Source organism: Schistocerca americana, chromosome 4 (genome assembly GCF_021461395.2).
Source record: "Schistocerca americana isolate TAMUIC-IGC-003095 chromosome 4, iqSchAmer2.1, whole genome shotgun sequence".
NCBI lineage: Eukaryota > Metazoa > Arthropoda > Insecta > Orthoptera > Acrididae > Schistocerca > Schistocerca americana.
Genome location: NC_060122.1, coordinates 166,805,754 through 166,949,932, shown reverse-complemented (window position 1 = coordinate 166,949,932; position 144,179 = coordinate 166,805,754).

Below are 144,179 nucleotides of genomic sequence, written 5' to 3'. Positions count from 1 at the left end.
CCCATACCAGATAGGACTAATGGGGAATACTGAACATATACAGAGAAGGGCAGCACCAATAGTCACAGGTTTCTTTAATTCACGGGAGAGTGTCACAGAGACACTGAAGGAACTGAACTTGCATACTCTTGAAGACAGACATAAATTATCCCGAGAAAGACTAATCAAAATTTCAAGAATCGGCTTTAAATTTCAAACACTCATTCTTCCAGCACTCCATAAGTGAATGGAACAGGAAGAAAGCCTAATAACAGGCAAAATAGTACGAACCCTCTGCTATGCACCTCACAGTGTAGATGTAGAACAGAACTTACTCAAAACATCTGGGAAAAGCCTTGAAGTGGATCCTACGACTTACTGAAGTGACTAAATCCAGTATTCCCTACTGTTTTATCTACTGAACCCTCCTCTTATTTTGGCTCCAGTCTTAAACTAGCCTACCACAGATACAACATGCAACACTTGTCTTGCAGTTCCATTAACTGTCATCTTTTACAAGTGATTTTGGTCACCAACAACAAATCTTTAATTCTGTTTCTGTAATGTTCCAGCTTCGCACCCAGCTTCGGAACCTGACCTACAGATGCAACACTATTCACCAGCAGATCATGACAAATACCAACTTCTTCCAGTGCCTTCTCAATGACCAAAAATGCAGATTTTCTCTCTTGATCCTCCTTGGGCAATGCTGTCAGTGGTTTCAACTTGACCTTTTACACCTGCTCCAACATCTCTGAGACAGTAGGTTGAGATTCAGCCCCACTAATGGTAATTTCATACGTCATTTCCTCCATACGGGTGTAAGTAGGGTTTCAAATGAACCTTGGTTCCACCTTGTGAGTTTAAATAGCTTCACAACACTTCGCCCAAATTGGCTACACCAGTAACCCTGCTGACCTCTACTGTAGCAAATAGGCATAACCTGTAACCCAGTAACCATGCTCTGCTGCACTACACTTGTAACTGGAGCTTGATTCTACGAGCGATTCTTGAGAGGAGGGCTGGTGAATTATCTCAATTACAATACCTGAACAACCACTCCTTTCAACAATATAATGAGCGGCCAGTACTGACAACCCATTGTGGCCACCAGGGTACACACTAATTGCAGATATGTAAGGCTGAAGGATATACTTCTTTCACAGCATTCTAAATCCACATCTTCTGACATAAAATTGACTTCAATCCAATAACAATGGACAATTTCATAATTGCTGAAGTATAATCTCCTTGGAGTCCAATGCCTACTACTGTGGCCTTCACAAATGGTTCAAATGGCTCTGAGCACTATGGGACTTAACATCTGAGGTCATCAGTCCCCTACAACTTAGAACTACTTAAACCTAACTAACCTAAGGACATCACACACATCCATGCCCGAGGCAGGATTCGAACCTGTGACCGTAGCGGTCGCGAGGTTCCAGACTGAAGCACCTAGAACCACTCGGCCACACCGACCGGCTGTGGCCTTAACAGAAATGATAAATACCGGCAGTAGCTTCTCTCAATTCCTGACTGCCATGAGGAGTACCAATGTCAACCTGCAGCCTCTTTAATCAACTCAATAGCTGCTAGACTGAGCTGTGCAGCAATTAAATTAATATATAACAAGCAAAACCTGCAGCTGCATCACCCATGCCAACAGCTGCCTAGTTAACCCGTGCAGCACTTAAAAACTCATGAAAATTTAGTCAACAACTACTACAACTCAAAGCTCAACAGGCACCCAGCTGATCAGAGCAGCATCTAAAACTTATAATAAATTTAAGCAACAAAAAGCTACAAAGCTGAAAAACACAATGGCTGCCCAGCTGCACTGTGCAGCACTTAAAACTATGTGAAAATTTAATCACAACTGCAACAACCCAAGCGAATTCTGTAACTGCCCAGCTGATCCTTGCCACAATTAAAACAGCATTAACATTTGAACACAAGTCCAAAGCCACTCAAGATGACCATCAAAGAAGTCCCTTCAAGGAACAGAAAACCCAGGAGAACAAAATTAAGGTGGCCTACAGCACAACCCACCAAAGCATACTCCCAACAACCTTCCATCTCCATGCCACCACTTCCATATATATCCCCTGCCTTACACCAGAGGTCATTGTCTGCTTACCTTGCACATGACTGCTCAAACAAGTGAATCTTTCAGACTAAACCTCTAGTTGACCCAGCTGAAAGGTGAGATAGGCCTACAGCAAGTGACATATGGCACTAGGGTCAGCATGGTTCTGATGGGAAGCACAATAACCAGTGTTGGGGAATGGTCATTACTGACCTTCGTTTCTGTGGAGTAACACAAATTGCAGAAGAAGAGTAAATAAGGTGTTGAAGTTCTGGCAGGTCATGGTAATATCCATTCCATTACAGTTCCACTGAATTATCATGTTACAGATGTCCAGGTTAGGTGTGAAGGGGCCACGAGGACTGGTCATGCCCCACTAACACTGCTGTCACTATATCAATGAGCACTGTTTCCGAATCCAATGGCATTGGCGGGGGGGGGGGGGGGGGGGGGATCTGCCACGTCTGGGATTAGTAGAGTAGCCTGTCCTGATTTTAGTTCTTCTTCTTCTCCTCCTCCTCCATGGTCTCTGATGGCCAGGACTCATGCAAGGGCCTATTCAGGACAAATGTGGGGACAGGCGAAGAGTGGGTAGCCGTGTGACCGACAGGTCACAGTTTCTTCAGCTGCTGGCTGTGGGTTACCAGGAAAGGGATCCCCAAAAAGAGTCCTGTCACTGGCAGTTGCCGGAGGAGGAAGCTGCACCTCTGGCTAGGTGTGGCAAGTGGTTCTCAAAGATAATACCATGCGAAACACAAGAGACGACAGCACTGGGAGAACTGGTTTCAAAAAAATTGTGGTAGTGGAAGGAATGGCTGTGATTTTGGCATAATTGGATATCATATGAACAGGATGTGGGCATCCGTATTTTTTGTTTCAGTATGTGACAGATGGCCAATAGATTTGTATTTCTGTATTTTCTTTTCTTTCTTGATGATTGGGCAGAATAGTGAAAATGGAGAATGGTGTACTGTGGAACTGAAACAAAAAAAGTGGTTGTTCACAAGGACTGTCTTCATGGAGTGATCGTCCACAGCTACCATATTTTCAGTCCACCAATCAGTGGCCTCAAAAGTGACAAAAGCACAAGAAATGGAAGCACCTGATGGGTGGTGGGGCATACGGTTCCACATCACACCTGTAAACCATGACTAAATTTTTCCAGGAGGATATTCTCTTCAAAGGCTAACATAAAAGTACCTGTGTCTATCCTATTATCCTTTGGACCTTCTTGGATGCCTCATTGCTTAAGATAGCCTGTACTTCCTAACATATTTGGTGTTTGAGGTCGTCTTGAAAGATGATCCCTTAGACCAAATTTAAAATTTTATGTGGGGAAATAGTCACTGGTTTGTCACTCATAAATTAACATGCCTCAAGAGCCATAGATTGGACAACAGAGGACACTTTAATCAATGGCGATCCATTGTGCATTTTACCCAAGGATTCAATTTCTCCAAATTTACACTTAATATGCTTCACAAAAAAGGCTTTGTTGCAGTAAAAGCAACCCCATCAGTTCGAGTACATACTAAGTGTTGGATACATTGCCTTGCTCCTAGACATCTGTCTTGTCCCTCTTCCCTTCGGATAGCCAGGGCAGGGAAAGCAGTACTGTCTGCAGGGAACTTTCAATTCCTGTCTGAAGAGATGGCTAAGTCAGACTGGCTTAATACATTTCATGTGTGAAACATCTGCCCTGATGCTGCCTATACCAATCAAGGGTTCTCCACAGAGGTGTAAACCAGCCATAGCAAATGCCATTGGAGAGCCAATGCAAGGAGTCCTGATGCCCCTGGCATCTATTCCTTGGCCTGGGTGGGGAGTTGGCAGCTCAGGTATCAGCAGTGTGATCCCTGTGTTGTGAGGGGGCTCAACGGAAAGTGTACATAACAATCCCACCATGTCAGACTGGATACTGTGTTGGCTTTGAAGTGCAAATAGGAGCCTCTGCAGATGATCTTTAACACTGCATGCTGCTCTAGGTTGGATTAAAGGAAGACATCAAAGCAGATCAGAGGCAGGCTGCTAGATTTGTTACCAGTAGATTTGAACAACATGTAAGTGTTATGAGGATGCTTCAGGAACTCAAATTGGAATCCCTGGAGCGATGGCAACATTCTTTTCAAGGAACACTATTGAGAAAATTCACACAACCAGCATTTGAAAGTGACTGCAGAAGGATCCTACTGTTTCCAGCATATATTTTGCATAAGGACTATGAAGATGAGGTATGAGATTTAGAGCTCATATGGAAGCAAATAGAAAGTTGTTTTTCCTTTGCAGTATCTGTGGTTGGAACAGGAAAGGCAACAAAGAGTAGCGGTACAGAGTACCCTCTGCCATGCACCATACGGTGGCTTGCGGAGTATGTGTATAGATGTAGATGTAAATTACAGTACGCACTATTTAAGGTGTTCCTACCCAGTTGGTCCATACAACAGCAAAATTTGGAAAATGGATGTTAAACCCAGACGAGGGCCACAAATTACTTTAGCCAAAAGGTGGTAAATGAAAGAATATTCCAAGCAATGAAGGCGGAACCTAGGGAATAACCAAGTTAGCATCAAAGGCTGCTGCCATGAAAAAAAAGAGCAGAGAAGGAAGTATAGTCAGAGATGAGAAAGTGCAGCACAGGAAAGGAAGTAAGAGCTGCAATGGCTTAGGGCCTCATGTTCACCACATACATACTCACGAAAGAGTTGTGAGCCCCCTGAGGTGACTAAACACAAAAAAACTGGAAGAGGCAGTAGTAAAAGTGAGCAAATGATCATCTACAAAAACCTGACTAGTCAAAATAGCTAAAATGGGGAAACTGCTAAAAGTAGATTGGTGCCGAGAAAGAAAGCTTTCTTCGGCAAAATGAGATCTAGAGATATCACACCACGATATGAAATTGAGGAAGAAGTTGCTGAAAGTGGGTACTGTGAACACTGAATTGTACTGGACTGAAACAAAGGCAATAGGAAATCTAGGGAAGAAATGAAATCACTTGAAATGTGGTATTACAGGAGAATATTCAGGGCACAAATCATGTACAAAATGAAGAAATACTAGAAAAATAATCAAGGGAAAATGTTCATAGAAACTCCTACTGCAATAACAAAATAATTAATGGAACACCCCTGTTGTGGCATATAGGAAGACTTGGCCCTGCGTTGGAAGTAGCAGTAAAAGGGAAAAACTTAGGAGCAGACAAAAACTGAAATATGCAAAAGAGATTACGGAAGATGTACATTATAAGAGATACGATGACATGAAAAGATTTGCAAGAGGGAGAGAAATGGGAAATGGCATTAAATGAGTCTAAAGACAGATGACTTGATGAGAGGGGAGGCATAGTGATCAGAAGTCAAATATAAATTACATTTCAGATGAGTTCACACTATACAATATCTAAGAAATGACTATTGTATCTTATAACTCAGTTGGTATACAGCTTAGTAACAGTCCCATTGTCACTCAAACCGTCTCCAGATTATGTCTAACTGCACCCTAAAAACTATGTTTTTCCTAAGGTATTTGGATGGCTTATTACAGAACATAAATTATATTTGTTTGCAACAATTTCCTGAAACAATTTTATGTTGGAGTGCTGTTTTATTAATGTCTATGAACAAACATTTTAGAAACTGTTTTCAAGGGAAAGTAATTAATGAAGTAATGAGTACTTTTACATTCATATTCATATTTGAATTAAAATTACTTTGTGACTGACAGACTGCAGTGGTGGGGGCGCTGATGCCAGTGCGTACTCAGCCACAATTCCTGAGTTACTGCATGTATGAACAAGATGGCCCTTACCACTCAACTTCTTGAAATGCCAGTCACAAAGAAATTTTATCGATGTATAAGCATTGCTTTTTTCCTTCCTAGTGAATTCTTGCAGACTGGTACATTAGGAATGAAGAGGTTTGCAGCAATCATAAAGTTCAAAGAGAAGGAAACTAACCTAGAACAGGAAAACAAATTAGGTTTTTTTATATCCTGTTAACATCAAAGGGTATTAAGATACAGATCATAAGCTCAGACTGTGGCAAGGATAAGGAAGGAAATCTGTCATGTTCTTTATTAGAGGAGTACTCACCTGTATGGTTCACAGAATTTGCATAAAACCTAATTTGGTCTCCCCTTGTCCTCACAGCAGGTGGGTCCCTTTATCCTAGGGTCTGAGTGAGCTGCCCTTCCTTTTGAAGCTCTCACAACCTGTCTCTTTCTTCTTCCCAACGCAGAACAAATAGTTCCAAAAACTAGTGCTTTTATATTTTTCTGTCAGCAGTACTTAATATTATTTCTCCTGAAAGAAAGTACGTGCCAGCGACTGAATCTCATAATTTTAAAGCTTTCTGAGAGTAATCTCCCTTCTGACACGAAACTTAAACCGGAAAGATGCACAAGGGTTTGAATCCTATGCACAAGGGTTTGAATCCTACTTCTCTCACCCGCTTTAGGCACGAACACTAGCCTCAGAAAAATGTTTCATTTTATTACTGGTTGTTCTTTAGTTGTGTAATTTGCCTCTACAATACATTATTTGTAAGATTATGAAGGTACAAATTTGGTATACTTCACATCATTAATTATTCTCCTTCACTTCGCAGTAACTCATTCACATTCTGATGTGCGATGTAATAATTATGAGGATGTCTTGAGGATTGCCTGGTTGCAATAAAGTGTTACTAAGACAGAAATCTTGATGTTTTGCCCAAGCCAGAAGTTGGCCCCAACAGAGTTCATGGTCCACTTCCAAGAAAGACTACTCTGACATACCAGAAACCTGAAGTATCTAGAAGTCACACTTTACAGAACCCTCAGTTACCGACAACATCTATTAAGAATATCTGCCAAAATCAAAGCTTGAAATAACAGTCTTCATAAACTTTGTGCCGCACTATGAGGAACCTCTGCATTAACACTCTGTACTTAAGCTCTAGAATTGAGGAATACTGCACCTGACTGGATAATAGCACTCACGCATGGCTTGTTGACACACAGCTCAGTCACACTATGCATATTGTAAGTGGTAAAATGAGACCTACACATACTTTTTAGCAACCCATACTGTGCCACATACCACATCCATCTCTGTGGTAGGAAAGTGCACTTGTACAGAAGGAAAAAATTACAGAAAAATCCTCATCTCCCTGTCCACACAGATATTTCAGCTATCAGTAAAGGAAGACTTTGCTCTCATCATGCACCCCTGGAAACCGCAAGGAAGCTAGTTGCTGAACGGCTTTGATACTAATGACTGCTGGAGAAACACATGGCAGATTAATGCTGTGATGGAGCAACTTAAGATGCCGTGAATATCGGCTAAGCTACCTGGTTTTGAATAGCCACATAAGATCTGGTTGGTTCTTAAATGAATAAGAACGAACCCTGGCAGGTGTGCCCATTCTCTGTATTGAGTGAAAGAAAATAACTTCTCAAAGATGTGACTGCAGCACTGAAAATCAAGTTGTTTGCCATGTAATTAAAAAATGCCTTCAGTGCTTTCCCTGGCGATCCAAGAGAGTTCCTGATGATGACAGAGACATCAACAGACTACATGTGTGACCTACATATTAGTTTGCTAATAGAAATAAATTGTTATTGGATATAAATTTAATGTATAAATTTAATGAACCTGAAGGTATACGACATCTTGCAACCATGGCAGCATCCAGCTGTAACTAGCTAAAACAACCCACAAATTATTGAGGACTGGCTGTCAGCTGAATGGTCTACACTTATTTCTGCTTAATGCAGGTGAGTGGAGAACTGTAACAATGTCACTGTAAATTATGTTTGCTATGACACTTAAATGAGTTGTTAGGCTTAAGTTAGTTCCATGTTCTGTAGATCACACTGACGATAGATGTCATGATGTGGACATGCCAAATGAGAAAGAATATTGCACGTTAACCACTGATAGTTTTTTAGCTGACAACTTACTTCTGTTCAAGCATTTCTCTATGCTACAGGAGTTGCTAAGGAGAAATGACATATAGCTGACAGACAACTCTTCTCCTGTCTGCATAGAACTATCAAGTGCACAGAGTTTTGAACAATGAATTCTCCAATTTCAAAAAATTGGAGGTGAGATGTGTTGCTCACTACTCACAGTTAGACAAGAAAAGACTATGGTTCAACTAACAGTTTCTGAAGAACAGTAAAGCCTTATCTAGTGGAGTATGAAAATAATTTCTGTTCTGAGAACCTAAAATAATGAAGTAATTATAGGTAATTCAATAAAGACAACTCTTTTGAATAAACTAATTTTGCACATGGCAGCAGTGAAGACGACTGTGATAGCCATGCACATGATAATATTCCTGTAGCCATACAGATCTAAGTAAACTGCAGCTCCACTGTATTGATTCCTGGAAAGAACTATTTTCAAAACTTACTGGAGTCCCCTAGCATGAGTATGTACTTTCCCTGCAACAATGACATTGCATCTTGTCTTGTGAATATGTCACACATCTTGCCAGCAGAAGACAGCGAGAACCTGTAAATGTAAAATGAAATGTAAATTTCAATTGACACACTTCATAAATGAGAACACACACATACAACTTTTGTGTATGGCAGCATTATGCCTGTCATATAAATGAAATTATAACATATTACTTAAGATTGTAAACTAAAATGTTAATGGTCCATTTGCAAGTTGTAAATGACATTATAGTACGAAGCAATGACTTTAATTTAGGACTTAGTTTAGAATTTATAGATTTTGTGAAAGCTTATGACTTCATTTGAGTAAAATTCATACCAATAACACTTGAGAAACCAAGCACTGATTTGAGTATAGTGAAGGCTGTACACAGATTCTATTACGTTTCAGAAGGAACTTGGAAATCCAGAATTGAAAGAGAAGTCAGGCTTCCTTATCAGCAAACCTGTGCTCAGCAACACCAATGAAAGTTTATAGGTCCTTAAACTAGGAAAACAAAGGAAGGAATCTGTTTTAATAGAATATAGAGAGGGAAATAAATAAACTGATCTGTAAACAATTTGGAACTGAAGATTTCAAAATTACTAACAAAAATGACATGGAGGAAGGCAGAACATACAGCTAGATGACCAGATGATAGCTGAGCCAAGGAGGTATTTCACTGGATATCAAAATATTTGAAACGTCTGAGGAGATAATTAGATAGATAGCTACCCAAGCACGACTCACGCCCAGTTCTCACAGCTTTAGTTCTGCCAGTATCTCATCTCCTACCTTCCAAACTTTACAGAAGCTCTCCTGCGACCCTGCAGAACTAGCACTCCTGAAAGAAAGGATAGAGCACTCACCTGCGAAAGGCAAAGGTCCCGAGTTCGAGTCTCGGTCCGGCACACAGTTTTAATCTGCCAGGAAGTTCCATATCAGTGCACACTCCACTGCAGAGTGAAAATCTCATTCTGGAAACTTCCCCCAGGCTGTGGCTAAGCCATGTCTCTGCAATATCTTTTCTTTCAGGAGTGCTAGTTCTGCAGGGTTCACAGGAAAGCTTCTCTAAAGTTTGGAAGGTAGGAGACGAGATACTGGCTTGTTGCTGCAGTGGAAGTACAGCTCAAATATAAGATGCAGTTGTATGGGTAGTTTAATACGAGGGTGTGCTGAAAAGTGATACCTTCCCAATGGTGGTAACAAAATTAATTACACCTAATACAGTACCTAAGGATAATCAGTCATTACCACCAGAGTAATTTGGAAGCAAAATTGTAAGTACAGTAAAAGAGCAACATTTGTATAACAATTATCAATTCTTTTCTGATATGACAACAATGCTTATCTGAGTTGCAACTAGATGCTACGACAATAAGGGCATATCTTGCTATTTATCTATACTATATTTTAGTACTGATTTTGTAAGTGTGTTATAACTGTAAAGCACCTACACTGAAATTTAGTTCTGAATAGTAATATGTTCTATAGTATCCATTTTACTATCACTGTTGAAACTGCAATACTGTATTCATTTTGGCGTGTTTCTCATGATATCCCCCAGTGGCCGTTGCCCTCATAACACAGATGTTTATGAAAATTTGGCATAAGGAAGTATATAATTAAAGAATATTAAAATAATTTTTTCAAAATATTTTGAAAAAAAACTACAGTTATGAGGCCAATGTGAAATATGGGCAACTTTCACAAACTGGCTTTGAGAGATGAGGTAGCCTATAAGTTTGTGACTACTATAACTTTTTAATTTATAAATTAATTTTATTAAATTTGCTGTCACTGGAAAGACAAAAGAATCAACCACAATAGCAAATTATTAGAATTCTGGAATTATGCTTACAAATCTGTAATGAAAGTTGTTTCTAAAGTCTTTTTTTCCAAATTTCAAGAATTTTTTTCACCAAAATCACAAGTTTGACCATCATAATTTTTGTTTTACACAAAGCCTATTATTATAATACTTTTCAACATGGAAAATCAGAAGGGTGTTTTTCCTTTTTAAATGCCTTAACAACACTACATGAAACAACAGTGAAAAATTCAGTCATTAACACTTTCTTGTTTCCCCTCACAGAATCTTTGTAATACACCTTTGTGTCAGAAAAGTCTTAAATCATCCAGTCCTTTTCAGTAACATACAAATTCAATTTAGAAACCATCATGGAAAATAAATGTGATATAGACTTTGTATCAGAGGTATGCCAGAAGAAAAATAATGGGAGCAAAGAGAGAGATTTAATAGATGTGGCAAGTCTGAATCAAGCTGATATTGAATTACTGAAGCTAATACTGTGAGAACATTGACAGTATTTGTTCATCTCATTAAAGGCTCTATTTGGGAACAACTGACGACAGACAAAGTATTAGCTGTGACCCTTTTAAGAAACATGGTAAAAAGTTGATTAAGCAATATTTCATAGTTATATCTTTAACCATAGCAAAAAATATGAAAGTACTGGATTTATATTAGTGTTAAGTTTTGTATATAACATGTCATAAGCCAATTCTCTGTCCACACAAGACTGTCGTCGATCCAAGTCTTGATGCTTGGCATTAAAATTCTAGCAAACTGCATGAGCAGTGCCATTATGTTCCAGTGGAAAATGTGTCAGAAGAACATGGAAGTGCTGAATGCACAAACTGTAATAGTTTAATGCAAAAATTTCAAGAGAAATTTAGGAGATTCAAGAGAAATTTAACACAAGTCGTGTTAAATAAAAACTGAACATTCCGATCTTAGTATGAACGTCATGGAGTACAGAAAAAATCGAAAATTTTTGTAACACTACTGAATACATGGTAAAGCAATCAAGGGTCTTAAAAAAAGAAAATAGTATTTTTCAAAAGGAAGCTATTAAGTGTGAAATACGATAGGTAAGGACACCTTTCAAAGTATTATATCCTACCAATTTTACGAAGTTCTGTGAACTTCACCCACAAGAATAAGTTGTAAAATGAATACTGTATGTATATACATTTATCACCAAAATGTGAAACTGATTACGCACACTACATATGTAAAAGAACCAAATGCTGAACTTTTACAGAAAATGGTTTGCAATCTGGGAAATTAAGAGTGAATGCTGCATCGCTGTTCTCAATGTACTGATGGAAATGACCTGTAAATTTTTAATGGAAGTGGAATCCTTACAGGATTCTGAAAATGTTACTTTCAGGGAATGGCTCCAAACTGATTGACCAACAACCAACACATTAATGAATACAGTCGCTGAATTATCTGGGTATCTTGTCCAAAAACTTCAAGACTTAGCACCACACTATTATATATAAAAAACTCAAGAGTTCAATCGCACAAGGAAACACTCCCTGATAGAAAACTATACACATTTGCTTGAGGATACTGCAGAAGGACTTTACTGGTAGAGCACCAAAGTCACAGTTCACCCTTTTGTTGTGTACTATAAAACAGAGTGCTGCATTAAGCCAATATTGTTAAGTTGTACAAGTGATGGTTTCCAGCATGATACAAACACATTCTACATTTTCCAGAAAACTGTTCTTACCTGTGTCCTGAAATATATGCCACACATTCAACATGTCATGTACTTCAGTGACAGCAGTTCTGTACAAATTTGTAAATTTGTGCCATCACAGGCAAGATCAAGAGTAACAGCACACTGGAACTTTTTTGCCACTAATCATGGCAAAAATTTATGTAGGCCTAATGGAATTGTTGGTACTATTACAAAATGTAGGCAAAAGAGGAAGTTTACAACACCCAGATGGCAATCACATTTTAAGTCCAAAACATCTATATACATCTTCCAAAACTAATGTTCCAGGAATACACACATTTCATGTCTTGACACAGGAGGTAATAAAATTCAAAAATATGTAACAGACATGGTATGAAACTGGTGCAACCATTCTTGGGACCAGAGTTCATCATTTGTCAAACCACTGAATGAAAGCAGGTTGCTGAGAAAGCATCTTTCATAACAGTTCATCTTAGGCTTCAAAACAAGGCCTCTTATCACTACTGAAGAAAAAATTTCATCGCAGCTATTTTTGATGACCAATGGTCGCATCTAAAAATTCTGGAGATCAGTTTAGAACACTGATGCAAAGTTCACATTCAAGAGACCACATGGACCTTCCTCAATGGCCACTTCATGCTGCTGTTTGCTGGATCCCTTATGAAAATATTTTAATGACTTTACCTGCTCTTAGAGCAAGAATAAGGATCCATCACTTATACATTTTTGTATCAGATACAATATTCTCCAATGATAGCTAGCGTAACGGAATGAATACTTTTTAGACTTTTATAGATGTATTTTGTGTGAACTGATCATTTGACAAACACCAGTTAAGAGTCACAAAAGGAAACAGGTTTATTTTAATTTATGTTGAACAGTATGATAATAGATGTACCATAAACTGGGCACATCCAGGTAGTCTATACTCTATGTTAGCAAATAAACTCTCAGCCTGAGTTGGTCACAGTAGTTTCCAACTTAATTTTAATACTGGAGGTATTGTTACAAGGGGTTCCCCTCTTTGCTCAAGTGGTAGAGTGGGATAACATCTTTTTTGTATGTGGATCTTAATTTCACCCTTGAAATTCAAGTAAGTACCAGTTTCTTTATGTTATTTAGTATAAAATAACATTACGTCTTTCATAAAGCCTAATTTCTGTGCACTTTCTTACAACATTTTGAAATCACACTTGGTGTTGCATTATAGGTTATCTAGGCCAACTTTGTCCCAGGGCAAAGTTGCCCTAGTTTCAAAAAATGGTTCAAATGGCTCTGAGCACTATGGGACTCAACTGCTGTGGTCATAAGTCCCCTAGAACTCAGAACTACTTAAACCTAACTAACCTACGGACATCACACACATCCATGCCCGAGGCAGGATTCGAACCTGCGACCGTAGCGGTCGTGCGGTTCCAGACTGTAGCGCCTTTAACCGCTCGGCCACTCCGGCCGGCCTGCCCTAGTTTCAATTAAGTACACTCACGCATGCTGCAATACTACAAATGGAGAAAACTTCAAGACTCTCTTTAAGTATGTGTTTCCAAGAATGCAGTGAAGCTAGAGACACAATCTCTTCATGGCTAAGAAGAAAACATGGTTTCAGGTTTTTGAGGTTGTGGCATCTGACATTTTGAGGCAAACGCTGTTCTGACAAGGCTTCCTGGTGTTGAAAAGTCTGTGAATGTTGAACATGTCAGTGAAGCATCCCTTGAAAGAGTAATTAGTAAGAGAGCAACGGCTAAATCCATTGTGAGAAGAAAAAGGAAACTGGTTAATATGCAGCCTGGAAAAGGAATCATCTCTGCAGACTTGGAAGTGCAAATCCTTGACTCACCTGTGAATGAGAAGAGGAAGGTGGGAACACCAAGGAAAAAAATCACTTGTGTATCAGCTCCTCTAGTGAGGAGTCTGACTTCATGTTGATAATTCTACAAGTGATGACTTGGAGTGTGGGCAGGAGGACTGTGACACTAATGGGAGCCCTAGGCATAAATAATCATAAAATGAAGACGTGAAAGAAAATAACTATATTGCAGTCAGTTGTAACAGACAACTCTGCCCAGGCAAAATTGTTGGTTTTGTCACAGAATACGGAGCCAACAACGAATGAAGTGCATGGAAAAAACTATGAAGTTCTGATAGCGGTCAGCAGAAGGGAAAGAAGATGTAATGACCTATGATTTTTCAAGTATAAAAATGGGAATACATGCGCCCACTTCAAACATTATTTCTTCATAATTCATGTACAATACTGACCCATTGATCAAAAAATATTTTGCAAAATATAAAACTGCAAATGGGTTAACGTTGTCCTACAACAGGGCAACATTAGTTCACTTAGGGGAAAAGGCAAAAATGATGGACGTAATAAACTGTAATCCTGACAGACCAGGAAATGTGGATCAAAGTTGGCCCAGTTTACGGTGCATGCGAAACTATTAACAGTGAAACTTCGACGTTTTGTTGAAGAATTATCAAAAATTGGAAAAAAATTTTGAGAAACGACCTTCATTACAGATTTGTAAATATTTGTTCGTGTATTTCCCGCATTTTACTAATTTTTTATCACGATAGTTCCTTTTATCGTTCCAACGACACTGACTATTAAATAAAAAGTTATAGCTGTTACAATCTTTTAAACTACCTTTGCTACCGAAGCGAATTTGTGAAAATGAACCTAATTTTAAAATTACGCCCTAACCACAGCTTCGTCCAGGAATAAATATTTTAACCCTCTTTTATTGCGTACTTTGTTACAGTAATTATTCACGAACTCTTGTCACACGAGAGCAACAAGATTTCTTTATTTTTTGTGATTTTAAATCAAATCAACCTTTTCATGCGGTAACATTATTGCAATCTTCACTCCGTTTGTCAACTATGTCTAATAAACGCCACGGTTCAGGGTGAACAGGCATAAGCAGCTAGTGCAGGCAACTTCTGTGAAGTATACTACCAACAAACCAGGGTGCGATTTGTGCTTTTACCAGTATGGGGGGGGGGGGGGGGGGGGAATGTCTTAGGGGGTTAGTAGAATTATATATGTTACTAACTTGGACCGTGGCGTTACGCATGGTTAAACAGCTATTTATAAATAGATGTTAATGCTGAAACTCACTATTGACGCGTATGCAGTATCAGATAAGCCATCCCTTGTTGTATCTTTAAAAGTACATTATAGGTAAAGCTTATTTACAAAATCATCTACATACGGGTACAGATATACGAGGGGAATTCAAAAAGTAGAGGCACATTAGTCTAAAGTTGTACTTATTCTGATGATAGAAAACTGAAGCATATTAATTCTAAGACTTATTAAAAACTTTCAGTGTTCGGCTCCACAAATTTAAATTATATGTTAAGTTTTACTCCAGTGCGTGGGAAATAAACATTCCAGGTTGGGATGCATAAAATAAAATCAGAGGAGGGGATGGTCTGATGCAGAGGGGGGAAATCCCTCCCATCCCCCCTGCAAATCGCACACTGCAACAAACTATGATAATTAATAGAAATTACTTCCAGTTTAGTTTCTATACGTATATTACGAGAAAACCGGCTACTCTGAAAACTGCCAATGCTTCAACGTCACCACTAACACGGACCACTAAAGAAATCTGTTTAATATGACCGTAGTGTTAACTGCCTGTGTCGCAATACTCAGGTAACTTCATACACATTAGCGATGGCTGGTCCTAATACTACATCCGAGTCAGAAATTTTCTCGTGTCAAGTGTCCCCTCCCGGTACATAGTTCACCAAGTAATAGCAATTATTGGCTGATGACATTTCACGTTCACAATTCTGTAATTTTCTATGCTTGAACTAAATTTATTTAGCATGTTATAGATACCTGAACGTTATGGTCGATTAATTAGGTGTTACACCGTTGAGAATTATGACATCTCAGCTTCTGCGCTCGCTGCCACCTGAGGTGTGACAACTAAACAACATGGAGCTGTAATATGATTCATTGTTTTTTTTTTTTTTTTTTTTTTTTAACTGCCTGTACACCTTCTGTCTTGAGCAGCCAGCAACATCGGGAAATGCAGCCACGTGATCGATAATCACTTAGCAGTAAGATGTAAACATATAAAGTCCTTGTGGGAAGGAGAAAAATAGTTATTATTACTCTTACAACACATAATATATTCGGAACCCCTGAAATTGCTGCAACAGTGCCTCACACAACGGAGGTCTAAGAGAAGTCATAAATCAGATGTCGGCAACATGAAATATTGTTTGTAAATTCATAGTAAGCAACACCAGTAAGCAGAAGTAGTAATACAACAATCCAAACAATATCGGCGATTATGGAAAAGTATTGTTGAATTACATTCGCTTAGCATTCAGCAAGCGTTGCCAAAAGGGGGAATATGAACATTTCCTTATGACGATATATGTTAACATGTGTCAGCTTCCGATTCAAATTTATACTGATATCTGTAGATAACATGATTCTCAAACGGTTCCTGACGAGTACATTTTCTTGCACATTTGTCAGGCAAAAATGCGTGCCTATATAACAACACCTCCGTTAAAGGGTTTACGCCCAACAATGTTCCGTTCGTGTTCAGACAATAGTTACTCCATTTTTCGGGCAAGTCTTCTCTACAATGATTCTGAGCGATAAGATATCGTTACCCAGAACCTAAGTGAAATTATTGCTCCTTGCTCGTCACTACTACTTGCTACTCACTGTCGAAAGCCATCTCCATAAAGTTACGTGTTATTCCCTGGGTTCAAAAAAAACATCTTGGGCTGTGTCGTCCAACTGTCATTGACAATGAACTTAATTAGTCAATAATTTCCAAAATTTAAATGTAAGGCATTTGCTTTTGCCATGGAATATACGATATAGTACATGGCATTGAGATGAAAAATATGGCGTACAAGGGTATTACCCGTTAAGATGGCTGATCTCAGCGAGGAGCGGAGCAAGCAAGCACGGTCCATAGGTAGAGGGGGGTGTGCACTAGCTCCATGTTTCCGCGAAAGCAGGTCACGCACCGAAATAAATAAGCGCGTAATTACGGACGGCTAAAATACGTCATTAGTTCCAGAGTTTATTTTATTTCCACCTCTCTGACAGTCAAGCATTAATCGCTTTGCAGAACAATGAAGTTATTTTTGTCTGTTTGCTAAAGAAATTTGACTTTGGTTAACCTTTTCCGCAGAGGCTGTCAATGTATTTGAAACGAAATGTTTAATTCCTCAGTACTGCCTAGTTTCAACTGTTCGCTGCATTTCAAGTGCACGTTTTCATTGTCTAGCACGTATGGCATTATGTCATAATAAAGAAAGAAATTGATACAATACAGTACTGGTGCTCCAAGATAATTTACATCCCGAAAACCACACTGAAAAGCTTAATATCAAGTCGAGGTCTACTTGATTGGGAATCTGGACATTCGAATGTGCACTTAAGGTATGCACTTTAAATGTGCACATTTTAATATGGTGCACGAAATTCTGATGCTCTTGCAGTATCCTCTGATGTCTTGTTTTTTTTATGACATAATGTATGATCTTTCAGTGTTTTACACGTACGTACACACGGGCTTCGTACGTCATGATACCTACCCAAGCGCAATGTCGCCTGTTATCTGCGCTCTCTGGCAACTGCTGAAACGAACCTATTTCTTAACAGGTCGCGGGAAAATATTGCGAATAGTGTTTTGAAAAGCGTTACTTTCTAAGTAAATATCTTTTTACGTAAGTTGAACTATGTGCAAGAATGTACCATGAATTTATTAAATCACGGAGCGTTAGACTCTCATTTAAAAATCAACTCTTTGATGAAGAGCCCTTTAAAAGAATTTCGAACCCTGAAGATCAGACATTTATGTCATTATTAAAAATTTTACTGGCACATATGTGTGATATATCTTAAAATGTAACACGCGCAAAAAATATGAACAGTATATTCGAAAGCTTAGCTTCCCCTGCAGCTTGAGACCAATATTATATGTGAAAGCTTTTATTTTCTTGTAGCAACACTATGTATGTTAATTTAAACTACTAACTTTCCCTGTTTGTGTGTTCGTGTAACTTAGCAGTGATGTTGCTGTTGGCTGACTACATCACGTATCTAATGCTATGAACATCTGGTGTCATCTGCTGGCGAGATCACGTGACATGAGTCACGAACGGCTTACAAAAGCGCATCGAAATCTCGATTTCAATGATTCGGAAAGTAACATGCGGTGTTTGGTGGAATTCCAATGTATACTTTCGTAATACGAAAATACGCAGCGTTCATGTTGCTGCATCTCAAAGATATTTCCAAAACGCGTCTTTTTCCCTGAGTTTCGTTTTCTAAAGTGCCAGGAAATTGTACGCCCATGTATAAAACCGAAACCATTCAAATGATTGATAAGGGAAAATATACCGTCACCCGGGAAAAAGTGTATTTTCAACCGGGAAATCCGGGAATTTTTTTTTCCTTGTCCATGTATACACCCTGTTGTTGTTAAATAACGCAATGCAGAATTAGTTAGACATTCAAGGGTTTTGTATTTTCACATGTATTTTGGAGTATCATATAGTGCTTAAAGAAAATGTTACGACATCCTTAAATTATAGTAATTCTGCCAATAGGACGGAGCAACTTCTTTAACAAGACGTCCCACACACACTAATAATGTAAAGGTGGCGTACATTTGGTGTATAGCAAGAGTTTATTTGCTTAAATGTCTTATTGTGGTAGGTTAATTGTACTTGCATGTCTTCTTACTCTTTTGATTCTTTGGGGGCACTGGCTGATCCCTGCTGCTTCTGGCGCTTCATGATTGTCCTCTCACTATGGTGAACAGACCTTGAATGACATAGCCTCCAACAACTGCTATTCTAAAAGATGGGAGAGAGTGGAGCTTGTTTCTTCTTGGTTCAGAGAGAAAGGGAGGAGGGGTGGATTCTTGTGGCTGCTAGGGACATGGCAGAGTGTTTCAGATCGTGATAAATCCAGGTTCAAATCCCAGTACAGCACAAATTTTCGTTGTTATCACTCCAATATATAGCAAATGGTGGTTCACAATTGCAAATACATTTCCTGTATTTCTCGATGGCTGTAGTTTCTGCAGTGTGTGTTCCTTCAGACATGCATGCACGTCTGAAGGAACATTGCCTCATATTTCTTAATAAAACAGGCATTCCTATTTCATATTTATTCGCCGACACCAGGTCGTTGACTCTCATTAAATATGTCTTTCCTGTATGGGAATACATGTAACATGTAGGTGTAGGTTGAGACACATGGATGACAGCATATGGAAGTTTGGATCTTGTTGTGATTCATGCATGGACAGCCGAAGTGCTTAAAGCAACCAGTGGTGTAAAGTGGGAAATCTGGCTCTGAGTCCTCATCTGGCACACATTGTCATTGTCATCGATCCAATGGTGGTCCACATTCGCAACTGCAAATACATTTCCTGTATCTCTTTACTATGGTATATAACCAAAGGTCTGAAAACACCTTGGTTGATCAGAAAATTTCGAGACACACATCTCCCTTAAGCTGTTAGCAATACCTAAATTTTATCGAGCCTATCCTATTCCCTTCACCATGTATGACAGGGTCAAGGCCAAGTCCCAGTGTTTACTGGAGCTTGGCGTCATTCCTCCTATCTCGTCAAGCCAGTGGGCCATCCACTTGATGGTGATTCAGTAGCCAGATAGTACCATGTGCCACTGTGCCACTTTTATATATATAGCCAAGATGCATTGTGTTGTGGACTCGTGTCCAATTTCACAGCTGGAAGAGTTGTTGGCATAGTTGTCAAGTGGTCAGTATTTTTCATGCATCGACTTGTGCAACAAACAGCTGCATCTACAACTGGACACTGCTCCTCACTCCCTATGTATATGCATGTCAAAGCCATCACCAACTTGCCGGCGCTCAAGAACTGAAGGAGCTCTAGTCCTTTCCTCAGGTCGTGCACGTCTGTCATCCTCTTAATTATCTTCGATAAAAGGGCGCCAAATTCTTGTGGTCTGATGACTGTCAATAGTCTTTTCTGTCCCTCAAATGAGTTTGTGCTCTGCTTCCTGTTTTATTTCCTTTACACCAGGTAAACCATTAGCCCTGGCCATTGATGCATCTTAGTATGGCATTGGTGTGGTTGTGAGCATCAGAACCCAGATGGCACCAAGCAGCGCATCGTTTATACTTCAAGGCCACTTTCTGCTGCGCAGTGTAACTACTCATAAGTGGAAAAGACGATGTTGGTTAACATTTATGGAATAAAAACTTTTCACTTTTTTGTGTGGAGGAAAGTTCCTACTCATTACAGACCACAAGCCCTCACACTAAGCTACCACATCAAACTGACCAGCAGTGGTACAGGCTGTCCAACTTTCTCAGTAATCATTGTTATGACATTCGTTGCCTGTCTACCGCCAAGCACGTTAATGCAGATGCACTATTGTGGTTGCCAGCAGTACATGATTTGAATTTTGATCTGCAGGAGGTTCCAGTTTTTGCATTGGATGATACTTACAGCATACGTTGTTGGATTTTCCTTTGACAACACTGGAGGTTGTGGCCACCATGGTGTACGTTTTCTTTTGTGGGATCAGCTCGACGTTGGCCAGGGGTTCTCACGCTAGCCACAAAGGAGCAAAGTTGTCGCTTGGTCATACGAACAGCTGTGGATCCTCACATACTCCAGTTGCTGCACATATCGCACTGGAACATGTCACATATGAAGGATGGTCTGCATTCAGTCGTGATATTGAACAATTGTTCAGGTTGTAACGTCCCCTTAGAAAAATTTATAAATGACTGTGCTGGTAAACCTCTTACGTTATTTGTTTTTCAAACAGCTGAGCAAAACTGAACGTACTCAGACATTTCTCTCTTTACTTATTCTGATCAACAGTAAACTGACACACAATATATTTTTCAGCGCAACGCAATCTGACTTTCAATAATCCCTACAAAAGAATGGCCCTGACTAACAATAACCTATTCCTTTCATTAATTACTTACTTCACAAAAATCTTCGTTACTCGAACTACTGCAATACAGCGAACGCTAATACTGCCAGCTAAATAAAAGATATTCCAACAATGCCAATCAGCCACAGACTGCACACAGCACAGTCAGTGATTTTCATACAGAGCACTACGTGGCGTTACCAACATAAAAACCTAAACAGCCTACTTACAAGGTTTGTGCAGCCAGTGCACAGCACTAAGCTGCACCGTTGCATTAGCCATCCCTTTTTCCAGTTCTGGAGCTCCTTTGGGACAGGGTGCTTGATGACTGCAGGCCTTTTCTTGGGAAGCATGTGGTTGTTGCTGGTCGATGCATTGTCAGATTTCCTGTATGTGGCCAAACTATCCTCCAAGGCATTGACTGTGACTGTTCATGTGTTGTTGGTCATTTTTTCTATTGAGGGCTGTGCCCAGACGCTCGTTTTCGACAACTATTGGCATTTCGTGTCACATGATTTTCAGATTTTTGCATTTGCAGTGGTATCCAGCATGTGACTTCCGCCCTGTTTCATGTTCTAACTGGGATGTGGAGCAATCTGTGCTGTAATGGGATGACTGGAGTGGGTGACAAGGTCGGGGTTGTAGGGCGTGGCTGGGTAGAAGAAGGTGGCTGTTTTTAGCAATCTTCCTCTTTATTGTTAGTTCCTCCAATACATTTTCCGGTAGCTCAGTCCTACCGCTTATATCGTGGTGGAGACGTGCTGATGCAAGCAGTCCAGAGAACGCGACGCCGCACTCGGTCAGCAGCTGCGCAGGCGGTAAGAGGTTGGCAGCACGAGGCGCGGCCCAGATCGCAGACGCGGCGGCTCGTGACGACGCTGGGAGTCGCCGCCGCAGCAGCGGGTAACGCCCACCGCTGACCGGTCCTCAGAGACAGCGTCACTGATGACGACGACGTGACAGCGACCGAACGCCCGTTTGGTCGAACCGAATGCCGACGCCCACCTCTGATGCCCTTAAATAGTGCAGACCGCTGCTGAATCCGCCAGTTACGCGGCGGCGTGTTTATTAGAAGGTTCTCGATGAGTTGGCTAACGCAACTGCGCCCCACGTGGCACGCGCCTGCGTAATTCTGCTAATGCTGCGTTCTGATGGCTGCCGCACACATACACACATACCGACGCTCGTTGCAAAACTGCATCACCTGCATAACGCACTGCCCGGCCTTCGTCCGCCGTTTGCGTGAGGCTTGTGCATAGCGCACTGAAACACACTAAATCACAATTTCGCACCGTATTTCCTAAATATAACCCCTTGTCCTCTGCAATTTCTCCCTCGTACGAAAAGAATTCGTCCCCAAATTCAACCAAAAAGTCAAAACAACTACAGTTCGCTTTACAAACACCACAAAATGCGATTGATTCACTATTTACACTGTGATCATTCACTTCTGTCCTCAGTCTAATGTTTGTTCATAAACATTACTCAGCGTTCTGCTGCAGTGCCTCACAACTGTTCATGATTTTGTCTGCACCCTTAGGTTAAAGGCTGGAAGGGGCGGGATTTGGACTACCTTCGTCTTGAGCCGATAGTACACTAATCCTAAGACAAAGATAAAAATACAGGTGGCGGTGGTTGATGATCCAATAACAAGTAGGCGTTGATTATGCTAATTACGGTACTCATGCACTCATTGAGAAAGATGTTCCATAGTTATACATCCATCCTGAGCTGCCAGCATCCGGTCCAAAGAGGTGAGCAAAGTTGGGTCTAATGTGCTATTCAAAAGAGTGAGATTTTCTTTCGTGACGAATTGCACCGGATTGTCGTGTACATAGACCAATGTGCGTTTCATTAATACTTTTAATATCCTCCGCGTCAGCGGTCCCAAAAACAGTTTTTAGGATATGGCCACCTGCGTGTAACCATCTTCTTTTCCTATGGACGAATGGGATTAACACTGCAGTTTGCTGCAACTGAGCTTGTAAGCGTGCAAAAGCTGATCGTAGTAGCCGATATTCCCCCAGTGTGTAATTAAACCTTGACTGATTAGCCCCCATAGAATGAAGCTCATTAAATGTGTCCTCTAATTTACAGATTTCGTCTTCAACCGCACAAATATGTCCAGACATAATTACGTCCCTTGTCACGAGAACAAAACACCACTTGATATAGGACATACCTTCAAGGCTTCAGCTAAATTGCAACAGCAAAACAGAATAACTATGCTGAGAGATACTGCACACCTTCCCTCTTCCCTCTTCAGTGCAGCCCATGACGCTGGAACTGCTGGTCTTACCAGAACGTCATGCCTCCCGAGAAACAAAAGAAAAACAACTCACATTAGCTCTTCCTTTTTACATATGGCCTAAGAGCATAATAGCATATCTGATCGCTTCCACTATTAACTTGGTTTTCTTGTTTATCTACTCCTATCCTATTCTTTTTCTTAGATTCATCTTTCCCTCCACTAGAAGTTACTGCAGACAATGAAGGAAGTTCCTCAAAATTCCCCTTGAAAGGCCTAATTCGGCTCACATGCACAATAATAGGGCGAGTTGGAAGCTGTAATTTGACATTCACCGGCGATGTCATCTCGATATCCTGGAAAGGACCTCGATAACTGGATACAAATTTTTTTTGGTTTTGCCTTTTGGCACATACGGATTAGTCATCATCACCCATTGTCCTACATGATATTTGGGTAAAGCCGCCTTTCTATTGTGAACTTTGTCCTGTCTCTCTAACGCTTTAGTGTTCATTTTTTTCACCTGCCGCCAGATTGTTTTCAACTTTGTGGATAAATCCTTAACAGCCGAAATATCGGTTCCCGGTGGGGCCTTGAGCAATTCAAGTGGAGACGGCATCTTCCGACCAAACAGTACTTCATACAGAGACAATCCTGTACTTTTCATGCACTTTTGAGTTATACGCCGCTGTTACAAACGCCAATAGAGTATCCCAATTGTTGTGTTGCGAATTTACATAATAACTTAACATCTTAGCTATTGCACGATGAACTCTCTCAGTCCGAACATTAGCCTGCGGATGTAACGCATTCGTTCTCAATTTCTTTACATGCAACAACTTACATAACTATTTCATCAAATCGGACACAAAGTTTGACCCTTGATCTGTAATTATAGTTTCAGGTGTTCCGAATTTCAATATCCATTGATGTACCATGGCGTGAGCCACTGTTTCGGCTCGCTGATCCAGAATAGCTGTCATAGACACACAGCGCGAAAAATGATCTATTATTGTTAAAACATAGCGATTACCAACTGGTGTTTGCACAAACGGTCCTAAGACGTCTACGCCCAGCAATTGGAGAGGTCTATCCGCTTCTGGTAGTCGTTGCAACACAATTTTCTGATGACTCAATTATTCCGCCCGTTGAGCACACGGAATGCAATTCCTTATGTACTGATCGACATCTTGGCTACACGTTGACCACCAATAACTTTGTGCTACTCTCCTTTCCGTTGCTCTTCGACCCGAGTGACCAGAAAATGTTGAATCATGTGCTTGCCTTAAAATTCCGCTTCGCAATTTTTCTGGTACGACTATGCGTGGACTGTTCCTGGTTTTACAGTACAATATCACGTCTTCCACGACGAACTGTCGCTGGGAGGTATATCGTCGACAATCTGTGCCTCCGCCCATTCGTTCTCATTTATTCCTGTGCATTCCATGGCGCATATTTTATGACTCAGACCATCCGCGTTTCCGTGCGATTTACCCGGTCCATGAATCACTTCAAAATCGTACTCACTAAGACGCAAAGCCCACTTAGTTAATCTACTCGTTGGGTCTTTAAGCCCTAACAACCACTTAAGTGCTGCATGGTCAGTAATCACCTTGAAACTTCGTCCATACAAATAACACCGGAAATAGGTTATTCCGAAAATTAATGCCAATCACTCCTTCTCGGTTGTTGAGTAATTTTTTTCTGCATTGTTTAGCAGTCTGGAAGCATATGCTATCAGGTGTTCCTGCCCATCTATTTCCTGAGATAATACAATAACCAAAGCAAAATTGCTAGATTCACAAGATAATATAAACTGTTTACTAAAATCTGGATAAGCCAAAACCGAACTAGATGTTAACAAATTTTTTAACTTTTGAAAAGCCTCTTCACATTCTGCTGACCAGTGAAATTTTGCTCCATTCTTCAACAGCTGCGTGAGGGGCCTTGCAATTACCGCAAATTTTGGAATATACCTCCTGTAAAAATTGGTGAGACCTAAATAAGGCTGCAACTCTTTTACTTTTGTAGGTGTCGGAAAACTCATTACCGCCGCTACAAGTTTTGGATCCGTGCGGACGCCCTCCTGTCCTGTAATATGACCTAAATAACGGACTTCTTACAACAAAGAATGACATTTTTCCATATGAAGAGTTAACCGCGCTGCTTTCAGACGATCGAAAACTTCGCGCAAACGGCGCACATGTTCTTGCACGTCCTTTGAGAAAAGAATTATGTCGTCCAAATAGACCATACACTGATTAGGTTTCAGCCCTCGTAACACGCTACCTAGTAACCGTTGGAAGGTTGCATTTTTTAGTCCGAAAGGCATTCGCCGATACTGGAAATGACCTGTAGGTGTTTAAAAGGCTGTCTTCGGTCGGTCTTCCGGAGCGACCTTCAACTGGTGGTACCCGCTTCGAAGATCCAAGGTCGTGAAGTAACGACACTGACCCAAATTATCCAGAGTTTCAGTGATATTAGGCATTGGGCATGCATCTGATAAAGTTTTTTGATTCAGGAAACGAGAATCACAACAAAAACGATATGCCTTGCCCCCATCAGGTGATTTTTTACCCACTATTACGACAGGAGCGGACCAGGGACTACTGCTGGTTTCTAGTATCCCATCCCTAAGCTGTTGATTAATAAATTCTTCCATGACAGGCTGTAAACTTTTTGGAACACGATATGGACGTTTATACACCGGTGCTTCATTCCCAGTGGGGATGTAATACTGAACTAACGGTGTGGCGGGCAGTGGACCATGAGAATTAAATAACTCTTTATATTCCATTAAAAGGTTCTCCATGACTTGTCTGTCTTGCCCTTCTAAATGTGCTACTTTACCCCTCAGTGCGGACCAGCTGACAGGCTCTCCCGGCATTGTGTAATCTGCTGCGAGATCCTTATCCAGTTCATCTTCCCCTATTATCTTCAAATTCGCTATTACGGTACCCCGTGCTAACTGCACCTCTTCAAGGCCAAAATTATACTTACAGGCACAACCTTTTTTTCTTCTATCTCCCGCATGTTGGACACGCTACGGCGCGTAAAACACTTCATTTTATCCAGCAGCTCATTCTCAGACAAAGGTTCAACTACACACAACGAATTTACTGGCACGCTAGCTCCAACATCTGGCCAGATTATTTTCCCTGTACCCTTCGGTATAGTATCCCGTGAGTTAACCTTAAGGGACCTTGTACGTAGGTGGCCCACTCGACGTTTGGGCGGTTCCTTGCGATAGTAATGGTTTTCGGCCGCAGAACCTAGGCGAAATTTTATTCCGTCCAGTCCTACTGTACGCCGTTCCAGGTCAACTTTAGCGTGATGCGCAACCAGGAAATCCAGTCCGAGTATGACATCATAGCTGCTGCCAACAACTGGAAGAACTTCTACCTTCACCTGGAAGTTCCTCATTTTCACTCGGAAGCTTAACACCGCTGATCCGAGTGACTTCATCTGTCCCCCACCCACGCCACTTAATGCCCAGCGTGGTGGTTTTAATTCTACTTTACCGAGTACACTTCTACTCGCCACGGATACCTGAGATCCGGTATCCAATAAAATGCACGGTCTGCCCCTCACCAAGCCGGTCAGAAAAAAGTCTGCCACTGATTCTGCACTAGCTTTAATCCTCATCGGGGCTGTTGCACAGTGGACGCACCACCCCCTGTCCCGTTTAACTGATTGGGGTGAGGCCCACCTTGCGGTTTCCTATCATGTTTCTGCCAGGACCCATTGCAATTACGCCCCCGATGACCACAACGTCTGCATTTGTTGCACTGCACTTCATTGCAATCGCATCTAATGTGTCCCATCCGCCCACATCTGAAACATTTTATTTCTGCATTTCTTGTCTCGTGTCTTTGTTACTGCTTCAACTTCCTCTAACGCCACAGCGATTGCGACTGCCTCATTGAGAGTCTTAGGGAATTCCATCCTAATTTCGGGTTGTATTCCCCGCAAAAATGCGTCTAGTGCCTTCTGCTCGGCTTCCTGCAGAATGGCTTCATTAACCCTATCGGGATCAGTTAGCTCATAGGTGATAACATTAATTTTTCGAATTCGATCTACAAAAGCTTCTATTGATTCCCCATTCCTTTGATACATTCTATTCAATTGTTCGCGATAATATCTAGACGTATTTTTCCTCCGATATCTTTCCAGTAACCCTTTTTTGAATACTTCAAATGTCCGAGCATCTCTTAATTCTTCATGGCATGTAACGCACACTCTGGTATCCCCAGTTACTTTCAACTTAGCCACATGCAAAAGTGTTTCTGCACCCCAATTTAGCAGCCGTGCTAAGATTCTAAAAAAAAAAATCATAACATTCTCCCCAGCTTTTCCCGAGAAAGGGGTGACCAAAGACGCAGCATTAGTGTCAAGAATTACTGCATTAACAGAAAACCATTCTCTGCTCGCTTCTTTAGACTGAGCCAGCTCTATCTCTAATTCCGTCACTCACTCAAGTAGCTGTTGAATAGCCACCTCAGCTGACACAGACTGCTCCATCACTACCAGATATCGAATCAAGACTACAGTAAGCCCAGAAAGAAGAACAGGAAGGGAAGACAGACTATGCTACAGATTCAGACAAACCACCAAACGAAAAATTAGCACTTACTTGTCATGTTGCGGTAGCTGCTGATCCATTGTTGCTCTTCTCAGGTGTCACATATCCTTGTCGATTACCAGCCACAATTTCCTCCAAATCCAGGGAGAAGACCACTGCTGTCACCAATTGTAACAGGAGTGTGTGATATGCAGGTTGCCCGACGGACACCACTTGTAATGGGATGACCAGAGTGGGTGACATGGTCGTGGTTGTAGAGCGTGGCTAGGTAGAAGAAGATGACTGTTTTTAGCAATCTTCCTCTTTATTGTTAGTTCTTCCAATACATTTTCCAGTAGCTCAGCCCCACCGCTCGTCTTGTGGTGGAGACATGCTGATGCACGCAGTCCGGGGAACGCGAGCCGCACTCGGTCAGCAGCTGCGCAGGCGGTAGGAGGTTGGCAGCACGAGGCGTGGCCCAGCTCGCAGACGCGGCGGCTCGTGACGACGCTGGGAGTCGCCGCTGCAGCAGCGGGCAATGCCCACCGCTGACCGGTCCTCAGAGACAGCGTCACTGATGACAACGACGTGACAGCGACCGAACGCCCAGTCGGTCGAACCGAATGCCGACGCCCACCTCTGATGCCCTTAAATAGTGCAGACCGCTGCTGAATCCGCCAGTTACGCGGCGGCGTGTTTATTAGAAGGTTCTCGATGAGTTGGCTAACGCAACCGCGCCACACGCGGCACGCGCCTGCGTAATTCTGCTAATGCTGCGTTCTGATGGCTGCCGCACACATACACACATACCGACGCTCGTTGCAAAACTGTGTCACCTGCATAACGCACTGGCCGGCCTTCGTCCGCCGTTTGCCGTGGGGCTGGCGCATCGCGCCCTGAAACACACTAAATCACAATTTCGCACCGTATTTCCTAAAAAATAACCCCTTGTCCTCTACAGTGAAAATGTTTAAAACCCAAATGAAGAAGTCCATATCTGCTTCATTCCACGACAGTGTGATATTAAGTTTTCTTGCCATATACCAAGATATGCCCGTTATTGGTGCAGTCTGGCAGAACATTTGCGTGGGCACCAGCTGTGGGGTCTTTCAGATCTGTTGCACCTCATGCCATATGACTAGAATTATCATGATCCACTGTGCTTCTCTCACAGAGCACCCGCCTGGGCCCAGTCTTTTGGTCAGCAGCACGGGAGGCTACTGGGTGTTATGTTGAGCTATAAAAGTCCGCATTTGTTTGTGGTGGATTTTGGCCAGAATCAGCTCTCGCGTCATTCCAGTCAGTTGCATCTGCAACTTGTTAGCCCTTTGGTATCACAGTCTCCAAGCCAGCTGGGCGATGGGGTCAGTCACAGCCCTGTTTTGGTGGGAGGAGCGCAATTGTGTCAGTGCGCTCACCCTCTGCCACCTCCACCATGCTCTCTGCCATCCTGCCTTTGAACGCAAAATAGGACACAGCCAGGCATAGGTCCTGCGATTAGCAATGTGGAACCCATGGAATTTGAATTGGTGCCCTCCTTCCACCACTCGCCAGTGAATGAGACCTCTACCCCAGTGATGATGGCAGAGCACCAGTTACCCCAGCTTCCACAACTTTCCGCCACTCTAGCAGAGCCAGCTGTGTCAGCATTGTCTCCTTTGGTGGTTGATCTACTGGCAGGATATCTCCTGCCCTATCTGGTTTTGCGCCAGAGGTTGTGACACAAACCTGACCATATGTGGCCTTTTCAATGGATGTAGTGATGAATGCAGATGAGGTGGCATCGGTATCACAACGGAATAGTGCAGAAAACTGCCACCAAGAGCGTGGGCAGACCTACTGACCCAAGTGTTTACCTGCAAGTGGCAGTAATTCTGACCTGGCAGTTCTCATGAACAGGCAGCACCTGCCTTAGACCTGGCCTCTGCCTCATGCCATGCTCTGCTTTCTGTTTGCTTAGTCACTCAGTCGCCACACTTGTTCCATTGCGGTTTGCTCGGTGGTCGTGTCTATGCAGTAATATTTAATAGCAATAATGACGGTATTGCACGGTTGTTACACTTGTGCAGATACAAAAGTTCTCCTCAGAGCCACCACATATGATACATTCGCCATAAATTGGGGGAGGGGGGGGGGGAGGGGGATGAGTCAAATACGATCACGTTCTGGTTAACTCCTAGCGAACTGACGAACTGGACGACCAATGTCTCTGCAGCAAGTATTGTCATCTTCTGAAGGAAGGGGTATGACTGTTCTGTTTGGAACTCAGAACAAAAGAAAAAGCTGTGCATGTACAGGTATGAGTTTCCTGTGATGTTGCTGGCATGCAGCCAGCCATGTTTGTTGTGATAAAATTGGCATTTACTAAACAGTGTTTTAATTTCATTTGTACTTGAGTGTGGCATTTGCATAATAAATAAAGAGAATGCAAGTAGATGATAATAACATTTATGTTGACAAACAAAAGCTGTTTGTATCACTGAGCAAATGTATTCAAGCACGTACTGGTTGACATTAATATGGAGTGTGTCCACCTTTCACTTTTTTAACAGCTTGAACTCTGCTGCTGGCCTTTTAATGACGCGTCTGAATGTCCGTGAAGGAATGGCAGCACACTCTTTTAAGAGCCAAAATCACAGAAGGGAGTGACATTGGACGCTGAGGTCTGGAGCGAAGGTGATGTTCTAACTTATCCCAAAGGCGTTCTGTTGGGTTCACGTCGGGACTCACTTCGCACTGTTATTGTCCGAAAACCATTACGTCACAGATGCTGCATTATAAATGGTGCATTTCCATGTTGATTCAAACAGTCGTCGTCTCCGCACTGTTCATCTACTGTACCCAGTACACAGCGCTATATATTACGTCTCCACCCACGTCGTCAAATATGGGGTGCCTAGGAATCTTTTGTACTCGGTTCGCTAGACAATCAAACAAACAAGTCATGTTAATGAGTTTTATTACAAAAGGAAAAGAGACAATACTTAACTGTGAGAATTACACAGAAGTGTCGCCAGCAAAGGGCGACATACGAAATAAGCAATATTCTTCAGTGCAAACAATCACAAGTCTGTGCCACATAAACAGAGCAAGCAAAGTAACGAGCATTGACGCTTCTATCCAAGTCGCTAGTCTCGAAGCTGCTATTCAACTGGGGCGTCGCGGCGCTTATGCCCTCTTCATATAGCGGGCGCTGCTGTTCCTTTCAGAGTATGCAGACACAATAGCGCCTTTCTTAGCAATCATATACAACCCCTCACTTGACGAAAGGTCTGTTCCTAAAGGCTGGAAAGTAGCACAGGTCACACCAATATTCAAAAAAGGATATAGGAATAACCCATTGAATTACAGACCCATATCACTGACCTCAATTTGCAGTAGGATTTTGGAACATATACTCTACTCGAAGACTATGAATCACCTTGAAGAAAACGACTTATTGATACATAACCAACACAGACTCAGAAAATATCGTTCTTGTGCAACGCAGCTAGCTCTTTATTCCCTTGAAGTAATGAATGCTGTCGACATGGGATATCAGATCGATTCCATACTTCTAGATTTCCAGAAGGCTTTTGATACCGTTTCTCACAAGCGACTATTAATCAAATTTCGTGCATATGGAGTAAAGTCTCAGTTGTGTGACTGGATTCGTGATTTCCTCTCAGAGAGGTCACAGTTCGTAGTGATAGACGGTAAATCATCGAGTAGAACAGAAGTGATATTTGGCGTTCCGCAAGGTAGTGTCGTAGGCCCTCCGCTGTTCCTGATTTACATAAATGCTCTAGGTGATAATCTGAGCAGCCCCCTTAGATTGTTTGCAGATGACGCTGTAATTTACCGTCTAGTAAAATCATCAGAAGATCAATTCCAATTACAAAATGAACTAGAGAGAATTTCTGTAAATTCTTTTCTGCGAAAAGTGGCAATTGGCACTAAACAAAGAAAAGCGCGAGGTCATCCATTTGGGTACTAAAAGAAATCCGATAAATTTTGGGTATACGATGAATCGCACAAATCTAAGGGCTGTCAATTCGACTAAATACCTTGGAATTACAAAAAATGCCTCTGAGCACCATGGGACTCAACATCTGAGGTTATCAGTCCCCTAGAACTTAGAACTACTTAAACCTAACTAACCTAAGGACATCACACACATTCATGCCCGAGGCAGGATTCGAACCTGCGACCGTAGCGGTCGCGCGGTTCCAGACTGAAGCACCTAGAACCGCTCAGCCACCACGGCCGGCCCTTGGAATTACAATTACGAGCAACTTAAGTTGGAAAGACCACATAGATAATATTGTGGTCGAAGGCGAAACAAAGACTGCGCTTTGTTGGCAGAACACTTAGAAGATGCGACAAACCCACTAAACAGACACAGAGCGGAATGAAACATCACTGTTTCGATACAATTAGTCCGTTCCAAGCGCAGGTGGACTGAAACAGTCTTATTTTGAAACAACGATACAGTTTCTGTGTCTGGCTCGAGATCGAATCTGGTCCGGTTATCCGAGACAGGGGCGGAATGAAACACCACTGTTTCGAAACAGTGAACCGCAGCCGTTCCGAAACACTGAAACAGTTCCACGTATCGATACACTGTATCGAAACAAGGAAACAGTGGTCAAGCCTAATATTTAGTATTGTTTCCTTTCCTTGCGATAAACGGACGTAATTGCTGCAGTTAGAACGCGTACGACAATGTCAGTTTCGTTTACGAATAGCATTAAAAAAAGAACTATGCATTATTGCCATAGATTCACGAGAATATTACGTGACGGTCAATAACAATAATAGGAGATGTATTTCATTTGCTGTATGGGTGTGTCACTGTTTATCCATCTCTCATTTCCTAAGTGGGTAGAAAATTCTTGGTGAGTATGGTGGTGGAATGCAGAAAGCGCTTTGTAATTCATTTTCTTTAAAAGCTTGGTGTGTATTTCGTTACTCAACTACCCAATCCCTCCCATCTCCCCCACCAAAAGACATGCATGTAGATCATCATAAATAGGAACTTCCAAAGATTTTGGCAGGCTAGTGAATAAGAAAGACAAATATTCTCATACAAAAGCTTTATGGATATTGCGTGTACATTTACAAACTAAACAACTCTTTCTTTATGTTTGCTTGATGTCATTTTAAAAACATCCGCTGTAATTCTTAACTCACAGTTTAAATTTACATTAGACTCATTTAATTCTTACCACAGCCAGTAATCTGACAAGTGGAAAGAAGATATGTTCTTGAATCCCAATATGTATCTGACTTTTTTCCTCTAAAATACCTTTAATAATTAGCTCTATTCTTTTCTTCTGAGAGGATTTGTGGATTTTAATTTTGCCTTTTTATTTTCTGCGTAACATTAATATTAAAACATTACACATATTTCTAGGTGTACACTAGCAGCTCCCCTGCTCCACCGCTCCACGTGAATTGTCACATGGTAACAGCTTAACCACCGCTATGAGATCATTAAATATGGGTTTTGTTTACGTCTAGAGTAGTAAACTACGATCGTCGTATCACATGTCATCCTACACGATGGTTTTTACAATGTATTGTCTAGTCCTCTGGTTTTAAGTGCTGTTTATCAAGCTTTGCCTTGATGAATTGTAAGGGCCCTGGCATATGTGGGAAGGTGACATTATGAACCAGCCAATAACATAATGTGATTTAATCAGTAGTACACTCCTGGAAATGGAAAAAAAGAACACATTGACACCGGTGTGTCAGACCCACCATACTTGCTCCGGACACTGCGAGAGGGCTGTACAAGCAATGATCACACGCACGGCACAGCGGACACACCAGGAACCGCAGTGTTGGCCGTCGAATGGCGCTAGCTGCGCAGCATTTGTGCACCGCAGCCGTCAGTGTCAGCCAGTTTGCCGTGGCATACGGAGCTCCATCGCAGTCTTTAACACTGGTAGCATGCCGCGACAGCGTGGACGTGAACCGTATGTGCAGTTGACGGACTTTGAGCGAGGGCGTATAGTGGACATGCGGGAGGCCGGGTGGACGTACCGCCGAATTGCTCAACACGAGGGGCGTGAGGTCTCCACAGTACATCGATGTTGTCGCCAGTGGTCGGCGGAAGGTGCACGTGCCCGTCGACCTGGGACCGGACCGCAGCGACGCACGGATGCACGCCAAGACCGTAGGATCCTACGCAGTGCCGTAGGGGACCGCACCGCCACTTCCAAGCAAATTAGGGACACTGTTGCTCCTGGGGTATCGGCGAGGACCATTCGCAACCGTCTCCATGAAGCTGGGCTACGGTCCCGCACACCGTTAGGCCGTCTTCCGCTCACGCCCCAACATCGTGCAGTCGCCTCCAGTGGTGTCGCGACAGGCGTGAATGGAGGGACGAATGGAGACGTGTCGTCTTCAGCGATGAGAGTCGCTTGTGCCTTGGTGCCAAAGATGGTCGTATGCGTGTTTGGCGCCGTGCAGGTGAGCGCCACAATCAGGACTGCATACGACCGAGGCACACAGGGCCAACACCCGGCATCATGGTGTGGGGAGCGATCTCCTACACTGGCCGTACACCACTGGTGATCGTCGAGGGGACACTGAATAGTGCACGGTACATCCAAATCGTCATCGAACCCATCGTTCTACCATTCCTAGACCGGCAAGGGAACTTGCTGTTCCAACAGGACAATGCACGTCCGCATGTATCCCGTGCCACCCAACGTGCTCTAGAAGGTGTAAGTCAACTACCCTGGCCAGCAAGATCTCCGGATCTGTCCCCCATTGAGCATGTTTGGGACTGGATGAAGCGTCGTGTCACGCGGTCTGCACGTCCAGCACGAACGCTGGTCCAACTGAGGCGCCAGGTGGAAATGGCATGGCAAGCCGTTCCACAGGACTACATCCAGCATCTCTACGATCGTCTCCATGGGAGAATAGCAGCCTGCATTGCTGCGAAAGGTGGATATACACTGTACTAGTGCCGACATTGTGCATGCTCTGTTGCCTGTGTCTATGTGCCTGTGGTTCTGTCAGTGTGATCATGTGATGTATCTGACCCCAGGAATGTGTCAATAAAGTTTCCCCTTCCTGGGACAATGAATTCACGGTGTTCTTATTTCAATTTCCAGGAGTGTATTAACATGTGTTCTTATTTTTAGCAGTCAAAACCAGAAGTGACTTCGTGGCCAAGATATCATCTTGGAATCATACAGCAATCCAGCATTAAAATTTTAATTAATTTTCACGTACAAAAAATATAATGAACTGGTAGCTGCAGTACTACGTTACCAAAGTGAGAATTGTGAAATTATTCTGACATGTGGCTGCATGTAATGAACTGTAATCGTTATGTTACGGAATGGGTTGTGTGGTAGTGGAGTCAGATAATTTCTCCATTCTGTACTTACAGCTGAGGCCTCGAGTCGTTCTTGGTCAGTGAAGTTGCCTCTGACATACTACTCCCTCATCATAAAACACCTGTTAATGAATGATATGGAAAGATATAGCTAACACTTGGTTTAAGAACCATGAAAGAAGGTTGTATATATGGAAGAAGCCTGGAGATACTAAAAGGTATCAGATAGATTATATAATGGTAAGACAGAGATTTAGGAACCAGGTTTTAAATTGGAAGACATTTCCAGGGGCAGATGTGGACTCTGACCACAATCTATTGGTTATGACCTGTAGATTAAAACTGAAGAAACTGCAAAAAGGTGGGAATTTAAGGAGACGGGACCTGCATAAACTGAAAGAACCAGAGGTTGTACAGAGTTTCAGGGAGAGCATATGGGAACAATTGACAGGAATGGGGGAAAGAAATACAGTAGAAGAAGAATGGGTAGCTTTGAGGGATGAAGTAGTGAAGGCAGCAGAGGATCAAGTAGGTAAAAAGACGAGGACTAGTAGAAATCCTTGGGTAACAGAAGAAATATTGAATTTAATTGATGAAAGGAGAAAATATAAAAATGCAGTAAATGAAGCAGGCAAAAAGGAAAACAAACGTCTCAAAAATGAGATCGAGAGGAAGTGGAAAATGGCTAAGCAGGGATGGCTAGAGGACAAATGTAAGGATGTAGAGACTTATCTCACTAGGGGTAAGATAGATACTGCCTACAGGAAAATTAAAGAGACCTTTGGAGGAAAGAGAACGACTTGTATGAATATCAAGAGCTCAGATGGTAACCCAGTTCTAAGCAAAGAAGGGAAAGCAGAAAGGTGGAAGGAGTATATAGAGGGTCTATACAAGGGCGATGTACTTGAGGACAATATTATGGAAATGAAAGAGGATGTAGATGAAGATGAAATGGGAGATACGATACTGCGTGATGAGTTTGACAGAGCTCTGAAAGACATGAGCCGAAACAAGGCCCCGGGAGTAGACAACATTCCATTGGAACTACTGACGGCCTTGGGACAGCCAGTCCTGACAAAACTCTACCATCTGGTGTGCAAGATGTATGGAACAGGCGAAATACCCTCAGACTTCAAGAAGAATATAATAATTCCAATCCCAAAGAAAGCAGGTGTTGACAGATGTGAAACACGAATTCTTTACAGACGAATGGAAAAACTAGTAGAAGCCGACCTCGGGGAAGATCAGTTTGGATTCCGTAGAAACACTGGAACACGTGAGGCAATACTGACCTTACGACTTATCTTAGAAGAAAGATTAAGGAAAGGCAAACCTACGTTTCTAGCATTTGTAGACTTAGAGAAAGCTTTTGACAATGTTGACTGGAATACTCTCTTTCAAACTCTAAAGGTGGCAGGGGCAAAATACAGGGAGCGGCAGGCTATTTACAACTTGTACAGAAACCAGATGGCAGTTATAAGAGTCGAGGGACATGAAAGGGAAGCTGTGGTTGGGAAGGGAGTAAGACAGGGCTGTAGTCTCTCCCCGATGTTATTCAATCTGTATATTGAGCAAGCAGTAAAGGAAACAAAAGAAAAATTCGGAGTAGGTATTAAAATCCGTGGAGAAGAAATAAAAACTTTGAGGTTCGCCGATGACATTGTAATTCTGTCAGAGACAGCAAAGGACTTGGAAGAGCAGTTGAATGGAATGGACAGTGTCTTGAAAGGAGGATATAAGATGAACATCAACAAAAGCAAAACGAGGATAATGGAATGTAGTCGAATTAAGTCGGGTGATGCTGAGGGAATTAGATTAGGAAATGAGATACTTAAAGTAGTAAAGGAGTTTTGCTATTTGGGGAGCAAAATAACTGATGATGGTCGAAGTAGAGAGGATATAAAATGCAGACTGGCAATGGCAAGGAAATCGTTTCTGAAGAAGAGAAATTTGTTAACATCGAGTATAGATTTAAGTGTCAGGAAGTCATTTATGAAAGTATTTGTATGGAGTGTAGCCATGTATGGAAGTGAAACATGGACGATAAATAGTTTGGACAAGAAGAGAATAGACGCTTTCGAAATGTGGTGCTACAGAAGAATGCTGAAGAATAGATGGGTAGATCACATAACTAATGAGGAAGTATTGAATAGGATTGGGGAGAAGAGAAGTTTGTGGCACAACTTGACCAGAAGAAGGGATCGGTTGGTAGGACATGTTCGGAGGCATCAAGGGATCACCAATTTAGTATTGGAGGGCAGCGTGGAGGGTGAAGATCATAGAGGGAGAGGAGGAGGAGGAGATTAGTGTTTAACGTCCCGTCGACAACGAGGTCATTAGAGACGGAGAGCAAGCTCGGGTGAGGGAAGGATGGGGAAGGAAGTCGGCCGTGCCCTTTCAAAGGAACCATCCCGGCATTTGCCTGAATCGATTTAGGGAAATCACGGAAAATCTAAATCAGGATGGCCGGAGACGGGATTGAACCGTCGTCCTCCCGAATGCGAGTCCAGTGTGCTAACCACTGCGCCACCTCGCTCGGTCATAGAGGGAGACCAAGAGATGAATACACTAAGCAGATTCAGAAGGATGTAGGTTGCAGTAGGTACTGGGAGATGAAGAAGCTTGCATAGGATAGAGTAGCATGGAGAGCTGCATCAAACCAGTCTCAGGAGTGAAGACCACAACAACAACAACATGGAAAGATATATAATATTCACATTTAAGTACCATGAATGTCATTCCACAAAAGCTGTATGACAATGCTAGTATACAGATTGGACTGACACATGACTATTAACAGATTACAACCACATCAGGGCAGACGACTGCCATAGGCTGTGGGTAGGAAGGTGCCGTCTTTGATCCCGGATATTACGTATTTTACCATATTTTATATATTTATTCCACATTTCACACATCTGTATCTATATTCTACAGGTGAAGATACAAGAACTTTAATGTTGTGCCTCATGTCCAAAGTACCACGTTGGTATGTGTGAAGGAGTAATATACTGCCCACAGCATACTTTCTCCGATTTTTACACCATTCGCCCTAATATCTTCCCATGTGTTTCGAAAACATTTAGCATGGTAATACGATCAGAATGTCTACCACTAGTAAATTTGTAATTGAGGATTGTCTGTACCATTAACAAAAACCTCTGTAAGGTGGAGCTGTTGCTAGTGCATCACAGAAAATAAAAAAACATGTTACATACAGTCTTGATTCAATCGGTGATTTAGCAAGGATTCGACACCAGTAAGTCAGATGCCGAAACACGGTGTGTAATCGATTTCCAAATAGTTCACAGTTCTATCATAACAAGTGCTTGTTAAATAGTATTATTCCATTGATTTCAAAAGACAAAAGAGTGATTGTCGGTAAACATACATATTAGCTATAGTTTCCGTTACAAGATGTATACAGGCACTTTGCATCTGGCTGTGATCCATACTTGGACTGTCTAGCACTGCTTCATTTGTTACTGACAAACCATTACTCCACAAGCACCACTTATACACTTTACTTCTAAGTATAGAACATCATGATGCATAGTTATCTGCCAGTGGTCTTACTTTATAATGTGACTTGGATGTTAGTGATTTTGCCTACGGTGTAATTGAATGGCCTCCTGTGGATGTATTTTTTACAGTACTATGGAGACAAACGTCATGGACTGACAAAAATATGTTTTTCTCCCGCTAGTATTGCTATGTGTAGTGGTATCTTCTGCCATTAACAAATGTTAAGACCAGGAATGCTATGTGCGGTATTCCCTACTACCTTTAACAAATGTTCCATTAAAGATCTACAATATTCCTGCCAGAATCGTCGTATAGACCTATGTCTCTAACGTCTATCAGTCGTAGAATTTTGGAACACGTATTATGTTCAAGTATAATGACTTTTCTGGAGACTAGAAATCTACTCTGTAGGAATGAGCATGGGTTTCGAAAAAGACGGTCGTGTGAAACCCAGCTCGCGCTATTCGTCCACGAGACTCAGAGGGCCATAGACACGGGTTCCCAGGAGGATGCCGTGTTTCTTGACTTCCGCAAGGCGTTTGATACAGTTCCCCACAGTCGTTTAATGAACAAAGTAAGAGCATATGGACTATCAGACCAATTGTGTGATTGGATTGAAGAGTTCCTAGATAACAGAACGCAGCATGTCATTCTCAATGGAGAGAAGTCTTCCGAAGTAAGAGTGATTTCAGGTGAGCCGCAGGGGAGTGTCGTAGGACCGTTGCTATTCACATTATACATAAATGACCTTTTGGATGACATCGGAAGTTCACTGAGGCTTTTTGCGGATGATGTTGTGGTATATGGAGAAGTTGTAACAATGGAAAATTGTACTGAAATGCAGGAGGATCTGCAGCGAACTGACACGTGGTGCAGGAAATGCCAATTGAATCTCAGTGCAGACAAGTGTAATGTGCTGCGAATACATAGAAAGAAAGATCGCTTATCATTTAGCTACAATGTAGCAGGTCAGCAACTGGAAGCAGTTAATTCCATAAATTATCTGGGAGTACGCATTAGGAGTGATTTAAAATGGAATGATCATATAAAGTTGATCGTCGATAAAGATTTTGCCAGACTGAGATTCATTGGAAGAATCCTATGGAAATGCAATCCGAAAACAAAGGAAGTAGGTTACAGTACGCTTGTTCGCCCACTGCTCGAATACTGCTCAGCAGTGTGGGATCAGTACCAGATAGGGTTGATAGAAGAGAAAGAGAAGATCCAACGGAGAGCAGAGCGCTTCGTTACAGGATCATTTAGTAGTCGCGAAAGCGTTACGGAGATGATAGATAAACTCCAGTGGAAGACTCTGGAGGAGAGACGCTCAGTAGCTCGGTACGAGCTTTTGTTGAAGTTTCCAGAACATACCTTCACCGAGGAGTCAAGCAGTATATTGCTCCCTCCTACGTATGTCTCGCTAAGAGACCATGAGGATAAAATCAGAGAGATTAGAGCCCACACAGAGGCACACCCACAGTATTTCTTTCTACGAACAACACGAGACTGGAATAGAAGGGAGAACCGATAGAGGTACTCAAGGTACCCTCCACCACACACCGTCAGGTGGCTTGCGGAGTATGGATGTAGATGTAGTTGCTTTTGCATGGTGGCCTGTACATCAGGGGCAAATAAATTGTTTTCAAGCCTTTGATGCAGAGCCAGCCCTGCATGTCAGGTGTGTTGTGGGAGGAGCATCAGCTGCTTTATTGAACTGTACTGCAGGGGCTATACATGCTGATGAGCATGGCTGGGTACAAGTAGAGATAGACAGAAGAGGAGATGGACAGCGTGAGAGGGATGAGGAACTGGGCAGAGAGGGGAGTTCAGGGCGGTGCATGAGGCAGGTGGAAGATGTAGATGGTTAGTGGGCAGTTGGCAAAGGACAAGGGCCGAGGATGTGGTCATAGGGCGGGGGAGGAAGATATAGTCAGAGAGAGGAGGTGGAGGAAGGGACAAAGAGAGGGGAGGAGGGGATGAAGAGACAGAGAAAGTGGCGAGGAGGAGATAAACATATACAGCTGGGATGATGAGGTAGGCAGAGAGGGAGGAGGAAGTGGAAACAGAGAGGGGAGAGGAGATAAACAGATATAGGTGGGAGGATGAGGCCAACAGAGGGAGGAAGAGGTGGACACAGGAAGGGGGAGGAGGGGGTGGTGTGTTCAATATACGGCTATGTGTCGAGCACATACGTGAGTGAAGCAGTGGGAAAAGGCAGGTATATATATAAAGTAAAAATCTCGAAATGTCCTTGACCAATATACTTCAAATTTTTATACGACGCAGTAATAAACGTTCAGACAGGGGGTTATATATATATATTTTTAAACAACAATGTACAGGTTTCCTGTCAGCACTGTCTGTGAGAAAGAAAATGCTGTGCTGTGAAAACGCGTCGTTTCGATTGCTCTCTCGCAGTCAACTGTAAGTGTGAAAGTAAGGTGTATAAACCGTTGGACATACAGTGGAGGCACAATTAACCGGAATAATTACTACCATAAGTCATTCGGATGACTGAAAATTCGGATAATTTAACGTATGAAGAAAATCGATTTTTGTGTTATTGGTCTCACTAATCATTATCCTAAGTCATTCGGATGCTTGAAAAACCGAATAACGGAGTGTATGAAGAAAATCGATTTTGTGCTATTAACTCTAGAAAGATAACGTCGTCCGTGTACGGCTATCATTTAGGTATATCGTCATACGGTTACATTTCTAGGGTTAATACAAACTAAACTTATTAAAATCAACCAATAAAAGATTAGAGGAACATTTTCGTACGTATGTAATTTTTTTTTCTTTTGAAACAGTAAAATACTTCAGCTTTAATCACGAAATACCGAACGAAAGTCACATTGGGCAGTCACTGTAGTTTAATTTTGTTTAAAATATTTGATAATTGTCATTTGACGTAAATAATGTTTTCTCTTCATTACTGCTACATCGCGAATCCGTTTTTATTAACGTATACTTTGTTTTCTGAACCATCTGAAGCCGGCCAGAGTGTCCTAGCGGTTCTAGGCGCTACAGTCTGCAACCGCGCGACCGCTATGGTAGCAGGTTCGAATCCTGCCTCGGGCATGGATGTGTGTGGTGTCTTTAGGTTAGTTAGGTTCAAGTAGTTCTAAGTTCTAGGGGACTGATGACCTCAGAAGTAAAGTCCCATAGTGCTCAGAGCCATTTGAACCATTTGAACCATCTGAAAACTCTTTCCAGTGCTTGAAATACTTCCGCATGAGATAGTCCTGCATGATTTTCTGCATCTACATTTCCTTCTGTTTCATCTTCTTGCATTTGCTGCTGTTTGTTTCTTGGCACTGAGTTTTCAATAATTTCGTCAGCCGACATGATCTAAAAACCTTGATCATTACTGTCACAAGCGAGCTTCACATTCCTAGCATATTTGTGTGTTTGTCAGTAGCTAATTTAAATACTCCGACACAAAATCACCTGTCTCGGTTGCTGAATTTTACGGTTTCTTCATCACTTTTCGATGTTTATTCCCAACTCCACTATCAAGTTTGCAGGTATAAATCAAAACTGAATCGGTAATGTTCTGACTATCGCTTATCGTAGAAGTACTTAGCCCACACTTATCGACTAATTTATGAGCAATTTCTCCTTTATTTAATGGTCCAGTAATGTTTATTTTATCCTTAATACTTAGGGATTACTATTACAAATAACCTAAATTGGAACGATCACATAGACAATGTTGTGGGTAGAGTAAACCACAGACTGCGTGCGATTCATTGGCAGAGCCCTTAGGAGGTTCAACAGGTCTACTAAGGAAACTACTTACATCACGCTTGTCCCCCTGTTCTGGAGTATTGCTGTGCGGTGTAGGATCCGCATCAGGTTGGACTGACGGATGACATCGAAAAAGTACAAAGAAGGGCGGCTCCTTTTGTATTGTCGCGAAATAGGGGAGATACTGCCACAGACACGATACGTGGAGTGGTAATAATTAAAACAAATGCGTTTTTCGTTGCGACGGGATCTTCTCATGAAATTCGATAACTAATTTTCTCCTCCGATTGCGAAAACATTCTGTTGGCACCCACCTACATCGGGAGAAATGATCATCATGATAAAATAAGAGAAATCAAGGCTCGCACAGAAACATTTAACTGCTCGTTTTCCCCGCGCGCCTTTCGGGAGTGGAGCGGCAGAGAGACAGCATGAAGGTGGTTCATTGAAACCTCTGCCAGGCGCTTTATTGTGAATAGCACAGTAATCACGTAGGTGTAGATGTTTAAGCTGTAACACGACTGTATTTCTCTTTGATATTTTAAAGTAATCACGCGACACGGCACAGCGGCAAGCAACTGTTTAATTCAAACAATAACGAAAGACACGGGGCAGAGATGGCGCGGGGCACCGGGTTGTAGTGGCAGCGCGACGTGTCCATACACCTGCGGACTAGACGTACAAAGGCATTTGCTCGCGGCTGTCAATCCGAATAATCGTGAACCCTTATAACTGAGGTCCGGGTATGGAGTCCCCACTGTACTGCTTTGTCACCTATGTATTCTTTCTCCTTATACAGTATCTAATTTTAAACAAAAATTGTATACACAACAACGTGTTGCTTTGTTTTACAGAAAACAGCAAAATTGTATTTATGGCTTATCGGCTTATTATTAGAATACTACTGAGGACTCTGAGTCGTCCGAAACTTTGTAATCCTACCTATTCGCAGATTAAAACTATGTAAAATAGTGTTATTGAAGCTACCATCCTTACAGATTCAACAGCTGGAGATGATACCGATGATTCAAACCGATTTACCCATTCATTCAGTTCCCAACAACGTTTCGTCTGCAGTAACAATAAACAAGGCTCAGTGCCAGAGAGAGAGAGAGTGGGGAAGACAAGATGGCCAGACAGGGGGGGATAGTAAATGATATACAGGGTGTTACACAAAGGTACGGTCAAACTTTCAGGAAACATTCCTCGCACACAAATAAAGAAAAGATGTTATGTGGACTTGTGTCCGGAAACGCTTAATTTCCATGTTAGAGCTCATTTTAGTTTCGTCCACCTACGCTCAATGGAGCACGTTATAATGATTTCATACGGGATACTCTATCTGTGCTGCTAGAACATGTGGCTTTACAAGTACGACACAACATGTGGTTCATGCACGATGGAGCTCTTGCACATTTCAGTCGAAGTGTTCGTACGCTTCTCAACAACAGATTCAGTGACCGATGGATCGGTAGAGGCGGACCAATTCCGTGGCCTCCACGCTCTCCTGACCTCAACCCTCTTGACTTTCATTTATGGGGGCATTTGAAAGCTCTTGTCTTCGCAACCCCGGTACCAAATGTAGAGACTCTTCGTGCTCGTATTGTGGACGGCTGTGATACAATACACCATTATCCAGGGCTGCATCAGCGCATCAGGGATTCCATGCGACGGAGGGTGTATGTATGTATCCTCGCTAACGGAGGACATTTTGAACATTTCGTGTAACGAAGTGTTTGAAGTCACGCTGGTACGTTCTGTTGCTGTGTGTTTCCATTCCATGATTAATGTGATTTGAAGAAAAGTAATAAAATGAGCTGTAACATGGAAAGTAAGCGTTTCCGCACACATGTCCACATAACATATTTTCTATCTTTGTGTGTGAGGAATGTTTCCTGAAAGTTTGGCCGTACCTTTTTGTTACACTCTGTATATAGAGAGAGGGGCGGAGGTGATGCCGAGAGAGGAGGGGGTGGAGGCGATGGAGAGAGAGGAGGGGGGGGGGGGGGGGGGGAGGAAGAGAAAGAGGGACAGAGAGAGAGGGACAAAGAGTGACGGAGGGGGGGGGGGGGGAGTAGATGGACAAGGAGATGTGAGCGGAGGGGGAAGAGTCAGATGAATATCCAATTCCCATACACATTTGGCAATTGCGAAGTGTTGCCGGATTTGCTAATGTTTCTAAAAGGACTTCTAACAGCTCCAATTAAGTGCTTAGGAAAGCCTCTTTCGTTTGGTAACATTTTGATGTCAAGAATAAACCCTAAAATTTCTGACATACGTTTCTAGACACGCTGTGTAATATAAACCTTTAAATTGAAATAAATGCGAATTGTGCGGTCAATTAATCTCCCTTAGCCTTACCGTAATGCAGTTACATGCAAAATAAAACAAAAAACCTATCTGTATGCAATAATCATCGAGCGAGGTGGCGAAGCGTGAAACCTCCCATTAGAAAAATTTGTGAATTACTGTGCTGATAAACTTCCTAACGTTATCTGATTTTCAAACAGCTGAGCAGAACTGAACGTACTCAGACATTTCTCTCTATACTTATTCTGAGCAACACTAAACTGACACTCAATATTTTTAGAGCAACGCAATCTGACTTCCAATAATCCCTACAAAACAATGGCTGTGACTAAAATAACCTATACCTTTCATGAATCACTTACCTCACAAAAATCTTCGTTACTCGAACTACTGCAATACAGCGAGCGCCAATATTGCCAGCTAAATAAAAATTCCTACTACTGTAGGCACTAACTGGTGATAGGCATAGTTAGCAAATGAAAGATTTTGATAGAGAACAAACAATTTATTTACCTTAATAGTGTTCAAAAGTCATAACATATATATATATATATATATCAGTTCATGACATGCAGTCTTACAAATTTCGTTTTTCTGAGGGACACACGTCCAGATCGTCCGCTCTCAAAACTGCCATCTCTCTTCCCACATCCACCACTGCTGGCGGCTCACCTGCAACTGCGCAACGCTACACGCTGTTCACATCCAACTGCCCAACACTACAATTGCGAATATTCCAACAATGCCAACCAGCCACAGACTGCACACAGCACAGTCAGTGATTTTCATAAAGAGCGCTACGAGAAAGTGGCGAGGAGGAGATAAACATATATAGCTGGGAAGATGAGGCAGACAGAGAGGGAGGTGGAAGTGGAAACAGAGAGGGGAGAAGAGATAAACAGTCTACAAAAAACCTAAACAGCCTACTTACAAGCGAAGCGGTCAGCAAATTACACTAGTATCGGTGAGAAATCTCTTAAGGTAAATGTCGAGATGGTTAATTTGAAAAGGGCACGGCCGACTTCCTTCCCAACTCTCAGACTGTGCTCCGTCTCTCAAGTAATTTGGTGCGCCGTGTCCGAGTCAGGTTGAGTAGTTAGGACGTGGCGACTTAGTGTAGGTTATTCTTGTAGCCACAGTCGTTCCCTGTTTAGAAATTCATGCACTCGGAGCGACAGTCAACTTCAATGAAACACTGGTCTCATTATCTACATCTACATAGATACTCCGCATTTCACCGTACGTCGCGAGGCGGAGCGTACCCTGTAGCACTACATGTCAGTTCCTTTCCTGTTCCACTCGCAAATAGAGCGCGGGAGAAACGACTCCGTATGAGCCCTAATTTCTCGTATCTTGTCTTCGTGGTCCTTACGCGCAACGTGTGTTGGCGGCAGTAGAATCGTTCGGCAGTCAGCTCCAGATCCCGGTTCTGTAAATTTACTCAACAGTGTTTCTCGGAAAGAACGCCGTCTTACCTCTGGGGATTCTCATTTGAGCTCCCGAAGCGCCTCCGTTACACTTACGTGTTGTTCGAAGCTACCGGTAACAAATTTAGCAGTCCGCCTTTGAATTGCTTCGATGTCTTCCTCCAATCCGAACAGGATCGGATCCCAAACACTCGAGCAGTACTCAAGAACAGGTCACACCAGCGTCCTATACGCGGTCTGCTTTACAGGTAAACCACTCTTTCCTAAAATTCTCCCAATAAACAGAACCATTCGCCTTCCCTACCACAGTTCTCACATGCTGGTTCCACCTCACATCGCTTCGCAGTGTTGTGCCCAGAAATAAACGACTTGACTGTGTCAAAAAATGGTTCAAATGGCTCTGAGCACTATGGGACTTAACATCTGTGATCTGTGGTCATCAGTCCCCTAGAACTTAGAACTACTTAAACCTAACTAACCTAAGAACATCACACACATCCATGCCCGAGACAGGATTCGAACCTGCGACCGTAGCGGTCACGCGGTTCCAGACTGAAGCGCCTAGAACCGCATGGTCACACCGGCCGGCCCTGACTGTATCAAGCAGTACACTAGTAATATTATATCCGAACATTATAGGTTTGATCTTCCTACTCATCCGCATTACCTTACATTTTTCCACATTTGTGGCCAGCTGCCATTCATCACTGGAAATTTCGTCTAGGTCGTCTTGTATCTTCCTACAATTACTCAACTTCGACATCTTACCGTACACCACGGCATCATCAGCAAACAACCGCAGATTGCTGCCCACCCTGTCAGCCAAATCCTTTATGTGTGTAGAGAACAACAGCGGTTCTATCACATTTACCTGAGGCACTCCTGACGATAGCCTTGTCTCTGATGGACACTCGCCGTCGAGGACAAAGTACTGGGTGCTCTAAGCCACTCACATATCTGTGAGCTTATTCTATGTGCTGGTACCTTCGTTAACAGCCTGCAGTGGGGCACCGTGTAAAATGCATTCCGGTAACCTAGAAATATTGAATCTACCTGTTGCCCTTCGTCTATAGTTCTCAGCATATGTGAGAAAAGGGCAAGCTGAGTTTCGCACGAGGGAAGCTTTCTAAAACCAAGCTGATCTGTGGACATATGCTTCCCAGTCTCCAGAAAGTTTATTACATTAAAACTGCAAATATGTTCAAGGATTCTGTAGCAAACAGAAGTTAGGGGTATTGGTCTGTAATTTTACGGGTCCTCTCTTTTACCTTTCTTATACAGGGTGTTACAAAAACGTACGGCAAAACTTTCAGGAAACAGTTCTCACACACAAAGAAAGAAAATATATTATGTGGACATGTGTCCGGAAAAGCTTACTTTCCATGTTAGAGCTCATTTTATTACTTCTCTTCAAATCACATTAATCATGGAATGGAAACACACAGCAACAGAACGTACCAGCGTGACTTCAAACACTTTGTTACACGAAATGTTCAAAATGTCCTCCGTTAGCGAGGATACATTCATCCACCCTCCGTCGCATGGAATCCCTGATGCGCTGATGCAGCCCTGGAGAATGGCGTATTGTATCACAGCCGTCCACAATACGAGCACGAAGAGTCTCTACATTTGGTACCGGGTTGCGTAGACAAGAGCTTTCAAGTGCCCCCATAAATGAAAGTCAAGAGGGTTGAGGTCAGGAGGGCGTGGAGGCCATGGAATTGGTCACCGAATCTCTTGTTGAGAAGCGTACGAACACTTCGACTGAAATGTGTAGGAGCTCCATCGTGCATGAACCACATGTTGTGTCGTACTTGTAAAGGCCCATGTTTCAGCAGCACGGGTAGAATATCCCGTATGAAATCATGATAACGTGCTCCATTGAGAGTAGGCGGAAGAACATGGGGCCGAATCAAGACATCACGAACAATGCCTGCCCAAACGTTCACAGAAAATCTGTGTTGATGACGTGATTGCACAATTGCGTGCGGATTCTCGTCAGCCCACATATGTTGATTGTGAAAATTTACAATTTGATCACGTTGGAACGAAGCCTCATCCGTAAAGAGAACATTTGCACTGAAATGAGGATTGACACATTGTTGGATGAACCATTCGCAGAAGTGTACCCGTGGAGGCCAATCAGCTGCTGATAGTGCCTGGACACGCTGTACATGGTACGGAAACAACTGGTTCTCCCGTAGCACTCTCCACACAGTGACGTGGTCAACGTTACCTTGTACAGCAGCAACTTCTCTGACGCCGACATTAGGGTTATCATGAACTGCACGAAGAATTGCCTCGTCCATTGCAGGTGTCCTCGTCATTCTAGGTCTTCCCCAGTCGCTAGTCATAGGCTGGAATGTTCCGTGTTCCCTAAGACGCCGATCAATTGCTTCGAACGTCTTCCTGTCGGGACACCTTCGTTCTGGAAATCTGTCTCGATACAAACGTACCGCGCCACGGCTATTGCCCGTGCTAATCCATACATTAAATGGGCATCTGCCAACTCCGCATTTGTAAACATTGCACTGACTGCAAAACCACGTTCCTGATGAACACTAACCTGTTGATGCTACGTACTGATGTGCTTGATGCTAGTACTGGAGAGCAATGAGTCGCATGTCAACACAAGCACCGAAGTCAATATTACCTTCTTTCAATTGGGCCAACTGGCGGTGAATAGAGGAAGTACAGTACATACTGACGAAACTAAAATGAGCTCTAAGATGGAAATTAAGCGTTACCGGACCCATGTCCACATAACATTTTTTCTTTATTTGTGTGTGAGGAATGTTTCCTGAAAGTTTGGCCTTACCTTTATGTAACACCCTGTATACTGGAGTCACCGGCACTTTTTTCCAGTCACTTGGGACTTTGCGCTGGACAAGAGGACTATTATAAATGAAGTATTCATTATAAAGGAAATACTATGATCGCGCCACGAGGTTTCACTGTCGGAAAGCAAGAGGCACGGCAGGAGGAAAGTGAGCAGTGCTCAAGCGCAAAACGAGTAGCGAAGTCCTGGCGGCGAACACCACGCAAGGTAAGTGGACAACTATACAAGTAGGTAATTTGAGCTGTAACGTCGGGGCCAACTGATGTGCATGCAAGAACTGCGACTTTTCCTGGAGCGCGTAAGGTAGTAAATGTTAGGAGTGTCGTTCAGTGCTACTACCGGACGTTAATATTCATCGCTACTGGTGCCGTTAGGTTCTACAAACGCAAAACCTATACTTCGAGGGAGAAAAAGAGCACTGCTCATTCTGACTAACCAGAAATACTGCGACAGCTATGTTCTTCGGCGTCTTCTGACGTCGTCGAATCACGCCTTGGATGGCAACTTCTGGCGGCTCCCAACGGGTTCCTCCATTGGAAACCCTCAGCTGTCCTCCCTCATCGATTTTTCAGCCGGCCTTTTATCTTGAGTCAGAGCTATCCTTTGACGTCACTCAGCCATCCAGGACAATCTGTTCCGCCAGCAATTGTCTGGAAAATCGCTTGTCATCCCCATTCGGACCGGAAGTTCCATGCTCACGCATGACTGCGGACACTTGTCGTAGTAGACATATGGATGTGAAAACATCATAAACATACATAGCTTTTCCTCCATCCGCTTATGAAAATATACGTCGCTACCTTCGCGGGTTGTTTTAACTTCCCAACAGTAAAAACTGAGGTAACTGTAAATTCAGACTTTTGTAGAGACAGTGTTAAATCGGTAGTATTATTGCTTATTGTTAGTTTACAATAATATTTACACCGCAAGTCATTAGTATAAGAAATGATATTAAACATTCTCAAATGGTACACAACATTGCGGTACTGGCGACCATTATTTAATTTATTTCATCCCTCATTAACTTACATTTTTCCACATTTAGGTCTATCTGCCTTTCACCACACTAACTGGAAATTCTGTCTAATCCTGTTACACGTAGGTACATAACTTTCAGTTATTAATATTACTTTCATTACAGTTTAAGTCAAAGGATTCAGCTTTCATTAGCAATTAAACTCCTGCAGACCTACGTATTTCGTAATTTTCGAAGCAATTTTTTTCCGTGATATTAATATTATGTGTTGTGGACTGGCAAGACAGCCAATCCACAGTGACGGGTAACCGAAAGGCACGCGCTTAAACTCACGCAGGCTGGCGTGAGGTCTGAAACAGGATACGTAATGAATGCTATAAAGAAAAGTACGTAGCTGCTGGAATACTTAACTTTAATCTACAATTGGTGAACATTGGTCTTGTTGATACAGTATATGCGTCATTTGATACATAGCAAAGGATAATTGGCGCCTTCCTAGGTCGTAGCAATTGACTTAGCTGAAGGCTATGCTAACTATCGTCTCGGCAAATGAGAGCGTAATTCTCAGTGAACCTTTCCTAGCAACGTCGGCTGTACAACTGGGGCGAGTGCCAGGACGTCTCTCTAGACCTGCCGTGTGGCGGCGCTCGGTCTGCAATTACTGACAGTGGCGACACGCGGGTCCGTCATATACTAATGGACCGCGGCCGATTTAAAGGCTACCACCTAGCAAGTGTGGTGTCTGGCGGTGACACCACATTATGGTTCACTAAATAGTTTTAATTTCATTACGTTTCAGGTTGACTCTCATAAGAGGAAAAATAAGTGTTGAAAAGAAGATGCATTAATAAGAAATTCGAAGTTCACTTAAACTATAATCACTGTTTAACCAACAAAATTGCCTGAAAACCGCCCTCTTTGCTGATCACTGTCAAGAGCAATAACGTAACAATATCAACCCAAAAAACAAGCCAAGGGTTTTAAAGGTGAAGAGCTTGTCCCAAGTAAAATTGCAATAAACGACTAGAAAACAGAGAGAGTGAATGAACTCAACTTACTCGGAAATACCATTTCCTTCACAAACGAAAAAGACATGCCGAAAAAATTGAAAGCTTCAGTTATATTAAACGGAGCATATAAGGAACGCTGAATAAAAAGGTGAGGTGAGAGACCCTGGCAAAGTTCTACAAAACCATGACAATACCACTATGCTTTATAGCTGTGAAACTTGGATAATAACAGCTGGGAATCAACGAAGCGCAAATGAACAGACGAACGAGAAGAGAGCATGCGACAAGAGTAAATAAAAAAGAATGCATAAAATAGCAACGAATTATCGACCAATAGGGAAGAGATCAATAGGTAGGCCCAGAAAGAGGTGGAGAGATCACGGAGGAACTAACCGCAGACAAGTGGACGTAACAGTTAAATGGCTAACGCTTGAAGGAAGTAGAACAAGAACTTGACGGGTCTCTAATAACATCAAGGTATTCCCTTTTTTTAAGAAAAATATATAGACGCGTTTTGATTTTATTACGAAGCTTTATTGATGGTGATGAGGTGATTTTCTTTTTTATTTCCTCCAAGTTTTTCAATTTTCTCCCCTGCGAGCGTCGCTTTTCTTCTACTGACGCCTGTTGTTTTCTCGGTGCATTTTTAGTGGTATATTAAAGTTTCCTGGCTGCGTTTTCGACTTACGAGGACATTGTGTTCGAACATTATGAAGTACCCCGAAGAAAACGGTCCATCGACATATAGCCAACACGGATTTAGAAAACATCGTTGTTGTGAAACAAAACTAGCTCTTTACTCGTACGAAGTGCTGAGTGCTATTGACAAGGCATTTCAAATGGATTCCGTATTTCTGGATTTCCGAAAGGCTTTTGATACTGTATCACACAGGCGGCTTGTAGTGAAATTGCGTTTTTATGGAATATCGTCTCAGTTATGAGACAGGATTCGTGATTTCCTGTCATTGAGTAAAACAGAAGTGATTTCTGGCGTTCCCCAGGGTAGTGTTATAAGTTCTTTGCTGTTCCTTATCTATATAAACGATTTGGGAGACAATCTGAGCAGCGGTCTTAGGTTGTTTGCAGATGACGCTGTCGTTTATCGACTAGTGAAGTCATCATAAGATCAAAACAAATCGCAAAATGATTTAGAAAAGATACCTGTATGGTGTGAAAGTTGGCAACTGACCCTAAATAATAAGAAATGTGAGGTCATCCGCATGAGTGCTAAAAGGAATCCGTTAAACTTCGGTTACACGATAAATCAGTCAAATCTAAACGCCGTAAATTCAGCTAAATACCTAGGGATTACGAACATCTTAAATTGGAAGGAACACACAGAAATGTTGTGGGAAAGGCTAAGCAAAGACTGAATTTTATTGGAAGGACACTTAGAAAATGTAACAGATCTACTAGAGAGACTGCCTACACTACGCTTGTCTGTCCTCTTTTAGAATACTGCTGCGCGGTGTGGGATCCTTACTAGATAGGATTGACGGATTACATAGAAAAAGTTCAAAGAAGGGCAGCACGTTTTGTATTATCGCGAAACAAGGGTGAGAGTGTCACTGAAATGATACAGGATTTGGGATGGACATCATTAAAACAAAGGCATTTTTTGTTGCTACGGAATCTTCTCACGAAATTCCGATTACCAATTTTTTCCTCCGAATGCGAAAATATTTTGTTGACGCCAACCTACATTAGAAGAAACGATCACTTTGATAAAATAAGGGAAATCAGAGCTCGCACGGAAAGATACAGGTGTCCATTCTTCCCGCGCACTACACAGGCACTTAAATGTGATCTGCAGAGTATCCATGTGGATCTAGATAAAGACATGCTAAACAGTAATGACTCCGAATTCTTTTTGTGAAACTCTTAAAACTTTTCCAACAAAACAAAACTGTAGAATGTTTCACTTTGTTGACGGAACCACAACCTAACCTCTGCTTGTAGTGCTTCACCACTACCAAAGCGAAGGCCTCGAAGGTGTTCTTTGAGTTTTGGAAACAGATGAAAATTGCACGGTGCCAAGTCGGGACTGTATGGAGGATGATCGACGACAGAGAACCCGGGCGACAGGTTGTTGCAGATGTCGCAGCTTTCTTGTGTCGTCTGGCATTGATATGCTGAAGGAGACGGTGCTCCATGTGTGGACGAACTCTTCGAATTCGTACCTTCACTTTTCCGAGCGTCTCCAGTACCTTACAGAGTTTATCACGGTGCCTTTAGGCATGAATTCCAAATGTATCCCACCTTGAACACCCCAGAACATCGTGAGTTTGACTTCGCCTACTGATGCCACGTTACTGACCTTTTTGGCGTCAGTGATCTTTTGCGGCGGAACTCCACGGATGCTGTCTTGTTTTCGGGGTCAAAATGGTGAAGCCGTCTTTCGTCACTTGTCACAATGTTGTTAAGGTATTCATAACCCTCACACCCAAAACGCACAAGAAAATGTCGACAGAAGTCCAATCTCCTCTGTTTCGCGTGAGGAGTGAGCATTCGAAGCACACAGTTCTGTATTGCACTTCTGCAATGGTAAATGGAAATGTCGTGTGGCTAGGGCCTCCCGTCGGGTAGACCGTTCGCCTGGTGCAGGTCTTTCGATTTGACGCTACTTCGGCGACCTGCGCGCCGATGAGGATGAAATGATGATGATTAGGACAACACAACACCCAGTCCCTGAAAATCTCCGACCCAGCCGGGAATCGAACCCGGGCCCTTAGGATTGACAGTCTGTCACGCTGACCACTCAGCTACCGGGGCGGACCTCTGCAATGGTGACCTGTACACATTCTAGTTATATACCACACTGAGCTGAGAGCTGCGCCCGTGTTATCCGACAATTTTCGGATGAGTTCTCAGAGCGATTCGGATTAGACGCGTCGGTTGCCGCACGCGGTCGTCCACTGTGAGCCCTGTCACACACGTTGATATTAACACCACCGCTTCCTTCATTACAAACACGAACAAGCCAATGGCGCGCACTACTGATGCCGGTACAATCATCCCCGTATGTAGCTTTCATTCTTCCACGGATTTCAGTTTGAAGCAAGTTTTCTGCAGTTAGAAAGTCAGTTACAGCAAGCTGTTTCTCACGCATCGACACAGTTACGTTACACAGCGCCAGGCTACACGCAAAGTCAGCGAAGCGGGAAAGTCAACCGATTAACGTGAGTCGCATGTAATACCTCAACTGATATTGAGAACAGAAAACTAAATTTGGAGATATTATTTTTCAGGACGCCCTCGTGAATGTTCTACGCAGGCTGAACAACATTATTAACTGTGGTTAAGAAGAGTAAACTTAAGGATATTTACATCTTTGGTTCATCCTTCCATTGGTTGGACCGTTACTCTCCACACGACAGGATAGTCACCATGGAAATACGGGTTCATATTTCATTCCTTTTACAGAGTTCTTTAAACAAATCGCTTTGAAAACGCACGACTACAGTGTGCCTCATAAACGAGTTAGTGTAATCCACGTTTCTGCGCAGTTTTTAACAAACTGCAACCAACTCGTGATTGCCCATAACTACGAGACGGTAGCACTACTTCCTTGAAAGTGCTCAAAACATATAGGGCATTGTTGTAAGATATTCACTGAATAGGGGAGACGGCAGTTCGATCAAATGAAGAATACATAAGTAAGGGCGTGTTTCAGTTAGCTCTCTTTCGAAATGGTACACATTTTTTGTTGGGGTTTTGAATGGATATTTGGTATGTAGTGTAAGCATTTGATCCCTCCTTCTTTCTTTTAAAACTGTTTTGTTTACGTTATATCTATAGACAGTTTAGCTGTCTATTTAGACTACCAAAAAAAATCTTGGTATATGCTTTTTACGAAAGTTTTGGTGAACTATATGTGGGTCAAGGAGTATCCGTGTGGCTCAGTTTTCGATAAGACTGCGGTAGCTTCACGCTCAATGAGATGCGTTATCACATTTGGGGTTTCATTCCACAGATGTCCACAATAGGTCCCACTGTACACCCCCCCCCCCCCCCCCCCCCCCCCCCATCAGCCAGTCTCAGCTTCCCTCACCTGGACGGTCCTTGAACAATGGACGATTGTATGTTCATTTCATACCACTGCCATTGTAAGCTGTAATTCCTTTCATTTTAATGTTGTTATTTTACACTAATTATCAATGTTCTCTATTAAGCCTACATTCTACTATTTTTATGTAATTATTTAACCTATTGGTTTCCATGCCACGACTTTCTGAACATGAAATTGTGGTACGTTTTTAGAATGTTCTCCACATACGTTATTATCTTTAGGTTTTATTTCATTTCTGACGTTTTCCATTTCCTTCGATGCCAGTAAGTTTAGGTTAAATACCTAACCTCGTACAAAAAATAATATAAAAAGCTATAAAAAACATTTCCTGTGTCTGATGTTGTATAAAGGCGGTTAATGTATATGTGTTTTAATGTAACTATATGAATCATAACTGTTTGTAATAAGACATTTATCTGTCGTGTCGACCAATGCATTGGCCCCCTCCGCCTTTACCTCGTGCTTCCCTATTTGGTCCCCTCCCCATCAACATGAGTTTTGATTTGTGTCTAACAGACTTGTTACTTAATGGTTTTTTAAACGATCTATGTTTGTTTTGTAATTATATACGACCTCTAAGTCGTATATTTGTCATTTTCATCGGATTATAATAATTGTGTTCAAGTCTTAAGTAGTAATGCTGACCAGTACTGCCGCCCAGAGGTCTAGTTGTCTTTTTGAACGCCACAACTGCCGTAATGATTCAGTTTCATATTGTATTATGGCTAACATAGACACTATATAATATGTTTGACGTGTTCACCCTGACCCCAGTAAGTCTTAATGTTGTACCTTGATATGTGTCGTGTTTATGTTTAGTGGTCAGTAACTATTATTATGCACTATGTATTAGTTTTGGGTTTTTACGGATTTTTTCAGATTCTCTTATGATGATGTATAAATCGAAACGCGTAGTTAAAGAAAGTAGTCACCACACAACCTGGGACTTCCACATATCTTTTACAGCGTACATTATAGCACTGGTAACGCCGGAAATGCATATCCTCCTATTTCCATCTATTGTACTATAATTTGTTTTCCTTATTTTGTTACCTGAATATATGACATTTCTGTGTCTTTACATATTGTAATTGTTTTACTATTTGTATATATATATATTTATGCATTTATGTCGATGTATAATTGGTTTGTTTCGTAAATATTATTTGTATTTTTACGCTGGGTCTTGCCTGGGGAAAACTGCTATCGAACGATTACATCGATAGGTCGTGTGAAGACTCAAAGTGTGTAGGATCTTTGGTAGTGTTAACTCTGCCGCGTGGAGCGCGGGCAGAGCGGTGGAAGTCTGGCTGGAGTAGCGAGTGGAGCAGGTGTGTTGTGTGACGCTCCCGCGAGTTGCCGCGCTTTCGGGGTTTGGCAGCATGTAATTGCGCTCGACTCGTGATGATAGTTTCTGACATGGTGTCGCGGACGGGAAGCATTAGCTGGCGCACATCAAGAGCCCGTTTCGCCTGGTGACCGTGTCGAGAAGAAGGCGCGCCAACATCCAGCTTCTGCAACAGCGACGGCCGACAATGAGTGACTGTCGCCACCTCCTCGATCGACGGCTTCAAACCTTCAATCAACCAACAAGGAAGACTAAAAGCACGTAAAGTTTCAGAACTGTATGGCAGACCTCAGCTTTTCAAATTGTTCCATTTGCCTCGCAAAATTACAGCAACTTAGCATGAACCTTTGTTGCTCATTGTCCCAATTGCATTGCCCTTCCTTTTCCGAAATGAACCCGAGTGTCGTTGAAATTCAAACGCCAGCATCATTCCATTTCACTGCTTTAATTTCAAAGTTCAATTTAAGTATTCATAGCTGGCTACAATAGTTAGATTACACAAGCACAAATTAAGAGTGCGAGTTTTGTTACCGTATTTTAGCTTACCTGTGACTGCAGCTCAGCTTGGTACGTACTAAATTTTACTATTGTTAATTGTTCAGAATCGTTTAATTCAAGTTCAAAGTTAAATCTCTTCTTTCTAAATTGCGTAGATTCAAGTAGCTTTAGAAATGATTGTTGAGGTAGTCCAAGACTAACTGTATTTCGATATGCTTCAGAAAGAAAGCTCACTATTAACTTCAGTCACTAAATTAACTTTCGATTTTCCGGTTTCATTAATTCTTTTGCTAAATTAAGTGTAGCGAAATTTATTACTTCTGACAAACTTTCAGTTTTCACACTACACGTGTCAACCTTCAGTTGCCACGCTTCTAGTGCTAATTATATGTGTAATAACCTTTCCTTTTCAGTTATTATAGTAATTGTCCATAGGACTGGCGACCGTAATTTCCCCCAAATCTCAAATATCTAATTACCGCTAGTTGATTGTTAACGTAACGGCCGCACATTTACTTTCTTTATTAACTTTATCCCTATTTCAAAATTAATTTCCACCAGTTTCACTTGCATTTTTCCTTTCATTTAGATGTAACCCTTTCCTCCCTCTTTACCGACAGGTTAACTTCGGTGACGATTGCTTTTCCAATATTCCCATTAGGTACACACGGTTTCATTTTTCACTGTCATTAAGGTCGATAAGTGAGGGGGAGGTTACACGTGGCGACCTGGTGACAGGACAATCTTCAAATTTGAGGTTGTTCTGGACACGAATTTTGCATTGTACAAATCTCGTAACAAAGTACTGGTTACGAAATGGTCGATACGTCAGCGAGAATATTAGTGTGAGGAATCCTAATTAGATTTGAGATTTGGCATTTATATTGAAAATTATTAAAATGAGTGAAGGCAACAATTACCAAAATTTGGTAGGCTTGGATAAGGAACAATCGGTCGAACAGTGGGGAACGCGCACCGCGGTACCCATTGTTCAGGGACAGGCGGCTAGCATGAAAGACGCGACCGCCGAAACGCAACAAAGAGCAGAAATGGAATTCCACACATTAGAAAATGTTTCGGAGTCGGAAGTGAAAATCAAATGCGAATCCCTTGATGACAATTAAAGAGGAAGCCGCTACGGAAGTAAAACCGGTAGTTTCCGGGAATTTAACTGATTTATTGAATGTTTTGATTAACGAAATCAAGAGTCAATCGGCCAAGCAAAAAGCTCAGTCTGAAAAAATTGAACGAAAGCTAGACAGTCACAACAAAGCTATTAATGTTGTTAACAACAATGTTGGAGTTGTTAACACAAAAGTTGATAAAATCAAAGAAGATATTGTTGTGATTAATAGCGAAATCGGTAATCTTAAACAGGAAATGATAGGCGTTTAGGCGGAAATTGCGAGCATAAATACTCGTTTTTATTCCGAAATTAGCAGAATCGAGAAAAGTGTAGGAGAATCAGTTGCTCCGATCATCGAGAATAAGGTGACGGAACAAATTCAATTAGTGAAAAAAGAGGATCAAAAGAAGGTGGAAACTTTAAAGGCTTTAGTATCCGAAGTAGATACCAAAGTGACGAAGCAGGCTAATACCTGCGAAGAGAAAAAAAGGGAAGTAGAAACGCTTGCGACAACCACTTGCCAAGTAATTACGAGAGTGTCGGAATTAGAAAAGAAACTTGACGAAAAACAGAGCTATGTGCCAATCTATGCACATAGTTCGGAATTGTTGACGAAAGAGGAGCGGTTCGACCCCTTGAAAAAAGGCGGTATACACGCGACGGATTTAATTAAGAATTGTGAAAGAGTTTTACCTAGATCATGGACTAATGAGAGAAAAATTAATGCGATTATTGATGTGTTGGCTGGTGATGCCAAGCGTTGGGGCTTAAACCTCAACATTACGGACCTGACTTTTGACGAATTTAAAAATTTGTTTCTGGCTGAATACTGGTCAGAGCAAAAACAGCAAAGTGTCTGGCGCGAATTTGTCGTATCGAGGCCTTTCGATGCGAATTCGCGCGGTTCGATGAAGGAGTTTTGTGAGGGCTGGATCCGCAAGTTGGAATACTTGCGTGATCGCCGCACGGAATCCGAAATAGTCTGGGAACTCTACAAAAAGCTTCCAGATGATACAAAACGCTACGTAGGAAGCAATTACAGAACAATAAATGATTTCCTGGAAAGAGTGGAGGACGAGGACAATTGGCGCAATAATCGCGACAGTGGTAGAGGCCGTGGTAACAACAACGGGTACCACAGCAACCACAACAACGATAACCATGGGAATAATGCATACCGCAACCATGGCAGCAATAACAATAATGGTTCGCATCGTAATAACAATCGGTACAATGCAAATAATAACAGGAATGACGGAAACCAGTATCATACTAACGTGATACGGGCTTCACAGAATAGTAATAACGCCAGAGGGTGTGATCAGCCGCCTCAGCAGCATCCGGGGACCGTATCTGCTGGGACGAGACAGGGAAACCATTAGCCGCGCCGGTGAGAGGCCGACCGGGCGTGGAGAAATTTTGGCGGCCCAATAGCAGGAGAAAACCCAGGTGTCGTCGATATGAAAATTCTGTGTGGAATAATCAACGGCGGGAGAGTGTGCCAGTGTTAGGAGAAAGGAGTGCGCCCACAAGTAGTAGATCAGCTGTATACACGGCAGTAGGAAGTACATTCACTGTCAGTGAGAACAATTTAAGTAGTGTTCCGGAAATCGATTATAAAGTGGCAGCTGTAATACCCACAGCGGAACTGGAGATTGAGTTTAAGAATGATTCGCAAATGTTGAGAGAAGATCAGATGTCGGATAAAACGTCCGTCATCGAGCGAGGGGATGCAGAGAGGGATGAGGTCTGGTTAAGGCAGTTCAGTCGCTTATACGACGAACTAAGAGATTATAGGGGCCTGTATGGGAGAAGTGTTTATGGGGAGCGCGTGCAGGATTTTCCGCGTCTCGTCCCGCAGGAAGATGGTGTTTGTGAAATGATATAAAGTTCTGGCCCTAACCGGCAGACTTTACTAGAAATAGTTGATGTTAATGGGGAGCACGAGCAAGGTTGGTCGTGTTTCGTCCCGCAAGAGTTGGATGTTGAAGTAGTAACGGAAAGTTCTGGCCCTAACCGGCAGACCTTACCGAAAGTTTCAGTGGTGGAAGTAGCCGACCCATCCGACGCAAACCTCCAGTTTAAACATTGCGAAAGTATTAAGGAGAAAGATTGCGAAAATTTTAGTGATAGCCGGACACGATTGGTAGAAAACCACGTAGATTACAGTGTGTATGAGGTTAGAGCTGACGTTATACGGTCAGACGATAACAGTGTGGGTTGCGCAGATCTAGAGGAAGTAATTGCAGATACTACTGGGCACATTTCTCCAGGTAGATTGGCAGATGAGATCAATCTGGCTAAAGAGGAACCAACGAAGGTGACAATTAGTGAATTGATAGCAAAGCAACACTCGCTAGTTGACGAGTTACAGGAAAAGGTTTCGGTATTGGAGGCGAAGCTACAGGCAAAGCCTCAGGACAAACGTGTTGAAATTAAAACTGTATGTGAACAGAGGCTGGAAAAGCCGCCAGATAAGCCGGATTTGGGACCAAAGTCGGATGTTTTTTTCTGGGATAACCTGGATATAGACGAGGATTTACTGTGGGAAAATAAAGAAACAGTCGAGGACAAGTGTAGACGGGTAGTAGTGTCTGTTAATATGCACGACCTACAACTAAACGTGTTGATTGACACCGGTGCAGAATTGAGTGTTGTATCTGGGAAAATATTTGAGTTACTGAAAGATAGACCTATCATCGTAGTTATGCCAGTAACAGGAGTGAAAATTATCGGTGCTACTGGGAAGGCCAGTAAACCGGTCACAAAATAGATTTTTGTCCACTTCGAGATATGTGGGGCACGATTTGAAGAAGAGTTTGTCGTCGTGCCAGACTTGACTACGGAAGTAATTATCGGGTTAGACTGGCTAATTAAAGTACCATGCAGTGATTAATTGCGAAAGCAAAACTTTGACATGTACGTCACAAGATAAAACAATAGTAGTTAGTTTTGACGAGGCAGGAGACGGTGTGCATGGGCAATACCAGCCTATACACATTGTTAACTGGCCGGATGGTATTGACGTAGGTATGAATCTGAACTACTGTAATGTGAAGAATCTCGGCATTGACAATAATGTAGAAAGTGAATTGGAAAGTATTGTAGACGGTGTGTCAAACGTAACACACGAACAAAGACGAGGCCGACTTTCCCGTACCTATTGCCATCACAACCATAGGGCATGGGGCAAATATGAAGCAGAATTTAAGAGAATTATGAACACCTTGAGACATGAATCGACGGGATTTCCTCCAGAGGAAATCCTGTTGGATGACAGAAGTAAAAGTTTAGTGGAAGAGATAATCAAATTCCCTCCACGGATTGACATTAGTATTGGTGTGAAAAAATATCGTTTGCTAGAAGTAATGAAGCTAAAAGCCGATGCTCGCACACGTCGTCATGACGCTAAAGCGCGTTTTGCTAAGTTTGCAATCGGAGACTTAGTACTTGTAAAAGCTCATGAGAAATCGAGCGAGATAGACAATGATATCTCTAAATTTAAGTTTGTTTATAATGGACCATATAAAGTCATTGGTATACCTCACACAAATGCTTATTGCTTAGAGTATCCAAGCTCTGGAAAACTATTAGGTATACGGAACATTGTAGACCTGAAATTGTACCAACCTAGGATTGATTAATACCACAGAATGGGTAATTTGTACAGTATGTAAAATAGAGTGTAAGATTTAACGATTTGCTAGATTGCCATGCTTTTGACTGACCAAGGTCATTAAAGAAGTTGTAATTAATAAGTAATTAATTTTGATTAATCAATTTAATTTTAATCAATTTAATCATGATCTAATCAACTGAAAAATCCAAGCTGCTAGTTTAAGTTTTCAGCTGAGTCACAGTAGATTAAGGAATGTAAATATGATTTTGTAAATAGCTGTAAGATTCCATAAATATGTGATTTACTAGTCATTGCCGATGTACTTAGACGCTGCTTTAAGTTTCAGGCTAGTACATGCGTGTGATGATGGACAGTGTTGAGTTATCCACTGCGATAGTGTTTATGGACTCCTTGAGATTACTCGGGAGTGAGTTTTACCGAAAGAATTCAGTCAAACGGACGTTCTGGAAATGCCGTTACAAGAGCGAGAGAGATCAAGCGTGCCGCACAGGCGGGCGCAACAATACTGGCGGGGCGGAACCGCTGTCGGCTCTTGTGCCGCTGTCGGCTCGTTTGCCGCTATCGGCATTCTTTGTACTTGCGAGTACGGAAGGCGGAGTTGTTTTTCTTCCCGGACAGCTGATATGAAAGAATTATGTTGTCAATATTTATGTTTTTTTCGATCTACTAGATATTATTTTCTTGTTTAGCGTTAAGTGGAATCTCATGACGAGATAATAATTATGAAAAGGTTATATAAAATGTGTATTCTATGTAATTAATAATTAATTTGCGTATTTTGATCTACCTGTTTTTATGACCATGTACTCTGATTGATTTTGTAAATAGTATTCCATTTCTTGATAGTGTTACGAATTTTAATGATTTTGAAGTAGCTAAACCATTTTCTATGCTTTCTATGAATTTTAATATGTTGTCAACCTGTTTTATTTTGTGCAAGATGACAGAGTGGAATAAGATTAGGACTGTCTCCACTCAAATTTTATGGTCTAAAAATTGATTTATGCTTAATTAGACGAATGCTAAATTTTGATGATGTTTTGAGCATATGCATTTCCGCTGTTTCTTTTTTGGGACATTTTCTGAGTCTGTTTAGGTTACACGAACATCCTCAGACAATGTGGGGCACGTGTAACGCCGGAAATGCATATCCTCCTATTTCCATCTATTGTACTATAATTTGTTTTCCTTATTTTGTTACCTGAATATATGACATTTCTGTGTCTTTACATATTGTAATTGTTTTACTATTTGTATATATATATTTATGCATTTATGTCGATGTATAATTGGTTTGTTTCGTAAATATTATTTGTATTTTTACGCTGGGTCTTGCCTAGGGAAAACTGCTATCGAACGATTACATCGATAGGTCGTGTGAAGACTCAAAGTGTGTAGGATCTTTGGTAGTGTTAACTCTGCCGCGTGGAGCGCGGGCAGAGCGGTGGAAGTCTGGCTGGAGTAGCGAGTGGAGCAGGTGTGTTGTGTGACGCTCCCGCGAGTTGCCGCGCTTTCGGGGTTTGGCAGCATGTAATTGCGCTCGACTCGTGATGATAGTTTCTGACATGGTGTCGCGGATGGGAAGCATTAGCTGGCGCACATCAAGAGCCCGTTTCGCCTGGTGACCGTGTCGAGAAGAAGGCGCGCCAACATCCAGCTTCTGCAACAGCGACGGCCGACAATGAGTGACTGTCGCCACCTCCTCGATCGATGGCTTCAAACCTTCAATCAACCAACAAGGAAGACTAAAAGCACGTAAAGTTTCAGAACTGTATGGCAGACCTCAGCTTTTCAAATTGTTCCATTTGCCTCGCAAAATTACAGCAACTTAGCATGAACCTTTGTTGCTCATTGTCCCAATTGCATTGCCCTTCCTTTTCCGAAATGAACCCGAGTGTCGTTGAAATTCAAACGCCAGCATCATTCCATTTCACTGCTTTAATTTCAAAGTTCAATTTAAGTATTCATAGCTGGCTACAATAGTTAGATTACACAAGCACAAATTAAGAGTGCGAGTTTTGTTACCGTATTTTAGCTTACCTGTGACTGCAGCTCAGCTTGGTACGTACTAAATTTTACTATTGTTAATTGTTCAGAATCGTTTAATTCAAGTTCAAAGTTAAATCTCTTCTTTCTAAATTGCGTAGATTCAAGTAGCTTTAGAAATGATTGTTGAGGTAGTCCAAGACTAACTGTATTTCGATATGCTTCAGAAAGAAAGCTCACTATTAACTTCAGTCACTAAATTAACTTTCGATTTTCCGGTTTCATTAATTCTTTTGCTAAATTAAGTGTAGCGAAATTTATTACTTCTGACAAACTTTCAGTTTTCACACTACACGTGTCAACCTTCAGTTGCCACGCTTCTAGTGCTAATTATATGTGTAATAACCTTTCCTTTTCAGTTATTATAGTAATTGTCCATAGGACTGGCGACCGTAATTTCCCCCAAATCTCAAATATCTAATTACCGCTAGTTGATTGTTAACGTAACGGCCGCACATTTACTTTCTTTATTAACTTTATCCCTATTTCAAAATTAATTTCCACCAGTTTCACTTGCATTTTTCCTTTCATTTAGATGTAACCCTTTCCTCCCTCTTTACCGACAGGTTAACTTCGGTGACGATTGCTTTTCCAATATTCCCATTAGGTACACGCGGTTTCATTTTTCACTGTCATTAAGGTCGATAAGTGAGGGGGAGGTTACACGTGGCGACCTGGTGACAGGACAATCTTCAAATTTGAGGTTGTTCTGGACACGAATTTTGCATTGTACAAATCTCGTAACAAAGTACTGGTTACGAAATGGTCGATACGTCAGCGAGAATATTAGTGTGAGGAATCCTAATTAGATTTGAGATTTGGCATTTATATTGAAAATTATTAAAATGAGTGAAGGCAACAATTACCAAAATTTGGTAGGCTTGGATAAGGAACAATCGGTCGAACAGTGGGGAACGCGCACCGCGGTACCCATTGTTCAGGGACAGGCGGCTAGCATGAAAGACGCGACCGCCGAAACGCAACAAAGAGCAGAAATGGAATTCCACACTTTAGAAAATGTTTCGGAGTCGGAAGTGAAAATCAAATGCGAATCCCTTGATGACGAATACGGGGGGACAATTAAAGAGGAAGCCGCTACGGAAGTAAAACCGGTAGTTTCCGGGAATTTAACTGATTTATTGAATGTTTTGATTAACGAAATCAAGAGTCAATCGGCCAAGCAAAAAGCTCAGTCTGAAAAAATTGAACGAAAGCTAGACAGTCACAACAAAGCTATTAATGTTGTTAACAACAATGTTGGAGTTGTTAACACAAAAGTTGATAAAATCAAAGAAGATATTGTTGTGATTAATAGCGAAATCGGTAATCTTAAACAGGAAATGATAGGCGTTCAGGCGGAAATTGCGAGCATAAATACTCGTTTTTATTCCGAAATTAGCAGAATCGAGAAAAGTGTAGGAGAATCAGTTGCTCCGATCATCGAGAATAAGGTGACGGAACAAATTCAATTAGTGAAAAAAGAGGATCAAAAGAAGGTGGAAACTTTAAAGGCTTTAGTATCCGAAGTAGATACCAAAGTGACGAAGCAGGCTAATACCTGCGAAGAGAAAAAAAGGGAAGTAGAAATGCTTGCGACAACCACTTGCCAAGTAATTACGAGAGTGTCGGAATTAGAAAAGAAACTTGACGAAAAACAGAGCTATGTGCCAATCTATGCACATAGTTCGGAATTGTTGACGAAAGAGGAGCGGTTCGACCCCTTGAAAAAAGGCGGTATACACGCGACGGATTTAATTAAGAATTGTGAAAGAGTTTTACCTAGATCATGGACTAATGAGAGAAAAACTAATGCGATTATTGATGTGTTGGCTGGTGATGCCAAGCGTTGGGGCTTAAACCTCAACATTACGGACCTGACTTTTGACGAATTTAAAAATTTGTTTCTGGCTGAATACTGGTCAGAGCAAAAACAGCAAAGTGTCTGGCGCGAATTTGTCGTATCGAGGCCTTTCGATGCGAATTCGCGCGGTTCGATGAAGGAGTTTTGTGAGGGCTGGATCCGCAAGTTGGAATACTTGCGTGATCGCCGCACGGAATCCGAAATAGTCTGGGAACTCTACAAAAAGCTTCCAGATGATACAAAACGCTACGTAGGAAGCAATTACAGAACAATAAATGATTTCCTGGAAAGAGTGGAGGACGAGGACAATTGGCGCAATAATCGCGACAGTGGTAGAGGCCGTGGTAACAACAACGGGTACCACAGCAACCACAACAACGATAACCATGGGAATAATGCATACCGCAACCATGGCAGCAATAACAATAATGGTTCGCATCGTAATAACAATCGGTACAATGCAAATAATAACAGGAATGACGGAAACCAGTATCATACTAACGTGATACGAGCTTCACAGAATAGTAATAACGCCAGAGGGTGTGATCAGCCGCCTCAGCAGCATCCGGGGACCGTATCTGCTGGGACGAGACAGGGAAACCATTAGCCGCGCCGGTGAGAGGCCGACCGGGCGTGGAGAAATTTTGGCGGCCCAATAGCAGGAGAAAACCCAGGTGTCGTCGATATGAAAATTCTGTGTGGAATAATCAACGGCGGGAGAGTGTGCCAGTGTTAGGAGAAAGGAGTGCGCCCACAAGTAGTAGATCAACTGTATACACGGCAGTAGGAAGTACATTCACTGTCAGTGAGAACAATTTAAGTAGTGTTCCGGAAATCGATTATAAAGTGGCAGCTGTAATACCCACAGCGGAACTGGAGATTGAGTTTAAGAATGATTCGCAAATGTTGAGAGAAGATCAGATGTCGGATAAAACGTCCGTCATCGAGCGAGGGGATGCAGAGAGGGATGAGGTCTGGTTAAGGCAGTTCAGTCGCTTATACGACGAACTAAGAGATTATAGGGGCCTGTATGGGAGAAGTGTTTATGGGGAGCGCGTGCAGGATTTTCCGCGTCTCGTCCCGCAGGAAGATGGTGTTTGTGAAATGATATAAAGTTCTGGCCCTAACCGGCAGACTTTACTAGAAATAGTTGATGTTAATGGGGAGCACGAGCAAGGTTGGTCGTGTTTCGTCCCGCAAGAGTTGGATGTTGAAGTAGTAACGGAAAGTTCTGGCCCTAACCGGCAGACCTTACCGAAAGTTTCAGTGGTGGAAGTAGCCGACCCATCCGACGCAAACCTCCAGTTTAAACATTGCGAAAGTATTAAGGAGAAAGATTGCGAAAATTTTAGTGATAGCCGGACACGATTGGTAGAAAACCACGTAGATTACAGTGTGTATGAGGTTAGAGCTGACGTTATACGGTCAGACGATAACAGTGTGGGTTGCGCAGATCTAGAGGAAGTAATTGCAGATACTACTGGGCACATTTCTCCAGGTAGATTGGCAGATGAGATCAATCTGGCTAAAGAGGAACCAACGAAGGTGACAATTAGTGAATTGATAGCAAAGCAACACTCGCTAGTTGACGAGTTACAGGAAAAGGTTTCGGTATTGGAGGCGAAGCTACAGGCAAAGCCTCAGGACAAACGTGTTGAAATTAAAACTGTATGTGAACAGAGGCTGGAAAAGCCGCCAGATAAGCCGGATTTGGGACCAAAGTCGGATGTTTTTTTCTGGGATAACCTGGATATAGACGAGGATTTACTGTGGGAAAATAAAGAAACAGTCGAGGACAAGTGTAGACGGGTAGTAGTGTCTGTTAATATGCACGACCTACAACTAAACGTGTTGATTGACACCGGTGCAGAATTGAGTGTTGTATCTGGGAAAATATTTGAGTTACTGAAAGATAGACCTATCATCGTAGTTATGCCAGTAACAGGAGTGAAAATTATCGGTGCTACTGGGAAGGCCAGTAAACCGGTCACAAAATAGATTTTTGTCCACTTCGAGATATGTGGGGCACGATTTGAAGAAGAGTTTGTCGTCGTGCCAGACTTGACTACGGAAGTAATTATCGGGTTAGACTGGCTAATTAAAGTACCATGCAGTGATTAATTGCGAAAGCAAAACTTTGACATGTACGTCACAAGATAAAACAATAGTAGTTAGTTTTGACGAGGCAGGAGACGGTGTGCATGGGCAATACCAGCCTATACACATTGTTAACTGGCCGGATGGTATTGGCGTAGGTATGAATCTGAACTACTGTAATGTGAAGAATCTCGGCATTGACAATAATGTAGAAAGTGAATTGGAAAGTATTGTAGACGGTGTGTCAAACGCAACACACGAACAAAGACGAGGCCGACTTTCCCGTACCTATTGCCATCACAACCATAGGGCATGGGGCAAATATGAAGCAGAATTTAAGAGAATTATGAACACCTTGAGACATGAATCGACGGGATTTCCTCCAGAGGAAATCCTGTTGGATGACAGAAGTAAAAGTTTAGTGGAAGAGATAATCAAATTCCCTCCACGGATTGACATTAGTATTGGTGTGAAAAAAGATCGTTTGCTAGAAGTAATGAAGCTAAAAGCCGATGCTCGCACACGTCGTCATGACGCTAAAGCGCGTTTTGCTAAGTTTGCAATCGGAGACTTAGTACTTGTAAAAGCTCATGAGAAATCGGGCGAGATAGACAATGATATCTCTAAATTTAAGTTTGTTTATAATGGACCATATAAAGTCATTGGTATACCTCACACAAATGCTTATTGCTTAGAGTATCCAAGCTCTGGAAAACTATTAGGTATACGGAACATTGTAGACCTGAAATTGTACCAACCTAGGATTGATTAATACCACAGAATGGGTAATTTGTACAGTATGTAAAATAGAGTGTAAGATTTAACGATTTGCTAGATTGCCATGCTTTTGACTGACCAAGGTCATTAAAGAAGTTGTAATTAATAAGTAATTAATTTTGATTAATCAATTTAATTTTAATCAATTTAATCATGATCTAATCAACTGAAAAATCCAAGCTGCTAGTTTAAGTTTTCAGCTGAGTCACAGTAGATTAAGGAATGTAAATATGATTTTGTAAATAGCTGTAAGATTCCATAAATATGTGATTTACTAGTCATTGCCGATGTACTTAGACGCTGCTTTAAGTTTCAGGCTAGTACATGCGTGTGATGATGGACAGTGTTGAGTTATCCACTGCGATAGTGTTTATGGACTCCTTGAGATTACTCGGGAGTGAGTTTTACCGAAAGAATTCAGTCAAACGGACGTTCTGGAAATGCCGTTACAAGAGCGAGAGAGATCAAGCGTGCCGCACAGGCGGGCGCAACAATACTGGCGGGGCGGAACCGCTGTCGGCTCTTGTGCCGCTGTCGGCTCGTTTGCCGCTATCGGCATTCTTTGTACTTGCGAGTACGGAAGGCGGAGTTGTTTTTCTTCCCGGACAGCTGATATGAAAGAATTATGTTGTCAATATTTATGTTTTTTTCGATCTACTAGATATTATTTTCTTGTTTAGCGTTAAGTGGAATCTCATGACGAGATAATAATTATGAAAAGGTTATATAAAATGTGTATTCTATGTAATTAATAATTAATTTGCGTATTTTGATCTACCTGTTTTTATGACCATGTACTCTGATTGATTTTGTAAATAGTATTCCATTTCTTGATAGTGTTACGAATTTTAATGATTTTGAAGTAGCTAAACCATTTTCTATGCTTTCTATGAATTTTAATATGTTGTCAACCTGTTTTATTTTGTGCAAGATGACAGAGTGGAATAAGATTAGGACTGTCTCCACTCAAATTTTATGGTCTAAAAATTGATTTATGCTTAATTAGACGAATGCTAAATTTTGATGATGTTTTGAGCATATGCATTTCCGCTGTTTCTTTTTTGGGACATTTTCTGAGTCTGTTTAGGTTACACGAACATCCTCAGACAATGTGGGGCACGTGTAACGCCGGAAATGCATATCCTCCTATTTCCATCTATTGTACTATAATTTGTTTTCCTTATTTTGTTACCTGAATATATGACATTTCTGTGTCTTTACATATTGTAATTGTTTTACTATTTGTATATATATATTTATGCATTTATGTCGATGTATAATTGGTTTGTTTCGTAAATATTATTTGTATTTTTACGCTGGGTCTTGCCTAGGGAAAACTGCTATCGAACGATTACATCGATAGGTCGTGTGAAGACTCAAAGTGTGTAGGATCTTTGGTAGTGTTAACTCTGCCGCGTGGAGCGCGGGCAGAGCGGTGGAAGTCTGGCTGGAGTAGCGAGTGGAGCAGGTGTGTTGTGTGACGCTCCCGCGAGTTGCCGCGCTTTCGGGGTTTGGCAGCATGTAATTGCGCTCGACTCGTGATGATAGTTTCTGACATGGTGTCGCGGACGGGAAGCATTAGCTGGCGCACATCAAGAGCCCGTTTCGCCTGGTGACCGTGTCGAGAAGAAGGCGCGCCAACATCCAGCTTCTGCAACAGCGACGGCCGACAATGAGTGACTGTCGCCACCTCCTCGATCGACGGCTTCAAACCTTCAATCAACCAACAAGGAAGACTAAAAGCACGTAAAGTTTCAGAACTGTATGGCAGACCTCAGCTTTTCAAATTGTTCCATTTGCCTCGCAAAATTACAGCAACTTAGCATGAACCTTTGTTGCTCATTGTCCCAATTGCATTGCCCTTCCTTTTCCGAAATGAACCCGAGTGTCGTTGAAATTCAAACGCCAGCATCATTCCATTTCACTGCTTTAATTTCAAAGTTCAATTTAAGTATTCATAGCTGGCTACAATAGTTAGATTACACAAGCACAAATTAAGAGTGCGAGTTTTGTTACCGTATTTTAGCTTACCTGTGACTGCAGCTCAGCTTGGTACGTACTAAATTTTACTATTGTTAATTGTTCAGAATCGTTTAATTCAAGTTCAAAGTTAAATCTCTTCTTTCTGAATTGCGTAGATTCAAGTAGCTTTAGAAATGATTGTTGAGGTAGTCCAAGACTAACTGTATTTCGATATGCTTCAGAAAGAAAGCTCACTATTAACTTCAGTCACTAAATTAACTTTCGATTTTCCGGTTTCATTAATTCTTTTGCTAAATTAAGTGTAGCGAAATTTATTACTTCTGACAAACTTTCAGTTTTCACACTACACGTGTCAACCTTCAGTTGCCACGCTTCTAGTGCTAATTATATGTGTAATAACCTTTCCTTTTCAGTTATTATAGTAATTGTCCATAGGACTGGCGACCGTAATTTCCCCCAAATCTCAAATATCTAATTACCGCTAGTTGATTGTTAACGTAACGGCCGCACATTTACTTTCTTTATTAACTTTATCCCTATTTCAAAATTAATTTCCACCAGTTTCACTTGCATTTTTCCTTTCATTTAGATGTAACCCTTTCCTCCCTCTTTACCGACAGGTTAACTTCGGTGACGATTGCTTTTCCAATATTCCCATTAGGTACACGCGGTTTCATTTTTCACTGTCATTAAGGTCGATAAGTGAGGGGGAGGTTACACGTGGCGACCTGGTGACAGGACAATCTTCAAATTTGAGGTTGTTCTGGACACGAATTTTGCATTGTACAAATCTCGTAACAAAGTACTGGTTACGAAATGGTCGATACGTCAGCGAGAATATTAGTGTGAGGAATCCTAATTAGATTTGAGATTTGGCATTTATATTGAAAATTATTAAAATGAGTGAAGGCAACAATTACCAAAATTTGGTAGGCTTGGATAAGGAACAATCGGTCGAACAGTGGGGAACGCGCACCGCGGTACCCATTGTTCAGGGACAGGCGGCTAGCATGAAAGACGCGACCGCCGAAACGCAACAAAGAGCAGAAATGGAATTCCACACTTTAGAAAATGTTTCGGAGTCGGAAGTGAAAATCAAATGCGAATCCCTTGATGACGAATACGGGGGGACAATTAAAGAGGAAGCCGCTACGGAAGTAAAACCGGTAGTTTCCGGGAATTTAACTGATTTATTGAATGTTTTGATTAACGAAATCAAGAGTCAATCGGCCAAGCAAAAAGCTCAGTCTGAAAAAATTGAACGAAAGCTAGACAGTCACAACAAAGCTATTAATGTTGTTAACAACAATGTTGGAGTTGTTAACACAAAAGTTGATAAAATCAAAGAAGATATTGTTGTGATTAATAGCGAAATCGGTAATCTTAAACAGGAAATGATAGGCGTTCAGGCGGAAATTGCGAGCATAAATACTCGTTTTTATTCCGAAATTAGCAGAATCGAGAAAAGTGTAGGAGAATCAGTTGCTCCGATCATCGAGAATAAGGTGACGGAACAAATTCAATTAGTGAAAAAAGAGGATCAAAAGAAGGTGGAAACTTTAAAGGCTTTAGTATCCGAAGTAGATACCAAAGTGACGAAGCAGGCTAATACCTGCGAAGAGAAAAAAAGGGAAGCAGAAATGCTTGCGACAACCACTTGCCAAGTAATTACGAGAGTGTCGGAATTAGAAAAGAAACTTGACGAAAAACAGAGCTATGTGCCAATCTATGCACATAGTTCGGAATTGTTGACGAAAGAGGAGCGGTTCGACCCCTTGAAAAAAGGCGGTATACACGCGACGGATTTAATTAAGAATTGTGAAAGAGTTTTACCTAGATCATGGACTAATGAGAGAAAAATTAATGCGATTATTGATGTGTTGGCTGGTGATGCCAAGCGTTGGGGCTTACACCTCAACATTACGGACCTGACTTTTGACGAATTTAAAAATTTGTTTCTGGCTGAATACTGGTCAGAGCAAAAACAGCAAAGTGTCTGGCGCGAATTTGTCGTATCGAGGCCTTTCGATGCGAATTCGCGCGGTTCGATGAAGGAGTTTTGTGAGGGCTGGATCCGCAAGTTGGAATACTTGCGTGATCGCCGCACGGAATCCGAAATAGTCTGGGAACTCTACAAAAAGCTTCCAGATGATACAAAACGCTACGTAGGAAGCAATTACAGAACAATAAATGATTTCCTGGAAAGAGTGGAGGACGAGGACAATTGGCGCAATAATCGCGACAGTGGTAGAGGCCGTGGTAACAACAACGGGTACCACAGCAACCACAACAACGATAACCATGGGAATAATGCATACCGCAACCATGGCAGCAATAACAATAATGGTTCGCATCGTAATAACAATCGGTACAATGCAAATAATAACAGGAATGACGGAAACCAGTATCATACTAACGTGATACGGGCTTCACAGAATAGTAATAACGCCAGAGGGTGTGATCAGCCGCCTCAGCAGCATCCGGGGACCGTATCTGCTGGTACGAGACAGGGAAACCATTAGCCGCGCCGGTGAGAGGCCGACCGGGCGTGGAGAAATTTTGGCGGCCCAATAGCAGGAGAAAACCCAGGTGTCGTCGATATGAAAATTCTGTGTGGAATAATCAACGGCGGGAGAGTGTGCCAGTGTTAGGAGAAAGGAGTGCGCCCACAAGTAGTAGATCAGCTGTATACACGGCAGTAGGAAGTACATTCACTGTCAGTGAGAACAATTTAAGTAGTGTTCCGGAAATCGATTATAAAGTGGCAGCTGTAATACCCACAGCGGAACTGGAGATTGAGTTTAAGAATGATTCGCAAATGTTGAGAGAAGATCAGATGTCGGATAAAACGTCCGTCATCGAGCGAGGGGATGCAGAGAGGGATGAGGTCTGGTTAAGGCAGTTCAGTCGCTTATACGACGAACTAAGAGATTATAGGGGCCTGTATGGGAGAAGTGTTTATGGGGAGCGCGTGCAGGATTTTCCGCGTCTCGTCCCGCAGGAAGATGGTGTTTGTGAAATGATATAAAGTTCTGGCCCTAACCGGCAGACTTTACTAGAAATAGTTGATGTTAATGGGGAGCACGAGCAAGGTTGGTCGTGTTTCGTCCCGCAAGAGTTGGATGTTGAAGTAGTAACGGAAAGTTCTGGCCCTAACCGGCAGACCTTACCGAAAGTTTCAGTGGTGGAAGTAGCCGACCCATCCGACGCAAACCTCCAGTTTAAACATTGCGAAAGTATTAAGGAGAAAGATTGCGAAAATTTTAGTGATAGCCGGACACGATTGGTAGAAAACCACGTAGATTACAGTGTGTATGAGGTTAGAGCTGACGTTATACGGTCAGACGATAACAGTGTGGGTTGCGCAGATCTAGAGGAAGTAATTGCAGATACTACTGGGCACATTTCTCCAGGTAGATTGGCAGATGAGATCAATCTGGCTAAAGAGGAACCAACGAAGGTGACAATTAGTGAATTGATAGCAAAGCAACACTCGCTAGTTGACGAGTTACAGGAAAAGGTTTCGGTATTGGAGGCGAAGCTACAGGCAAAGCCTCAGGACAAACGTGTTGAAATTAAAACTGTATGTGAACAGAGGCTGGAAAAGCCGCCAGATAAGCCGGATTTGGGATCAAAGTCGGATGTTTTTTTCTGGAATAACCTGGATATAGACGAGGATTTACTGTGGGAAAATAAAGAAACAGTCGAGGACAAGTGTAGACGGGTAGTAGTGTCTGTTAATATGCACGACCTACAACTAAACGTGTTGATTGACACCGGTGCAGAATTGAGTGTTGTATCTGGGAAAATATTTGAGTTACTGAAAGATAGACCTAGCATCGTAGTTATGGCAGTAACAGGAGTGAAAATTATCGGTGCTACTGGGAAGGCCAGTAAACCGGTCACAAAATAGATTTTTGTCCACTTCGAGATATGTGGGGCACGATTTGAAGAAGAGTTTGTCGTCGTGCCAGACTTGGCTACGGAAGTAATTATCGGGTTAGACTGGCTAATTAAAGTACCATGCAGTGATTAATTGCGAAAGCAAAACTTTGACATGTACGTCACAAGATAAAACAATAGTAGTTAGTTTTGACGAGGCAGGAGACGGTGTGCATGGGCAATACCAGCCTATACACATTGTTAACTGGCCGGATGGTATTGGCGTAGGTATGAATCTGAACTACTGTAATGTGAAGAATCTCGGCATTGACAATAATGTAGAAAGTGAATTGGAAAGTATTGTAGACGGTGTGTCAAACGTAACACACGAACAAAGACGAGGCCGACTTTCCCGTACCTATTGCCATCACAACCATAGGGCATGGGGCAAATATGAAGCAGAATTTAAGAGAATTATGAACACCTTGAGACATGAATCGACGGGATTTCCTCCAGAGGAAATCCTGTTGGATGACAGAAGTAAAAGTTTAGTGGAAGAGATAATCAAATTCCCTCCACGGATTGACATTAGTATTGGTGTGAAAAAAGATCGTTTGCTAGAAGTAATGAAGCTAAAAGCCGATGCTCGCACACGTCGTCATGACGCTAAAGCGCGTTTTGCTAAGTTTGCAATCGGAGACTTAGTACTTGTAAAAGCTCATGAGAAATCGAGCGAGATAGACAATGATATCTCTAAATTTAAGTTTGTTTATAATGGACCATATAAAGTCATTGGTATACCTCACACAAATGCTTATTGGTTAGAGTATCCAAGCTCTGGAAAACTATTAGGTATACGGAACATTGTAGACCTGAAATTGTACCAACCTAGGATTGATTAATACCACAGAATGGGTAATTTGTACAGTATGTAAAATAGAGTGTAAGATTTAACGATTTGCTAGATTGCCATGCTTTTGACTGACCAAGGTCATTAAAGAAGTTGTAATTAATAAGTAATTAATTTTGATTAATCAATTTAATTTTAATCAATTTAATCATGATCTAATCAACTGAAAAATCCAAGCTGCTAGTTTAAGTTTTCAGCTGAGTCACAGTAGATTAAGGAATGTAAATATGATTTTGTAAATAGCTGTAAGATTCCATAAATATGTGATTTACTAGTCATTGCCGATGTACTTAGACGCTGCTTTAAGTTTCAGGCTAGTACATGCGTGTGATGATGGACAGTGTTGAGTTATCCACTGCGATAGTGTTTATGGACTCCTTGAGATTACTCGGGAGTGAGTTTTACCGAAAGAATTCAGTCAAACGGACGTTCTGGAAATGCCGTTACAAGAGCGAGAGAGATCAAGCGTGCCGCACAGGCGGCGCAACAATACTGGCGGGGCGGAACCGCTGTCGGCTCTTGTGCCGCTGTCGGCTCGTTTGCCGCTATCGGCATTCTTTGTACTTGCGAGTACGGAAGGCGGAGTTGTTTTTCTTCCCGGACAGCTGATATGAAAGAATTATGTTGTCAATATTTATGTTTTTTTCGATCTACTAGATATTATTTTCTTGTTTAGCGTTAAGTGGAATCTCATGACGAGATAATAATTATGAAAAGGTTATATAAAATGTGTATTCTATGTAATTAATAATTAATTTGCGTATTTTGATCTACCTGTTTTTATGACCATGTACTCTGATTGATTTTGTAAATAGTATTCCATTTCTTGATAGTGTTACGAATTTTAATGATTTTGAAGTAGCTAAACCATTTTCTATGCTTTCTATGAATTTTAATATGTTGTCAACCTGTTTTATTTTGTGCAAGATGACAGAGTGGAATAAGATTAGGACTGTCTCCACTCAAATTTTATGGTCTAAAAATTGATTTATGCTTAATTAGACGAATGCTAAATTTTGATGATGTTTTGAGCATATGCATTTCCGCTGTTTCTTTTTTGGGACATTTTCTGAGTCTGTTTAGGTTACACGAACATCCTCAGACAATGTGGGGCACGTGTAACGCCGGAAATGCATATCCTCCTATTTCCATCTATTGTACTATAATTTGTTTTCCTTATTTTGTTACCTGAATATATGACATTTCTGTGTCTTTACATATTGTAATTGTTTTACTATTTGTATATATATATTTATGCATTTATGTCGATGTATAATTGGTTTGTTTCGTAAATATTATTTGTATTTTTACGCTGGGTCTTGCCTAGGGAAAACTGCTATCGAACGATTACATCGATAGGTCGTGTGAAGACTCAAAGTGTGTAGGATCTTTGGTAGTGTTAACTCTGCCGCGTGGAGCGCGGGCAGAGCGGTGGAAGTCTGGCTGGAGTAGCGAGTGGAGCAGGTGTGTTGTGTGACGCTCCCGCGAGTTGCCGCGCTTTCGGGGTTTGGCAGCATGTAATTGCGCTCGACTCGTGATGATAGTTTCTGACATGGTGTCGCGGACGGGAAGCATTAGCTGGCGCACATCAAGAGCCCGTTTCGCCTGGTGACCGTGTCGAGAAGAAGGCGCGCCAACATCCAGCTTCTGCAACAGCGACGGCCGACAATGAGTGACTGTCGCCACCTCCTCGATCGACGGCTTCAAACCTTCAATCAACCAACAAGGAAGACTAAAAGCACGTAAAGTTTCAGAACTGTATGGCAGACCTCAGCTTTTCAAATTGTTCCATTTGCCTCGCAAAATTACAGCAACTTAGCATGAACCTTTGTTGCTCATTGTCCCAATTGCATTGCCCTTCCTTTTCCGAAATGAACCCGAGTGTCGTTGAAATTCAAACGCCAGCATCATTCCATTTCACTGCTTTAATTTCAAAGTTCAATTTAAGTATTCATAGCTGGCTACAATAGTTAGATTACACAAGCACAAATTAAGAGTGCGAGTTTTGTTACCGTATTTTAGCTTACCTGTGACTGCAGCTCAGCTTGGTACGTACTAAATTTTACTATTGTTAATTGTTCAGAATCGTTTAATTCAAGTTCAAAGTTAAATCTCTTCTTTCTAAATTGCGTAGATTCAAGTAGCTTTAGAAATGATTGTTGAGGTAGTCCAAGACTAACTGTATTTCGATATGCTTCAGAAAGAAAGCTCACTATTAACTTCAGTCACTAAATTAACTTTCGATTTTCCGGTTTCATTAATTCTTTTGCTAAATTAAGTGTAGCGAAATTTATTACTTCTGACAAACTTTCAGTTTTCACACTACACGTGTCAACCTTCAGTTGCCACGCTTCTAGTGCTAATTATATGTGTAATAACCTTTCCTTTTCAGTTATTATAGTAATTGTCCATAGGACTGGCGACCGTAATTTCCCCCAAATCTCAAATATCTAATTACCGCTAGTTGATTGTTAACGTAACGGCCGCACATTTACTTTCTTTATTAACTTTATCCCTATTTCAAAATTAATTTCCACCAGTTTCACTTGCATTTTTCCTTTCATTTAGATGTAACCCTTTCCTCCCTCTTTACCGACAGGTTAACTTCGGTGACGATTGCTTTTCCAATATTCCCATTAGGTACACGCGGTTTCATTTTTCACTGTCATTAAGGTCGATAAGTGAGGGGGAAGTTACACGTGGCGACCTGGTGACAGGACAATCTTCAAATTTGAGGTTGTTCTGGACACGAATTTTGCATTGTACAAATCTCGTAACAAAGTACTGGTTACGAAATGGTCGATACGTCAGCGAGAATATTAGTGTGAGGAATCCTAATTAGATTTGAGATTTGGCATTTATATTGAAAATTATTAAAATGAGTGAAGGCAACAATTACCAAAATTTGGTAGGCTTGGATAAGGAACAATCGGTCGAACAGTGGGGAACGCGCACCGCGGTACCCATTGTTCAGGGACAGGCGGCTAGCATGAAAGACGCGACCGCCGAAACGCAACAAAGAGCAGAAATGGAATTCCACACTTTAGAAAATGTTTCGGAGTCGGAAGTGAAAATCAAATGCGAATCCCTTGATGACGAATACGGGGGGGACAATTAAAGAGGAAGCCGCTACGGAAGTAAAACCGGTAGTTTCCGGGAATTTAACTGATTTATTGAATGTTTTGATTAACGAAATCAAGAGTCAATCGGCCAAGCAAAAAGCTCAGTCTGAAAAAATTGAACGAAAGCTAGACAGTCACAACAAAGCTATTAATGTTGTTAACAACAATGTTGGAGTTGTTAACACAAAAGTTGATAAAATCAAAGAAGATATTGTTGTGATTAATAGCGAAATCGGTAATCTTAAACAGGAAATGATAGGCGTTCAGGCGGAAATTGCGAGCATAAATACTCGTTTTTATTCCGAAATTAGCAGAATCGAGAAAAGTGTAGGAGAATCAGTTGCTCCGATCATCGAGAATAAGGTGACGGAACAAATTCAATTAGTGAAAAAAGAGGATCAAAAGAAGGTGGAAACTTTAAAGGCTTTAGTATCCGAAGTAGATACCAAAGTGACGAAGCAGGCTAATACCTGCGAAGAGAAAAAAAGGGAAGCAGAAATGCTTGCGACAACCACTTGCCAAGTAATTACGAGAGTGTCGGAATTAGAAAAGAAACTTGACGAAAAACAGAGCTATGTGCCAATCTATGCACATAGTTCGGAATTGTTGACGAAAGAGGAGCGGTTCGACCCCTTGAAAAAAGGCGGTATACACGCGACGGATTTAATTAAGAATTGTGAAAGAGTTTTACCTAGATCATGGACTAATGAGAGAAAAATTAATGCGATTATTGATGTGTTGGCTGGTGATGCCAAGCGTTGGGGCTTACACCTCAACATTACGGACCTGACTTTTGACGAATTTAAAAATTTGTTTCTGGCTGAATACTGGTCAGAGCAAAAACAGCAAAGTGTCTGGCGCGAATTTGTCGTATCGAGGCCTTTCGATGCGAATTCGCGCGGTTCGATGAAGGAGTTTTGTGAGGGCTGGATCCGCAAGTTGGAATACTTGCGTGATCGCCGCACGGAATCCGAAATAGTCTGGGAACTCTACAAAAAGCTTCCAGATGATACAAAACGCTACGTAGGAAGCAATTACAGAACAATAAATGATTTCCTGGAAAGAGTGGAGGACGAGGACAATTGGCGCAATAATCGCGACAGTGGTAGAGGCCGTGGTAACAACAACGGGTACCACAGCAACCACAACAACGATAACCATGGGAATAATGCATACCGCAACCATGGCAGCAATAACAATAATGGTTCGCATCGTAATAACAATCGGTACAATGCAAATAATAACAGGAATGACGGAAACCAGTATCATACTAACGTGATACGGGCTTCACAGAATAGTAATAACGCCAGAGGGTGTGATCAGCCGCCTCAGCAGCATCCGGGGACCGTATCTGCTGGGACGAGACAGGGAAACCATTAGCCGCGCCGGTGAGAGGCCGACCGGGCGTGGAGAAATTTTGGCGGCCCAATAGCAGGAGAAAACCCAGGTGTCGTCGATATGAAAATTCTGTGTGGAATAATCAACGGCGGGAGAGTGTGCCAGTGTTAGGAGAAAGGAGTGCGCCCACAAGTAGTAGATCAGCTGTATACACGGCAGTAGGAAGTACATTCACTGTCAGTGAGAACAATTTAAGTAGTGTTCCGGAAATCGATTATAAAGTGGCAGCTGTAATACCCACAGCGGAACTGGAGATTGAGTTTAAGAATGATTCGCAAATGTTGAGAGAAGATCAGATGTCGGATAAAACGTCCGTCATCGAGCGAGGGGATGCAGAGAGGGATGAGGTCTGGTTAAGGCAGTTCGGTCGCTTATACGACGAACTAAGAGATTATAGGGGCCTGTATGGGAGAAGTGTTTATGGGGAGCGCGTGCAGTATTTTCCGCGTCTCGTCCCGCAGGAAGATGGTGTTTGTGAAATGATATAAAGTTCTGGCCCTAACCGGCAGACTTTACTAGAAATAGTTGATGTTAATGGGGAGCACGAGCAAGGTTGGTCGTGTTTCGTCCCGCAAGAGTTGGATGTTGAAGTAGTAACGGAAAGTTCTGGCCCTAACCGGCAGACCTTACCGAAAGTTTCAGTGGTAGAAGTAGCCGACCCATCCGACGCAAACCTCCAGTTTAAACATTGCGAAAGTATTAAGGAGAAAGATTGCGAAAATTTTAGTGATAGCCGGACACGATTGGTAGAAAACCACGTAGATTACAGTGTGTATGAGGTTAGAGCTGACATTATACGGTCAGACGATAACAGTGTGGGTTGCGCAGATCTAGAGGAAGTAATTGCAGATACTACTGGGCACATTTCTCCAGGTAGATTGGCAGATGAGATCAATCTGGCTAAAGAGGAACCAACGAAGGTGACAATTAGTGAATTGATAGCAAAGCAACACTCGCTAGTTGACGAGTTACAGGAAAAGGTTTCGGTATTGGAGGCGAAGCTACAGGCAAAGCCTCAGGACAAACGTGTTGAAATTAAAACTGTATGTGAACAGAGGCTGGAAAAGCCGCCAGATAAGCCGGATTTGGGATCAAAGTCGGATGTTTTTTTCTGGAATAACCTGGATATAGACGAGGATTTACTGTGGGAAAATAAAGAAACAGTCGAGGACAAGTGTAGACGGGTAGTAGTGTCTGTTAATATGCACGACCTACAACTAAACGTGTTGATTGACACCGGTGCAGAATTGAGTGTTGTATCTGGGAAAATATTTGAGTTACTGAAAGATAGACCTAGCATCGTAGTTATGCCAGTAACAGGAGTGAAAATTATCGGTGCTACTGGGAAGGCCAGTAAACCGGTCACAAAATAGATTTTTGTCCACTTCGAGATATGTGGGGCACGATTTGAAGAAGAGTTTGTCGTCGTGCCAGACTTGACTACGGAAGTAATTATCGGGTTAGACTGGCTAATTAAAGTACCATGCAGTGATTAATTGCGAAAGCAAAACTTTGACATGTACGTCACAAGATAAAACAATAGTAGTTAGTTTTGACGAGGCAGGAGACGGTGTGCATGGGCAATACCAGCCTATACACATTGTTAACTGGCCGGATGGTATTGGTGTAGGTATGAATCTGAACTACTGTAATGTGAAGAATCTCGGCATTGACAATAATGTAGAAAGTGAATTGGAAAGTATTGTAGACGGTGTGTCAAACGTAACACACGAACAAAGACGAGGCCGACTTTCCCGTACCTATTGCCATCACAACCATAGGGCATGGGGCAAATATGAAGCAGAATTTAAGAGAATTATGAACACCTTGAGACATGAATCGACGGGATTTCCTCCAGAGGAAATCCTGTTGGATGACAGAAGTAAAAGTTTAGTGGAAGAGATAATCAAATTCCCTCCACGGATTGACATTAGTATTGGTGTGAAAAAATATCGTTTGCTAGAAGTAATGAAGCTAAAAGCCGATGCTCGCACACGTCGTCATGACGCTAAAGCGCGTTTTGCTAAGTTTGCAATCGGAGACTTAGTACTTGTAAAAGCTCATGAGAAATCGAGCGAGATAGACAATGATATCTCTAAATTTAAGTTTGTTTATAATGGACCATATAAAGTCATTGGTATACCTCACACAAATGCTTATTGCTTAGAGTATCCAAGCTCTGGAAAACTATTAGGTATACGGAACATTGTAGACCTGAAATTGTACCAACCTAGGATTGATTAATACCACAGAATGGGTAATTTGTACAGTATGTAAAATAGAGTGTAAGATTTAACGATTTGCTAGATTGCCATGCTTTTGACTGACCAAGGTCATTAAAGAAGTTGTAATTAATAAGTAATTAATTTTGATTAATCAATTTAATTTTAATCAATTTAATCATGATCTAATCAACTGAAAAATCCAAGCTGCTAGTTTAAGTTTTCAGCTGAGTCACAGTAGATTAAGGAATGTAAATATGATTTTGTAAATAGCCGTAAGATTCCATAAATATGTGATTTACTAGTCATTGCCGATGTACTTAGACGCTGCTTTAAGTTTCAGGCTAGTACATGCGTGTGATGATGGACAGTGTTGAGTTATCCACTGCGATAGTGTTTATGGACTCCTTGAGATTACTTGGGAGTGAGTTTTACCGAAAGAATTCAGTCAAACGGACGTTCTGGAAATGCCGTTACAAGAGCGAGAGAGATCAAGCGTGCCGCACAGGCGGGCGCAACAATACTGGCGGGGCGGAACCGCTGTCGGCTCTTGTGCCGCTGTCGGCTCGTTTGCCGCTATCGGCATTCTTTGTACTTGCGAGTACGGAAGGCGGACAGCTGATATGAAAGAATTATGTTGTCAATATTTATGTTTTTTTCGATCTACTAGATATTATTTTCTTGTTTAGCGTTAAGTGGAATCTCATGACGAGATAATAATTATGAAAAGGTTATATAAAATGTGTATTCTATGTAATTAATAATTAATTTGCGTATTTTGATCTACCTGTTTTTATGACCATGTACTCTGATTGATTTTGTAAATAGTATTCCATTTCTTGATAGTGTTACGAATTTTAATGATTTTGAAGTAGCTAAACCATTTTCTATGCTTTCTATGAATTTTAATATGTTGTCAACCTGTTTTATTTTGTGCAAGATGACAGAGTGGAATAAGATTAGGACTGTCTCCACTCAAATTTTATGGTCTAAAAATTGATTTATGCTTAATTAGACGAATGCTAAATTTTGATGATGTTTTGAGCATATGCATTTCCGCTGTTTCTTTTTTGGGACATTTTCTGAGTCTGTTTAGGTTACACGAACATCCTCAGACAATGTGGGGCACGTGTAACGCCGGAAATGCATATCCTCCTATTTCCATCTATTGTACTATAATTTGTTTTCCTTATTTTGTTACCTGAATATATGACATTTCTGTGTCTTTACATATTGTAATTGTTTTACTATTTGTATATATATATTTATGCATTTATGTCGATGTATAATTGGTTTGTTTCGTAAATATTATTTGTATTTTTACGCTGGGTCTTGCCTAGGGAAAACTGCTATCGAACGATTACATCGATAGGTCGTGTGAAGACTCAAAGTGTGTAGGATCTTTGGTAGTGTTAACTCTGCCGCGTGGAGCGCGGGCAGAGCGGTGGAAGTCTGGCTGGAGTAGCGAGTGGAGCAGGTGTGTTGTGTGACGCTCCCGCGAGTTGCCGCGCTTTCGGGGTTTGGCAGCATGTAATTGCGCTCGACTCGTGATGATAGTTTCTGACATGGTGTCGCGGACGGGAAGCATTAGCTGGCGCACATCAAGAGCCCGTTTCGCCTGGTGACCGTGTCGAGAAGAAGGCGCGCCAACATCCAGCTTCTGCAACAGCGACGGCCGACAATGAGTGACTGTCGCCACCTCCTCGATCGACGGCTTCAAACCTTCAATCAACCAACAAGGAAGACTAAAAGCACGTAAAGTTTCAGAACTGTATGGCAGACCTCAGCTTTTCAAATTGTTCCATTTGCCTCGCAAAATTACAGCAACTTAGCATGAACCTTTGTTGCTCATTGTCCCAATTGCATTGCCCTTCCTTTTCCGAAATGAACCCGAGTGTCGTTGAAATTCAAACGCCAGCATCATTCCATTTCACTGCTTTAATTTCAAAGTTCAATTTAAGTATTCATAGCTGGCTACAATAGTTAGATTACACAAGCACAAATTAAGAGTGCGAGTTTTGTTACCGTATTTTAGCTTACCTGTGACTGCAGCTCAGCTTGGTACGTACTAAATTTTACTATTGTTAATTGTTCAGAATCGTTTAATTCAAGTTCAAAGTTAAATCTCTTCTTTCTAAATTGCGTAGATTCAAGTAGCTTTAGAAATGATTGTTGAGGTAGTCCAAGACTAACTGTATTTCGATATGCTTCAGAAAGAAAGCTCACTATTAACTTCAGTCACTAAATTAACTTTCGATTTTCCGGTTTCATTAATTCTTTTGCTAAATTAAGTGTAGCGAAATTTATTACTTCTGACAAACTTTCAGTTTTCACACTACACGTGTCAACCTTCAGTTGCCACGCTTCTAGTGCTAATTATATGTGTAATAACCTTTCCTTTTCAGTTATTATAGTAATTGTCCATAGGACTGGCGACCGTAATTTCCCCCAAATCTCAAATATCTAATTACCGCTAGTTGATTGTTAACATAACGGCCGCACATTTACTTTCTTTATTAACTTTATCCCTATTTCAAAATTAATTTCCACCAGTTTCACTTGCATTTTTCCTTTCATTTAGATGTAACCCTTTCCTCCCTCTTTACCGACAGGTTAACTTCGGTGACGATTGCTTTTCCAATATTCCCATTAGGTACACGCGGTTTCATTTTTCACTGTCATTAAGGTCGATAAGTGAGGGGGAGGTTACACGTGGCGACCTGGTGACAGGACAATCTTCAAATTTGAGGTTGTTCTGGACACGAATTTTGCATTGTACAAATCTCGTAACAAAGTACTGGTTACGAAATGGTCGATACGTCAGCGAGAATATTAGTGTGAGGAATCCTAATTAGATTTGAGATTTGGCATTTATATTGAAAATTATTAAAATGAGTGAAGGCAACAATTACCAAAATTTGGTAGGCTTGGATAAGGAACAATCGGTCGAACAGTGGGGAACGCGCACCGCGGTACCCATTGTTCAGGGACAGGCGGCTAGCATGAAAGACGCGACCGCCGAAACGCAACAAAGAGCAGAAATGGAATTCCACACTTTAGAAAATGTTTCGGAGTCGGAAGTGAAAATCAAATGCGAATCCCTTGATGACGAATACGGGGGGACAATTAAAGAGGAAGCCGCTACGGAAGTAAAACCGGTAGTTTCCGGGAATTTAACTGATTTATTGAATGTTTTGATTAACGAAATCAAGAGTCAATCGGCCAAGCAAAAAGCTCAGTCTGAAAAAATTGAACGAAAGCTAGACAGTCACAACAAAGCTATTAATGTTGTTAACAACAATGTTGGAGTTGTTAACACAAAAGTTGATAAAATCAAAGAAGATATTGTTGTGATTAATAGCGAAATCGGTAATCTTAAACAGGAAATGATAGGCGTTCAGGCGGAAATTGCGAGCATAAATACTCGTTTTTATTCCGAAATTAGCAGAATCGAGAAAAGTGTAGGAGAATCAGTTGCTCCGATCATCGAGAATAAGGTGACGGAACAAATTCAATTAGTGAAAAAAGAGGATCAAAAGAAGGTGGAAACTTTAAAGGCTTTAGTATCCGAAGTAGATACCAAAGTGACGAAGCAGGCTAATACCTGCGAAGAGAAAAAAAGGGAAGTAGAAACGCTTGCGACAACCACTTGCCAAGTAATTACGAGAGTGTCGGAATTAGAAAAGAAACTTGACGAAAAACAGAGCTATGTGCCAATCTATGCACATAGTTCGGAATTGTTGACGAAAGAGGAGCGGTTCGACCCCTTGAAAAAAGGCGGTATACACGCGACGGATTTAATTAAGAATTGTGAAAGAGTTTTACCTAGATCATGGACTAATGAGAGAAAAATTAATGCGATTATTGATGTGTTGGCTGGTGATGCCAAGCGTTGGGGCTTAAACCTCAACATTACGGACCTGACTTTTGACGAATTTAAAAATTTGTTTCTGGCTGAATACTGGTCAGAGCAAAAACAGCAAAGTGTCTGGCGCGAATTTGTCGTATCGAGGCCTTTCGATGCGAATTCGCGCGGTTCGATGAAGGAGTTTTGTGAGGGCTGGATCCGCAAGTTGGAATACTTGCGTGATCGCCGCACGGAATCCGAAATAGTCTGGGAACTCTACAAAAAGCTTCCAGATGATACAAAACGCTACGTAGGAAGCAATTACAGAACAATAAATGATTTCCTGGAAAGAGTGGAGGACGAGGACAATTGGCGCAATAATCGCGACAGTGGTAGAGGCCGTGGTAACAACAACGGGTACCACAGCAACCACAACAACGATAACCATGGGAATAATGCATACCGCAACCATGGCAGCAATAACAATAATGGTTCGCATCGTAATAACAATCGGTACAATGCAAATAATAACAGGAATGACGGAAACCAGTATCATACTAACGTGATACGGGCTTCACAGAATAGTAATAACGCCAGAGGGTGTGATCAGCCGCCTCAGCAGCATCCGGGGACCGTATCTGCTGGTACGAGACAGGGAAACCATTAGCCGCGCCGGTGAGAGGCCGACCGGGCGTGGAGAAATTTTGGCGGCCCAATAGCAGGAGAAAACCCAGGTGTCGTCGATATGAAAATTCTGTGTGGAATAATCAACGGCGGGAGAGTGTGCCAGTGTTAGGAGAAAGGAGTGCGCCCACAAGTAGTAGATCAGCTGTATACACGGCAGTAGGAAGTACATTCACTGTCAGTGAGAACAATTTAAGTAGTGTTCCGGAAATCGATTATAAAGTGGCAGCTGTAATACCCACAGCGGAACTGGAGATTGAGTTTAAGAATGATTCGCAAATGTTGAGAGAAGATCAGATGTCGGATAAAACGTCCGTCATCGAGCGAGGGGATGCAGAGAGGGATGAGGTCTGGTTAAGGCAGTTCAGTCGCTTATACGACGAACTAAGAGATTATAGGGGCCTGTATGGGAGAAGTGTTTATGGGGAGCGCGTGCAGGATTTTCCGCGTCTCGTCCCGCAGGAAGATGGTGTTTGTGAAATGATATAAAGTTCTGGCCCTAACCGGCAGACTTTACTAGAAATAGTTGATGTTAATGGGGAGCACGAGCAAGGTTGGTCGTGTTTCGTCCCGCAAGAGTTGGATGTTGAAGTAGTAACGGAAAGTTCTGGCCCTAACCGGCAGACCTTACCGAAAGTTTCAGTGGTAGAAGTAGCCGACCCATCCGACGCAAACCTCCAGTTTAAACATTGCGAAAGTATTAAGGAGAAAGATTGCGAAAATTTTAGTGATAGCCGGACACGATTGGTAGAAAACCACGTAGATTACAGTGTGTATGAGGTTAGAGCTGACGTTATACGGTCAGACGATAACAGTGTGGGTTGCGCAGATCTAGAGGAAGTAATTGCAGATACTACTGGGCACATTTCTCCAGGTAGATTGGCAGATGAGATCAATCTGGCTAAAGAGGAACCAACGAAGGTGACAATTAGTGAATTGATAGCAAAGCAACACTCGCTAGTTGACGAGTTACAGGAAAAGGTTTCGGTATTGGAGGCGAAGCTACAGGCAAAGCCTCAGGACAAACGTGTTGAAATTAAAACTGTATGTGAACAGAGGCTGGAAAAGCCGCCAGATAAGCCGGATTTGGGACCAAAGTCGGATGTTTTTTTCTGGGATAACCTGGATATAGACGAGGATTTACTGTGGGAAAATAAAGAAACAGTCGAGGACAAGTGTAGACGGGTAGTAGTGTCTGTTAATATGCACGACCTACAACTAAACGTGTTGATTGACACCGGTGCAGAATTGAGTGTTGTATCTGGGAAAATATTTGAGTTACTGAAAGATAGACCTATCATCGTAGTTATGCCAGTAACAGGAGTGAAAATTATCGGTGCTACTGGGAAGGCCAGTAAACCGGTCACAAAATAGATTTTTGTCCACTTCGAGATATATGGGGCACGATTTGAAGAAGAGTTTGTCGTCGTGCCAGACTTGACTACGGAAGTAATTATCGGGTTAGACTGGCTAATTAAAGTACCATGCAGTGATTAATTGCGAAAGCAAAACTTTGACATGTACGTCACAAGATAAAACAATAGTAGTTAGTTTTGACGAGGCAGGAGACGGTGTGCATGGGCAATACCAGCCTATACACATTGTTAACTGGCCGGATGGTATTGGCGTAGGTATGAATCTGAACTACTGTAATGTGAAGAATCTCGGCATTGACAATAATGTAGAAAGTGAATTGGAAAGTATTGTAGACGGTGTGTCAAACGTAACACACGAACAAAGACGAGGCCGACTTTCCCGTACCTATTGCCATCACAACCATAGGGCATGGGGCAAATATGAAGCAGAATTTAAGAGAATTATGAACACCTTGAGACATGAATCGACGGGATTTCCTCCAGAGGAAATCCTGTTGGATGACAGAAGTAAAAGTTTAGTGGAAGAGATAATCAAATTCCCTCCACGGATTGACATTAGTATTGGTGTGAAAAAAGATCGTTTGCTAGAAGTAATGAAGCTAAAAGCCGATGCTCGCACACGTCGTCATGACGCTAAAGCGCGTTTTGCTAAGTTTGCAATCGGAGACTTAGTACTTGTAAAAGCTCATGAGAAATCGGGCGAGGTAGACAATGATATCTCTAAATTTAAGTTTGTTTATAATGGACCATATAAAGTCATTGGTATACCTCACACAAATGCTTATTGCTTAGAGTATCCAAGCTCTGGAAAACTATTAGGTATACGGAACATTGTAGACCTGAAATTGTACCAACCTAGGATTGATTAATACCACAGAATGGGTAATTTGTACAGTATGTAAAATAGAGTGTAAGATTTAACGATTTGCTAGATTGCCATGCTTTTGACTGACCAAGGTCATTAAAGAAGTTGTAATTAATAAGTAATTAATTTTGATTAATCAATTTAATTTTAATCAATTTAATCATGATCTAATCAACTGAAAAATCCAAGCTGCTAGTTTAAGTTTTCAGCTGAGTCACAGTAGATTAAGGAATGTAAATATGATTTTGTAAATAGCTGTAAGATTCCATAAATATGTGATTTACTAGTCATTGCCGATGTACTTAGACGCTGCTTTAAGTTTCAGGCTAGTACATGCGTGTGATGATGGACAGTGTTGAGTTATCCACTGCGATAGTGTTTATGGACTCCTTGAGATTACTCGGGAGTGAGTTTTACCGAAAGAATTCAGTCAAACGGACGTTCTGGAAATGCCGTTACAAGAGCGAGAGAGATCAAGCGTGCCGCACAGGCGGGCGCAACAATACTGGCGGGGCGGAACCGCTGTCGGCTCTTGTGCCGCTGTCGGCTCGTTTGCCGCTATCGGCATTCTTTGTACTTGCGAGTACGGAAGGCGGAGTTGTTTTTCTTCCCGGACAGCTGATATGAAAGAATTATGTTGTCAATATTTATGTTTTTTTCGATCTACTAGATATTATTTTCTTGTTTAGCGTTAAGTGGAATCTCATGACGAGATAATAATTATGAAAAGGTTATATAAAATGTGTATTCTATGTAATTAATAATTAATTTGCGTATTTTGATCTACCTGTTTTTATGACCATGTACTCTGATTGATTTTGTAAATAGTATTCCATTTCTTGATAGTGTTACGAATTTTAATGATTTTGAAGTAGCTAAACCATTTTCTATGCTTTCTATGAATTTTAATATGTTGTCAACCTGTTTTATTTTGTGCAAGATGACAGAGTGGAATAAGATTAGGACTGTCTCCACTCAAATTTTATGGTCTAAAAATTGATTTATGCTTAATTAGACGAATGCTAAATTTTGATGATGTTTTGAGCATATGCATTTCCGCTGTTTCTTTTTTGGGACATTTTCTGAGTCTGTTTAGGTTACACGAACATCCTCAGACAATGTGGGGCACGTGTAACGCCGGAAATGCATATCCTCCTATTTCCATCTATTGTACTATAATTTGTTTTCCTTATTTTGTTACCTGAATATATGACATTTCTGTGTCTTTACATATTGTAATTGTTTTACTATTTGTATATATATATTTATGCATTTATGTCGATGTATAATTGGTTTGTTTCGTAAATATTATTTGTATTTTTACGCTGGGTCTTGCCTAGGGAAAACTGCTATCGAACGATTACATCGATAGGTCGTGTGAAGACTCAAAGTGTGTAGGATCTTTGGTAGTGTTAACTCTGCCGCGTGGAGCGCGGGCAGAGCGGTGGAAGTCTGGCTGGAGTAGCGAGTGGAGCAGGTGTGTTGTGTGACGCTCCCGCGAGTTGCCGCGCTTTCGGGGTTTGGCAGCATGTAATTGCGCTCGACTCGTGATGATAGTTTCTGACATGGTGTCGCGGACGGGAAGCATTAGCTGGCGCACATCAAGAGCCCGTTTCGCCTGGTGACCGTGTCGAGAAGAAGGCGCGCCAACATCCAGCTTCTGCAACAGCGACGGCCGACAATGAGTGACTGTCGCCACCTCCTCGATCGACGGCTTCAAACCTTCAATCAACCAACAAGGAAGACTAAAAGCACGTAAAGTTTCAGAACTGTATGGCAGACCTCAGCTTTTCAAATTGTTCCATTTGCCTCGCAAAATTACAGCAACTTAGCATGAACCTTTGTTGCTCATTGTCCCAATTGCATTGCCCTTCCTTTTCCGAAATGAACCCGAGTGTCGTTGAAATTCAAACGCCAGCATCATTCCATTTCACTGCTTTAATTTCAAAGTTCAATTTAAGTATTCATAGCTGGCTACAATAGTTAGATTACACAAGCACAAATTAAGAGTGCGAGTTTTGTTACCGTATTTTAGCTTACCTGTGACTGCAGCTCAGCTTGGTACGTACTAAATTTTACTATTGTTAATTGTTCAGAATCGTTTAATTCAAGTTCAAAGTTAAATCTCTTCTTTCTAAATTGCGTAGATTCAAGTAGCTTTAGAAATGATTGTTGAGGTAGTCCAAGACTAACTGTATTTCGATATGCTTCAGAAAGAAAGCTCACTATTAACTTCAGTCACTAAATTAACTTTCGATTTTCCGGTTTCATTAATTCTTTTGCTAAATTAAGTGTAGCGAAATTTATTACTTCTGACAAACTTTCAGTTTTCACACTACACGTGTCAACCTTCAGTTGCCACGCTTCTAGTGCTAATTATATGTGTAATAACCATTCCTTTTCAGTTATTATAGTAATTGTCCATAGGACTGGCGACCGTAATTTCCCCCAAATCTCAAATATCTAATTACCGCTAGTTGATTGTTAACGTAACGGCCGCACATTTACTTTCTTTATTAACTTTATCCCTATTTCAAAATTAATTTCCTCCAGTTTCACTTGCATTTTTCCTTTCATTTAGATGTAACCCTGTAAGTAGGCTGTTTAGGTTTTTTTATTGTTAACGCCACCTCTGTATGAAAATCACTGGCTGTGCTGTGTGCAGTCTGTGGCTGCTTTGCATTGTTGTAATACTCGCCATTGTAGTGTTAGGCAGCTGGCTGTGAACAGCGCGTAGCGTTGCGCAGTTGGAGGTGAGCCGCCAGCAGTGGTGGATGTGGGGAGAGAGATGGCGGAGTTTTGAAATTTGTCATGAACTGCTATATTTATATATGATGATATCAAGGTAAATACATTGTTTGTTCTCTATTAATATCTTTCATTTGCTAACTATCCCTATCAGTAGTTAGTGCCTTCCATAGTTTGAATCTTTTATTTAGCTGGCAGTAGTGGCGCTCGCTGTATTGCGGTAGCTTGAGCAGCGAAGATTTTTGTGAGGTAAGTGATTTGTGAAAGGTATAGTTTAATGTTAGTCAGGGCCATTCTTTTGTAGCGAATTTTGAAAGTCAGATTGCGTTGCGCTAACAAATTATTGTGTGTCAGTTTAAGCACAGTCCTGTATAATTGTTCAAAGGGGACGTTTCATAACCCTTTCCTCCCTCTTTACCGACAGGTTAACTTCGGTGACGATTGCTTTTCCAAAATTCCCAATAGGTACACGCGGTTTAATTTTTCACTGTCATTAAGGTCGATAAGTGAGGGGGAGGCTACACACTGATACAACCATTAAGTTAGAAAATCGCTGATCTCAAGCGCCCTTTCGAACCGTACCTGTGAGTATGATCTGACGCACTTGTTCAGTTCCATCTACCCTTCTCTTCCCTCTCACTGCAGGGATTCGAGCTGGCCTGGTGCCTTACCAGCCAGCCGTTTAGGGTGACTGGTAGTTATCGCGTAAGTGACGTGGACTTTCTGCCTTCGGTTTTCTCGCGAGCTACTACACTCCGGGTCGTTTCCGAGCCGACTATACCAGTAGTGTTTCCAATTTTACTATGGATCTTTTTCGCACTTTTGATCCATAAATAGTTTGGAAACAACTGTGATGCACATCTGAGGCAGTTCTAGTTGAGTTTCGTCAACAGGAGAATGACTCACACCGGAGGATGGCGACCTTGACCTGTAAAAGGCTGTCTCCGAATTTGAAGTGGGAGTCTCACGAATAGTGCTATAGAGGATATTTTCGACTGCGATGATGATTGTGAGAGCTGTAAGTGCGATTTAGAAGGGACACATGATAGAAATCTTGAATTAGGGATGAATGAGCAAACGATCTCGGGTTTACGCTGTAGATAGTCACGAACCTCTTCTTCAAATATGACTTTCAACTGCCTCGACCTAAAGAAAAGACGCTAGCGATTACAGACGAAAAAGAATTATTTTCGTTTTTTATAGTTGATTAAATAATATGAAACATCATTCGACATACTAATAACGAAATAGTGCGCTCATAGCTTCATTTTTACATTCGACAGAGGTGACGGAGGTAAAAACTTTCATTGGTCTTTTGTTCATGAGTGGTGTCTTGAAAGATTCTGGTTTAGCCAAAATGATATGTCTTCCAAGCTTTACTGACCACCTATCTTTCGTTGCGCTATGCCTCAGAAAATATTTTCATTCCTTCTACCCAATTTGAAACTGGACCATAAAAGTACTAAAAAGTCGAGAAACTCTAAACACAAATTGGCTTTTTTCTGGGAAATATAGCTTAAATTGTAAGACACTTCCAGGGGCAGATGTGGACTCTGACCACCATCTGTTGGTTATGAACTGTAGATTAAAACTGAAGAAACTGCAAAAAGGTGGGAATTTATGGAGATGCGACCTGGATAAACTGAAAGATCCAGAGGTTGTAGAGAGTTTCAGGGAGAGCATAAGGGAACAATTGACAGGAATGGGGGAAAGAAATACAGTAGAAGATGAATGGGTAGCTCTGAGGGATGAAGTAGTGAAGGCAGCAGAGGACCAAGTAGGTAAAAAGAGGAGGGCTAGTAGAAATCCTTGGGCAACACAAGAAATATTGAATTTAATTGATGAAAGGAGAAAATATAAAAATGCAATAAATGAAGCAGGCAAAAAGGAATACAAACGTTTCAAAAATGAGATCGACACGAAGTGCAAAATGGCTAAGCAGGGATGGCCAGAGGACAAATGTAAGGATGTAGAGGCTTATCTCACTAGGGTTAAGATAGATTCTGCCTACAGGAAAATTAAAGAGACCTTTGGAGATAAGAGAACCACTTGTATGAACATCAAGAGCTCATAAGGAAACCCAGTTCTAAGCAAAGAAGGGAAAGCAGAAAGGTGGAAGGAGTATATAGAGGATCTATACAAGGGCGATGTACTTGAGGACAATATTATGGAAATGGAAGAGGATATAGATGAAGATGAAATGGGAGATACGATACTGCGTGAAGAGCTTGACAGAGCACTGAAAGACCTGAGTCGAAACAAGGCCCCCGGAGTAGACAACATTCCATTGGAACTACTGACGGCCTTGGGACAGCCAGTCCTGACAAAACTCTACCATCTGGTGAGCAAGATGTATGAAACAGGCGAAATACCCTCAGACTTCAAGAAGAGTATAATAATTCCAATCCCAAAGAAAGCAGGTGTTGACAGATGTGAAAATTACCGAACAATCAGTTTCATAAGCCACAGCTGCAAAATACTAACACGAATTCTTTACAGACGACTGGAAAAACTAGTAGAAGCCGACCTCGGGGAAGATCAGTTTGGATTTCGTAGAAATACTGGAACACGTGAGGCAATACTGACCTTACGACTTATCTTAGAAGAAAGATTAAGGAAAGGCAAACCTACGTTTCTAGCATTTGTAGACTTAGAGAAAGCTTTTGACAATGTTGACTGGAATACTCTCTTCCAAATTCTAAAGGTGGCAGGGGTGAAATACAGGGAGCGAAAGGCTGTTTACAATTTGTACAGAAACCAGGTAGCAGTTATAAGAGTCGAGGGGCATGAAAGGGAAGCAGTGGTTGGGAAGGGATTAAGACAGGGCTGTAGCCTCTCCCCGATGTTATTCAATCTGTATATTGAGCAAGCAGTAAAGGAAACAAAAGAAAAATTCGGAGTAGGTATTAAAATCCGTGGAGAAGAAATATAAACTTTGAGGTTCGCCGATGACATTGTAATTCTGTCAGAGACAGCAAAGGACTTGGAAGAGCAGTTGAATGGAATGGACAGTGTCTTGAAAGGAGTATATAAGATTGACATCAACAAAAGCAAAACGAGGATAATGGAATGTAGTAGAATTAAGTCGGGTGATGCTGAGGGAATTAGATTAGGAAATGAGACACTTAAAGTAGTAAAGGAATTTTGCTATTTGGGGAGCAAAATAACTGATGATGGTCGAAGTAGAGAGGATATAAAATGTAGACTGGCAATGGCAAGGAAAGCGTTTTTGTAGAAGACAAATTTGTTAACATCGAGTATAGATTTAAGTGTCAGGAAGTCTTTTCTGAAAGTATTTGTATGGAGTGTAGCCATGTATGGAAGTGAAACATGGACGATAAATAGTTTGGACAAGAAGAGAATAGAAGCTTTCGAAATGTGGTGCTACAGAAGAATGCTGAAGATTACATGGGTAGATCACATAACTAATGAGGAAGTATTGAATAGGTTTGGGGAGAAGATGTGGTGGTGTGTTGGGGCTTTTGGGCGCTCAACATCGAGGTCATCAGCGCCCTGACACACATTTAAAAGAAACAAATGTGGACAGACCTAAGAAAACTAAAGCACACACTCAAACAAAGCAGGAAAAGAAGGAAAATGCTACCTAAGAAAGTAAAACCTAAGGAAAGGGGAAACATAGCAACAAGAATGCCACTGAAATTGTCACTGGCGGGCTACTTACATAGAATATGGGCGAGCTTGTCACACAGTGAGCAAATGAAAATCCTCTCCCTAAAATCTTTGTAAAAACATTTGACATGGCACAGAACTTTAAAACTTTAACCACATTCGTCCGAGTGTTGCCTAAAAGAGTTGGCAGGTCCGCTGGCAAGTCAGCCGTGGCCCGCTGGTCAGAAAATAAAACGCAATCCAAGAGAACGTGGCGCACAGTGACCTGGACGCCGCAAGCACTACACATTGGAGGGTCCTCTCGCCGGACCAGGAAGCCATGCATCATAGGGCTGTGGCCTATTCGAAGCCGAGTGAGGAGAACCTCGTCCCGTCGACGGGGCTGAAAGGGAGTACACCACACACGCGTTGTGGGCTTGACTATACGGAGCTTATTGTCAGTCACTTCCAGCCACTCATCCTCCCACCGACGCATGACCCGTGAGCTCAACAGCGAGGTGAGTGCGTGCAAGGGGATAGCACACTGAGATACGTGTGGATGGAGACACGCCTCCTTGGCTGCGAGATCTGCCCTTTCATTCCCAGCAATGCCGACATGCCCTGGAACCCAGCAGAAAGTTACAACCTTCCCCAGTCGCTGTAGTTGGAGGAGGGCATCCTGGATGGTCTGGACAATTTTGTCTGCCGGATACAAACGTTGCAATGAGTGAAGGGCACTGAGTGAATCGGAACAGACAAGAAATTTAGGAGAGGAAGAATGTCTCATGTGCTCCAGTGCCCGCAAGATCGCAAACAATTCTGCATCAAAGACAGTAAAAGTCTGAGGCAGTCGGACCTTGAGGACACGATATGGAAAAACAACTGAGCAACCAACAGAATCCCCTTGTTTCGACCCATCCGTAAAAACAGCTACATAGTCGTGGTGCTCAGATAAAATGGCAGAAAATGCTGCATTAAAAACGGTGGCAGGAGTGCAATCTCTCTTGTACTGCAATAAATCTAAAATCACTCCGGGCCTCTTCAGTAACCAGGGTGGCAGGCGGTTAAAACCTTGGATTTGGGGTTGTACAGACTCCACACCGAGGGACTCTACTACACGTTGCACACGGATCCCAAACGGCAACGTAGCCCGGGGACGGCGGGAAAAAAGGCGGTCCAGAGGTGGATGGGCAACAAGATGGTGAGCAGGCGATCTGGGAGCTGCAAGAAACTTACAAGCCTGGCGCACCAGCAGGAGCTGTCGGCGGATGGTAAGTGGGGGTTCGCCAGACTCAGCACAGAGGCTGGGTACGGGACTGGTCCGATAAGCACCCGTGGCCAGTCGGATCCCAGCATGGTGAACAGCGTCAAGGATCCGCAAATAAGATGGCCTCGCTGACCCATATACTGTGCACCCATAGTCCAGCCGTGAACGCACAAAAGCTCCATAAAACTGTAGAAGACGCGCCCTGTCCGCGCCCCAAGACCTGTGGCTGAGGCACTTGAGGATGTTCAGTGCCTTCAGGGTTCTGGCTTTCAAATCACGTAGGTGTGGCAGCCATGACAACCTGGAGTCAAAAATTAGGCCCAGAAGCCGCACTGTGTCTCTAAAATGTAGTACAGTATCTCCCATATGCAAGGCAGGCAAAGTAGAAAGATGACGAGAACGATTAAAATGAACACAAACACACTTTTCGGCAGAAAACCGAAAACCCGTCTTTGCAGCCCACTCCTCTAACCGCCGCACTGTTAGCTGCAACTGACGGCTCACGGTTGCAACACTGGAGGAGGAACAGAAAACAGCAAAGTCGTCCACAAATAAGGAGCACTGTACTGGACTCCTCACTGTAGACGTTATACTGTTGATGGCTATGGCAAAGAGGGTAACGCTTAAAACACTGCCCTGGGGGACACCGTTCTCTTGCTCAAAGCGATCAGACAGTGTGTTACCAACGCGGGTCCGAAAAAACCGCTGAGACAGGAAAGACCGAATGAAAATGGGGAGGCGGCCACGAAAGCCCCATTGATACATTTGTGCAAGAATACAGTGTCTCCAAGTAGTATCATATGCCTTACTGATATCAAAGAAGATACCGATACAGTGATGCTGACGGAGAAAAGCCTGCTGAATAGCTGCCTCTAGGAGGGTCAGGTTGTCGACCGTGGACCGAAATTTTCGGAATCCACACTGAAAGCGGCTAAGGAGCTGTCTGGTCTCTAACAGCCAGACAAGACGCCGGTTAACCATCCGTTCCATGGTCTTTCCGACACAGCTTGTCAAGGAAATACTACGATAACTACTGGGACATGTGCGGTCCTTTCCTGGTTTGAGGAGAGGGATGAGAATTGCCTCCCTCCACGAGGTGGGGAACACTCCTGTCTGCCATATGAGATTAAAACATTCGAGGAGGATTTCCTTTGACGCCGCTGGCAGATGTCGAAGCATGGAGTACCGGATGCGGTCGTAACCTGGTGCAGTGTCAGAAGTCTCAGTAAGTGCCGATTCAAGTTCCCACATGGAGAAAGGGGAATTGTAGGCCTCAGAACTGTTCGACCGAAAGTCCAAGGTCGCTCTTTCGACAGTCGCACGGTAGCGACGAAACGCTGGATCCTGATTTGTAGTGGCAGTACTTTGTGCAAAATGCTCTGCCAGCGTCTGAGCAATGGCTCTGGGTGTCGTTTGGAGGCATCCCTGGTTCAGGACAGCAGCTATTGGTAAACGGCTATGTTTACCGGAAATCCTCCGGATGGCTTCCCATACTCTTGTGGAACAAGTGGAACGGTTGATGGAGTCCAGGAACTCCTGCCATGACCTTTTCTTGCTCTCTTTAAAGACACGCCGTGCCCTGGCTCTAGCGATTCGAAAGGCGGTAAGATTGACCGCTGTTGGGCGGCATTTAAATCGGCGAAGAGCCGCACGCCTGTCCCGGATTGCTGAACGGCACTCTTCTGTCCACCAAGGCACAAGGCGCCGCTTAGGAGGGCCAGAAGACTGTGGTATGGACAGGTCAGCAGCATGATGGACCACAAGCGTGATGTGATCCACCCATTCCTGTACGTTATTGTGGCGGTCAAAGACAGCCAACCGAGTGAACAGTGGCCAGTTAGCCCTGTCAATCATCCACGATGGTGGCCGCGGCTCCAGCAATACACCATCCAGGAGATGAATGCGGATAGGGAAGTGTTCGCTGGAATGAAGGTCGTCAATGACCTCCCAGTGAACAGAGTCGGTGAGGGTTGGAGAGCAGAAAGATAGGTCAATGGCTGAGAATGACCCTGTAGCAGTAGAGAAATGAGTCAGAGTACCTGTGTTGAGGATGCACAACACTTGAGATGTTAGGAGGCTCTCCAAAATTCGACCTCGAGCGCAAAGAGAAGTGGAGCCCCACAGGACATGATGGGCATTGAAGTCTCCCAGGAGAAGAAATGGGCGGGGGAGTTGGTCGATAAGATCTGTGAGAGCGTCTAAGGTCATTGCATCCAGAGGGGGTAAATAAAGGGAGCAAACGGTAAGCCTTCGAGGTGAATAAATTTCTACTGCAACTGCTTGCAGGTCAGTATCCAGGGGGAGGGCAGAGGAGTGGTGGTCATTATTGACAAACACAGCGACTCCGCCTTTGGCCCTTTCTCCAGTCAGGTCATCTTTGCGATATGACGTATAGCCCCTTAGTACAGGAGCATCAGATGGTTTTAAATGCGTTTCCTGTAAACACAAGCACAGGGGGCGTTGCCGTGCTAGGAGGTTCAGTTCCTCCACATGTGCCCGGAATCCATTCATGTTCCACTGTATAATGGGAGCCATCTATCAGGGTGGGAGTACCTTCATTCTCACTTTCTGTTGGGGAGGAGAGCCCACAACAGGTGGAGGCTCAGTTTTGGGGCGAGATGATTGCCCCAGTCTGACATCAACCTCCATCGCCGCAGAAGAGGAGTCGAGAGAGACGTCAGGGAGAATGACATCCACACCAGGAGACTGTATAACTGCAGTCTCCTTTAGTGGGCGAGTCTTCACCTTTGTCTTTGGCTTCGATGTTCTGGCTTGAGGTGGCATTGGAGCCAAAACCTCAGAAGCAGTAGTGGGTGTAGCAGTGCTGGGCAGTGCACTAGACTGGACCCGAGAAGGGGCAGGAAGTTCCATGATGTCAGCTACCACAGCCTGGTCAGATGGCCGGGGGGGAGCAGCAGGCTTCACAGGAACGGCAGCAGCACACGTACATTGACAAGCGCAGGTGCTAGTGCAGACAGTAGCAACCTCCATTTGTGTAGCGGCATCGGTTTTCAAGACTGGTTGTTTGAGAACGGAAGAAAAGGAAGCAGCGAACGTGGGCGGCTGCATGGACTTGTAGATTTTCTTCGCCTCACCATACGGGATGCGTTTTGTAGTTTTTAGTTCCTGGATCTTCCGTTCCTCAAGGAAAACTCTGCATTCCCTACTCCACACAGGGTGATCCCCAGAGCAGTTGACACACTTGGGAGGAGAGGAGCAACCAACTCCCTCATGGGCGGCTTTACCACAATTCCCGCAAGTGGCTTCCCCTCTACAGCCGAGAGTAGTGTGTCCAAAGTGTTGGCATTTGAAACACCGCATGGGGTTGGGGTAATAAGGCCGTACACTGAGACGTAGGAAACCTGCCTTCACATGCTCTGGCAATTTGGTGGTGTTAAATGTAAGGATAAACGAGTCAGTCTTTATGAGAGCACCATCCACCCGTTTCATAATGTGTTGCACGTCCACAATTCCTTCCCGGGACCATTCAGCCCTCAGTTCGTCTTGGGGAATGTCAACGAGATCTCTGCAAGTCACAACACCCTTGCTGTAGTTCAAGGAGTTGTGAAATTCAGTCTCTATCGCAAACTCCCCAAGAAATTGTGCCTTCTGAAGGTTCTGGACTTGCTGGAAGCTAGATGTTTCAACCAACAAGGTGCCATTTCGCGAGCGCTTTACAGATTTTAATGTGCCAGCAATACCTTCTAAGCCCTTCTGTATATAAAATGGCGAAACTTTTTCAAAACTCCCATCTTTTCTTTTAATTATGAAAAACACATTCTGCGAAGCAGCATGCGTTCTGTTACTACTACCTGAATCAGGAGGACTGGCTACACGAGCCCTCTTGTTGGATTGGGTGTTAGAACCCACCAGCGATCCACCCTTTCCGCTGGCAGGAGAAGAATAAAAGTTCGAGGGTTCCATCTCGGTCCCACGAGCAGCTAGGGAACTAGAAGTCCACCTAGACAGAGCCCCGCGTGCCTAGGTAAGCCTTATACAACTGGGGCGCGGCAGGTGCCCCAGAGGTTGCCCGCTTGCGACTGTTCCACCTCAACAGCCATGCATCTTATAGGCGCGCAGCACACCGTAAGATTGAGGGGTTTTTATAGAGGTTTACCTTCCTCGCAATCCAGGCGGTCAAGCGAAGATTACCATTCCCCGCAGCACACAACGTTCCACCGCCGCGCCATGCGGTGGTCGCTGAAGCATGTCCGGGGGTTACGGTGACAGGAGACTGGTGGCGCTGACCAGTCCCCAGCTCAGGACCCCGGGGTTGGGGAGAAGAGAAGTTTGTGGCACAACTTGACCAGAAGAAGGGATCGGTTGGTAGGACATGTTCTGAGGCATCAAGGGATCACCAATTTAGTATTGGAGGGCAGCGTGGAGGGTAAAAATCATAGAGGGAGGCCAAGAGATGAATACACTAAGCAGATTCAGAAGGACGTAGGTTGCAATAGGTACTGAGAGATGAAAAAGCTTGCACAGGATAGAGTAGCATGGAGAGCTGCATCAAACCAGTCTCTGGACTGAAGACCACAACAACAACAACACAGCTTACTATTGTAAGTCATTGTTTGCAGTATCGTAGCCTGTCGGAGCACTTAACGTTCGTTGAAACATTACTCAGTTTCCTAGTAGGAACACCTTCAAAATGTTTATACCATCTAAATCGTATAAGTTTGGTCAAAAAATTGTACCGGTGAGTGATGTGAGAACATTCTATGAGGATAGGTGCAAACTGAGACGCGTATAGCACGTGTGGCGTGACACGACTGTACAGCGCGGCGCGCACGTTCCGCACAAGTCGCGCTTTCCCGGCGCGTACTGCGACTCGTACACCACACTTCGCACGCGCCAACTGGCGACGCTCTGCACTGACAGAACCGAAGTGCGCGCAACCTGTTATCTTTCTCAAAAGATTTTACAGAAACTATTCACTGAAAATATTCGATTTTCGCCTTACTTGCAGCGTTATATGTCAGCTTCGTGGCGAAGAGCCCATCATCTCGCTAATGGTCATGCTTATCGTGATGTAAACATTTTAGGAAGACACTACGCAAAAATCAAATTTTTGCAACGAAGATTAGGGGTCGCTATGATTTTTTCGTTGGGTGCGTATTACACCATATGTTGCTGCGTATGAAATTTAGCTAACACATTGAATTTTTGTGTAGACTTGGGAGGAGGTGTCTATCTGTCCCCGATCTAAAAAAAATGACCCTATGTAGCGCATTCACTCCCGATCTCAGGCCCACGGGAATGAAATATTCTTACATCCCTCATATCTCCTAAACCGCTCGAGACATCGAAACGAGATTTTGGCGAGTGAAGGTACACAAGCCGGCCGCGGTGGTCTAGTGGTTCTAGGCGCGCAGTCCGGAACCGCGGGACTGCTACGGTCGCAGGTTCGAATCCTGCCTCGGGCATGGATGTGTGTGATGTCCTTAGGTTAGTTAGGTTTAAGTAGTTCAAAGTTCTAGGGGACTGATGACCACAGAAGTTGAGTCCCACAGTGCTAAGAGCCATTTGATGGTACACAAGGAGGAAAGTACTTTGCCAGTTCGTAAACGCACTAAACTTTCTTATCTACGACGATATATCAGAAGTACTTTCTATTTTATTTTTTTCACTCCCGTGACTGTAATTATTTAAGAGTTATCGACAGCTAGTGAGACAAGAGTTTTCTAGAACGAAAATAAACATGAAATTTCTTCTCTTATGTTACCATGGAACGACACAATGAGGTTTTTCGTAAGCTATTGAGCTCTCTGGTCGCCAGTTACTTGTTTAATGAGACACACTGTTTCAGAATTCTGTCACAATAGCTGCTGCAAAGAAGCGTTCGTGCAAATTATATTGTGTTTTGGCAAAAGAAGTACTATCAAACCTGTCAACAAGAGAAATGTGGCCGTTACTGGTAAATGGTGCTGCTTCTTCCAATGAGAAACGGTTAACAATTCACACAAACATAAATCGCCAATTCTGTTGGAATTTTGGTTGAATCCCATAACCCATCATATTTTTAACACTGAACGACTGGAATGGAAACTTACCAAATGATTTTATTCCTTTTCTTCATCTGAGCAGTATTCACATAATGACGAGCGTTCCCTTCAGGGGGATTGACACGCACATGCTGATGATGGTTACTCATCTACGCCTTGCCAAACTGACAATGCGTGATTCTCGGATAAAATAGTTGTTATTGATAGAAGTATGGCTGGTTCAAAAGGCTTCTGAGCACTATGCGACTTAACTTCTGAGGTCATCAGTCGCCTAGAACTAATTAAACTTAACTAACCTTAGGACATCACACACATCCATGCCCGAGGCAGGATTCGAACCTGCGACCGTAGCGGTCGCTCGGCTCCAGACTGTAGCGCCTAGAACCGCACGGACACTCCGGCCGGCCTTGATAGAAGTAAACAATTGGTAAGTGGCACAACACAATGGTCAGTGTATCGTCAGCAGCTGAGAGTAATGCGCACGACAGGAATGCGGAAGCTAGCCAAGTGTGCTTTGTGAGAGGAAGAGTTCACGTCGTTCGAAAAACATTTTCATGAAAGTAGACTTGCCTTTGTCAGCAATACATTTCAACAAATTAAATATATCAAATCACCACACGCTTTCACGATACTCACACTTTCGTAATAATACCAACCCCCACTTAATTTGTTTAGCCTGTTGTATAATTAGTTTATTAATGCTGATAGTATGTATGCGACCACTGAAATGCTTTTTCTCGTCGCGACGATCCGATTAAAACATTATTGTTCATGGGGGCTTCTCCACTGTGCCAAGTGTGCTTTGTGAGAGGAAGAGTTCACGTCGTTCGAAAAACATTTTCATGAAAGTAGACTTGCCTTTGTCAGCAATACATTTCAACAAATTAAATATATCAAATCACCACACGCTTTCACGATACTCACACTTTCGTAATAATACTAACCCCCACTTAATTTGTTTAGCCTGTTGTATAATTAGTTTATTAATGCTGACAGTATGTATGCGACCACTGAAATGCTTTTTCTCGTCGCGACGATCCGATTAAAGCATTCTTGTTCATGAGGGCTTCTCCACTGTTTCTAGCTTGCAGTGGCTGGCCGTGGTGGCCGAGCGGTTGTAGGCGCTACAGTCTGGAACCTCGCGACCGCTACGGTCGCAGATTCGAATCCTGCCTCGGGCATGGATGTGTGTGATGTCCTTAGGTTGGTTAGGTTTATGTAGTTCTAAGTTCTAGGGGACTGATGACCTTAGAAGTTAAGTCCCATAGTGCTCAGAGCCATTTGAACCATTTTTTTAGCTTGCAGTGGAAATGTGATGTCCATATGTACGTAGTATAATGTCTCTTTTTACATCCATATCCAAATAATGATAGTGAAAATTATGTACTTCTTATCTCGGACGCTTTTTACCAGAAGCACTAAGGGGTCATATCTGTGGAAATTACGCCTTTTCGACTTTTTGTAACAGATTGTAGAGATACTCCAGCATAACAGGCAGCAAGTATATAACCATGTTTTACTTTCCTGCCTTGCTTCTAGGTCACAGGATTTTATAATATTCCTTACTTCTTTATTCATTACCCTCATGATGACTCGTCTGTCCCTTCCTACGATCTGAAAATATTGTGGAGGCAAAATATATACTTCCAGTAGCTAATGATTCCCCAGTTATTGAACTGTGCATTGTTATTGACAAAAGAATAAACAAACAAAAAGTATACTGATATGTGTAACTGATAATTATTATGAAGCAACGAAATGGAGCGCTTAAACGGCGAAAAACGAAACACTACTAAGTGATAATAAAACTCGGTATACCGTAATGCTGATTATTCGCAGGGGCAATACATACACATTCACTGACCATATGGCCATGCCGAAGTGAGCATATGGCAGGACTGCCTTCCCGTTCCCCGCCTCACCCCTCCCGCAGTGCTCGCGTGACGCGCGGCGTGAGAAACTGTGCCGCAACCGCAACGCTGCACGACCTGGCGCAGACGCGTGTCGCGTCCCAGTCGCGTCGCGTCGCAATTTGCGCGGTCCAATTTGCACCTGTGATGTTAAAAAACGCGCGCTGCGCTTCGCCGCGCCACACGCACTATACGCGTCTCAATTTGCGCCTAGCCTAGGGGCGAGTAAAAAGTTTCCGTTTGAGGGCGTTGCTGTAGCATATATGCAACATAGCGCGACTCCGATGCGAGTATATAAGCAACGCCATGTTGGTAAGAGATTAGTATAGCATTCTTGCCATTCCGATGCGCTTGCGGTAAACGCTCAGACATGCACTATGGCGACCTAATTACCAAATGCGTGCAAACAGGACCAATGTTCTGTTATTCTTTTCTGACTGCCGAAGGATAAACACCGGTAGACAACCATTGAAGAATGAAGAATGTGTATGAGGCAGCATGTCCATCGAAAATTACCATTGTGGAATGGTGCGCCAAGTTCTGTGCTGGGTGCTGCTTCTTCACGATAACACAAGTCCTCATATTGCAAATGTAGGTGCGGTTCTAGGCGCTTCAGTCTGGAACCGCGTGACCGCTACGGTCGCAGGTTCGAATCCTCCCTCGGGCATGGATGTGTGTGATTTCCTTAGGTTAGTTAGGTTTAAGTAGTTCTAAGTTCTAGGGGACTGATGACCACAGATGTTAAGTCCCATAGTGCTCAGAGCCATTTGAACCATTTGCAAATGTAGAAAGGCAGAAGTTACGCCAATGGGAGACACTCGAGTAGCCGCCCTATAGTCCTGATGCCTCCCCATGCGATTATCTGCCCTTCGGTCACTTAATAAAGGGCTGGAAGGGTCGACAACGTCTGTCGGACGAGGAAGTGCAGGAGGCAGTCACAGACTTCTTCACGCAGCGGGAGACGGTGTTTACGAAACGAGTATCTTCAACTTGGTGCGTCAGTGGGACGATTGCCTCAAAGCTCATGGCGTCTATGCTTGATTGATATATGGATTCTGGAGTGAACGGCCTTCTAACGGAAACTTCTTGATCGCTCCTTAAGCATTAAGATAACGAAAGTCATACACCGGGTGATGAAAAAGTCAGTATAAATTTGAAAACTTAATAAACCACGGAATAATGTAGATAGAGAGATAAAAATGGACACAAAAGCTTGGAATGACATGGGGTTTTATTAGAACAAAAAAAAAAACAAAGTACACAAAATGTCCGACAGGTGGCGCTGGACAGCAAAACGTCAGTGACTGCGCATGACAATCGTGTATAAAAGGAGCTGTAATGAGAGAGAATCAGATGCGCCAGCAGTCGCAGCATGTTGACGTTACCTGAAAAGGCGCTTTTAGTGAAGCTGTATTATCAGAGTGGGGAATGTACTAGTTCAGCGTTACGATCCTATCGCCATAGGAAGGGGATTCGAACGGGTAAAGGTCCGTTGACAAATGCAGCCGGGGCGAGAATGATTCCGAAGTTCGAAGCCACGGGTTGTTTAGACGATAGAGCCCGTAGTGGCCGACCGAGCACAAGGCGTAGTGCTGCTGAGACAGTTCAGGAACAAATGCAGACTGTAGCGGGTTCGTCTATGCATGGGGAAGTCAGCACTCGTGCAGTCGTACGTCGCACAGGCATTCCATACACTACTCTTTGGTTGGCACCTAGGCGTACCCTCCGATGTTATCGGTACAAAATGTATCGGCATCATGAACTGTTACCTGGCGATTTAGTGATGCGGAGGGCATTTGCGGTGTGGGCATTTCAAAAGATGGCGAAAGATGACGATTGGTTGAGTAACGTGTTGTGGACCGATGAAGCTCATTTCACGCTCTAGGGTCTGTCAACGGCCACAACTGAAGAATTTGGGCTACCTAAAATCCTAGAACTGTCGTGGAAACTCCATTGCACGACGAGAAAGTCACGGTATGGGTTGGATTTACCACATCTACCGTTATCGGGTCTTTTTTCTTCGAGGAAATGTGTGATTCTGGTTTTGTAACTGCTACCGTGACGGGTGAGAGGTACGCTGATATGTTACAGAATCGCATCATCCCCAGCTTGGCTGATAAACACCTGCCGGAACGTACGATGTTTATGCAGGATGGCGCTCCACCCCATATTGCTAGACGCGTGTCTTGAGCGCGTCGTTTGGTGATGATCGTGTGCTCAGCCGCCACTTTCGTCATGCTTGGCTCTCAGGTCCCCAGACCTCAGTCCGTGCGGTTATTGGCTTTGGGGTTACCTGAACTCGCAAATGTATCGTGATCGACCAACATCTCTAGGGATGCTGAGAGAAAACATGCGACGCCAATGCCTCACCATAACTCCGGACATGCTTTACAGTGCTGTTCACAACGTTATTCCTACAGCTATTGTTGAGGAATGATGGTGGACATATTGAGCATTTCCTGTAAAGAGCATCATCTTTGCTTTGTCTTACTTTGTTAGGCTAATTATTGCTATTCTGATCAGATGAAGCGCCATCTGTCAGACATTTTTTGAACTTTGGTATTCTTTTGGTTCTAATAAAACCCCGTGTCATTCCAAGCATGTGTGTCAATTTGTACCTCTCTATCTACATTGTTCCGTGATTTATTCAGTTTTCAAATTTATACTGACTCTTTGATCACCTGGTACGTATACGGATGACGGTAGTATCGCGTACACAAGCTATAAAAGGGTAGCGAATAGGCGGAGCTGTCATTTGTACTCAGATGATTTATTTGAAAAGGTTTCCCATGTGGTTATGGCCGAACGACGAGAATTAACAGACTTTGAACGCGGAATGGGAGCCAGACTCATGAGACACTCTGTTTCCGAAATCGTTAGGGAATTTAACATTCCGAGATCCACAGTGTCAAGAGTGTACCGAGAAACCAAATTTTAGGCATTGCCTCTCACTACGGGCAACGCAGTGGTCTACCGCCGTCACTTAACGACCGAGAGCAGCGGCGTTTGCGTAGAGTCGTCATTGCTAACAGACAAGCAACGTCGCGTGAAATAACCACAGAACTCAAAGTAGGACCAACGACGAACGTTTCCCTTAGAACAGTGCGGCGAAATTTGGCCTTAATGAGCTATGGCAGCAGAAGACCGACGCGAGTGCCTTTAGTAAGAGCACTACATCGCTTGCAGTGCCTCTTTAGGTGTCGTGACCATATGGATTTGACTCTAGATGACTGGAAAACCATAGACTGGTCAGATAAGTCCAGAATTCAGTCGGTAGGAGCTGATGGAAAGATTCAAATGTGGCTCAGATCTCACAAAGCGATCGACCCAAATTATGAACAAGGCACAGCGCAAGCTGTTGGTGGCGCCATAATGGTGTGGGCCGTGTTTACATGGAATGCACTGTATCCTCTGGTCAAACTGAACCGATCATTGACAGGAAATGGTTATGTTCGGCTACTTGAAGACCGTTTGTAGCTATTCGTGGACTTCACGTTTCCAAACAACGATGCACCATGTCACCAGGCCACAGTTGTTTGCGATTGGTTTCAAGAACATTCTGGACACTTCGAGCGCATTATCTGGCCACCCAGATCGTCCGACATTAATCCCATCGAACATTCATGGGACGTAATCGAGAGGCCAGTAAGTGCACAAAATGCTGTATCGGCAACATTGGCGCAATTATGGACGGCTATTGAAGCAGCAATGCTCAATATTTCTTCAGGGGACTTCCAAAGACTTGTTGAGTCCATGCCACGTCGAGATGTTGCACTACACTGGGCAAAAGGAGGCCCGACACGATATTAGGAGGCATCCCATGACTTTTGCCACCTCAGTGTATTTCACTAACGTGGAAAACCGGCGTCGCGTCGCCCAGGCGTTTGTTTACAGTTGTGTATCTATGCCCACGCCATGCAATATCTGGCCTTGTGCTTAATGTTTATTACGTCATATTTTCTAAATTGTTTGTCTTACAATGATGTACAGGGTGTTTGCAAATGAATATCGGGGTTCTAACACATTATAATATTTATTACATTAAACTTACAGTTATAAATGATATGTCAAATGAAAAAGCAACTCAAACAGTTTTACCAAGAACCTTATAAATGTTCACTGGCATAGCGAAGTACGCGACTGGTTGAACTTCACTGTTCCCAAGTGCTGGATAGGCCGCGAGGGGCCCAATGACAGGGTTTGCTTGGATGGCCTCCATGTTCACGCCATGCCCTTTGGGGCTTCATCAAGGATCGTGTGTACGTTCCTCCGCTACCAGCAGATCTCCCTGAATTAAGAAACCGGATTGAAGCAGCTGTTGCTACAACCACTGAAGACTCACTTATCAACGTTTGGGAAGAACTCGGCTATAGACTTTATGTTTGCCGTGTGACAAATGGTGTTCACACTGAACATTTATAAGGTTCTTGGTAAAACTGTTTGCCCTGCTCTTTCATCTGACATATAATTTATAGCAGTACGTTTAATATAATAAATGTTATAAAGCGTTAAAACCCCGATATTCATTTATAAACACCCTGTAATATTGTAGGCACAGTTAGAGGCATAAGTGGATACTCTTTGCGAATTTTAATGGCACCTGAACTAGTAGCAAAGAAGCAATAAATTTAAACGTCATGCACGATGCTGTTGTTTTTCACACATCTCTTCGTTTATGACGTCGTATTCCCGGAGACATGAGTCGTAAAACGAGACTTTTGCTCTTACATTCAGTGATGTATGTGCTTACTGCCTGTAAAATGTATCGCGAATACGATGAAGAAATAAATTAAAACGCCATGTCTGATGCGGCACTTTCACTACATGGACAGCGGAAAAATAGTAAATGATAAACATTATTGTTTTCATCATTTTGTTGGGGTCATCAATGAGAAATTTTTTTGTAAAGATTTGAAGTTATGTGGAAAGTCTGTTGCAAGCCGCTAAGTGCCCTTATTCTCAAACACTGGATGAATGAAGTCAGCGAATGCACGCGTCGCAGACTACGATCCTTTTTCATCCATCCGTCCCCCATCATTGTTTGATAGGTAGGTGGTTCTTACCCTCACACACTACATTCTTACTGCCCCTGCCCACTACACTCATTACTCGCGGCAGACAATCTTACGGAGTCCCGTAAGAGTTCGGGCAATACGTGTGCATCCGTACAGAAGAAGAAGGTCAATGGTCGGTTAGCGTTAACTATAAAAGGTGGTCCATTGATCGCGACCGGTCCAAATACCTCACGAAATAAGCGTCAAACGAAAAAACTACAAAGAACGAAACTTGTCTAGCCTGAAGGGGGAAACCAGATGGCGCTATGGTTGGCCCGCTAGATGGCGCTGCCATAGGTCAAACGGATATCAACTGCGTTTTTTTAAATAGGAACCCCAATTTTGTAATATATTCGTGTAGTATGTAAAGAAATATGAATGTTTTAATTGGACCACTTTTTCGATTTGTGATAGATGACTCTGTAATAGTCACAAACATATGGCTCACAATTTTAGACGAACAGTTGGTAACAGGTAGTTTTTTAAATTAAAATACAGAACGTAGGTACGTCTGAACATTTTATTTCGAATGTTCCAATGTGATACATGTACCTTTGTGAACTTATCATTTCTGAGAACGCATGCTGTTACAGCGTGATTACCTGTAAATGCCACATTAATGCAATAAATGCTGAGAAAGATGTCCGTCAACCTCAATGCATTTGGCAATACGAGTAGCGACATTCCTCTCAACAGCGAGTAGTTCGCCTTCCGTAATGTTCGCGCATGCATTGACAATGCGCTGACGCATGTTGTCAGGCGTTGTCGGTGGATCACGATAGCAAATATCCTTCAACTTTCCCCACAGAAAGAAATCCGGGGACGTCAGATCCGGTGAACGTGCGGGCCACGGTATGGTGCTTCGACGACCAATCCACCTGTCATAAAATATGCTATTCAATACCGTTTCAACCGCACGCGAGCTATGTGCCGGACATCTATCATGTTGGAAGTACATCGCCATTCTGCCATGCAGTGAAACATCTTGTAGTAACATCGGTAGAACATTACGTAGGAAATCAGCATACATTGCACCATTTAGATTGCCATCGATAAAATGGGGGCCAATTATCAAGGCCTCGCATAAAGCCGCACCATACATTAACCCGCCAAGGTCGCTGATGTTCCACTTGTTGCAGCCATCGTGGATTTTCCGTTGCCCAATAGTGCATATTACGCCGGTTTACGTTACTGCTGTTGGTGAATGATGCTTCGTCAGTAAATAGAACGCGTGCAAGAAATCTGTCATCGACCCGTAATTTCTTTTGTGCCCAGTGGCAGAACTGTACACGACGTTCAAAGTCAAATGTGTGTGAAATCATATGGGACTTAACTGCTAAGGTCATCAGTCCCTAAGCTTACACACTACTTAACCTAAACTATCCTAAGGACAAACACACACACCCATGCCCGAGGGAGAACTCGAACCTCCGCCGGGATCAGCCGCACAGTTCATGACTGCAGCGCCTTAGAACGCTCGGCTAATCCCGCGCGACGTTCAAAGTCGTCGTCATGCAATTCCTGGTGCGTAGAAATATGGTACGGGTGCAATCGATGTTGATGTAACATTCACAACACCGACGTTTTTGAGAATCCCGATTCACGCGCAATTTGTCTGCTACTAATGTGCAGATTAGCCGCGACAGCAGCTAAAACACCTACTCATTTGTTGCAGGTCGTGAGCCGTCCCGAGTTGCCGTGGGGTTCTAGGCGCTACAGTCTGGAGCCGAGCGAACGCTCCGGTCGCAGGTTCGAATCCTGCCTCGGGCATGGATGTGTGTGATGTCCTTACGTTAGTTAGATTTAATTAGTTCTAAGTTCTAGGCGACTGATGACCTCAGAAGTTAAGTCGCATAGTGCTCAGAGCCATTTGAACCATTTTTTGCAGGTCGTGTTTGACGTTTCACATGTGTCTCAACACCTCCTGTTTCCATAAATAACGTAACTATCCGGTGAACGGTCCGGACACTTGGATGATGTCGTCCAGGGTAGCGAGCAGCATACACAGCACACGTCCGTTGGGCAGTTTGATCACAATAGCCATACATCAATATGATATCGACCTTTTCCGCAATTGGGAAACGGCCCATTTTAACATAGGTAATGTATCACGAAGCAAATACCGTCTGCACTGGCGGAATGTTACGTGATACCACGTACTTATACGTTTGTGACTGTTACAGCGCCATCTATCACAAAGCGAAGAAAGTGGTCCAACTAAAACGTTCGTATTTCTTTACGTACTACACGAATATGTAATAAGAAATGGGGGTTCCTATTTTAAAAAAAGGCAGTTGATATCCGTGTGACCTATGGCAGCGCCATCTAGCGGGCCAACCATAGCGTCATCTGTTCTCCCCCTTCAAGCTAGACGAGTTTCGTTCTTTGTAGTTTTTTCGTTTGATGCTTATTTCGTGAGATATTTGGCCCAGTCACTATCAATGGACGACCCTATATATGAAGATGGTATCGGTGACCATGCAGCGCTCTAGAATGAAATGATAATTAAATCAAGACCCTACGCTGCTGACAGTCGTTGATATACATCACTGGGGACAGTTGAAAATGTGTGCCCCGACCGGCACTCGAACCTGGGATCTCCTGCTTACATGGCAGACGCTCTATCCATCTGAGCCAGCGAGGACATAGAGGATGGTGCGAGTGCAGGGACTTATCCCTTGCACCCTCCCCGTGAGACCCACATTCCCATCTTAATGTCCACACACTACATTCGTAGTGCCCCTGCCCATTACACTCATTACTCACTCAAATCAAAAGGTGGCTACCGAGATACTTCGAAATGTTAGACATCGCTGCTGTGAACTGTTTAGTTTTATTCAAACACAGTTCGAACCAGATGCCTTCCTCACATGTGCTAGGGCCACTTTCCTAAAAAAAAAATCTCGCTTTGAGTTTGTCCTAACCCTTGATGCAAAAAGGAACGCACAGCTCACGTACTGCGAGGCATCACCGTTTGACAATGTTGCCGAAGTCTTATGAAAAACAGAAGAGGTGCGAGAACGATTCGCTGTCGCAGCGAATGAGAAACCGAGAATGAAGCGAAGGAAATGTAGCTCGTGCGATCCTTCGAAAGACAAAAAGGCAAATAAATTTTGTGCCAAATGCAGCTCATGCGTATGTGGTGAGCACAAAACAGAACTGTGCGTTGGATACGTGAATGATGATTCTATTGAAGAAATAGATGTATGATATTCCCTTCTATTTATGGAATAATTTCATTTTTTCCTTTATATTAGTATGGGTTTTGTCAAAGGAGACTGGAATCGTATTCAAATTTGTGTAGTACTGGAACATTTTAACTACGATCTGACTTTATATCGTCGACCTTGTGCTGCTGACCAGACACTTCCTTAACGACTGATTTTGATAACCATTAAGGGCTAATTGTTACATATCATTTCTACAAAAAGGATTTTTCTCGTGTAACATATTATCAATAAACTTTATTATTCAATAATAATACTTATGGTACGCTTATGTCTGCGCAAATCTTGTCGAAAACGGGGTGTTCAGGATACGACCCGACCCTTCCACCTATTTCGTCTCAGACCACCGTACCGTTTGAGGGGCAATAAGTAGGTAGCCAGTTGTTCCGTTTGAACGGCACAATTTTGAACATGCACTTGACCGAATTTTCAGCTTTTATTCTTTTTTCGAAAGGTGGCTGTATGTTTGTTCAGTTACGTTACTACGGCTTTTTGTTATAAGTGGTTTGCAGTATGGTGCATTGTATTCGAAGTTGCAAAAGTTGGCATGAGATGTGACAAAAGAAAATAAGTCACGGTTAGTGAAGTTGGTTTTTAAATTAAGGCTGCATAATAGGCAATTACTGTACTGCAGAAAACAAAAGGCAGCAGATTATAAAAACGAGTAATTCCAGAAGCTGTTCCGGCATAAGAAACTCCAACAAAGCTGTTGCTATCGATCTTCGGGAAATGGCGCACTCAAGTTGCTAGAGTTTTGGTAAGGAGACCTGTTGCTGCATAAGACAGCTATGAGAAGCTGGGAAGGTACCGGCTAGCGTAGCTACGGACACAATCAGATGCTTGTAGCGATCAACCTGTTTCGAAGTAACTGATCTACGATTTAAATATATATCTCGCATTGCATTAAGTACACAGCTGGAACAAGGGCAAACCGAGTCAACTTTCTAGCATTAATTTTGACGAGGGATACAGACAGATGCACATAAACAATTACTAATTCAATATTTATGTGGAGATAATAGACAGACGACAGGATAAGCGGGTGCAACCATTTAGCGATATGCCCTGCGGGAGATGGTGGCAGCGGAATAGAAGATCAGACAAGCGACGCTATTGGCAATTCGGGAACTGCATGGAAGGTGAAAGGAACCCACATGAGCAAAAAGTCACTTAAAACTGCTCCAAAGTGTAAGACCATGGTACCTGATGAGATAACTGAAAGATTATATACAGAGTATGGGAAAGAATTTGCTCCCTTTCTAGCAGCAGTTTATAGTGAGGGGTCGCTAGAGCAACGAAGGATTCCAAGCGATTGGAAAACGCGAGTGTCATTCCACTTTTTAACAATAGTCGTCAAATATTCACTCTTAATTACGTGCCTACATCACGGAACGAGAATATGTGAACCAATTATGGAACACTTTTTATGCACACTCATTATGATCTCTTTTAGAGAACAAAAATCTCCTCCGCAAAAATCAACATCGATTCTGTAAATAGAAATCTTGTGATACCCAGCTCGCTCTATTCAACCATGAAATCCAGAGCCCCAGAAACAATAGCTTCCAGGTTGATGTATTCCTTTTGGCGCAGGCACTGGTTATTGAGGCCCGATGTGAATAAAAGTGACGTATCGCTCATAAATTAGCGAGGAGGTACAGTACTGTTTGATTACGTTCTTAGGGATAGATAACTGGAAATAGTAACTGTGGTGTCACCGCCAGACACCACACTTGCTAGGTGGTAGCCTTTAAATCGGCCGCGGTCCGTTAGTATACGTCGGACCCGCGTGTCGCCACTATCAGTGATTGCAGACCGAGCGCCGCCACACGGAAGGTCTAGAGAGACTTCCTAGCACTCGCCCCAGTTGTACAGCCGACTTTGCTAGCGATGGTTCACTGACAAATTACGCTCTCGTTTGCCGAGACGATAGTTAGCATAGCCTTCAGCTACGTCATTTGCTACGACCTAGCAAGGCGCCATTATCATTTGCTATTTATCTTGTGATGCATGTACCGTCAGACCGATGTTCACCAATTATGGATTAAAGTTAAGTATTCCAGCAGCTACGTACTTTATTTGCTAGACTCAAATCCTTTAACTGTTCCAGACCTCACGCCAGCCTGCGTGAGCTTACACGCGTGCCTTTCGGCTTCCTCTCCTAGTGACTTGGCTGTCTTGCCAAGTCACAACAGTAACGACCGTAAAATACCTAGGAGTAACAGCTTAAAGTGATTTAAAGTGGAACGACCACATGAAACTAGATGCAGGAAAAGCAGAAGACGGATTCAGATTCAATGGAAGATTCTTAAGGAAATGTAATTCATTCACGAAAGAAGTGACTTACAAAACGCCGTTTCGACCGATTCTTTAGGGTCGCTAGGCAATAGAAGACATAGAGAAGATTCATCTACATGCTAGGCGTTTCGTCACGGGTTCGGTTAATAAGCCGAGAGCGTAACGGAGATGCTCAATAAAATCCAGCGACAGACGCTACAAGAGAGGCGTTGTGCATCAGGAGAGGTTTACAGGAGCGTTGACGTTCCATACAGAGCGAGGCAACCACGACGAGAAAATGATAAAAATTAGATTTCATTGGGAGGACTGACTTTCACTTGTTCTTCCCACCTATCATACGCGATTGGAACATCGAGGGGGGAAAGAGGGAGGGGGACATGATAGTATCTTTGCGGTACTAGACTTATTCTCCTTGGCCAGAACTCTCAGATTGCTTACTGCAGGGCCAGTTTCCAAATTCATTACTGGTAACTTAAACTGACTAGGATCGGTACACGTCTCTGTTAGATCCTTAGAGCTTGTATCACTACAGCGATTGATACTGGGAACGATAGTTTTATTTGTCCTCAAAATGTCTCCTGGGTAGTCCGCATCCAGCTGCCCCAACACGGTGTAACGAAATTGCGAGAAAGACGTAAACGAAGTTCATCTGTTAACTTTACGTTAGTTTTGACTACTAAGACTGTTAGCGTTGTTATTTGACGTGAAGAAGTATATAGCACGATAGTTATGGAATTGATACAGCAAAGTAGAAAATTACAGTGTGTATATAAACTGTGGCGTTGCGGCAATGATAGACTCCTTCGTGTTAATTTTGTAGTGGTTTGAGAAAAAGAAATGCTGCGCAATGGACGATAAAAGAATTTGCAGAGCAAATAAAGTACAAGCAAATAATGTACAAGAAATAATGACCACTGTAACGAAAGAGTTTTGAGGTTGTAACCATTGCCATATAAATAACAGGAAAGCAGAAGTCTTTAAAGGACTTACGGACACAGAAAAATGGATTTCGAGTATAAAATATGAGTTCAGCTACACATTATCATTTCATTATAGAGCAGTTCTGTGATCAAACGAGTGTCAAAGAAAACATGAGTAGGAAAAGAATGATTAATACAGCGTTGAACAATTCAGTTTCATTGGCTTGGTTAATGTGCTTGACGGCTTCATTTATTCTGTGTAGCTACATTTCTTTATTTTCCAGAATAACGTGAATGCTTACAGAAACCCCACGATATTGCCTTAAGTAAGGAACACAAAGCAAAATATCATGCGACATCTTGCCTCACTTTACTTCTCTGAGCGCACATGTTACGAAAATACACTGAAGAGCCAAAGAAACTGGTATACCTACCTCATATCGTGTAGTGCCCCCGTGAGCACGCAGAACTGCCGCAACTCGGTGTGGCACGAACTATACTAATGTCTGTAATAGTGCTGGAGGGAACTGACACCATGGGTCCTGCACGGCTGTCCACAAATCCGTAAGAGTACGGTGGGGGGGGGGGGGGGGGGGGGTGGAGATCTCTTCTGAACAGCACGTCGAAACGAAAGGCATCCCAGATATAGATATGTGCTCAATAATGTTCAGGTCTGGAGGGTTTGGTGGCCAGCGGAAGTGTTTAACCTCGGAAGAGTGTTCTTGGAGCCACTCTGTAGCAGTTCAGGACGTGTGGGATGTCGCGTTGTCCTGCTGGAATTGCCCAAGTCCGTCGGAATGCACAATGGACACCAGAATATGTAGGGAATCAGACAGGATGCTTACGTACGTGTCACCTGTTAAGAGTCGTATCTAGAGGTATCAGGGGTCCCATATCACTCTAACAGCACACGCCCCACACCAATAGAGAGCCTCCACCAGCTTGAACAGTCCCCTGCTGACAAGCAGGCTCCATGGATTCATGAGGTTGTCTCCATACTTGTACACGTCCATTCCCACGATACAATTTGAAACGAGGCTCGTCCGATCAGGCAACATATTTCCAGTCATCAAAAGTCCAAAGTCGGAGCTGACCGGCCCAAGCGAGGCGTAAAGCTTTGTGTTGCGCAGTCATCAAGGGTATACGAGTGGGCCTTCGGCTCCAAAAGCCCACCAATGATGTTTCGTTGAAAGGTTCGAACACTGACAATTGTTGATGGCCCAGCACTGAAACCTGCAGCAATTTGCGGAAGGGTTGCACCTCTGCAACGTTGGACGATTCTCTTGAGTTTTCATTGGTTCCATTCTCGCAGGATCTTTTCCTGGCCGTAGCGTTGTCGAAGATTTGATGTTTTACCGAATTTCTTATATTCACGATACACTCGTGAAATGGTCGTAATGGAAAATCCCCACTTCATCGATATCTCGGAGATGCTGTGTCTCATTGCTCGTGCGCCGACTGTAACACCACGTTCAAATTCACTTAAATCTTGATCACCTGCCGTTGTAGCAGCAGTAACCGATCTCACAACTGCGCCAGGCACTTCTTGTGTTACATAGGCGTTGCTAACCGCTGTGCCGTATTCTACCTTTTTACTTATCTCTGCATTTGAGTACGCGTGCCTATACCAGTTTCTTTGGCACTTCAGTGTATATACTGGTGTGCAAACTTAAAAACGGAAGTAACTTTCGTATGCTGTGCCACTACCAAGTAACGTAACTCAATGAAACATGTTTCTTTCATGGAAATAACTGTTACAGTATGGTGTGGAAGGTAACTCAAAGAAACACTCAATGAGAGGAAGAGAAATGACACTTTTGTTCAAAGACAGTGATTTTTCTGCAGTCTGCAAGATTTTTTATGATTCCCGGGGCATCACAAAAGGCGGCACATCGTTCTTAACAGCGTTCCTAAGGACTGGAAAGTAACACAGCTCACACCAACATTCAAGAAAGGAAATAGGAGTAACCCGTTGAATTACAGACCCATATCACTGACCTCAATTTGCAGCAGGAGTCTGTAGCATATACTCGAAGATTATGAATCACCTTGAAGAAAATGACTTATTGATACATAACCAACACGGATTCAGAAAATATCGTTCTTGTACAACGCAGCTAGTTCTTTATTCCCTTGAAGTAATGAGTGCTGTCGACAAGGGATCTCAGATCGATTCCATATTCCTAGATTTCCAGATGGCTTTTGATACCGTTCCTCACAAACGACTATTAATCTAAATGCGTGCGTATGGAGTATCGTCTCAGTTATGTGACTAGATTCGTGATTTAGTCTCAAAGAGGTCACAGTTCGTAGTGACGGACGGTAAATCATCGAGTAGAACAGAAGTGATATCTGGCGTTCTGCAAGGTAGTGTCATAGGCCCTCTGCTGTTCCTGATTTACTTAAATGACCTAGGTGATAATCTGACTAGCTGCCTTAGATTGTTTGCAGATATCGCTGTAATTTACCGTCTCATAAAATCATCAGACGATCAATTCCAATTACAAAATGATCTAGAGAGAATTTTTGTATGGCGCGAAAAGTGGCAATTGGCACTAAACAAAGAAAACTGCGATGTCATTCTCATGGGTACTTAAAGAAATCCGATAAATTTTGGGTATATGATAAATCGCACAAACCTAAGGGCTATCAATTCGACTAAATACCTAGGAATTACAGTTACGAGAAACTTAAATTGGAAAGACCACATAGATAATATTGTGGGGAAGGAGAAACAAAGACTGCGCTTTGTTGGCAGAACACGTAGAAGATGCGACAAACCCACTAGAGAGATAGCCTATATTACACTTGTCCGTCCTCTGCTGGAATATTGCTGTGTAGTGTGGGATCCTTACCAGGTAGGATTGACGGAGGACATAGAAAAAGTGCAAAGAAGGGCAGCTCGTTTCGTGTTATCGCGCAATAGGGGTGAGAGTGTCACTGATATGATATGTGAGTTGGGGTGGCAGTCACTAAAACAAAGGCGGTTTTTTATGCGGCGAGATCTATTTACGAAATTTCAATCACCAACTTTTTCTTCCGAATGCGAAAATATTTTATTGACACGCACCTACGTAGGGAGAAACGATCATCATAATAAAATCAGTGAAATCGGAGCTCGAACGGAAAGACTTATGTGTTCCTTTTTCCCACGCGCCATTCGAGAGTGGAATGGTAGAGAAATAGTATGAAAATGGTTCGATGAACCCTCTGCCAGGCACTTAAGTGTGAATTGCAGAGTAACCATTTAGATATAGATGTAGATGTGTGTAATCACCACGGATGGCGATGCGGGCTCTGCAATGTGCTCCCTTGCTGGTCACAAGCATGATAAGGAGTGCTAGTGGCAGTGCGTTCCATTCCTTTACCAGCGCGGCTCACAACTTCTGGATGGTCTTTGGCACATGTGTACGTGCTGTAATACGTGCCCCCCATGCATCCGTCACGTGCTCGATGGGATTTTAGTCGAGGAACTGGGCAGGCCAGTCAATTCGCCGAATATCCTCTCGTTCCTATAGCTCCTCCACCCGCGCAGTTCGATGCGGTCAGCCACTGTCATCAATAAAAATGAAGTCAGGACAGCATGCACTTCTGAAAACACGCTCATGGTAAAGGAGTACAGTGTCACAGTTACAATGGCCAGTGAGTGTATCGTGTTCGAAGATCTAGAGGTCAGGACGTCCGTGCAACATTATGCCCCTCCACACCAGAACACCTGGACTACTAAAACGAATTTGTTCAATAGTATTTCTGTATGTATTACATGTTCCCATATCTCGTCATATGAGAGTTCGCACTTTTTAGGAGCGTCTGAAACAGAATTGGAAGCTACTATGGAAATATCTGTTGCCAAATTCCTTGATAGTAGCCATAGGAACTGACATAGTAACGACTGCATATTAGTTCGTACAGGGAGAAATGTTTTTCGTAGTGGTCTCTTGTGATTTATAAAAGTTCGTTAACAGTGGGTTGCTGGACAGAGAAAAAGTTACTGATTGGTTTTTGCTGTTTGTATTTGTATCTGCTGTAGAAGGACAAATTGTTTTTATGAAGGGCACAGTGTTAACGTGGATTTTGATGATACCGTAGTTCACGAAAAGAAACGAGTATTACGAAACGAGTGTGACCGTGAAAGTCTCCTATGCAGTTGCTTGTATTTCAGGTGATTAATTGAGCTGCTGGAAGTTTATGACAGTGTCCTTTATTTCATAAGCGAACAAGATGGAAAGGACTTACTTCTTTGGTCTTTTTGTGTTTGTTTTTTGAGCGGTGAAAAGTGTGTAATATGTTACCTCATTTGTATAGTTAATGGAAGTATATTCTTATTAAAAAAAAAACAGTTGCTGTTTTGCTTTCGCTTGCAAAGACAAGTTTTGTGGTTGTCCAGCACTCGAACACTCAAGGTAGAGAAACATGAATCATTTACGTTCACTCCACAATATTGGAATGTTTCCTCTACTTTATTGATAGAAATATTAGACTAATCTTACCCGAAATTGGAGCCTTTATAAAACTGAATGGTAAGTAAGCTGCAATAAGTGGAATTCACGATGAGAATACTGACTTCACTTTTTCTTTTCTGGTTAATATTTCCACTCCTATGACGTTGTTTAGAATATGTTTGCGAGGATATACCGGGAACATTGAACGAATTCAGGAATTGTTTAGGAAAGTTTATGCTTTCATCTTGGTCATCAACTTGTCAATAGATTTAAATCTTTCTCTTCACCTTATTCGTATTCTAAATTCGCCGATATACTTGTTAAACTGTGGCATTGTCTGGCTCGCACAACCATTCTTGGTTTGTGTATCTCTTTTTATTTATGCATACACTTTTCCGATAACCTTTAAGACGAATTTGTCTCAGTGTGAAATAAAGCGATGTGTGCTGTTTTTAAGTTGTACTCAAGAACTCCCGAGAATATTCTAGAACGTTCAAAAAACACTTGGTACTATTCGAGAATATTGGTAAAAGCTCGAGAGCATCATAGAACAGTCTTACTTAATTCCTCTGAAAAATACGCTTCTCTAATGCGGAAGCGGACAGAAGATGTCTTGTGACTTTTGATGCTTTCCCTTCGGATCTGTTGCAAGTATACTTCTCGGGTTTGCCGCCGGGACGTATTGTGTAACTCGCACAATGTTTCATCCATGCAACTGCTCGACATCATCAGGTGGTGATGCTGCTGTCACTGCTGCAAGGGCCTCCCAGCAGGGGCCACCAGGAGCGCCGCTTTCCTCCAACTTTCTCGTGCACGCGTATGCCTGCTCCCGGCGTGATAAATTTCGACGCCGCCGCGCCATTATCAAAAGTCCCGCCCCGCAGCAGTGACAGCAGCAGCCGCCACCACCTGATGATGTCGAGCAGTTGCATCGAAAAATATTGTGTGAGTTACAAAATACGATCCGGCGGCAAACCCGAGAAGTGTATTTGCAGAAGATGTCTTTTTAACCACCACCGTCTGATGACGACCACTTCAAACAATCTCCACAATCACAAGAGCCACAACAGCTACCACCGGGAAACCTCTACAGTGCACAAAGTGGGAACCAAGGATACCACCAGACGCATCAACTTCACCCAGAAATACTTCTGCTTTTGTATACATACAGAGATTGGACAAAAACACGGAAACACCAAAAATACATCAGATTACCATGCCTAATTCGGTGTAGGAAAACCATTGCATCAAAAGAGATTCCACTCGTCTCAAAATGGTTAAATACAAGTCCTGTTTGATTTCAATGGGAATTTAATACTATTCTTCCTGCAAAAACGTGGCAAGTTCAGATAACATTGATGGAGGTCGACAGCGAATGCGTGTCATTTTCTCCAAAGAAGATCAAGAAGGCCCAGTAATATTGGGACCTGGTGACTGCTTCTCCAGGGGAGATGCGACGATTCATCTTCGCGCTCACATAACCAGTCCTGGACAATGCGAGCTGAGTGAATAGCGGTCCTGTCTTCTTGGAACACAACGCCACCATCTGGGAACAAATACTGTACCATGGGACAGAAGTTCAAAAATGGCTCTGAGCACTATGGGACTTAACATCTGTGGTCATCAGTCCCCTAGAACTTAGAACTACTTAAACCTAGCTAACCTAAGGACATCACACACATCCATGCCCAAGGCAGGATTCGAACCTGCGACCGTAGCAGTCGCGCGGTTCCGGACTGAGCGCCTAGAACCGCGAGACCGGGACAGAAGTGGTCAACCAAAATTGCCACATTATCTTCGGCAGTAATGCCGTCCTGCAGAGCAACCATCGGGCCAATGGAATACCACGATATTGTTACCCAAATCATCATTGAACGCCCGCCATGTTCTACCCGGTGGACGTAGATTCGGCCAAAAGTTGTGTGAAACAGACTAATTCGACAAAATGACTTTCTTCCATTGCTCCAAAGAGCAGATTGTATGGCCTCGGTACTACGTTTCTCTTTTATGTGCGTTTACATCACCGATGAGTGGTTTTGGAATTCCAGCTCGGCTTGCAGTTTCCTGCTTATGGTACTCCATTTGTGTTGTTTTGGCGTTAGCCATCGTCAATGATCGTTTGTCACGATCACTCAACACATACTTGCATCCACGTTGTGATTTAATGGATGATATTTTTCCGCTTTTCCTGTATGCGGTATAAAATCCAAACATTTCGGCTCCCTATGTTACCAAAGTACCCACCGTATGGTCACCAACAATTTCCTCACGTTCGAATTTACTTAACTCCGACATAATGCTGTCACAACTACACAGAACAAGGTTCTGACAACGTACTGAGGGCACATCACACAGGTGCCGTTCGTGGTCGAATTCAATAGCGCGACCTGCAGGCTTGACTATCATCTGCATTTATGTTCAAGTATACATTTCTCGCGTTGTTATTGCCCTGTCCCTGTATTTTTCTAGGGATCACTGATATAAATCTTCATAATCTAGTACTCTATTCACTGACTACATATAAATCACTTTTATTGTTATCTGTGATTGGAAACTGTGTACGCTGAACATGCTGTGTATGCCTCTCACTTATTTTTATTGTACCGTTTTCAAGTCTACCTTTTTCCATCCTTACGTCAATAAACGTTTTGGGAGCCTTAATAACTACTAACTAATAACGTTCTGGGACAAATATTTCTCGCTTACTTTCACATTTACTGTTTTTAATGGCTATGACTTGTTGAATGCACTTGTGTTCGCTCATCGAGTCTTTATGGTTCATAATTTCAATTCCTGCCCTGTTCATGACCCGAACCAGAACAAGAAGACTCGCCACAAGAGTCTCAATAGATTTCTCTCTTTGCTCCACACGTGGAGTTAATGTGTGCAGGAACTCCAGTAAACAACAAACTGTTTTTCGGTAGCCCCAGGAAAGCCCACTGCGCCAACGGCCTTGACGCAGTGGTAACACTGGTTCCTGTCAGATCATCGACGTAAAGCGTTGTCGGACGTGGCTAGCACCTGCATGGGTGACGGTCAGGGTCTACCGGGTGCTGTTGACAAGCAGGATGCCCTCGGTCCTTGTGAAGCCAACTGAGGAGTTATTTGATTGATAAGTAGCGGCTCCAGTTATGAAAAGTAACGACAGCCGGGAGAGCGGTGTGCTGACCACATGCCCCTCCGTATCCGCATCCAGTGACGCCTATTGGCTAAGGATGACCCTTCGGGCCTTCCGAGGCCTGTTAGGACGGAGAGTCAATGAAGCCCATTACGCACTTAATTCATAATACTTAATACAGTTTATTTGTAGTGTTCACCAAAATGTGCTTAAGAATCTTACCTTCCTAAATTTTTTCAAATTTAGAGTCCGTTTCAGCATCTATATACAGCATGCAAAAAAGACTAGTATACAAATTGAAGTGTTATTATAAGAGATAAAAAGAACACTTTTGTTCTGTGACACAAATTTCAGAGGCGCACCGTTTCCTCCCAAGCGATCCTTGAAGGGTTTTACATTGGACTTCCCTTAGGCCGACACACACACACACACACACGCACACATAGCCACAGCAGCCATGTCTGAGAGTTGGAAAAGCCTAAAGCAACTCTTTTGCTTCACCACCAACAGAGATTTACCATAAATGTGTGGGTTGGTATGTTCCACGACCATCTGATTGGGCTGTAACTTCTGCCTGCCAACCTCACTGGAGGAAATTACCACATCTTTCTCCATGAAGTAATACTGAAAATGTTGAGAATGGCCCGCCAGTAGTCAGGCAGTGATTATGGTTCCAGCATGACAGGATCCCAGCCGACGGAGTGGCCGAGCGGTTCTAGGCGCTACAGTCTGGAACCGCGCGACCGCTACGGTCGCAGGTTCGAATCCTGCCGCGGGCACGGATGTGTATGATATCCTTAGGTTAGTTAGGTTTAAGTAGTTCTAAGTTCTAGGGGACTGATGACCTCAGAAGTTAAGTCCCATAGCGCTCAGAGCCATTTGAACCATTTGACAGTATCCCACCACACTTTGCCGCTGACGTCAGAGAATATTTGGGCAATGTTTTCCCCAATTGTTGGATTGCAAGAGGTGGACTAGTAACATGACCAACACGGTCTCTCGACTTTAATCCTATGAATTTCTTTTTGTGGGGGGAGATGAAGCGTTGGTGCTCCAAACACCGATAGACACTCTAGAAGCGGTGGTCGCCCGTTCGCTTGAAGCTACAGCCATTATTCGTAAAACACCTGGTTGTTTTCAACATGTTAAATAATCATTAGATGCCGGTTGCGTATTATTATTGTATAACCGCACGGAATTTTCAGCAGCAGTTCCAAAACAATATTCCGCAGGCTGCAGTTTGAACATCGTCTCCAAACATCGCTAACGTCGAAACGTTCGTAGACTCCTAGCGGGGAAACGGTGTACCTGTGACATTTTTGTCGCATAATACAAGTAGGATGTTATCAGGAGAAACAAAACTGACGTTCTATGGATCGGAGAGTGGAATGTCAGATCCGTTAATCGGGAAATTTTGAAAACGGAAATGGATAGGTTAAAGTTAGATATAGTGGGAATTAGTGAATTTCGGTGGCAGGAGGAACAGGACTTCTGGTCAGGTGAAAACAGGGTAATAAATACAAATTCAAAAAGGTTAATGCAGGGGTCGGTTTAATAATCACTAAAAAAATAGGAACACGGATAAGCTACTATGAACAGCACAGTGAACGCACTATTGTAGTCAAGACAGACACAAAGCCCACACCATTCACATTAGTACAAGGTTATGTGCTAACTTGTTCCGCAGATGAGGAGGAGATTGAGGAAATGTATGATGAGATAAAAGAAATTATTCAGATGGTTAACGGACACGAAAATTTAATTGTTATGGGGGGGGACTGGAATTCTACAGTAGGAAAAGGAAGAGAAGGAAAAGTAGTAGGGGAATGCTGACTGGGAGAAAGGAATGAAATAGGAAGCCACCTGGTAGAATTTTGCACAGAGCATAATTAAATCGTAGCTGACTCTTGGTTTAAGAACCATGAGAGAAGGTTGTATACAGTGAAGAGACCTGGAGACACCGGAAGGTTTCAGATTGATTATATATTGGCTAGACAGAGAGTTAGGAACCAGATTTTAAATTGTAAGATATTTCCAGGGGCAGATGTGGACTCTGACCACAATTTATTGGTTATGAATTGCAGATTAAAACTGAAGAAACTGCAAAAAGGCAGGAATTTAAGGAGATGGGACCTGGATAAACTGAAAGAAACAGAGGTTGTAGAGGGTTTCAGAGGGAGCATTAGGGAACGATTAACAAATCGGGGAAAAGGAATACAATAGAAGAATAATGGGTAGCTTTGAGAGATGAAATAATGGAGGCAGTAGAGGATCAAGTATGTGAAAGGACGGGCTAGTAGATATCCTTGGGTAACACAAGATATATTGAATTTAAAAGAGGAAAAGAGAAGATACAAAAATGCAATAAATGAAGCAGGCGAGAGGGAATACAAACGTCTAGAAAACGAGATTGACGGGAAGTGCAAAACAGCTAAGCACTAATGGCTAGAGGACAAATGTGAGGATTTAGAAGCATATATCACTGGGAGTAAGATCGATACTGCCTACAGGAAAATTATAGACCTTTGGGAAAAGGAGAAGCAGCTATAAGAAAGTATTAGATGAGATTTGCTATTTGGGAAGCAAAATAACTGATGATCGTCGAAGTAGGGAAGATTTAAAGTGTGGACTGGCAATGGCAAGAAAAGCGTTTCTGAAGAACTGAAAATTTATTAATATCGAATAAAGATTTAACTGACAGGAAGTCCTTTCTGAAACTGTTTGTATAGAGTGTACACAGGCGCCGACTCCATGGGGCCTGAGGGGGCCAGAGCCCCCTCAAAAATAATTTAACAAAATTATTGTTTATATTATACTTTGTAAAACACAAAATTATGTTGGAATTTTTTATTTTCCTTGTTTGACGATGTCTATCTTTTAAAACACATTCAGTAATGAGTTAAAACAAATAATTATTACGGTAGTAAGCAGGTTAACTGAAAACGAGTGGTGTGAATAATGATAGTGTTACGGTGCTGCGGGCACACAGAATTTGTCCCGGTGTGCGAACCTTCGGGTAAAGTCTGACGCCGGCGGGCCAGCGCAGCGGCCGCGGCGGTGTCAAAAGGACTGGAGCAGAGGCGCCAGGAACCCTCCGCCTGGCATCGCCTTGAGGACGCCGCGGCTATATAAAGCCCACACTGCTGTCCCAGCCATTCAGTGTGGATAGTTTCGTTCAGTGCATGCTGCAGACGTGTTTAGTGTTCCGACTTTAGTGTCTAGTGGACTATTTTATACTACTATATTTTATTTCTTTATTTTAGTCTCTTACTGTATTGTGAATTAAGTTTTAAATGGATAAATTTGTTAGCAAAAAGGTGCTCTTGGAAGATGATGATACTGCAAGTCAACCTCCAACAATTATTCTGTCGCCAGTTGCTTCGTCGTCTTCAGGCGGTAACCGTTATCACATGTAGAAGAGATTGTATCTTTGACACCACCGAACCAAAGATGTAAGTAGGGGCGCGCGAAGCGCAGTAGCAGTTGCCCATTGCACTCTGTTAAAGGTCGGATGTAAGACTAAGCTAGTGGCTAGCTGTGAGAATTTAGCTGTAGGCCAATGGACGCAGCATAATACAGCTATAATACTGCTATTTATGCACTTTGTTGTTGTAAAAGCCATATTCAGTTATGAATTCTCATTATGAATCATGTATAGGCCTCTGAGTGCCATACAAAGTTATAGGTAAATGATATTTTATGATACTTTCTCAGCTTTGATGTTTATGCTATCTAAAACTAGGCCACCTTGAGCCAGAAAGATGCTCTCTGTCACATTAGCTATTAAGATCAGCATTTATTTCATGTAAGAACAGGGCTACTGTGAGGCTCAACGAAAATTTTTCTCACTTTTTCGTTACTAAGGTTAGCAATTATTTGTTTGTAAAACTTGGCCGCTTTGAGTCATAAATATGATATCTGTAACATTTTATAGGCATTAAGACCAGCATTTATGTGTGCAGGAAGGCTAGTTAGAGCCTCTGGTTGATATTTTCTCTACAGTTGTTTTAGTTATTGAGATGTGCATGTATTCCAAGTAGAAGGCCACCTGGAGCCATTTAATTTTCGATTTTACTGTTAGGTTTTCTTAAGTCATTATGTCACAGTATTGCATTAACAAGGTCACAGAGCCAGCATCCTAATTTTCATGACGTTTTATGAGGAGTTTGTGTAACTATTTATGTCAAGTGGCCATTGAGAGCCAGGAACTTTAAATTTGCACTACAATTTTAGGTAGCCATGTACTCATGCATACTATATAATGGCCACTTGTACCCAGTCTATGATCTTCCATTAATATGTATACTTTATATAATGGCCACAGGCAGCCTTAACATGTGTATTTCTTATTACCTCCTTAAATATTTTCTCATAATATTTACTATGTAAAATGAGCTTGTAGCCATCTTGCTATTTTTCTAATACGTCGAACAACTGCTATACGCATTATGATAGGTATATAGGCCACTGTAGGTCACTATGAAGGATCATCCATTACCAATAATATTGTCTTTCATTGTTTGCTTAAATCTTTATGACTTATTTATTTAGCATGTATGCTACTATTGATATACTCAGAGACAGACTGATACCACATTTCTTAAGAATTATTATACTTACAGGCACATTGTTGCCACACTTCTCATTATATTGTATAGAATTTACATGTTATAATGTACAGCCCTAAGGCTTAGTCCAGTTCATGGCTTTATTAGGATGTTGTATCTTTACTGTTCACTGTTCCCACATTCATTAGAAGTTATCATGTAGCGACAGCCACCTTAGGCTGATTTAGAACTTACACAGAAATTTCCTGCATTTAGTAGGATATGTTCCACTACCTTATCTGTTTTACTGCTTCCCACCTTCCATCATCCAATTTCCTCCCTCTACCCATGGCATTGGAGCTACTGGATATCAGCTTTCATATTTCAATGTGGCTGTGCACGATATGGATCTACATCTACATCTACATCTACATTTTTACTCCGCAAGCCACCCAACGGTGTGTGGCGGAGGGCACTTTACGTGCCACTGTCATTACCTCCCTTTCCTGTTCCAGTCGCGTATGGTTCGCGGGAAGAACGACTGTCTGAAAGCCTCCGTGCGCGCTCTAATCTCTCTAATTTTACATTCGTGATCTCCTCGGGAGGTATAAGTAGGGGGAAGCAATATATTCGATACCTCATCCAGAAACGCACCCTCTCGAAACCTGGCGAGCAAGCTACACCGCGATGCAGAGCGCCTCTCTTGCAGAGTCTGCCACTTGAGTTTATTAAACATCTCCGTAACGCTATCACGGTTACCAAATAACCCTGTGACGAAACGCGCCGCTCTTCTTTGGATCTTCTCTATCTCCTCCGTCAGACCGATCTGGTACGGATCCCACACTGATGAGCAATACTCAAGTATAGGTGGAACGAGTGTTTTGTAAGCCACCTCCTTTGTTGATGGACTTCATTTTCTTAGCACTCTCCCAATGAATCTCAACCTGGTACCCGCCTTACCAACAATTAATTTTATATGATCATTCCACTTCAAATCGTTCCGCACGCATACTCTCAGATATTTTACAGAAGTAACTGCTACCAGTGTTTGTTCCGCTATCATATAATCATACAATAAAGGATCCTTCTTTCTATGTATTCGCAATACATTACATTTGTCTATGTTAAGGGTCAGTTGCCACTCCCTGCACCAAGTGCCTATCTGCTGCAGATCTTCCTGCATTTCGCTACAATTTTCTAATGCTGCAACTTCTCTGTATACTACAGCATCATCCGCGAAAAGCCGCATGGAACTTCCGACACTATCTACTAGGTCATTTATATATATTGTGAAAAGCAATGGTCCCATAACACTCCCCTGTGGCACGCCAGAGGTTACTTTAACGTCTGTAGACGTCTCTCCATTGATAACAACATGCTGTGTTCTGTTTGCTAAAAACTCTTCAATCCAGCCACACAGCTGGTCTGATATTCCGTAGGCTCTTACTTTGTTTATCAGGCGACAGTGCGGAACTGTATCGAACGCCTTCCGGAAGTCAAGAAAAATTGCATCTACCTGGGAGCCTGTATCTAATATTTTCTGGGTCTCATGAACAAATAAAGCGAGTTGGGTCTCACACGATCGCTGTTTCCGGAATCCATGTTGATTCCTACATAGTAGATTCTGGGTTTCCAAAAACGACATGATACTCGAGCAAAAAACATGTTCCAAAATTCTACAACAGATCGACGTCAGAGATATAGGTCTATAGTTTTGCGCATCTGCTCGACGACCCTTCTTGAAGACTGGGACTATCTGTGCTCTTTTCCCATCATCTGGAAACCTCCTTTCCTCCAGAGACTTGCGGTACACGGCTGTTAGAAGGGGGGCAAACTCCCTCGCGTACTCTGTGTAGAATCGAATTGGTATCCCATCAGGTCCAGTGGACTTTCCTCTATTGAGTGATTCCAGTTGCCTTTCTATTCCTTGGACACTTATTTCGACGTCAGCCATTTTTTCGTTTGTGCGAGGATTTAGAGAAGGAACTGCAGTGCGGTCTTCCTCTGTGAAACAGCTTTGGAAAAAGGTGTTTAGTATTTCAGCTTTACGCGTGTCATCCTCTGTTTCAATGGCATCATCATCCCGGAGTGTCTGGATATGGTGTTTCGAGCCACTTACTGATTTAACGTAAGACCAGAACTTCCTAGGATTTTCTGTCAAGTCGGTACATAGAATTTTACTTTCGAATTCACTGAACGCTTCACGCATAGCCCTCCTTACGCTAACTTTGACATCGTTTAGCTTCTGTTTGTCTGAGAGGTTTCGGCTGCGTTTAAACTTGGAGTGGAGCTCTCTTTGCTTTCGCAGTAGTTTCCTAACTTTGTTGTTGTACCACGGTGGGTTTTTCCCGTCCCTCACAGTTTTACTCGGCACGTACCTGTCTGAAAGGCATTTTACGATTGCCTTGAACTTTTTCCATAAACACTCAACATTGTCAGTGTCGGAACAGAAATTTTCGTTTTGATCTGTTAGGTAGTCTGAAATCTGCCTTCTATTACTCTTGCTAAACAGATAAACCTTCCTCCCTTTTTTTATATTCCTATTAACTTCCATATTCAGGGATGCTGCAACGGCCTTATGATCACTGATTCCCTGTTCTGTACATACAGAGTCGAAAAGTTCGGGTCTGTTTGTTATCAGTAGGTCCAAGATGTTATCTCCACGAGTCGGTTCTCTGTTTAATTGCTCGAGGTAATTTTCGGATAGTGCACTCAGTATAATGTCACTCGATGCTCTGTCCCTACCACCCGTCCTAAACATCTGAGTGTCCCAGTCTATATCTGGTAAATTGAAATCTCCACCTAAGACTATAACATGCTGAGAAAATTTATGTGAAATGTATTCCAAATTTTCTCTCTGTTGTTCTGCCACTAATGCTGCTGAGTCGGGAGGTCGGTAAAAGGAGACAATTATTAACCTAGTTCGGTTGTTGAGTGTAACCTCCACCCATAATAATTCACAGGAACTATCCACTTCTACTTCACTACAGGATAAACTACTACTAACAGCGACGAACACTCCACCACCGGTTGCATGCAATCTATCCTTTCTAAACACCGTCTGTACCTTTGTAAAAATTTCGGCAGAATTTATCTGGCTTAAGCCAGCTTTCTGTGCCTATAACGATTTCAGCTTCGGTGCTTTCTATCAGCGCTTGAAGTTCTGGTACTTTACCAACGCAGCTTCGACAGTTGACAATTACAATACCGATTGCTGCTTGGTCCCCGCATGTCCTGACTTTGCCCGGACCCGTTGAGGCTGTTGCCCTTTCTGTACTTGCCCAAGGCCATCTAACCTAAAAAACCGCCCAGCCCACGCCACACAACCCCTGCTACCCGTGTAGCCGCTTGTTGCGTGTAGTGGACTCCTGACCTATCCAGCGGAACCCGAAACCCCACCACCCTATGGCGCAAGTCGAGGAATCTGCAGCCCACACGGTCGCAGAGCCGTCTCAGCCTCTGATTCAGACCCTCCACTCGGCTCTGTACCAAAGGTCCGCAGTCAGTCCTGTCGACGATGCTGCAGATGGTGAGCTCTGCTTTCATCCCGCTAGCGAGACTGGCAGTCTTCACCAAATCAGATAGCCGCCGGAAGCCAGAGAGGATTTCCTCCGATCCATAGCGACACACATCATTGGTGCCGACATGAGCGACCACCTGCAGAGGAATCTTCAATTTCAAATGTAGTGATGGTGATGATTCTCACAGTACTGATGTACTCAGAACAACCAACTTTAGGTATTGGTAAATATGGTGACAGGTACCAACTGCGTCTTTGTACTGGAGTGAGACTATAGTAACTTGTTTAGCTGTTCTTGGACGCTGGACCAACCTACTACAGCTAAAGTTCAGATGTGAGACTGCAAAGAATTGGACTTCATAATGCAGCCACGTCTACATGGTTATAATCTTCAGTCATGCACCAACCTTTCCTTCACAATTTTCCCATCATATTCTTGACAGCTAGGGATATACTTTACTCTTAGTATCACTAATGTTGTGTATCTCCTAGCAACATGAATTTAGAAAATTTTGTATATGACATGACCAGACTTTAAATTTACTACTTATGCACCAGAGCACCAGGTTGCTCAAAAGCGCAAAGATTTACACTGTCTTTAGAATTATATTGTAATGGTTATGTAATACCTATTATTCATACTGTAAATACTGATGTAAAAATTTTGCCCTACATTTGCTGTCCATTGCACATCAAAACTGTATGGAAAATGTAACAAACCGAGCTGGAGGGTTATGTGAGGGGTCCACTTGCACGTGGAGGCCGATTTTCTAACATATTTCATGAAAAATGACATGAAATGGTTATCGCATGTAGAAGAGATTGTATCTTTGACACCACTGAACCAAAGATGTTGCCTGAGTGGCAGAATCGATTATAAGTAGGGGTGCGCGAAGCGCAGTAGCAGTTGCACTCTGTTCAACGTAGGATGTAAGACTTTAAGCTAGTGGTTAGCTGTGAGAATTTAGCTGATGGCCTATGGACGCAGCATAATACGGTTTTGTAAGGTAATGAAATTTTATATATTTAGTTTTAAGTATGCAGCAACGCACTGTGGATCTTGCTAATTTTACAGTACTGACCCTTCGATGTAGGAACCAAGTATTTGACATCAGATTTAATGTATAGGTTGATTAGGTATACCCGATTGGTAATTTTGTGTATTTTGTAATCCTGATACAGAAAAGTTAAAGTTTGGAATCAATTTTTTTAAACGATGTTAGACTTTGGCATGTAACAATCCAAGTGTGTTTAATTACGTCAGTAAGAGAGAATTGTAGAACAATTGAGAAGTTCACTGATTTCGAAGTTAATATAAAATGTTTCATATCAGATTTTGTGAAGGAGAAAATTTATTTTGAATACAGTTTTGAACTGAAGAATTCGGTCTTTGCATATCGCGTTATCAGTACCTCATCGTCTTCCATGTCGTGTTTAAATCCAATGAGTATTTTTTAAAAGAAATGATTTTAATCAGAGTAAAAAAATGTAATGTGCCAGAATCAGAAAAGTATTAATGTTTGTAACAGTTTCAATGTTGGCAGCATTGCACAGTGCTGACCCAATATCCAAAATTATTACTGAACATTTTTAAGGTTATTCGTTTATCAACTAATCTACTGAAATTATTAGTATGAAGCTGTTTTACAGGCGGCATTGAACTTCGCTGAGCCAAGATTGAATATTTTGTATGCTTACTGTGAAGAGAACAGAATAACAAGATTACTAACGTTGCGACTCAAGAGCTAAGAAAAATGTATTTCATTGTTTATTTGCATAGGGAATTTTATCAGTTTACTGCACAGGGCCATAGAACTTGGCGCTCACGAGACTGAGTAAACTTCAGAGCGATTGAATTCGTTACAGGGATTACATACTGGTTTTCCAGATGAAGTTGTTTGATTTTTCTTTGGATTACAATAAATCTTATTAAGCACGCCATTTGCTGAACAACACACCAAACAGTAAATTTGGATAACAAACACAATTACTTTTAAAGAAGGTTACATTATAGCTATTTGTTTTACTCCAGCAACAAGTTTATTGGAGTGAGCCATAGTGTGTCACACCTGCATACTACATAAACTGGACAACACATGGTAAATAATCATTACTTGATGTAGGGGACTGTACACGTTTCTAAATAACTACTGAACTAAATACAATAAAAAGGAAAAAAATTACTGATAAAGTAAACTACTACTAGAGAAGACAGGACAGAGTTTTGTAAGCAAATGATTTAAGTGAGATTCCTCTGTAGTTATTTATATATGTTTTGTCTCCCTTTCTGTTTAAGCGATGAATTAAGGAGTTTTTCCAATCTTCGGAAATATGTTTTGTTTACTAAATGCCTTGCACGATTCCAATGATTTATTTTACGGCGTTTTAGCCTGCTGATTTGAAGATTTCTGCTATGATTTCTTTTCTCCATGATGCTTTATGTCTTTGAATTTTTTTTATCCGTCTAGCAATTGGTTCTTCATCTGGCAGTAATGAATTGTTATTAATGTGCTCAGATTATTGTAGTGGGGAATTTTAGTCTTATTTCTGAGCAGTTAAATTGTTCTTTGAAATATCTGGCAATTTTCTTGCAGTGTTGTTGATTGTTCAGAGACAGTTGCCCATTTTTGTGGTTGATGTAATGTGAGCTTGGTTTCGAAGTTCTTATGGAAATTTATGGTGCTTTTCTTTCGAAGTATTTCTCGATTTCATCTAGTTGATCCCTTTCATATTTTCCTTTGATGCATTCTGTCAACATTCGATTGCATGTTCACATTCCTCTTTCCACCAAGGGTGGTTTTCGTCACTCTGCACAGGAATTAGTATTAGTGATGTATCACTTAATTTTATTTTTACTTGTTGCCAGTTGTTTGACTGTTTCTTCTCTAATTCTCCCATAAGCGATGGTTTGTTCCTGCTAGTCTAAAATCTGGGAATTTTTATTACTTTTTGGGGAACATCTGAGATTTTAAAAGTAGTTTTGTTCTTGTTCTGAGTCTATGTTTGAATCTTTCTCACTTCGACGTTCATAATTTCTCTGGGTTTGAATAAGAGATTGCTTCCTTATGAATTTCGAATTTATCGATGAAAGAGAGATCGGTGACGTCCATGTGGTTGTTTTGATGATTTGTTTTTGAAGTGATTTTAAATATCCTGCAGAGTTCAACTAATCTTATTTCGATTAATGTCGTGGTATTTTGCAATTGTTTTCCTGTTTTTATTTGCCTTCCACATGTAGCAAACGTCACCTACTAGGATTTTGACATGGCTCTCTTTGGCATTTTAGATACTTTTTTCTGCTGTTTCCCATCATTTGTCTACCTTGATTGGCAAGTGAGCATTGAGTAGCGTGCGTGTTTTAAATGCACACTTCAGGGTGATTGTCACTGGTTTGCTTTTTACGGTCTTCACATTTATTACAGAGGTGAATATAAACTAATTGCAAAAGCGACACCTACAAGTTCTTTGCTTTGCAGTATGCGTGTGTCTGTTTTACTTTTGAAAAATCTATAGTTCCTCAAATCCACACAATTTTTGTCTGTCATTCATCTTTATGGTGTTAGCATTTGTGTGCTTTGTTCGTCTAAGGTTTGCTCTAGTTCATACTACTCTAGGGGTGAAACTCTGGTCGTTTTGAAATAAAACGTGATTAAGACAAGGAGATGAGCTCTTTCCATTACCTTTCAACTGTATACTTGAGAAGTGATACAAGAATTGCGCAACCAGAAATCAGAGCTAAAAATTGATCAACCAATGACTTTAGGCTGAGGAATGTTATCTACAGATTGCCTAGCATTTGCAGACGGTTTACCGATCTTAGCTCGCGGTATTCATCGGCCCAAAATCGGAATGTACTATTGAAAGAAACTGCAGAAAAAGTCAATCTCCAGATATTTTTAGAAAGGACAGAATAAGTGACAAGCAACAAACAAGCACCAAAATTCATGGATACGAAATACGGCAAAATTAAACGAGTTCCGCGATTTAAATATCTCGGTGACCCTTTAAAGAAAATAGAATCGAAACAAAAGCAACGAAATTAGACGCCAAACGATGGAAACTGCATACTGACTTTCCCAAAATGGCTTCAACGAGAAATGTATCGCTAAGCACACAAAACTATGACATTACAAAAGAAGGAACGCAAAATCGTGAGAAAAACTGTAGGCCCAAAACTTGTGCACAAAGAATGACAGCTCAGAGACAGTCAAGAAATCAAACAATACACAAATGTCTATAGTGACGTTAAGAAACTCTGATTAAAATTCAATGGACACATTAAAAGAATGAATCCGGACAGACTTACCGAAACTAGTAGTCGAATTCTTTGGCAAAAGGAGTAAAGGCAAAACGGACACGATTAAATCAAAACTGATCTGAAATTGACAGGAATTACGCCAGAAGATGTTCAACGCTGGGAAATCTTCAGCTCCAAAATTCATGAATGTCAAATTGACAAAGAGGAACAACATAGTCTGAGGAGAGAAAGGGAGGCTAAGAGATCTGGGCACAAAGGAAGGCAAATGCATACTTCTAAGTACTTTGCCAAGCCCTAATGATCTTGTTCGCAAATACTAATACCCAGTGCCTACAGTCAAGCTATTCAACAGAAATCTGCGACCAAGAAGAGGGAAAGAATCATCTTCGCAGGACGACATTTTACAGCCACCGTTAAAAAAGACCAGAGGTCAACCAGCATCTGAGTGAACCATCGAAAAGAAGGGAAAGGAGTAGCACGTAATAGAACTTTTACCGCAGCTCTCCCGTATACGAGGCATCTTTTCAAAACTTTTCTACTGCCATTAAAATAGAATACTGTTCCATTAAAACATATTTACTTCAATGTCTTGGATGATACGAGAATCAATACCATTAGCTATACAGAAAACTTACGTGCTCATCGGTGTAATTTTATTTTCCGAAAAATTCGTTACGATTTCATGAATAGTTACGAGCAGGGCTTTCACGACGTGGAACCTAAGTCAGTTCGAGTCACCACTTTACAAAATTGCGAAACGGAACACACGTCGTCCACTTTGCAACAGAAAAACGAATATTAAGTCATTCCGGTACAAACAATAGGCAGAGTTCGCTCTACGATCGCTATAAGGCATCACTCTCCCAGCAGGACTAGCAATGATGTATCTACCCCCGACCTTTTTATTCTGCAAATGTTATCGCCTGTATTAACTAGAAAATATTTTCGGGCGATGCATCTGGCACTTGCATTTTCTGCTGTTTGTTTATCCGCAGATGATAAATTACGTTTTGTGTTCAGGGGCGGGCAGGAAAAAACGGAGGAGGGAGAAAAATGTGAACAAATCTAGCCATCCATCAAACCATCGACCAACTTGTCGAATAAATAACGCGTGGGCCAGGGCGCGCGATCCCCAAGGAAGGCCGGCCGATATCCGTGACATAGTGTACTGCCGGGATTTATAACCGCTCTATCAGTCATGCTCCTCGAAAAAACAACTGTTATCTCTAATTTATAACTCCGCGAGGAAAACACGATTCACTTATTGATTCACCCGTGTAGTCGCGCGTGGCTAAATCGCCCAAGTATGCTCGAGCGTGTCGTAACGAAGTGTTGGCGGAAAGAGGCGAGTGGTGGACAGACAACTGACGCTCTTAAGTACACACCGGTGCATAAAATCAAACCATTCACAGTCAAGAAGGGGTATTTCATCTTCTAATGTTTCGCCCAGTGCACTTTCCCAGCTAAGCTATTGTTGAAGTGTCTGGCACGAACACAAGCAGCGCCAGTCTTGTCAGTGAATTTGCAATTGGTTAACATGTTTTAGTGTCCACGGAGAGGCCATCTGATGAATAAGATACATCACGCTAGTAATTAGGTAAGAATATTTAACCGGTTATTTCCCATTTACCGCTATTACATTCTTTTCGCAGTTACTATTCATAGAATGCTAAACACTCATTTATATTTCATAGAATTTTAAGCACCTATTCAAATGTCTAATACTGTGACAGTGTCTTTTTAGGGATCGTGTTGTTTTGGATATTGTACCTGTCAGAAAGCCAGATAAGCTTACTGAAAATAATACTGGAATAATAGACTTTTGGTGAAATATCTCTTCTCCCAACCACATTGAAAAAAGAACTGGCTGTTTTGGGGGGAGGAGAGCAAACAGCGAGGTCATCGGTCTCATCGGATTAGGGAAGGACGGGGAAGGAAGTCAGCCGTGCCCTTTGAAAGGAACCATCCCAGCATTTGCCTGGAGCGATTTAGGGAAGTCACGAAAACCTAAATGACGATGGCCAGACGCGGGATTTAACCGTCGTCCTCCCGAATGCGGAAAAAAGAACTGATTTAACAACTTACCTTCAGACCCTTGCCGTTTTCTAAGGAAATATAAAAGACAATCGGACCTCTGGACGAGCAACAAACTAAGATACACCGAAGGTGCTTCTGTTGCGGAAGTCGAAAGAACAGACTGAAATAGTTACATACGAGTATCACAATGTAACAAACATGCAGCTGCATTTGTCACCTGTCCGGAGTTCGAAACACTGATCATACTGAGGTATAGAACATCCTTCACTGTATTTAGAGGGCTTATGGAACACAGAATGTACACAAGCATATTCCACATATACTGTTTATCAAATGGTTCAAATGGCTCTAAGCACTATGGAATTTAACATCTGAGGTCATCGGCCCCTAGACTTACAACTACTTAAACCTAACTAACCTAAGGACATCACACACAGCCCTTCCCGAGGCAGGATTAGAACCTGCGACCGTAGCAGCAGTGCGGTTCCGGACTGAAGCTCCCAGAACCGCTCGGCCACAGCGGCCGGCTACTGTTTATCATCATCACTTTATGGAGTAGGCGGCACAGCCTCTTTCGGAAACCGTCTTGTCTCCCGGCGGTTGACTCTTTGATATTGTCTACCACGACCCCATGAACCATGGACCTTGCCGTTGGTGGGGAGGCTTGCGTGCCTCGGCGATACAGATAGCCGTACCGTAAGTGCAACCACAACGGAGGGGTATCTGTTGAGAGGCCAGACAGACGTGTGGTTCCTGAAGAGGGGCAGCAGCCTTTTCAGTAGCTGCAGGGGCAACAGTCTGGATGATTGACTGATCTGGCCTTGTAACACTAACCAAAACGGCCTTGCTGTGCTGGTACTGCGAACGGCTGAAAGCAAGGGGAAACTACATCCATAATTTTTCCCGAGGGCATGCAGCTTTACTGTATGGTTAACTGATGATGGCGTCCTCTTGGTTAAAATATTCCGGAGGTAACATACTCCTCCATTCGGATCTCCGGGCGGGGACTGCTCAGGAGGACTTTGTTATCAGGAGAAATAAAACTGGTGTTCTACGGGTCGTATCGTGGAATGTCAGGTCTCTTAACTGGGCAGGTAGGTTAGAAAACTTAAAAAGGGAAATGGATAGGTTAAAGTTAGATATACTGGGAATTAGTGAAGTTCGGTGGCAGGGGGAACAAACTTCTGGTCGGGTGAATACAGGATTATAAATACAAAATCAAACAGGGGTAATGCAGGAGTAGGTTTAATAATGAATAGGAAAATAGGAATGCGGGTAAGCTACTACAAACAGCATAGTGAACGCATTATTGTGGCCAAGATAGGTACGAAGCACACGCCTACCACAAGTTTGTATGCCTACTAGCTCCGCATATGATGAAGAGACTGATGAAATGTATGATGAGATAATAGAACTTATTCAGATGGTGAAGGGAGACGAAATTTTAATAGTCATGGATGACTGGAATTCGATAGCAGGAAAAGGAAGAGAAGGAAATGTAGTTGCTGAATATGGAATGGGGATAAGGAATGAAAGAGGAAGCCGGCTGGTAGAATTTTGCACAGAGTATAACTTAATCATACCTAAGACTTGGTTCAAGAATCATAAAAGCGGGTTGTATACATGGAAGAAGCCTGGAGATACTGAAAGGTTTCAGACAGATTATATAATGGTTAGACAGAGATTTAGGAACTAGGTCGTAAATTGTAAGACATTTCCAGGGACAGATGTGGACTCTGACCACAATCTGTTAGTTATGAGCTGTAGATTAATACTGAAGAAATTGAAAAAAAGGTGAGAATTATGGAGATGGGACCCGGATAAACTGACAGAACCAGAGGTTGTAGAGAGTTTCAGGGAGAGCATTAGGGAACGATTGACAAGAATGAAGGAAAGAAATACAGTAGAAGAAGAATGGGGAGCTGTGAGAGATGAAATAGTGAAGGCAGCAGAGGATCAAGTAGGTAAAAAGACGAGGGCTAATAGAAATCCTTGGGTAACAGAAGAGATACTGAATTTAATAGATGAAAGGAGAAAATACAAAAATGCAGTAAATGAAGCAGGCAAAAAGGAATACAAACGTCAAAAAAATGAGATCGACAGGAAATGCAAAATGTCTAAGCAGGGATGGCTAGAGGACAAATGTAAGGATTTAGAGGCGCATATCACTAGGGGAAAGATAGATACTGCCTACAGGAAAATTAGAGAGACTTTTGGAGAAAGGAGAACCACTTGCATGAATATGAGGAGCTAGGATGGAAACCCAGTTCTAAGCAAAGAAGGGAAAGCAGAAACGTGGAAGGACTATATAGAGGGTCTACACGAGGGCGATTTTCTTGAGGACAATATTAAAAAAATGGAAGAGGATGTGGATGAAGATGAAATAGGAGATATGATACTACGTGAAGAGTTTGACAGAGCACTGAAAGACCTAAGTCGAAACAAGGCTCCAGGAGTAGACAACATTCCATTAGAACTACTGATAACCTTGGGAGAGCCAGCCCTAACAGAACTATACCATCTGGTGAGTAAGATGTATGCGACAGGCAAAATACCGTCAGATTTCAAGAAGAATATAATAATTCCAATCCCAAAGAAAGCAGGTGTTGACAGATGTGAAAATTACCGAACTATTAGTTTAATAAGGCATGGCTGCAAAATACTAACACGAATTCCATACAGGCGAATGGAAAAACTGTTAGAAGCCGACCTCGGGGAAGATCAGTTCGGATGCCGTAGATGTTGGAACACGTGAGGCAATACTGACCCTACGACTTATCTTAGAAAATAGATTAAGGAAAGGCAAACCTACGTTTCTAGAATTTGTGGACTTGGAGAAAGCTTTTGACAATGTTGACTGGAATACTCTCTTTCAAATTATAAAGGTGACAGGGGTAAAATACAGGGAGCGAAAGGCTATTTATAATTTGTTCAGAAACCAGATGGCAGTTATAAGAGTCGAGGGGCATGAAAGGGAAGCAGTGGTTGGGAAGGGAGTGAGACAGGGTTGTAGCCTATCCCCGATGTTATTCAATCTGTATATTGAGCAAGCTGTGAAGGAAACAAAAGAAAAATTCGGAGTAGAAATTAAAATCCATAGAGAAGAAATAAAAAATTTGAGGTTCGCCAATAACATGTTAATTCTGTCAGAGACAGCAAAGGACTTGGAAGAGCAGTTGAACGGAATGGACAGTGTCTTAAAAGGAGGATATAAGATGAACATTGTAAGTAGGCTGTTTAGGTTTTTTTATTGGTAACGTCACGTAGCGCTCTGTATGAAAATCACTGGCTGTGCTGTGTGCAGTCTGTGGCTAGTTTGCATTGTTGTCTGCCATTGTAGTGTTGGGCAGCTGGATGTGAACAGCGTGTAGCGTTGCGCAGTTGGAGGTGAGCCGCCAGCAGTTGTGGATGTGGGGAGTGAGAATGCGGAGTTTTGGACAGAGACAGTAAATTTATAAGACTGGATGTCATGAACTGATATATATATTATAACTTTTGAACACTATTAAGGTAAATACATTGTTTGTTCTCTATCAAAATCTTTCATTTGCTAACTATGCCTATCAGTAGTTAGTGACTTTATTAGTTAGAATCTTTTATTTAGCTGGCAGTATTGGCGCTCGCTGTATTGCTGTAGTTCGAGTAACAAAGATTTTTGTGAGGTAAGTGATTTGTGAAAGGTATAGGTTAATGGTAGTCAGGGCCATTCTTTTGTAGGGATTATTGAAAGTCAGATTGCGTTGCCCTAAAAATATTGTGTGTCACTTTAGTGTTGATCAGAATAAGTAAAGAGAGTAATGTCTGAGAACGTTCAGTTTTGCTCAGCTGTTTGAAAAGAAAATAACGTAAGCGGTTTATCAGCACAGTAATTCATTAATTTTTCTAAGGGGACGTTTCATATGTCGACCCTTAGCCGAGGATACCTCACTGGAATCTTCTGATTTTTTTTGTAGTTTCTGTAATTAGTGTAGCTATTGTTTATTGCTAGCGCGTAATTATAGAGAGAATTTCCTTTGTAGTTGTAGTTTTTCATTGTTGTACAATAAAACAGTTGTGGCATGCATGTAGATTTGCACCAAGTATTTCGCAGCTGCGCATGCAATTAACGAGATATTATTTTCAGTGCTATGTTAATGTGTTCTCTTATTTTTGCTCTTCAAATTGTGCTTTTCTGTGTTATCGTGTGAAATATTGTGACAATAATGGCGTGTGAAAAACGTAATACTAGGCTCCAAAGTAAACTGAGAAATGACAGTGAAGACGAAAGCAGTGTGTTAGCGCTACCACGTAATGAATTAACTAATGTTCAAAGTAGTAATTTGGTAATTGTGCATAGGGAAATGGAGCGGGCTGCAAATAATGGTGTGGACAGTAAAACAATTAGTGAACAGGGAAGCATTATCGATCGATCGGTCGGCAACAGCTCGCCTCAGGATTCCGAAATGACAGGACACAATCTTGCAAATACGGTAGATTCAGGTTTTGCGTCCTCACCGTTTTCTCAAATAAGTCAAGACACATTTTCTGCTTCTCAAAATGCGAATATTGCCGGTTCAAATGCACTGCTGAATAGCACTGAGGAACATGTTTCAGACACCAGTGGATTGTTATTGCAGTTAATGCAACAAATGGGACAAAGGCCACAAAAGTTAGACACAACGCTTGAACAAAATCAGAAACAAATGGGACAAAATTTTCAAAAGTTAGACACAATGGAACAAAATCTTCAAAAGTTAGACAGGATGGAACAAAATCAGAGACAAACAAAGCAAAAGCTTCAAAAGTTAGACACAATGGAACAAAATCTTCGAAAGTTAGACACCACGCTTGAACAAACACGTGAAGGTTTAACTGCTGAATTACTTAAAATCGAATGGAAATGTCAAAAAGTCTGTAATGACGTAAAATTTGTGAGCATTTCCAATCTATTTTTTCGCGTCATGAAAATGCATTACAGAATCACGAAGCAGCCATAAAAGAACTGCGAAGTATTGTTCATGAAAATCACGACACCTTGCAAGCTAAAATTGACTCAGTTGCATCTACCGATTCGGTTACGCAACTTGCAAAAACTCAGGAAAACTTCAAGGACACAGTAGATACGATTTCAACACAAATGGACACTCTGAAACTTGGTTCAGAAAAACACACAGAGGAAATAATTTCACTATCGGATAAAGTAGCCGAACTTTCAGATCAGTTCACTAACTTATCTACAAAGGTAGATGATGATCTGAATGACACAAGACCTGTAGCCTTCACTGACACTGAAGAGTATGAACAAATTAGAAAATTCAAACATAATCAAAATCAAATCAATACACAGGACAAAAGAGAAATCCGGGAAGTACAAGATCAGTTGGCACAAGTAATACAAGAATTACATATTTCAGAGAACACTCACACTCCAATACGGGAAGAGGGACATAGAAATACGGAACAGCCACAAAATAATAACACAGGGCACTTCGGAAATTATGAAAGAAATTGGCAAGTTACACCGAATTTTGAGATGGAACCGCCGAAACGACGTAACAAAGACCGACCTGCGACTCGCCAACATGATGATTTTGACCATAAGCTGTTCATTACTACACGTAAATTCAAAACATATAAGAATTCTGGCAACGACATTCATCCAAAAGCATGGCTTCATCAATTATCTCATTGTTTTCCTCCCAACTGGTCATTGGAGCACAGATTAGAATTTATGTGTGGCTATTCAGAGAATGAACCAGCTGTAAGAATGCGATCAGTCATTCACAATCATCACAGTGAAGGAGAATTTTATCATGCCTTCCTCTCAGCATATTGGCCTCAAGCTACACAAGACCGAGTAAACCATAGCATCATAATGATGAAACATTTCGAACAATCTGAATTCTCCAGTCTTGTGAAATATTTTGAAGACATGTTGCTTAAGAATCAATATCTTTCAAACCCATACAGCCCCTCAGAACTCATCCGCATTTGCTTAATCAAATCGCCTGAACATTTATGACATATTATTTTGGCAGGACGTTGCAAAGACAACTTTGAAACTTTTCAGGGACTGTTACAAGAACTGGAAATTGACACTGACAATCGCGGAACGCGAAAACAGGAGCTCAACAATTACATGTCACATCCATCACAATTCTGCGATGAAAGAAATAATAACTGGACACGACAAGGCTATTCTTACAACGTAAATCGTGACCAAAACAGACACCACCCGTATGACAACCACTGGCAGAGTAATAGTTACAGAGAAAGATCGCATTTCCATAGTAATGAAAGTGACAGAGACAACCATAGAAACAGACAATATGTGAACCAAAACAATTATTATCATGGGAGACAGAATAACTTCAGATGAAACAGTCCACTGTGCAGTGATAATTCAGGGAGTATTTCTCCACCACTTAACCGACAAGAAAGAAACTACAGGAACTACCGACATGACGACAGACGATATAATCATAACGACAGACCTGAATTTCATCAGAACTGGCGGGATTCAAACAGGGCTGGGCCCTCTCGACAAGGTGGAATGGCTCTGAGCA